The following is a 143,601-nucleotide window of genomic DNA, read 5'->3' as shown; positions in this document are numbered from 1 at the left end:
CCGCTGTGAGGATGCCAGCTGCAGTGGGGAAGGTGCAGCTGGGGCTGTGTGTTTCATGGAGCCAGAGGAGGGCGGGAATAGGTGGGAGTCCCGCCCCCTACTGAGTTGTCTGCTCAAGAGCACCTCACTCACCAGTGCAGCAGCAGCCACATCAACGCAGCTCCAAACCCGGGCATCCCTGTACTCTCAGGGGCATGGGAAGTGCCTGCTCCCACTCCCTGGCCTCTCCCAAATCTTGGCACCTGCTCCAATTTCAGAGCCTGAGCCTGGGTGCTGTCATGGCCCGGCTAGGTGTGTACACACTCAGGGCAGCACTGACATGCCAGACATCCCCCACTGCCTTAGCACCTTCTGAAACTTTGAGCACCAACGAGCTCAGGAAGGGAGGCCAGGAGGGCTGAGGGAGGCTTAACGCAGGCCTGCAGGTGCCCCTCGGTGTGAACAGCCTGGGTGCCATGGAGGGCATGTTGATGGTGGCAGGAGGCAGAAAAGGTTCCTAGGAGGGAAGGGGCGGGTCCCCAGTGAAGCCCCACTTTCAAACCAGGGACAGCCTGAAGCCTGGGGGCCAGGCTGCCAATCCCAGGTGGTGTCCATGACCCAGAGTGAAAATTTATGGTGTTTTTTCCAGGCACACCCATGGCCACCCATGGACCAATCATCACGCAGTTCCTCCTTTCTGAGCCCATAAAATCCCTGATTCAGCCACACTTGCATACTGGTCAGGATGACCTGCCTGTGGAAAGGAGCTACCCACTATAGTTCTCCTCTCCACTGAGAGCTGGACACTCATCAGCATGGCCTGCCTGTGGAAACGAACTACTCACTTTGGGTCTCCTCAGAGTTATTCTGTCATTCAGTGAAGCTCCTTTCCATCTTGCTCACTCTCCAGTTATCCATGTGCCTCATTCTTCCTGGACATGGGACAAGAACACAGGACCCACTGAATGGTGGCACTGAAAGAGCTGTAACACAAACAGGACTGAAACTTGCCCCCCACTTACCACATTGTGGGTGACAAGAAGGAGAGAAGAGCTGCAGCCCTTCTGGGAGCCCAGACCTCAGGGCTCCCCGAGTCATGGCTGTGACATGCTGTAACTCCCTCTTTGGGGCTTTGTGGTTCCTGGTGTCTCTGAGCTTTCTGGTGTTATTGCTTTCCCCTTGTCCACATGCTGGTGCCCACAGCGGAAGCTGCTTGCAGTACGTCTGGTCCAGCTGCAGCCTTGCACAGAGCTGGCGCCTGTGCCGGTGCCTGGAGCTGCCTGCCCCACCACAGCCGGCACACCTGGCTATGTGCAGTGGCTGGACCCTGTACTTGCTCATTCACACACCCTGGCAGGTGTGGGATCTGGGCTGGAAGCAGGAGCCAAGCGCAGCCTGATGGGCCAAGTGAGCAGAAGGAGCCCAGAGGGCGTGAGCGAAACCAAAGCAGAGGCACTGCTAGCCACAGAGGTTTCCAGCTGGCAAAGCAACACCCTAAGAATCCCATGACAGTATGTACATGTAAAAGTAAATACACGAATAAACAACCAGTCAAAAGTCAAGAAATTCGAGTCTGCTGTTATTTCCCTACAGGGAATTAGCAAACCATTCCACAGTTCATAAGGACATTGACACAGTTTTCCCGTAGGTTCTTCTGATAACATGGCTGAGCAGTGGTCTTAGAGTTTGGGAAAAATTCTCAATTAATTCCTTCCCTGTGCGCTGTGTTCTGACTCAAAGCCCAGCATTTCTTTCCCCAAGCTATCTTGTCTTCACACCAGAGCTAAGTTCCAGAGGACAGGGACAATCCTCTGTTACAGGTGGAGAGACTCATACCTAGGGGACAAAGGCAAAGATCTGAGGATATTTCACAGGCTTGGGGAGTAGAACAAAAGGCAGGAATGAAGAAAGGGCCTGCACTCGACCTGTGGACTCAAGCTTTTCAGGCCAGAGTCTTCCTTACAACCACCTCACCAACCAGCTCCCAGGAAAACTCAGCTGAGTTTCACCTTTCCTTTCCTCCTAGTGTGGGCTCTTGTCTAATAATGCTAAATTCCATTTATGGGCATTTGATTTCACAGCCTGCTCATCATGCAGCAATGGGCTACATATAGTGTAATTAAATAAGACATATAAAGTAGTCACAGCACAACCTGGCACATTCAATAAATGTGAATATCATCATCATCAACTCTGAGTCAATGAGATTATTCACATTTTATTTTAAAAAATGTTCTGACCTTCATATGTGCACGAATGATCTTTACATTGAAGAAAGATGGTAAACATGTTTTTAAATTTTAAAAATATTCTGATGAAAAACTGCATTAAGCTGCATTAAGAAAGTTGGAAGAGCACAAAGGTATTGTTTCCTCTGGTTAGCATCTATATTATTTTATTTGAAACCAGATCAATAAATCTGGACCAACAAGTAGGGGGAAAAAAGAATTCTACATTTGTTACAGGGTTTGAGGATTTGGGTTCCTCTAAAAATCACTAGCAAGGTAGAGATGGCAATCAGACCTTAGGACACCACACTTTTTCTCTGCTGCTCTGAAAGGCCAAACTATTGCAGAACCATATTTTTAACGATCAGAATGTTAGTGTCAGAAGGGACCTTGGGAGTCATCAATTAACAGCCACAGGGATTGTGAAAGCCCCGAGTAGGCCCCAATAGATATCTGCTAAATCTCTTGGAAGATATATTTTACAGGAAAGCCCAATATATGAAACAAATAAAAGTGGAGGGCCAGGAGCAGTGGCTTATTTCTGTAATTCCAGCACTTTTGGAGATTCAGGCAGGAGGATTGCTTGAGCCCAGGAGTTTGAGACCAGCCTGGACAACATAGCAAGACCCCATTCTCTACAAAAAAATAAAAATAAAAATTAGCCGGACATGGTGGCACATGCCTGTAGTCCCAGCTATTTGGGAGGCTAAGGTCAGAGGATTGGTTGATCCCAGGATTTTGAGGGTGGATCATGGCACTGCTGCACACCAGCCTGTGTGACAGAGGCAGACCCCTGACTCAAAAAAAAAAAAAAAAGGTACAAGTGATTGGTCATGGACTTACCTAGAACTCCTTAGAGCAGAGTCTGAAAATCATTAACATGTTTCAACTTCCTCATTTTGAAGTTGTTGTGGTAGACAGCCAGATAACAGCAGAAGGTGCTAGATCTTTGGAGTTAGCCACACCTGAGGTTTCATTTCTAGTTCAACCACTTTCAAAATGTTGGTCTATGCCACAGACATTGGCTTTTCAATGTGACCTTAATGTTTGGTCATCCCCTCCTCCATTTGCTGATGCCACCGGGTAGGTGTGTATGGTGATGTCCATATGCAATTCTGTGAATGACTTCTTCCTGAGAAATATCTGCATGGGGAAGAAGAGTTAGCAAACTCACGTACTGCACTTCAATTTATACCTATAAACTCTTTGCTATTAATCTTTTTGATAAAGTAAGAGATCATTGCCTTTATTATACACATCGTGTTTTCTTAAGTACTATAAAACAATTTAATTTGGAAAATGTTTACGATGTGTTAAATGAACAATAATAATACAATGGTATGTAAATTATGATTAGCAACTATGTACTACATATACAAGTAGAAGAAAAGAGTGGAAGTTAATAAGCAAAACTAAAAATGATAATGCTTGTAAAATTCAAATATTTTAATGAAACGTAAACATCTTTGCTAAAATCAACATTTCTTACTTTAAAATGTCTCTGAGAATAGAAAAACATTTCTTGTTTTCTTGTAATAGAGACTTTAATCAGTAGTTAACAGGAAGCCACTTTACAAGTCTAATTCTCTGGCCCCACTACCTCTCTGGCAAGGTAGCATGCTGGCAGGTGGGCTGGCTGAGGACCAGAGACTAGGAGACTGGGCTGAGGTCAGAGATGGCTGGGCATGGGACTCCTTCTGGGATCTAGAAGTCAGAGCTAAGGGTATCTGAAAGTCCCCATCCAGAAACAAAATTAAAACCAGTGACCATCCAGCAAAGCCATCAATCGAAAGTGATTTGTCAGGGACAAAGAAGGTTTGGAAGGACAACCTGAAAGACTTCTTTGGGCTGTAGGGCAAAACTGAAGTTGCTTGCCATAGACTCTTGTAGCCTTCCTCCTGTCGAGGCCAGAATCTGATGAGACTTTCAGAATCTGAAAAGCTCAATGTGGTTGAACTTCCAAGCCCAAGTAAAGTTTAAAATGTAGAGATCTCATTTTTAAAATGCAGTAGGAATAACACAGACTTAGGAATCAGATAGACCAGGGTTCAAATTCCAGATCCACTACACGCTAGTTATATGACTTGAGAAAATTATCTAAACTTTTTCAGCCGCATCTGGAAACATGGGTATGACAGAGGAGACTACTTGACCCCCTAAACTGGGACTCTTGTTCCATGGTATAGAAATGTTGCTGGTAAACAGCTTTCTTCTTGACTACATTTCCCAGCCCTTTTTGCATCTAAGTAGGGCCATGTGATAAGTCCTGGCAATCAGAATGTAAGCACAAATGATGGGTGTCAACTCTGGGCAAAGACAGTCGAGGATCTGGCCTACCTTCCCCATACTCACTTCCCTTTCCACCCTGTAAGTCATGTATTGAAGATGTTCATGTTGCAAGATGGAAGGGCTTAAATCCCTGAGTCACCATGTGGAGTAGGGCTGTTTAAGAGAATGTCCCGGCCAGGCGCGGTGGCTCACACCTGTAATCCCAGCACTTTGGGAGGCCGAGGCAGGCAGATCACAAGGTCAGGAGATCGAGACAATCCTGGCTAACACGGTGCAACCTCGCTTCTACTAAAAATACAAAAAATTAGCCGGGCGTGGTGGTGGGTGCCTGTAGTCCCAGCTAATTGGGAGGCTGAGGCAGGAGAATGGCGTGAACCCAGGAGGTGGAGTTTGCAGTGAGCCAAAATCGCACCACTGCACTCTAGCCTGGGTGACAGAGCAAGACTCCATCTCAAAAAAAAAAAAAAAAAAAAGAGAATGTCCCAACGTCTACACTGGCATTGTATAAACAATAACTCTTACTGTGCTAAGTCACTGAAATTTGGGGATTGTTAGTTACAAAAGTTAGCGTACCCTTTAAAAAAAAAACCCTAATTTATATGTAAGAATTGAACCTATTTCAATAAAACACTTTCTCTTATTATCACACAAAAAAACTAGACAAATGTTTTTCAAGCTTGTGGTACATTTAGGATACTTTGATTCTAAATATACACTACCTTGTGTACATGAAATTTGCTTTGGAGGATCTTTAGAGGCACCTTAAAGGGTTAAGCAGTCAACCTCCAGAGGTACAATGTAGCTATGTGATGACTGATCCAGACCATAAACCATGCACACTAAGATTCAAGAAAAACAGGCAGATGTTTCTACTATGATCACCAAATCAAAAGCTACTTAGGGCAGACACCAGGATATCACATGTTGGTTTCTGATAGAATTGTGTATCCCACGAGCAGCTCTGGATGGATTGCTCTAAGGTATATAACAGTAGCCAGACTGGTTCTTTTAAAGATCCTCCAAAGCAAAGCAAGCCAGGCCAGCTTCTGAAAAGATAAATGTAAAGTGAGTGCCTAATGAAGTGCCTGGAACACAAACATGACCTCCTTCCCCACCAGCTCACCACAATAGATGTGTGCTTATCTCTCTGTTACCTGTTCATCTCACACCTAGACCAGGGAACTGTGTTGCAAAAAGCACTCCTTCGGATATGGAGGACCAGGTATGTCCTAGGTAGGCCTTGACTAGTGGGAAATTTTTTTGGCTTTTAAGGTACAGGAGAGCCCCTTTGGTGAGGCTGATAGAATTTGAGAGGTAAAACATTTCTTAGATTGTTTAAATGACTTTCAGTCTTGGCTCAAAATTGATGTCACACTAGAACCATCTTTTGCTGATCAATTAGTTCAGGGCCACATCAAACAAAATGGCATGGAGTTTATTTAACATGCTAAAGGGGAAAGACTAGTACCTTGTAAACTAATGTTTAGTATAGTTACACTTTAGATGCATTGGTTTGAGCTATGATATGGCCTGATTTTTTTTTTTCAAGTGACCTTTTGAAGGTGGAGCCTAATTTTTCTCTCCTTGAATGTAGACTCTACACAGTGACCAGCTTCTACAGAATAGAATATGGAGGAAGTGAAGGTGACCTTTGAGATTAGGACTTGCTCTGGGGGAAGCCAGCTGCTCTGTTGTAAGAACACTCAAGCAGCCCTACAGAGGAGTCCATATGACATGTAACTGAGGCCTCCTGCAAACAGCCAGCAAGGAATGAAGGCCTTCATGTGAGTGAGCTATCGCAGCCATGTAGATGAGCTATCTTGAAGAGAATCATCCAACCCCAGTCAAGCCTTCAGATGACTGCAATCCTGGCTGACATCTTGACTGCAAACTCATGAGAGATCCTTTTGAGTTGCCCCCAAATTCCTGACCCACACAAACTGTGAGATGTTTGTTATCTCAAGCTGCTAATTTTTGGAGTAGTTATACAAAAACAGACAACTAATAGAGGGACCCTTTTCCAAGACCAAGAGCATTATAGCTAGGACCCTCTTAGGCACCAAGCAAAGCATGCAATACCACATTTTAGTTAGAGGTGTGTGTGTGTGTGTGTGTGTGTGTGTGTGTGTGTACCTGCAAGTGCAACATACATAGAGTGTGCAACTTCATTGTACAACTCAAGGAATTTTTGCCTATACAGTATATACCCATATAACTACCACCTAGGTCAAGATGTGGAACATTTCCAATACCCTAAAAAAATTCCTTCATGTCCACAACCAGTTGATAGCTCTTCCCAGAGATCACCACTTTTCTAATTATTTAATATAACTATGGATTACTTGCCTGTTCCCAAACTCCATAATAATGGAACGTTTCACCCTGTACTCTTTAATGCCTAGCTTCTTTCACTCATCATAATGATTTTAAAATTTATCCTGTTGTTACATGTTTCATTAGTTTGTTCATTTCATTGCTAGGTAGTATTCCATGTACAATTATATCAAATTTATCTATTTCCCTGTTGATAAACATTTGGGTTGTTTCCAATTTGAGGCGATTATGAGCAGAACTATATATTTTATACTAGTCTCTGCAGACCTTTATGTTCAATATTCTTCGGTAAATTCTTAGGAGTGGAATTGACGGGTCACCGGGTATATTTTTAAATATCAGTTTTCCAAAATAGTTGTACTTTTATATGCCCACTCAAAATAACTTTTTTCGTTTGAAGCAAATCCAACTTAAAATAAAGCAAAACAAAAGTTGGTCTTAATGAAAAATGAATGGCAATGAATAAAGAGCTTCCTAAATTATTTGGAATAGTCAAGGAAACTCATGTGTAAGGTACGGAGCTATCTGACAGCAAATCCTCCAGGCAAACACTTTGATTTTGATCATTGGTTTGGAAATAATTTTAGTCACTTAGATCAAAGTTTTTCACAAAGATGAGTCAAGCAGGGGCCCAAATCCCAAGAGAAGAAGAATTTACATAAAGCGTCCTTCAGATGAGCTTTTCACTCTGTTAAATGGATGACCCGAAGGGAAAAGAAAGCCTTCCCACGTGGCACCCTTGTTTACTGGGCCAGCCCAGCACTGTGACAAATGAAGCAACATCTTGATGCCTAACGCAGCTCGCCTGCAGGCACTGATTCAGCTTTGTATTTCCCCTGAGTTCTGCTTCAAATAAACAGTTCAGGGAAGTTTATTAACGATGCACTCTGGGGCATCGGGCTGTGATAGGCAGCAGGCGCTGCACACAGCCCCAGTGGCCAGTCTCCAGTTAGCACAAGAGGCAGCTCTAAGTCCTGCCTGTTTTGGAGACATCCTGACACCCACGGTGTTGTTTTCATTGATTGTATGAAGTGGGAAAAAATGAAGACTGGAAAGTCAGAATAGCAACTCCAATCTCAGCAACTTCAGGGGGATGCTCAGAGATGCTCAATGCAATGTTTTTCTATTTGGAAAATTTCAAAATTGGCAACAACCTAGATGCCCAAAAATAGGAAATGGTTAAATAAAAGCCCCTCTTCCTCCGGCAGACAGTGGGAATCATTGTGTTTGAGAGCAGAGAAATTAAACAATGAGGCCTTAGAAAAATCCTGAGGCAGCAGTAGATTGAGCACAGGGTGGGGGTGGGGGGCAAAAAGAACACCAGATTCAGAGGGCTGTAAGCGCATCATAGGCAATTATTTCCAGACCATTCAGGAATAAACCAATGCAAACCAATGAAATTCTTATGACTTTCATTATTATAAGCACCCTAGCTTCCAGGGGGAAATGAATAAGAAACTTCTTTTTTTTTTTTTTTTTTTTTTAGAAGACAGGGTCTCACTTCCAAAGTCCGGGCCGGCTTGCAGTGGCACTATTACAGCTCACTGCAGCCTCAACTTCCTGGGCTCAGGTGATTCTCCACCTCAGCCTCCCGAGTAGCTGGGATTACAGGTGCGTGCCAACATCCCCAGCTAAATTTTTGTATTTTTAGTAGAGACAGTCTCACCATGTTGCTCAGGCTAGTCTCAAACTCCTGAGCTCAAATGATCAGCTTGCCTCAACCTTCCAAAGTGCTGAGATTTATAGGCATTGAGTCACCACACCTGGTTGAAACTGCATGTTTTTGAGTACCTACCTTGGGTCAAGCACTGGGTCAAGCACTTAGCAAGTATTAATTGACAAGCTCCACAATGGCTCTGTGAAGTATGTACCGTGGTCCTCATTTCAAAGATGAGCTCTGCCTCAGGGAAGTTTAAAAACTTTCAGAAGTTTCCTCAACTAACAGGAGAAAGAGTCAGGATTCAAACTCCAGTCTTTCTAGGCCAAGCCGTTGTTCTAGATTTCACTGACAGCAAATAAAGTTTAAAAGGAGGTTTTAAATGGGCAGCTGCTACCCTTAGCCACAGGCAGGAGCCCCATGCTCAGTTTGAGCAGAGAAATGGGCTTCCCCTTGAGTTCTCCTCTTAATAACGAAATGGCTCTCCACTGCCCAGTTTTAGCTTGTTTTCCTATGAAGAAGGTTGAATAAAAAGTCTCTTCTCATGAAAGCATTGCCCTCCTGAGCGTAGTGACCAGCCTTGAGCTTTACGTGGCAGTGACTTTTCCTGCTGTCCCCATCCAAACTGGGGGGATAGCTTTCCTGCTACCTAACTCAATTTTCTAAAGCAAAGGAAAGCAACCTGCCTCTTCTTCATTCACTATCTTATTTAGAGACATTCTCTATCACTAGAGTCCCGGGGTTTTTATAAGCCACACAAACAATAATGCATTACTTCAATTATTATCTATTGTGTGTTTTGGGGGCTTCTTGATAACAGCAGATTGGAGCACACTTGGCTGGTTTGCCCTTATTAAACCGTGAAGGTCACTTCTCTTCCAGGGCCTGTAATCAACGAGCCCTCTCTTCTCTTCCACAAATGCATCTCTTCCAGAGCCTTTGCAATTATGGCTCATTTCTCTAGGTTTCATATGGCAGGCGTCTGAACAGAATTAAAAGCATGAGCACGTGCAAAAATAATCCGCTTCCCAAGATAGTAAATGCTGAGAAGTTCTATATTAGAACACACTGTGAGTGCTGACTGGCTAGGGCATGATTAACCTAATAGGCTTAAGCTGCACTTGCTATCCACATCTGTCAGGACGCGAGCAAAACACAGGCCCGTAATCCACCATGCTGGGGGCCTTCAGAATTGTCCTACTGCTCACTAACAGCAGAGGCTTCCAAACTTAGAACAACAACAGGACGACAGGTACCACTCCGTCTTCACATTGGGACCAAGAAAATAAAGAAAGCTGGTTCCAAGTTTAGGATATTGTACCATGGACTTCAAAGGATTCTGGCCTGAAAATTGCCTGGATGGACTAGTAAGATTGCCTTTTGTTCCTATTTCAAATATGATTCTTGGAAAATTGTGAAGGTTGTGGGTGGAAGATGACTACAAGCTGAAATCATGGGGTGTACACCTTCACACAGTGACATTGTAAACAGCGTTGCAAAGAGTGGCATTCAGTTCTTGAAAAAGCCCAAAGCAATTCGGCCAGGATGTCAGGGTGGAAGTGAAAGGGGTTCCATCCCTTTGCTGGTTAAAAACTCCACCTGCTATGACGCTGGGGAGGGCCTGGCAGAGGAGCAGCCAAGTTCCAGGAGGAACCAAACCACAGCTAAAGGTTTTTGTCAGCTCATGGGAGATCCTGCTTCAGGCAAAAGGAAAGATATGGAAGGACTGATCCCCGGAACCAAAACCTCTTCATCCCAGCTGAACAAATCACAAAGCCACATGGCTAAGGATATTCCGTTCAAGACACAGGGTTCCCATGGATCACAAGGGGCAGACTTTTCTGGAGATGAGAGTGAGGAAAGTAGTACCCAAGATACTTCCAAATGGAAAAGGACACCAAAATGTCACACGTCAAGCACACAGAGCCACTGCTACCAAACCATCCACCCTGCTCATGAGTCTGAAGGCAAAGTGGACTTCCCGGAGCCTCTGGTAAAGGCCCACCAGCACGCTTATGCCTATCTACACTCCAGCCTCTCCAAATATGAAGCAATTCTGTGCATCATCCATCAGGCCACCCAGACCCGGGAGCTGCTGCAGCCCATGGTCAGCTTCCTGCTGCTGTGCTTTGAGGAGATCAGCCAGCTGCTGGGGGAGATCTCCAAGGATGGAGAAGTGCTCCTGCATGAAGTCAGGGAGGATCTGGCTCGGCCTTTGAAGAAAAGAGAGCCCCAGGAGCAGCCAGATCTCCTGCAACAGCTGCTGCAGTACACAGTCAGCAAGCTGCAGGTGCTCAATGGCACGGTGGCCTCGCTCACCGGCAGCTTCCTGGAGGGCTCCAGCAGCTACCTCCACTCCACTGCAACCCACTTGGAAAATAAGCTGAGTGCAAAAAGGAATGTGGATGAACGCCTCCTGAGGGCTCTGGGGCAGCTAGAGAGCCTGGCGAGTGGCTGTGGTGACCCTGGGGTGCAGGGTCTCCCCTTATGCTCTGAGGACAGTGGCATTGGTGCTGACAATGAGTCCGTGCAGTCAGTGGACAAGCTGGGCAAGCAAACCAGCTGGGACCTTGCACCAGAGCCCGAAGAATGGAAGTCGGTGACTTCACCCCACACAGAGGCCAGGCAGTCAGGACACGCCTGGCAGCAAAGTCCATTCTGTATGGAGTCAGACAGACCCCAGGACTGCCTGCTCTCAGGGGCTCCTATGGCAAAGGTTCAGCCACGAGCACAGGATGAAGCAAGGAGCCCATGCCTCTCCAGTACAAGCCCAAAAAATATCACCTCCCCACCTTTGAAGCTGGGGACAAGCACCGCATGTGATTCCTTTGGGATTGGGGTCTCTGTGGAACCACACCTTTCCAAAACCTCCAGGCTGATGGACGCTTCATCTCTCAGCGACAGCGAGGACAGCAGCCCAGAGGAGGAGGAAGACAAAATGAGCAGCACGAGTCTGTGTGCCTGGCAAGAAAAAGCTCCACATTCAAGGCCACGATCTTCACCTGCTGACTGGGAAAGCCCATTTCAGGCCCGCACCAGGAGGCTTAGGAGCCTCCAGGCCCAGGAAATGATTCTGAAGATGAAGGAGGCAATCAGCGAAAGGATCAAGTTTGTCCCTGTGCCCTGTGGGCACCAAGACTGGTCTGAGGAGGAGGAGGGGAGGACAGTGGTCCCCCCGAGACCTAGCACGGTGAGTGGCAGCAGGAGGGCCCCTGAGAGGCAGAGAAGATCCCAGTCAGAGTCGTGTCTCCAGAGTCACGTGGAGGACGCCACCTTTCAGGAGCTGCGAAGGGTCCAGAGGGACCTCAGTCAGAAGCTGGAGGCATTTTATGCCCTGGGTGCCAAAGGGCAGGGGCAGAGCCAGGAGCAGATTCTGCAGCCCAGAGCAGCAGCCGTGTGGCCCAATGGCACCTGCAGGGTCAGTCCAAGCAACACCACCAGCAGGCTCAAGGCATCCCTCACCAAGAACTTCAGTATTTTGCCTAGTCAGGACAAGAGCATCTTGCAGAAATGCAATCCCCATCCTGAGGACGAACAAGGCAAAGCTGAGAAGCTTCCAAATGCCATCCCAGCAGGAGAGGTCAGTGAGGCTGCCAAGGCCACGGACTGGAATGTCAGGGGCTGTCCCACCAGAACATCCGTCAAGAAGCTTATTGAAACTTTCAGTCCCACGGAGAGTCTGAGGACGCTGGGGGACTCTAAGGACTCAGGGGCAAGTCCCTGCCTCAGGAATTGCATCATGCCCCCCAGATTTCCCATGTACAGGGGGCTAGCCCCTTTGTATCCGAGGCCCCAGATTTCTCCAGCATCAGGCAGAGAATCTCTCAAAATGGGCATAGGCTGGAAGCCCTTAGCACCTATCTTTCCCCCTCTGACTAAAGCAGAAGCAGCCAAGAGTGAGGAGCTCAGCTGTGAAATGGAGGGGAACCTCGAGCACCTCCCTCCACCGCCCCTGGAAGTTCTGATGGACAAATCATTCGCTTCTCTGGAGTCCCCAGAAAGCAGCAAGTCCACAGAGAGCCCCGCCAAGGAAACCCAGGATCCAGGGCTGGGAGAGGCTGGCCCCACCAGGAGAACATGGGCTTCCCCAAAGCTGAGGGCCTCTGTGAGCCCCCTGGACTTGCTGCCCAGCAAGAGCACCGCCAGCCCAACCAAGCCTCACAGCACAGGGCCAGGGAGTGGCAGGAGCAGCTGCCAGCCCAGGAAGCCAGCCCTCGACCTGAGCCGCCCACCAGCCACCAGCCAAAGCCCCGAGGTGAAGGGTGGGGCTTGGAGTCAGGGAGAGAAGGCCACCAGCCTCTACAGGCAGCCCCGGAAGGCCATCGCCTGGCACCACTCCGGCCCTCCATCTGGGCAAAACAGGACCTCAGAGTCCAGCCTGGCCAGACCGAGGCAGAGCCGAGAGAGAAGCCCCCCTGTGGGCAGAAAGGCCTCTCCCACGAGGATACACTGGGTGCCTCAAGCAGACAAGAGGCGCCGGAGCCTGCCCTCCTCTTACAGACCTGCCCAGCCAAGCCCCTCTGCTGTGCAGACGCCCCCCAGCCCACCACTCAGCCCTGGAGCTCCCAGCCCACCTGTGAGCCCCAGGGTGCTAAGCCCACCCACCACAAAGCGGCGAACTTCCCCACCGCACCAGCCTAAGTTGCCCAGCCCTCCCCCCGAGAGTGCACCCACTCAGTGCAAGGTCCCCAGCCCTCCAACCCAGCACCCAGAAGCAAGCCCCCCTTCCTCGATTCCCTCCCCATCACCCCCAATGTCCCCTTCTCAGGGGCACAAGGAAACAGGAGACTCTGAAGACAGCCAAGCAGTCATAGCCAAAGTGTCTGGGAACACACATTCCATATTCTGCCCAGCTACCTCCTCTCTGTTTGAAGCTAAACCGCCACTCTCAACAGCCCACTCACTGACTCCACCATCGCTGCCGCCAGAGGCTGGGAGCCCTCTCGGGAACGCAGCAGGATACTGGAGGAACAGCTCAGGGCCTTGGCTGAGAGCAGACTCACAGCGGAGAGCAGCTCTGTGTGCCCTCAACCCTCTGCCTTTCCCCAGGAGGACAGCTTCTGACCGCCAGCCAGGTGGCCGACCGCAGCCTCCCGCCTTGGACCCCACCGGCACCTCTTGTGAATCCCAGCTCGGCCAAAGCAGGTAAGGAGTGTCCTGGGGTCATTGCCCTTCAGCGGCTTGGACTAGAGAGGAACAGAGCGAATGGGCCTCAGGATCTTCTGGGTCTCAGTAGTTTTCAAACTGTGCTCCAAGAGAAGAGGCAGTTGGGAAAAAGGTGTAGGGGGCAGTTCCAGCTCCCCAACTCTCCAACCTCGAGTTACTGTGCTCTTATCTGTTACACATTCCAGCTGCCTAAGAAAGATTTTAATTGAAAAGAGGCCCTGCTGTATTAAAAAAATCAAGTTCAAATAAGAACACATGGACACAGGAAGGGCACACACCGGGGCCTGTCAGGAGGGTAGGGAGCAAGGGGAGGGAGAGCCTTAGGACAAATATCTAATACCTGTGGGGCTTAAAACCTAGATGATGGGTTGATAGGTGCAGCAAACCACCGTGAAACATGTATATCTACGTAACAAACCTGCACGTTCTGCACGTGTATCCCAGAACTTAAAAAAAACATAAATATCAAAAAATAAAATAAAATAATAAAGTTCAAAACACTCAAGTTAGTTCAACCCCACACACCCCGTATTTTACATCTGGGGAAACTGAGATGAAAAGGCTTGCCCTGTGGCTGGCTCACTAGCACTGTGTCTCAAACCAGCAGCCTGGCTCCCCTGTTTCTGGTTCCCTGCAGGAGACTAGCATCTAGTTGGGAGGTTCTCAAACTATTTGGTCCCAGGACACCTTTTAACCCTTTAAAGTTTTTAAGAGCCCAAAAGAGCCTTTGTGTGTGGAGGCTATATCTACCAATGTTTACTGTATTGGAAGTTAAAACTGAGAAATATGTAAAATATTTATTATTTTTTTAAAAAATTGTATGATAACACAAATAATATACTCTTAGAAAAAGTGTGTATTTTCTTGTGTCTATTTTTTTAAAGCTTTTATTTTAGGTTCATGGGTACATGTGCAGGTTTGTGATGTAGGTTAACTTGTGTCACAAGGGGTTTATTGTACAGATAATTTCATCACCCAGGTACTAATACCCAATAGTTATTTTTTCTGCTCCTCTCCCTCCTCCCACCTTCCACCCTCAAGTAGGCTCCAGTGTCTATTGTTCCCCTCTTTGTGCCCATGAGTTCTCATCATTCAGCTTCCACTTATAAGTAAGAACATGCAGTATTTGGTTAGTTTGCTAAGGATAATTAATGGCCTCTCGCTCCATCTTGTTCTTTGTTATGGCTACATAGTACTCCATGGTATATATATGTATTACATTTTCTTTATCCAATCTGTCATTGATGGGCATTTGGGTTGATTCCATGTCTTTGCTATTGTGAACATGTGCATGCATGTGTCTTTATGAAAAGAGTATCTTCTACAACAACAAAAAAATTAGGGAAAAGAGTAGCACTGTCTTACATTTTTTCAAATCTTTTTAGCATCTGGCTTAATATAAGATGACTGGATTCTCAGCTCTGCTTCCATTGTCAACCTGTTGGGATCTCACACCTCCTGTAGACGCTGGGATCTCCACCCTGCATTCACAAAAGAATGAGTGAAAAGGAGAAGTGACATCTTAGTATTATGATGAAAATAGTTTTGATGTCGTGGGCCCCTATAAAGTGTCTCGGGAATAACCAGGGGCCCCCAGACTACACTTTGAGAATGGCCAGTCCTGGAGGCATAGAATATAAATGTGTGGCTTCCCATATCCCGAAAGACCTGGATCCACTTCTCCTCTAACTTCAAAAGTTTGTAGAGTGAGAACAAGAGTCTCTTCATGAGTGCTGAGCGCCAGAATCCAGGGGTGGGGCTGCTACCTCTCCCCCGGGCAGGCTGAGTTACAAGTGTGCCTTTCTCATCAGGGCAACAGACGTGCATGTCATTGGCCCAGCCGTGCAGACAGGCCCAGGCATGCAGCCGCAATGGGGCATGAGTCAAAGTGTAGCCATTGCTGGACACTGAAAGAAGAACTCATATGCTCAAGTGGTTGTTTTACAGAATACACGGGGAAATGTGCCTTTTCCCAACCTAGCATAGAAACAAAAAAAAAAATGTCTGAGGTCTATTAGAGAAGAACTCTTATTAATGTTTCTATCAAGATCAGACAAAGCTCAACTAACATCGGTCCTTGCTATCTTTGCATAGCCCACGATTGTGTAAATCAGCAGTTAATTTCTGCCAGAGTGATACGTTTTGCAGACTTCACAGTCTGTCCAGGCACAAATGGTAATTTTTTACAAAGTACTCGGCCGTCAATTTAAAATAAAGATATTATCTTGGGAAAGTTGTGCATTATTACAGTTAGATAAACTTCCCCAGCCACTTGAAAGAAGTGAAATATTGATTATTTTTGCGAGAATCTTAATGTAACATTGCTCTTTTCTTAAATCTAAAATGAGCTTCCTACAGTACAGTGGTTTTCATCTAAGAACCTCTATAAATGTTAATGCATTATTCCTCACTCCAGCCACTTATTCAGTTATTAGATTTCTAAAACTGTGCCCTTCAGCAGAAGAGCTTGAGAGAACAGGGACAATAAAATGGCATTAATTAAAAACACTAATATTTTAAAACAGCAGGAGCAATAATAAAGTAACATAAAATTGTTCAAGAAGAAAATAATGCCCTTCTCTCAGCCTTCTCCTCAGAATAGGGCAGCCTAAAAGGTTGTTTTATGTCCTGAATCTCAATACTTGGGGCAGGGGCGGCAGGGAGGTAACAGTGGCTTAAAAGAGAGAGGACGATCGGGTGCAGTGGCTCATGCCTGTAATCTCAGCACTTTGGGAGGCTGAGGTGGGTGGATCACCTGAGGTCAGGAGTTTGAGACCAGCCTGGCCACCATGGTAAAACCCCGTCTCTACTAAAAATACAAAAATTAGCAGGGCATGGTGGCACGCACCTGTAGTCCCAGCTACTTGGGAGGCTGAGGCACAAGAATTGCTTGAACCTGGGAAGTGGCAGTTACAGTGAGCCAAGATCGTGCCATTGCACTCCAGCTTGAGTGACAGAGTGAGACCTCATCTAGAGAAAAATTTTAAAAAAGAGAGAGGAGGGTTCATAAACAGGACGCTTCCCAAGGTCACGTGGAAGGTTGTATAATGACTCGCAACCATTCCCCCACCTCTTATGACACCACACAGCTCTAAGCCTTCCCACACTGTGAGCATGTGATGGGAAAGTGCTCATTCCCCAGCACCCCTGCCCCCAGGTATAAAGTTGGCATCTGGGAGCAGAAGTGCACCTGCTGTAAGCACATCAAGCCTTTGCCACCCTGTGAATGGCAAGCATTTTTTTTCTGCCATCCTGCATATGGGGAAACACCACCAGGGACTAGGCATGATTTCCCCAAGATCATGCAACAAGCCAGTGCCAGGGAGCCAGAGGCTGCTCAGAACGGGCTGTTTCCCCAAGCAGGGACACGACCACACCCATGATGTCTTGCAGCTGAGGCAGGCCTGCAAGCTGAACCAGCCTGCCCTTCCAGTCACTCCGTGCGAGGCATGAGCCCCCTTTTTTGAAAAATGGATGATGTTTATTTACCCTGGGGATTGGGAACAGCCGTTGGAGGCTTACCCAGGAAGCTCAATTACTGAGCTTCGACTGTTATTTCTGTGCCAAATCCCCTAGCGGGGGTAACAGCCTCTAGGTCTCAGGATGCTGGGGCACTGTGTGCATTCAAGAAGGCTCCAGACTTTCTCCCCTCAATGTGGTGTTTTCAGTCTTTGCCTGTCCTGGACTGCCCAAGCATGCACGCTCTGCCGCCTTTACTCAGTCTCCTGGATCAGATACCCAGTGGGCCCTGAGCTCTGAACTCCTGTAGGGACCTGTGATGGGGCCGGAGGCCAACACAGATGAGATTGGCTCCATGGCACAGTGAGTTGGGTTTCTTCCTGTCTAACAACCATAGCTGTGTGCTGATCTTAGTGCCCACCCCACTTACCCACGACTCCTACCACCCACCTTGATCTTGTTCAGATCCAAATGCAAACATATTCTCCACTGGTTTGACATCTCATGTAAGCCTAACCTCGCAGAGCTGAGCACATTGTGCAATAAAGCTCACAGATCAGGCAAGAATGTGCTGTCGCAGGCAGAGAGAAGGGCCTTCTTGCCTGTGCATGTGGGGAACTAGGGTCCTGTCCTGGCCCTGAGGCAACTGATTGAGAGCTCTGACCAAGGCCTCGTAGTCCCTGTGGTGGGATAGTGTGGTCCCTAGAGTCCTTTCCTAGTGTAACTTCCTATTCATTCAACAAAGCAGCTCCATAGTGTCACTACCCACCTATGGGGCACTTATGCTATTAATACAATAGTACGCCAAGGGTCTTCCATGCTTCACCCAGTATTGATACCTATGAGTGCCTGATGAGCTGGGTACTATTATTGCTTCCTTTTTTTTTTTTTATTTTAAGATGGAATTTTATTCTTGTTGTCCAGACCAGAGTGCTATGGCACAATCTTGGCTCACTGCAACCTCCGCCTCCTGGGTTCAAGCGATTCTCCTGTCTCAGCCTCCTGAGTAGCTAGGATTACAGGTGTCCACCACTATGCTCGGCTAATTTTTGGTATTTTTAGTAGAGATGGGGTTTCACCATGTTAGCCAGGCTGGTCTCGAACTCCTGACCCTGGGTGATCCGCCCTCCTTGGCCTCCCAAAGTGCTGGGATTACAGGTGTGAGCCAACACGCCCGGCCTATTACTTCCATTTTATAAGGAAGGAAACAAAGATTCAGAGGGGTGAACTAATAAGCGGAAGAGTCAGAACTTGAAACCAGGCAGCCAGCCTCTAATTCCCACCCTGGGGAGCCTCAGGCTGTCCTGCCAGCAGACGGCCAGTGTGGTTTCCTGGGCGGGTCCCCTGCTAGCCGAAGCTTGCTCCATGCTCAGGGCCACCCTCCATTCTGCACTCCCAAGGCATGCCAAATCCCACTCAGGCTCCTGTGGGGGTCCCCTCGCCATGCAAAGCCCCTCTTAGCTGTGTCACTTGGCAGCTGGGAATCTCTGTTCCGGCCAAATGCGGGGCCTGGGCTAGGCCAAGCTGTTTGCATTTTTCTCTATTTAGGAAAAGGGTGGCAGCTGCACGAAGCCGGTTTTTTCCTTGTTGTTGTTGTCTTTAATTCAACTGGCTAAGCCTAACCCTTATTAAACAAGAAGTGCTTTAAAAACAAAAACAAAATAAAGGCCCAGCTCCCAGAGCTTCTGAGGGAGTTGCTTTGTTCACAGCAGCAGGATCCAGGGCTTCAAGGGAAAGAAAAGGACTCAGCCTGTCACCCCAGCTCCCGCAGCGCCCACCCCTGCAGGCACACGGCAAGGGCGGCACCAGCCTGGCAAGCCTGGTACAGAGGGTGGAGGCCTGGCACCCAGGGTGAACGGGCTTGTGGGAGAGGGCTGGGGAGGGACAGAAAGGGAGAATGGAGGACAGGGGTGGGGCAGGAAGGAGCAGCAGAGGAGGAGTGTCTGACCTGCACTTGTCCTTTCTCTCGGCAGCAGCAGCGAGGAGAGCCCTAAGAAGGACACAGAGCCGGGGAGCAGCCCCTGCTCCCCTGAACTGCAGGGCGGCACCAGGCGTGCATCTCCCCCAGACTTCTGTGTGCTGGGCCACGGGCTGCAACCGGAGCCTCGCACTGGCCACATCCAGGACAAATCCCAGCCAGAGGCGCAGCCCCAGCAAGAGGAGGTGTCCTGACAGGCTGACGAGGGGACCACACTCACGCAGTCACCCCAGAAGGTCAAGTGTGACAGCCAAGTGTCCAGCCTGACCCAGAGATGGTGGGCAAACCAAACTCCTACTGAGGTGTCCCGGAAAGGCCTGGAAGGTGCACTGCCCAGCAGGTCTGCTGAATTTTAAACAATCGCCGTTTTCAGTCCCAGATCCTGCTCTGCCTTGGGGTTCAAAGGTTAACCAGAACTTTAGACCCCACAATGACAGTATTTAATGCTTCAAGTGATGGCCTTATTTGGGGTGGGGTAGAGGGTGGAGAATGTATTTGTTGCATGCTTGATAGGGTTTTAACTGGGTTCGTTCCTTGAGATCACTTAAGCCTCACAACAGTGAATGAAGCAGATAGCATGCTCCAGTTTTGCGCATATGAAAACTGAAGGTGTGGGGAGAGGCCCCCTCAAGTGTCTGGCTGAAGGTCATACAGCTAAGAAGAGAATAGAGCAAAATTTTGCACAGATGAGTCTGGTGCTAGAATCTCTCTGCTCTTTTTATTACATTCCATTGTCCATAAGTATTGCGTCACTCCACCTGCCTAAAGCAGACATGGGTGCGCAAATGGTCGCAAAGCTTCTTTGTTGTAAGGTTAAGTAGTGGCACAGCATTGAAGTCCCTACTGAGAGCTTTGTTTAGAAGCACATGGCTCCCAAAATGAGAAGGCTGAGTGAGCTGGGATTAAAACACACAGCCCCACCCATCCTCTGTCCTCTCCTCCTTCCCAAGCTCAGTTTCAATGCTGTAAACTTAAAGCTGACAGCTCACAATACCAGCCACGCTGCCTCTCGGCCTAAGCGTGTAGCAAATGCTCTCACTACCCTACGCATTACATGCTTCTCAACTGAGTAGGGTAAACCAAGCCTCCCAAACAAGGCAGCCCATTCTCCACATGCCATGGGCGCTGGAGCTCAGAAGATAGCGTGGGTAAGGCATACGTACTCACACGCCGATCTCCCCTCGGAGGCTTCTTGGCCAACTTTATTCCCAGGTCATCTTGCAGAACTTCTGCTGGAGTCGAAATCAAAGTGAAAAACAGTCGTTCATGCCAAAAACCTGCTGCTGCCAATGAGCTAGATATTTGCTGCAGATCTTGGAATGTTTCCATTGGAGGCTGTGGTGTGCGTTCTATTTAGAAAAGATTTTGCAGTAATTGAGTGATTCAACGCCGGCTCAATGGGTTGGCAAAAGACAAGAATTCTTTCCCACCGGGGTACAGCTAAGGGACAATCCTCCAGATCTGCTGCAAAGCTGATTTTTAAAGTTTGGGGTAATTATAGACCTCAAACCCATTCTTGCTGAGATTGTGGGCTCAAAAACTTGTTAAACTGGGTCCCTAGGGACTACAGCTACCTCCCCCAGAGAGAGGCTATGACTCTGAGTAAATGAATCCTACCTCGACTTGTCCAGTTATTATTCAAAGGCACCCAAAGAACAGCTGATTAAACTACCAAGAGCGGCCACAACCCAGCCCTCCGCTGGAAAGGGACACACCCAGCTGTCTGCTCACGTTTGCTCCTGTTGCCGCCCTCATCTCAGAGAAGTGCTCAGGCAGTGCCCAGGCCAGCTGATTCTAGAGCCAAGCCACACCCACTGCTGGGTGGACACTTAGGAGCTGCCCGGGCTGCAGGCAACGCGGGGAAGTCCAGCCGCCCAGGCAGGGCAGGGGCCGAGGTAAGCACGTGAGAATGGACCAGGTTCAGCAAACTTGCCCAACAGAGATCTGGGCATTCTCCCTAAATGGTTGGGCAGACCAACCATCGGGTCACCATGGGGTGAGCCTTAGGGAAGCTGGGCACTGAGTGAGCAGGACACACACAGGGTGGGCGGCCTTTGAGGTCTAGCTCACAAGTAAGTGGCTTCAGGTGGGACAGCTCGGAAAGTGGGCCCTGCTGGGCTAGGATTTAGGGGCAGGATTCCTGGAGGTCCAAGGAAACAAAGCTGTTCCCCAGCTGCAGGGAGACTGGAGTGGGACACAGCAGGTGAAACTGGGGTACCATGAGGGGGTGTAACCACAGGAATTATAAACATTTTAGTTACTGGAACCAGGATATGAAGTGGAGCCACACCAGCAGTGAGGGGAAGCAAAGCTGAGTCTCTAGCCCAGGCCTCCTTCCATAAAGGGCATCATCTTAAAAGTCCAGGGCTGGGTAGAAAGTGGAAAGAGTGGCTGAGTGCCCCCTGCTGTGGCCATGCAAGCTAGCGGCAGCAGCAGGGAGCCAGGCAGAGTATTCCACCACAGAAGGGGTCAGTGTCATGGAGAACACGCAGGAAGGGTCCAGAATGAACAACTGTGCTTTCCGTGAGCGTGCATGGCAGGAGGCTGTCTAAGACTAGAGGTTGCCCCTCGCCAGGCTAGGCTGGTAAGCAGCAGGAAGTGCCCACCCACCATGTTGCAGGCAGACGAAGGGTACGGGGTGCCTGGTTTCCTGCCACCAGCTGAGGAGATGCCCATGATGCCTCCTTGTCCCTCTGGAGGACCTCCACATTTGCCCGGTGCCAATATGTGCCAGGACAGGGCAAGGCTCCTGCCATAGGTCCCCACATGCGATGTCATAAGAGCCCCCAGCTGCCACCAGACCCAGGCAGCAGGGACAGTGAGCTGGTGACGCCATTGTGTTGCCCAGTAACCCAAGGCTACTGGAATTCCAAGTCAGCTTCCCCCACTCCAGGGAAGATGGGGAGGCGTTGCCAAGGGGCTGGGGGTCAATTAGGTCAAAGGTGAAGCAGTGCTGAGCCGACATAAGAGCAGGCGGGTCAAAGATGTGTTTTTGGCTACTATACCAACTACCAGACTTAGCTCAAATTACATGTGCATTAGACTTTGTACAAAAGGAATTAAATCCACAATGGAACAGTTTTGTGGCATCGGCTCAGTTTTGCCCCACTAGAGACCAGGTCTTCCACAAACTGGAGTCTGCCTTGGAGCATGCATTGCTGGTGGCAGGAGGGGCAAACCCAGCTGTACAGCTTCTCAGACAAGGGCTGCTCACGCCCACCATCTCCCTTCCACCCAAGAATGGTATCCTTGCTGCACCAAATCCACTTCCTTTGCCCAAGGGAGAAGGGAGGACAGTTTTTCTTTGTTCTGCTTTTTGTTTTAATAAAAATTATTAAGCCAATGAACCCAACTCATTGAAGACCCATGAATTTATACTTCTTCATAGAGTTAGAAACCAAGGACTGTCCGGGATGCAGAGAAGGAGGAACCCACCACAGATCAATTTAAGGGGTACCTGTCATACCCATCTTCTTACTCGGGCCAGCTCCACTCTGGAGGAGCACAGCTTTCATCTTCCCGAACATGGAGGCCCCAGAACTGTGGAGAGGGAGGTACTGAGCCCAGCCCTTTACCCAACACTTGAGTGACACTATAAACAGTTCCACCCCAGGGAAAAAACACAATTTTCGGCTCCCATCAAAAGGATTCATGGAGAAAAAAAAAGAAAGCATCATATTCTGGCAGAACAGTGATAGCTATTTGCAAGTATAAATACAGTCTTCAAGATGAAATATAACCTCTCTCCACGGCTGGAGTCTGAGCTGTTGTTTACTCTAAGCAATATCTATTTTCCTTCCTCACATCGTATGCCCAGTTCAGAGCCTAAAATAATCCATGTTGACAGGAAACACAGGGCAGACAGACCAAAGAGATTTTCTTTCATTGTGAAGGGCCTAGGATTGACAAGACTTGCCTCATAAACCTTACAATATGAATGAAAGGGATTTTGAGAAATATATTCTTTTTCTGAAATAAACCAGTGTTTTGCATGTATCAGGGGAGCCGCTGCGGTGAATTATAAGTGCTGATGTGTTTGTCAATTGATCATCTGGTTGATGGCTTACAGGCTGTTAAAGCACCCACTCTATCTTTCAAAGGAAATCTTTTCAAAGGTAATATATTTTTAAGTAGCCCCACATCAAAGATTCAGTTGAACTGCCATAAAGTACATGTGTTCTGAGCCTGTATTAACAGAACATGTTATACTGCACCATCGTCTACTCCCCGTGCCTACCTGAAGTTTAAATAAGGCTCCATCAATCCATCCAGACGTTTTTATGAAATTGTAATTAAAAATGCATCACACAAGAAGAGGAGCAAACAGTTAATTCACTCAGCACTCTAATTCAATTTTATGGAGGACCCTGGACACTGCAGGCTTGATTGCACTCTTGGACTTCAGAAAGTAACTTTGTGAATGGTCGGTGGGCCCTGCATCAGGTGGCTCTAGGATTCCACTGATCTAGTCACCCGCTTCTGAACGCTGTCATTCCATACACCCTTGAAGTCTAGCACACGAGGCAGCAATCGGTTTTGGCTGGAGTGATAGCACTGGCAGGGCTCAGTTAATGCCCATAGATAAAGCTGACTGGCCTAAATTGGAGGAAAAAGAAAAAGAGGAGGAAGAGAGCAGGAGGGGAAAGAAACAAGGGGTATGGTAAATGGGCCATGCATTCCCAGGAGCCGCAGGGTATCACGCTCTTGAGGGTTGGAATTAGAACACCAGAGCCTGAGTCATGACACCTCCATTCCCTGGCTCTGTGACCTGGCATCTCTGGGCCCATGTCTTCATCTGCAAAGCAGTGATAATAATGTCAGCCTACTTATCCCGCCATCGGCATGACAGGGGCAAACCTGTCTTTTCTAAGGCATCTTTTTGAGCCATCTTGGGGAACGGAACTCATAATCCTGGCCATTTTGGTCCTTAATGTTCATCTCTGCTGCCTCCACACTATAAGAGCCCGATTGAGAAAAGAAGCCAATATCATTTCCCCTCATTCCTGGGCTGCGCTTTGATCTTTGGAGAAACTTACAAACAGCTGTCAAACTCAGCAAGCATTGACTTCCTTCTTTGAAGGTTTTCATGTCTTTCAAAGTGAAGAAAAAAGACTTTACGACATTTCCTTGCAATTGCAAGTACATATGTCAAATATACCACATGGAAAAAAAACAAATTAAGCCTCTGAATCTCTCATCTTTCCCATGTTGAGTCATGAGGCTGTCAGTCAGATAGATGACTGGCAATTACTCTGAACACTGCTAAACAGCAGGCTTTGCACACAGTGTGGGATGAGGCTCCAGTTAATAATTCTACCTTTCTTTGTATGTAACACTCTACTTTTTCAAGATGCAATTATGTACATTGTTTCATTAAATCTTTAGAGGAAAAAAGACTCTATGAGATGGACAAAGCAAGTGTATTTTCAATACCTTTTACACACGAAAAAAACATCTCACTCCAAAGATACATTGCCAGTGAGTGCAGAGCAGGCCTCTTACCCTGGCCAGCCTTCCTCCTGATACCTGCTGAAAGCAGGATCTAGATTATTCCACAGAGGCAGTACTGGAAAGAGACAGCATAGCTTTCTATGGAAGAAATTCTCCATTTTCTCCAACATTTACAAATAAGAAATTATTTTTCTTTTTAAAGATACAGGGTCTCACTCAATGTCGCCCAGGCTGGAGTGAAGTGACACAATCATAGCTCACTGTAGCTCACTGCAGCCTCGAACTCCTAAGCTCAAGTGATCCTCCCACCTCAGTCTCCTGATTAACTGGGACTACAGGTATGCACCACCATTCCCAGCTACGATTTTTTATTTTTTGTAGAGATGGGGTCTTGCTCTGTTGCCCAGGCTGGTCTCAAACTCCTAGACTCAAGCAATCCTCCCACCTCAGCCTCCCAAAGTGCTGGGATTACAGGTGTGAGCTGCCACACCTAGCCCAGGACATTACTTTTCATATCTAATGAAAGTTCAGCTGAAATTCTAGCCATTCCTCAAACTAGCTTGGATGAAAACTCAAAACAAAGTTTCCAAGAGTTTTTGTTTTTGTTTTTGTTTTTTTTGAGACGGAGTCTCGCTCTGTCGCCCAGGCTGGAGTGCAGTGGCGCGATCTCAGCTCACTGGAAGCTCCGCCTCCTGGGTTCCTGCCATTCCCAAGAGTTTTTAAAATAATTCCCTCTACAAATCTCAACCACTCCCATCATTTTCCAACCACACACACACACACACAACTGCTGCTAGTATTAAGAAAAAAAGAAAAGTATTTTCCAAAAATCTTTGCTTCTCATCTCCATGAACCCTGAAGTGGGCTTCCAGATGAAAATTGGCAGGAGCTGACATGGCCTCCTTCTGGAGATAGCTCTTTATTGCCAGTGCCCCACAGCGGTAAAAACCAGTGGATGAGACAGAAAAGAATATAGACCCTGGGAAACAAATTGCCTTCATGAAAATTATTTATCTAGCTATTTTTTTTCCTCCTTTGGAAGGGGACAGGATTGGCTATGTTTACAAAACCTGGTGACATTTTAAAGTGATTATTTAGTTAACGGCTTCTGACATCAGCTGCAGAAGTGCCGGATCACTTTAAGGATGTAAAAATTCTCAAGGAGAACCCAAGGTGATGCTAATAACAGCTGTCAACCCACAGAGAGGTAATTACAAAGATGTGATTAAAACAAAGCAAAGCCTTCAAATGTTACAGCCAGCTTCACTGAAACACCAGGGGACGGGATATGGTGAAACCAGCACGCCCCCTGAATAAACCCCAGTAATGATAAGGACTAAACTTGAGCCCCAAGAGGTCCCTGACTCAGAAACACCCACCAGGGAGCACCCGTGCACACAGTGATGCTGCCGTGCTGTCTGGAACCCGGCTGGGAGCAGGCAGTTAGGACGCTGCTTCCCAGGCTTCCTGATCCTCAGAATCAGCTGCTTGGTAATTTGCAGATTCCCAGGCCTTCCCCCTAGTAACAGATCTACAGCTGAGACTAAGAGTCTGAGTTTTTAAAAAGCACTTGTTCCTGTCTCTCTCCCCGTTCTCGTCCCCCAAGCAATTCTTTTCATCAACCACATTTGGTAAAGACTGATTTAGGGATGCTGACTCCCAGGTGTGGGCTAGCCCGGGAACCTAATAACCACTGAAAGCTTTGAGATTGTGACAGAGGTTCTCAACCTTGAGAGTGAGTGATCGAGGCTCTGATTCAGTAGGTCTGAAGTACAACCCAGGGATCTGTACTTTAACAAGCACTGTGGGTGATACTGTAACAAGGAAGCCACAGTCCACACTTGGTGCCTGCAGCATCCCCAGGCCAACAGCTTCCAATCAGGGCATACCGGAAGTCTCCCCTTTTTCCACTAGGAAGCTGCGGCATTACCTCTGCTTGCATATGAGTCTCTGCCAAAACTCAGGTTGTCATGGCAGACTCCCTTGCTATAGCAAGCTCTGAATAGGCTACACTTTTCTCATGTAGGCTTCATTTGTGTCCACGAATCCTATCCCCACCAGAGGCCAAGTGTTCACAGCATGTCCAAGTAGACCTGATCAGAGCTGACCAAGTAGACCCTCTCTGCTCTGAAGCTTTTGGGAGCAAAACTCTGGGACCAGACTAACTCCAGAAATCCATGGGGTTTCAGTGGCTTATTTCAAAGGGCTCAAACTGACCCAAGGGGAGGTAAATGTCTTGGAGCCATAAAACATCCTGGAACAGAAAGTCAGGGGCTTTGGAGTCAAACAGGCCCGGACACATACCCAAGTTTCAGCCACTTTCTTGCTGTCTTAGGGCCTGACCCCGCAAAATGTGGTCCCTGCCAGACTCACAGGATTGACATCACCTGGGAATTGAACAATAAAGACTCTCAGGCCCCACCCAGACCTGCTGAAGCAGAATCTGAACTTTACCAAGATTCCCAGGTGATTCCTGTGCACTGGCTGAGGTTATTCATTAAGCATCGCTGAGGCCCAGTTTCCTCATCAGGAAATGGAAGAAATAATATCTTCCTTATAAGATGTCAAGAATGGCAGACCTGGAACACTGCAGAATTTAATGAGGAGGTTGGCTCTTCTCAGCTTCCCTTTCTGGGCCCCCGTCTTCCTCCCTCCATCACAAGGAGAACAGAAGACTTATGGTCATTTCCGCCTTTCGTTTCCTAATGGCAGAACTAAGTCATAATAAAAGGAAAATGCTTTAGGCAAGAAAGCGCTCTGTTCCCCTGCAAATCATACCCTCTCCAGTCTCAAGAGTCAGAAGAGTGGAGGGGAGGGAACAGCCACAAGGAGAGAAGAGCTTCTGGGTTTCTTCTCTGGGGGGAGGGATGGTTGTGAGGGCGTCTGGAGAAAGGGTAAGACAGCTGGAGAAATGGCAGGCCCCAAACAGAGAACAGCTCCCTGTTTTCGTGGCCTTATGCTAAGTACCTTATGAGAATGTTCTCAGTCATCTTCACCACAGCCAGGTGTAGGTGGGCATTGATGTCATCCACACACTAGATTGATATGGAAAGATCAGAGAGGTTGACAGATGGGTCCCAAGCCACATGCCAGCAGGCCACAGGCCTGACCAGGGCCTGGACTCAGTTTCTGCCATCAACGCCAGAATACTCTAGGGCTGTGAGGTAAGGGGAGCTGGCAGACCAGGAGCCCACAGGGCCTAAGCCATGGCCAGTTTCCTTTTTTATCGGATTTTTTACTGTGGTTTTTGAATTCGCCCAGCCATTAGAATCACCTGGAGTTAAAAGAAAAAAATACAGCTGCCTAGGCTTCACCTCAGACGAAGTGAATCAAAATCCCTGTGGGGTGGGGGTAGACCTCAGTATTTTTTAAGTCTTGCCAGATGATTCTGAAGCACAGTGAGAGGGTAGAAACATTTATCTCAGAAGGTAGGAGATAATAAAGGGAGGAGAAAACAAGATGAGAGATTTTGTTCCTGGACCAAACTGAGGGTCAGGCTGCTATTTCTCGTGGCCCAATAACAAGATGCAGATGAACTGGGGAGGAAGAGAGTTTTTAATTTCCATAACCGGTTACAGGGAGAAGGCCTGGAAAATATAGCCAGACCAACTCAAATTACAAAGTTTTCCAGAGCTTACATACCTTCTAAGCTACATGTCTATGTGTAAGTGTGCATTCATCTAAAGACATAAGTGATTCATTTCTTTTAATCTGTAGCTAACATCTAAGTCCTGAAGACCTTCCTCTGGAGCCTCAATAGATTTACTTAATCTAAGTGGGTCCAGGTGCTGGGGTGATTACCCTTATCTTGTCTCCTGCTAAATCCTGAAGGTTTGGGGAGTTCCTTCAGCCCCCCAATAAACTTGTTTGTGGAGGCCTGAGGAGTTTCTTCAGACACCCAGTAAAGCTTGTTTAATCTTAAACAGGTCCCACTAAGAATTCCTTCATTATCTTGTCATCCTTCAAGGCCCAGGAAAGGCCTAGGCAAACTCTTGGTGGGCTTCTGTTACATTCCAGCCTTTGTACAAGGCCACCAGCTCTCTCAGCTTTTAATGTTTAACTTAACCACTCAGTCAGTATTGAAACAGTTGTTATGGATGCCTGCATTAGTGAGACCTGGCCTGCCACAATGGGACCTATAGGAAAAGTTTCCTAAAATCTCAAATTCTCCTTGATGTAAAAGGGAGTCCTGGCAGTTACAGCTCTCAGACAAGTCTTCTGTCTATGAGTCTCACTCTGAACCGAGTACACCCATTTTTCTAAGAAAACGAGTTTTTAAAATTATTTCTCTTCTCTTTTCCCCATTTCCCCTTGTTCCCCACTTCCTACTTAGCTCTTTAGAAATGCAACTATACAGCACTACTCACAATAGCAAAGACTTGGAACCAACCCAAATGTCCAACAATGATAGACTGGATTAAGAAAATGTGGCACATATACACCATGGAATACTATGCAGCCATAAAAAATGGATGAGTTCATGTCCTTTGTAGGGACATGGATGAAGCTGGAAACCATCACTCTCAGCAAACTATCGCAAGGACAAAAAACCAAACATCTCATGTTCGCACTCATAGGTGGGAATTGAACAATGAGAACACTTGGACACAGGAAGGGGAACATCACACACCGGGGCCTGTTGTGGGGTGGGGGGAGGGGGAGGGACAGCATTAGGAGATATACCTAATGTAAATGACGAGTTAATGGGTGCAGCACACCAACATGGCACATGTATACATATGTAACAAACCTGCACGTTGTGCACATGTACCCTAGAACTTAAAATACAATAAATATATATATAAAAAAAAAGAAATGCAACTATAACCTTTTACCTCCCCTTCACCAGACACTCCCTACAGGGCAGGCTCATCTAACTGTGTGCTTAGAAGCTCCAGAGCAGAACTTGCACCCACCAGGAAACTGCCTGGAGACACAACAGTCAATTAATAACCCAAAATATGCCCACTATGAAACTCCCTCCCACCCGGAGAGCTTCAGCCACTTTACAACCTAATTCTGCCCATAAGGATGCCAACTTGACCACACGTTACATAAGTCATCAAAGCGAGTATTTGGACTCCCCCACCTGCCCGCTTCCTCTCCTGCATGCCATTTGTGCCAGCACCCCCCACCGCCCCTTTAAAAGTACCTGCTTTCTGCTCCAAAAATGACGCAGTACCCTTCAAGGCAACTTCTTCCCCTAAACTAGCTTTGGAAAAAAAAGTCAGTTTCTTTATACCAGGCCTCCCTTTCGTTCACTGGAGTCTGCAAGCAGTGAGTGACTGAACCTGCATTTTTGTTACATGGAGAGAGAGATTGAGAGAGAGAGAGAGAGAATCTTCCATCATTAGAGGCTGTATTCCCACCCCCAAGAGCATCTCATGTAAGTGGAGTTCCTGGCCACACACAGAGCCAAGCAAAGGACGTGTGGGCTCAGCTCCAGCCTCAGCTCTTAGGACAATCTTCATTTCCCATGACAGGTCGTCCCATTAGATTCCCACAGGTATTCCCAACAGGCCCAGGGCCAGGTTACCAACACGCTGTCTTCCCTTCATTTTAAAAGTAATGAGGTAAGGAAATCTTTGGAGACAGAAATTTCTCAAGGTACACCAGAGCCACCCAGTGCCTCCCAGCAGCGTCACACCACAGGTGTGGTTAATAAAACCTGAAATAATGAGGGAAAACAGAATAGTGCAAAGATGTATTCTGCACTTTTCCACTGTTTTCAGCTGTTTTCAATGCCTCCACCCCTGAGAGTGGGTGGAGGCCCATGGGATGGGAAGCTTCCTGTGTGAGAACAGACGTGGAAGGCAGGAAGACAGGACAGTGCTGCTGAGCTTCATTTCTGCCATCAAAATCCTTGCCAAACTCTACATCCTTGGCCTCCTAGGGATCTAAAAAACCCTGAAATGTTCTGACACATTCTAGGATAAAAGCAGAAAATGCAAGTCTCCTCACCAAACCAAAAACATTTGCTCAGATGACAGGCAAATGCAATTCATTAAATTGTTCAACACTTAAAACATTTACTGTCAGCCTCTTGGGCATTTGTGGATGGCTGCCTGTCTAGCAGGCCTTTAACCTGGTTCAGTCAGAATCAACAAAGAGCTAGATGGTCACAGGGAAGCCCCTGCTGGGGTCACAATCAGGTGAGAAGCAGCTCACTGGGCTAGAATTACCCAAAGTCACTCTTAAGCCGCCTATGACAAGCCCAAGGCCCGGGATGACTTGCAGGCCCAACCTCACCCCAGGGCATAAGGAGGGGCCGGCCTAACTACACCTGCCACACAGGCAAGATGGGAAAGTGGCTTCCTCTTTCCAGCCTGGCAGGGTCTGGAAATACGTAAGTGATGAGTAGATTCGGGGCTTTTCAGAGCCAGACTCCCCAGGAGAGGCTCAGAACAGAGATGTGGAATGGATGTTAGGCCTGGGGGGCAGATGACAGTGGAAAGAGGTTCCACTGAGGAAGGGCAGGGGAGAGGGGTGTCTGCCAGAAAACTTGCTGGCATGAGGCTGGGCCCTCAGGGCCTCAGTCGTCTGGATCCGCCCCAGCACGTGGCTGCAGGCTGGGCTCCCCTGCGAGAGCTGGGATGCTGCCCCTTCAGCCTTTGCCTTACCAGGCCTGCCTTGCCTGTGCATTTGAGGTCATGGCCTTAGCTCTAACTCTTTCCAGTCACACAGTTGTTAACCTGCCACTGTCCCCAGCCAAGGCAGAGCCACTCCTACCTAAAGTGTCCAGAGCCTGAGCCCTAGACTTCCCTCTCCACTGCCGGGACCTCATTTCACTGGCTGCTCCCCCAGGGGCCAACACCTTCCCTGCTTCCACAAGTCCTGGCCTGTGCTGTGCCCACACGCCCCTCCAGCCTTGTGATGTGGCCCACAATCGCAGCCTGTGCAGTTTCAGAGACTCGGCAGCATCTGCACACTGGCAGCACTTTAGGGTCCGCATGCATCTCCATTTAGGGTGTTTCAATGGCAAAGCATTATCTAGTCCTCTCCAGAACGAGCCAGAACTCCAACTTCTGGAGAAGGCTTTTAGTGATGCAAATCTCAGATTCCCCTTGTCTTTTGATAAGCTGGGCAGATCCCATCAGAAGGTTCCCACAGGACCAACAGACGCGCGCTGTAGCTTTTGCAGGGCGGAAGCACGATGTCCCCGAACACGTTTGTTACACTCACCTCCAATCAGGCCCATAACAAATGGACTGGATTCGATGACCAACTCGGGCTGTGGGTTTCGGGAGGGCTTGCCCAGCAGCTCACAGACGGGCGACTATCGTCTCGAGCAGGCTGCAGCTTGCAGGGCTGTGCTACCCTTTTTCTTCCTAACTCTTTGTCTCAACATTGTCTGCAACTGGTTTTGCTACTGTCACATTTCATTTCATTCATCACAAACCTAGTTACTGGAAAATTCTCTGTGATTAAAAAAGTACAAGATAATAAAACCTTAGAAAAATAAGTAATTCTTTTATTTCTACTTCAATATATACCATGTACATCTGGAACTCTAAGGGGGAAAGTAACCAGGAGAATATTCCATCATAAAAATAAGATAAATAATAATTGCCCATTTCAGATCCATCTTTAATCCAGCTGAAAAGGGTATGAGCTGCCAGTTGTCTTGCTGTCAGGGGCCACCCCTCTGTCAGTGGCCTTGCGGCTGCCTCCCAAGGACTCTAAGAGTTCCTGGAGCGTCTTGAGGACGTGCTTTGACTGGCTGGCGGCAAAGTCCAGCAGGCGGGAGCCCATGTGCTCCTGGAGGCTCCTGGACAGCCGGCACACCACCCCGCGGATGCTCCCGCTGGGTCCAGGCAGGGTGCCATTCCCGGTGGTGGTGTTCAGGAAGTGCCAGAGGATGGGAAGGACATGCCGCTCTACAGCTTGAGGCTTCCGGGGGTAAACTGAGGCCACCAGCACTGTCAGGCAGAAAAGGAGAGTCACTTGAGCCAGGCACTCTCTCCCTCTCCCACTTCCCTCTCTTAGGGCACCAACTTTGTCCCCCAAAGGGCTGGCAGCCCAGCAGGTGCAGTATCTAAGGGTCATGACACATTTAGGAGCCTATGAAAATGTGTTAGCGTCTTTTAACATTAGTAGAAAATATATGAATATCTCCAACCTGGTTTATATCTGTGCTTATACCAACCAGTCAGAAACTATAATTTTTAAATTTGTTTTACGGAGAAAGGGGCACGCAAAGGCAGAAATATGCAGAATCTCTGACAATCATAATGGTTCCTCCAGCCCAGGGAACAGGAAAGAGGCAGGCACACCTGGTTACAATCCTGCCCCCATCAACTGTGTCAGCCTGAGGAAGCCACCCCACCTTTCTGAACCTTTTCCAAACCCATAAAGTAAGGATAAAAATGCTGAACCAACCTCTCAAGATTGTTAGAAATTCGATAATAAATAATACATAAAGTGACAAATAGTAACTATAGTAATACTGCATTTATCCACATCACCACCTATGGAAGTCCACACAAACACAGAGAAAGACTACTGGGGAGGGAAATCAAGACCCTCTCACATGAAGCATGCTGGCAGACAAGACAGCTGGCAGGGGAGGAGCCTAGCACAGCCTCCCCGGTGCCCAGATGCCAAACCTCAGGACGAGACCAGCAGCAGAGGCATGAACATGCTTGTGAACCAGCAAGCTCTGCACAGGCCATTCCAGTGATGAGCCCCCAGATCCGGTTTCCCAAGGCCCCCAACCCTCTCTAAACCCCGGAAAACCCAGAAGCCAGCTGAATCTGCCAACCAGCTCTTCATCACCTGAGTAAATGCCAGGGCTGTGGCCACATCAAAACCACGTCAAGGGCTCTCCTGGGTCCCCAGAGGGGCTGCTCAGGCCTTCAGCTGTGGCCGCATTATCCTAAGCGCATTAGCACTAACGAAGAAGGCTTTGCGATTCACATGCTCTGCCTGTCATCCTGCCAAAGGATAAGTGCTGGGGCAGGCAAACAACACTAACAGCAGTGCTTTATTGATTCTGTGGGCCGGGAATTCTGTGGAAAACAGTTTCCATATCCTGGAAACTGCCTGAGCCCAGGGCTCAGAGCGTCACATCACAGCTCCATTTCATGCTCACAGCACCCCCGAGAGGCAGGATGCGTGTCCGTTTTCCAGAGGAGGAAAGCAAGACTCAAATCAAGGCAAAGGGCAAAGCAGAGGACAAAGGCCAAATCTGCCTGGACTCCAAAGTCCACACTCTTTCTACCGCACGCTGTCCCCAAATCTCTAGGGATTCCGTATTTCAGAGGCTGATCTGGAGCTTTATTTTTTGTTTCATTTATTTATTGAGACAGTGTCTCGCTCTGTCACCCAGGCTGGAGTAGAGTGTCACGATCACGGTTCACTGCAGCCTCGACCTCCTGGGCTCAAGTGATTCTCCTGCCTCAGCCTCCCCAGTAGCTGGGACCACAGGCATGCGCCTCCACGCTCAGTTAATTTTTTAAAATATTTTTTTGAAGAGATGGGGTCTCATTATGTTACCCAGGCTGGTCTTGAACTCCTGGTCTCAATCTGCCCATCTTGACCTCCCAAAGTGCTGGGATTATAGGTGTTAGCCACCATGTTTTATTTTTCGTGAAACTGCAATTTGTCCTTCCCTCATCGGGACCACATCATCTAATCCCCTAGGATATCCTCCCCTGAGAGCCCCACGGGTCCCTCTGATTTTAAAGCCAGCCTGGAATAAGGAGGAACCAGGGAAGATGCCCTGGGCCACCCTCTGGTCAGCCTGACACTCTCTTGGTGACATTTCTCAAGGAATGTTGGCTTTGAGGCTGCACCCTTGGGGCTCTTGCAGGACCCTCAGAAGTGAAGGTGGTCCTGATAACTGGAAGGGCAGGACTGCACCCTGTGGGTCACCCCAGCATTCCCCAGGAAAGGATCCTGGAGGAAAGAGCTTGGAGGAGCTTTATCAAGTGGAGCGAAGAGGTAGACTGGTTGGAAAGAGTTGAGAGTTCTGTTCCCTGTGCTTGAAACAGGCTGAGTAGGAAGAGAACAGGTGACAGGAAAGCAGTTCCTGTCAGCCCCAGGGTGGGAGATGAAGGGAAACTAGAAGGGGGACAGTGAGAGGGAATCAAAAGAAAACGAATGAACCTGAGTAGCCACCTACACTGAATAACGATAACTCAAAAGTGTCCCGAATCCCTGTGGAATGCAAAAATAGGTGAGAACACAGAGATTTGTTGCCCGTGTTTATACCAACCTTTTTCACAATCGCCAAAAGACAGAAGCAGCCCAGTGCCATTGAGGAATGGATAAACAAAATGTGGTATGTACATTTAATGGAATGTTATTCAGCCTTCAAAAGGAAGGGAATTCTGGCCAGGTGCTGTGGCTCATGATTATAATCCCAGCACTTTGGGGGGCCTAGGTGGGTGGATCACTTGAGGCCAAGAGTTCAAGACCAGCCTGGCCAACATGGCAAAATCCTGTCTCTAAGAAAAATACAAAAATTGGGCCGGGTGTGGTGGCTCACGCCTGTAATCCCAACACTTTGGGAAGCCAAGGCGGGTGGATCATGAGGTCAGGAGTTCAAGACCAGCCTGGCCAACATGGAGAAACCCCGTCTCTACTAAAAAAAAAAAAAAAAAAAAAATACAAAAATTAGCTGGGCATGGTGGTGTGTGCCTGTAACCCCAGCTACTTGGGAGGCTGAGGAAGGAGAACTGCTTGAACCGGGACCCAGGAGGCAGGGGTAGCAGTGAGCCAAGATCATGCCACTGCACTCCAGCCTGGGCAACAGAGCAAGACTCTGTCTAAAAAAAAAAAAAATTAGCTAGGTGTTGTGGTGGGCACCTGTAATCCCAGCTACTCGGGAGCCCGAAGCATGAGAATGGCTTGAACCTGGAAGACAGAGGTTGCAGTGAGCTGAGATCTCGTCACTGCACTCCAGCCTGGGTGACAGAACGAGAATCTCTCTCAAAAAAAAAAAAAGGAAGGAAATTCTGACACCCGCTACAACACGGATAAATCTTGAGGACATTCTGCTGTGTGAATTAAGCCAGGCACAAAAAGACAAACTGTATAATTCCATTTATATGACATACCTAGAATAGCCAAAATCATAGAGACAGAAAGTAGATGGTGGTTGCCAGGGACTGGGGAAGGGAGGAATGGGGAGTTAGTGCCTAACGGGGACGTAGTTTCTGTTTTGCAAGGTGAGAGTTCTGAAGATGACTGCAAAAATCATGGACACTACCACTGAACTGTACACCTAAAAATGGTTAAGGTGGTACATTTTATGTTGTGTATTTTAACACAATTCTTTTAATGAGAGGTGATGTAGTTTGGCTGTGTCCCCACCCAAATCTCATCTTGACTTGTAGCTCCCACAATGCCTACGTGTCATGGGAGGGAGCTGGTAGGAAGTAATTGAATCATGGGGGCAGGTCTTTCCAGTGCAGTTCTCGTGATAGTAAGTCTCATGAGATCTGATGGTTTTATAAGGTCATAAGGGGGAATTTTCCTGCACAAATTCTGTCTTCCTTGCTACCATGTAAGATGAGTGGCATGATGGTGAGGCCTCCCCAGCAACATGGAACTGTTCGTCCATTAAACCTCTTTTTCTTTGTAAATTACCCAGTCTCGGGTATGTCTTTATCAGCAGCATGAGAACAGGCTAATACAGCAGGGAAAAGTGAGAACTATCTCAAGAACCAAACCCAGGCACGCACCCTCCACCCCCACCCCCACCAAAGGCTGGGGGGCTCCACATGCCCCCAACAGAGCCCCCTTCCCCATCCTGCTACATTTTATCCACTCTTGCTCCTTGAATTCTCTTCCATAGAGTGAGGCATGTTTACACTTCAGCCCCCAGGAAGCTCGTTCCACAGGAAGAGTAGCAGTCCCCACCCAAACTCAGTTCCACAGCCCACACCACCCTCTCCGCTCATGTCTTGGCTAATGGAACTCAGGCTGCTTCAGAGCCACATTCCCCAGGTGCAAGGATGTGGCAGTCACCTGGCTGCCAGGTGTTGACTCTTAAGCTGGCAAAGATGGCAAGGCCCTTCTGGGGGCCAGCATGAGGGGGCAAACCCCATTAAACTCAAGCTTAGAAGCAGCTGAAGTAATTAGCAGAAGATTTACTCCTATTAAGCTGTGCTATTATTAGTCCTCGCCTGTGTCAATAAAAATATTCTTCTCTGTTCCTGGTGGACACGGAGTTAACAGAAGACCTATGGAGAAGCTCTTGCTTTTGAGGTCTCTTGGAAATAGACAAGAAAAAATTACAGTAAGTGGATAAGGTGAAGATACTTGCCCACCTCTGGGCCCCATAAATTACCCAGACAAGGACAGGTAAACCTTTCATGCAGAAAATGCTGATTTTGAGCAATGGCAAAGGGCTCCTTGTCTGGTGTCTAGGACCATCTTACTTACATACCCTGTTCTCCCCCAGCTCACCTGCAGCCAGCCCTGCCTCATTCGCACCTGCCTTCCCATAAGGTAAGAGGCCACTCCAGGAATGCTGGAAGGACAGACCCTGCACAGGGGCAAGGCCAGGAGCAAGAGATGGAGCAGGGGAGAAGCTGAAAGGGCAGCTGGTGTCGAGGTCCTCAGCCATGCAGCATGTGCCGGGCCCCTCTCTGAATGCTCACAGCTGGGCTAGGAGGGGAGGGCAGTAGACAGACCAGTGATACCATGTGGGATGCAGTCTTGAGAAGTACACAGGAAGAAGGTAATGCCAGAGCCAAGCAGGCATCCCCCAGGTAGAGGAAGAAGAATGGAGAAGGCTTTCCGGGCAGGGCAGCCACATGTGGGCAGAGCAAGAGGTTGAGAGACCAGCCACTGCATGGAGGGTACATGCAGGCACCCAGGAGGCAGAGTGTCAGGGGGAAGCAGCGCAGCACAGGGTTGGGGCTTGGCTCTGCAGCCAGGCTCCCAGGACACATCCTGGGTTCCTCACCAAGGGACCTTGTGCATTTCAGTTTTCTGAGCTCCATTCTCCTTTTCTCCACCAAGTGGAATCTACATCCTCCTGTGGGGTGGTCATGAGGATTCAATGATCCAGTGCATAGAGCTGGGGGTGGGAGGAAGGGGGCACATCCTAGAGCAGCAATGACAGCTGTGGGCCACTCCAGGGGGCCTGGACACTATCCTGGAGACAGCTCAGGAGTCTCACAAAGATTAAAGCAGGGCTGGTGCGTGATCTGTCTGCGTTTCAGAGGGACTATCAGGAGTTTAGGGAACAGAGTCCCTCTGCCCCCCTCCTTAGATGGGACCTTCCCAAAGCAAGGGAGGAGGCTTTGTGCAAGCAAAAATGATCATGAAACCAAGATAAGTAACCTGCCCAAGGTCAGGGCTGGTGGTGGCAGATGGGTGTGTGGACACCAAAGCCTGTGTCCTTTCTGTGTTGCCACCTCAAGGACCACAAGAACAGATTTCAGCCCTGGAATGAAGTCACTTGGACTTCTCCTGCAGACTGAAAGCAGAAACAGGATTGGAGCAAGCCTTCGCCAGCTGAAGCTTGAGCAAGGCTGAGTAGATTCAGGCCAAGGCCCCATCTCCACATAATACAGTCCCAGCACCGGCCAAGGGGTCCTGAGGGGTTGAAACCCAGCTGGTGCCTGCTTGCCAGGCTGCACATGCTAAAGCTGTACATGGCAACTTTTTCTAATTCTCTTGACGGTGCTGTCAACTGACCAAGCCATATGCACCCACTAGGCAGTGTCTATCTGAAAAGGGAGGCTTTTTCTGACTCACACAAAGGTACTCTATAGGCTAGAAGCAGCCTTGTTTGCAAGGAGGAAGAAACGCACACAGGTTGAGTGTCCCTTATCTAAAATGTTTGGTACCAGAAGTATTTCAGCTTTTTTTCTGATTTTGGAATATTTTCATGATACTTACCAGTTCTGCATCTCTAATCCAAAAATCTGAAATCGGAAATGCCCCAATGTACATTTTCTTTTAATGTCATGTCAGCACTCAAAAAATTTCAGATTTTGGAGCATTTCTAATTTTCTGATTAGGGAGATTCAACCTGTAACAGTTTTTCAAAAACACTTTTGCTTTTGTACAAACCTACTTCATTTTGATCAAAAACAAAGATTGTCTTCTGGCAATATAGAGATTGTCACATACAAAAAAAGCAGATTATCAAAATTTTAAATGATGGGGGGGGATTATTTCAGGTCTAAGATAACTGGGTGAATGGTTCAACCACAGACCAGGAGAGAACAGAAATCCACCGGGAGGCAGGGTGGGGTGGGGTGGGGCTGGGGGTGCTCACCTGCCAGGCGATCCGTGACATCCAGCACCGCACGGCCACTCAGGAAACACACTCGCCCAGCAAAAGCTGGTAGAAGGCAAAGGTTGTCTGAAAGAGAAGGGGGATGTCAGTGGCCACACTTCTGGGGGCTGGGTGATAGCACTAGGGGTTTGCAGGGCCACATACCCACAGTGCCTGCAAGGGGATGAGGCCTCTGGGGGAGCTGAGTTAATTTTTCCAGGTCACAAAGGGGCCACTTAAAGTGAACATATGTAGCGTGTTTGGGAAAGAATCGGTGGCCTGAAATAGTTAAACTGGCTCCCAAACAGGCCTCATTTATTCCCACAGACCTAGTTCATATTGCCTGTGCGTCTCAAAATTGACATGAGTTTTGGGGCAAAACAAAGTAGATAGGTAGGTAGGTAGACAGATGGTAGAAGATGGATGGATGGATGGATGATGGAGAGAAGATGTTGGAGGATGGATAGATAGAAGATAGACAATAGAGATGGATGGATGGATATACAGATATGTTTTAGGGGAAACAGAATCACTGAGCCATGATTACACAAAGGTCAGTAAAGGGTTAGGATTGAAATTCAGAAAGTATAGCTCTTCTCAAAGCCTGAATTTGTGCTCTACCCACCAAGATGTACCCACATCTTGTACCCACAAAAGATGTTCATTTCTACACTGAACACATACTGATATCATCTATGTAATAGGCATGGAGCTAGGAGCCAGGTAAAACCCAGTACTCCCATCCCCCTCAAGACGCTCCTCTGACGAGCAGACAGATGCTTAGACATGAACCCTGACACCAGGTGGGAAGCACTGTGCTCTTGTAACCAAGAGCCTGGGGGTCTGAAGCCAGGGTGACCGACTGGTCCTGGTGGGCCCAGGCTCTCCCCATTTCAGCACTGTCAGTCCCGAGTCCTGGAAACCCAGGATACTTGGTCATCCTATCCAGAGCAGAAGCACCTGGTTGGCTCTAGCAGGGTCAGAGGAGGGAGTTTGTGGGTTGAGAAGCACATATTATCATCAATGGTTTATATCTGACCTCACTGCCCAGGCCTGATTTTCTCCTTACTTGTAAACTCCAGGTGGTCTGAGTCTCAGACCCAGCATGAATATACTTGCAAAGATGGCTAAGTTTATCGTCTATATGCCCCAATATGCCTTTCAGGAGGTTTGAAAAAGAGGTATTTTAAACCTTTTTGAAAAAATTGTCCCAGTGCCCCTGCCCCCAATCCCAGCTCCACCAACCATCCAGCCACACCCAGCTGCGAGGTGCAGCTCCCTGGCTGCCCAGCCATGCCCATGGGTAAAGCTCTGGGGACTGAGCACCACCTCATCTGTATCTTGAAAGAACTGAAATAGTATGAGTGTTTATTATAGAGATGAGCCACTAATGGTGAAAACACAAGCAAATGGGTGGGGACATTCCTGGAATAAAGAGGCTCTCTGGCTCCTTCATATTCCTGAAGTTGACTGCAGCAGGACCCCATATCTACGGAATTTAGAAGCTGCTTGTTCCTCTCCATTCTAGCTGACACCTCCTGGTTTCTCAAACTATTAAACTTGAAGAGCTGCACTTCTCACAAAGACACACAGTGTGAGAAAAATGCGCCTGTCCTAGTAAGGTGTGCTAAGCTGAGAAATACACACCATCCTCAGAACCTTCTCCTTGTGGACTGCAGAGAAACCAGCATGCCAAGCTCCCAGCAGTTTGCAACCACACTAGTCACAGCTTAATTCAGTAGGACGTGGGGCAAGTAACAAAATGCACTTGTCAGAGATGTGGCTTTGTGGCTTGCCTGCAGCTGTCAGGCAGGTGAAGGCGGGTGGCCTACGTGGTGTTACCATAGCAGCCCCAGCATGTGTATCCTGGGACCCAGGAGCTGACCATCTCCAGACCAGACTTCTCTTTACAGAGGACAGAGATTTTAGAGCTCTGCACGAGGAAGTCTTTCCAGTCTCACCTTTTCCAAGTTCCTTCAATACCTCAGCACAGAGACCCTGCATTCCTGGAGACGGGCACTCAGTGCTTTGTTTTTCTCATCAGGCACAAGTTTATCTAAGAGCTCATCCCTGCTTCCCTTGCTGTCCTCCTGAGGGATACAGAGGAGAAAATGTACCCAGGTACATCTCTTTGCAAAAGCTCCATCCACAAATCAAGAGGCTTTAAAATAATTTGTCCTGGGAGATAAATGAGATGCCAGCTTCTAGAATATTGTAATTAGCAAGATAAGGTCTCGGGCTGCATTGGTAAAGCTGTCAATTGCGTAAGAATTTCATATGAATGGCACCTGTTTGTTTCCAGGTGTTTCTATTTGTGCCACCCCATCATTTACCTGGGCTCAGATTTGAAGACAAGGATTTCTTCCTCCGTGGTCACTTCCCACAATGCTCAGCCTAGAACATTCTGTAATGTAAGGAACATGGCTGTGCTTTGGTCAAGCACAGGCCAAGGTAAACATCCAGAGTGACTCAGCAAGTTTAGAGCACAGACGTATAACTCCACTTGTTATCACAGTCGTAACATGGGAAGGCCATGCCTTGGCCCTGTGCCACTATGGTCTGTAAAAGGCATAATTGCCTTGCTGACACTGTGCAGGCTTGTGTGTGCCCAGAGAGAGAGTGAAGCTACTGCCCCCTGTAAGAGAGAATGCCCGTCTGGCAGACGGACATGAGGCCAGGAAACGGCTTGTGCCCAGAGGGAAAGAGTTAAGCTGCTGACCCTGAAGGCAAGAGAGAGCCAGCACAGCTGTGTGTGGGAGCCAACAGACTAAGCAGCTGAGACAGGGCAGATGGTGTGAGAGTAAGCTGCTGCTGAGAGGTGCTGCTGAATAAAATCATCTTTCACCTGCCTGTAGCCCCCGCCCCCCGCCGAGTGTTCTTTCTGCTCATCCAACCACTCCCTTCAGACCTCACCGTGAGCTGGAACCTGACCCTAGACACATCTAGACCTGACATCTAGACACAGCAGGGGCTCCCACTTCTGGCCCCAAACATCCCCTCTCCCCAGAGCCAGAAATAAGTGAACTTAGGGAACACTTAAAAATGCATATCCAGCAGAGACCTGTGCCAGACCATGCTCCCACGGGGCACAGCACACTGCAGGTGCTGAATAAATGCTTGTAGCGTGCAGGGCAATGTCGAAACAGGACACAGTGTGCCTAGGCTGGTTTATGAACCCCAGAGCACTATGCCCAGGCAATCGGCCTGTCTTTCCACTGGCCACTTTTAAAGTGAAGGCTCACCTTTCAGGTTACCTCCAGGTTCAATAAGACACACTAAAGCACAGCAGTTATAAGAGCTCTGAATACAGATTGCCTGGGTTTGAGTCCTGGTTCTTCCATATTTTACTGTGGAACACTGAACAAGCCACTTATCTGCTCGATGACTCAGTTTACCCATCTATAAAATGGGGATGTTACTAATAGCTTTCTCATAAAGTTGCTGTAAGGGTTCAATGAACAAACAGTGCTTAGGATAGTGCCTACAGCATATACTTACTATGCAACTATCAGCTATTATTGTTACTATTATTACCTTAAAACTCTGAGAGCCCAGCAACCACCATGGTAGAGAGACCAATGAAGAGGCTAGAATCTAATTTTTAAAAGCTGAAAATCTACACTCCATTAGCCTAACCTGGGGCTATCCTAGGCTCCTCTTCTGCATCACAAGGAAGCAAAGACTGGCCTTGCAATGGAGAGAAAACAGCCACTAGCCGCAGCCCAGAGACTGTCCTTCCAGGGCTCAGACTCCCCTGTCTACAATGGGGTGGAGGTCTAAGGGGCCATACACCTGTCCCATTCAGCCAAGCCCTGAGGCTACCAGGCCACATCATCCTCCAGCTACTGGGAAGCCAGATAAGAGCTTTTAAGAAAGCATGTTAGAAAACATGGTAGCAAGGACAGTGGCAGCAAGGAAACTGGAGTTAGACTGGAGTCCCCCAAATAAGCACAAGACTTGGTAAGTTATGATGTGCTGGTTTTACCGGATTCACCATGGCTGCCAACACTAAGTGTGTTTATCTAAAGAAAAAACTGGGACTGATTGACTTGCACAGAAACATGCAAGCTGTGGTGCAGCCACGTGATGGAGCTGTTAAAAGTGACTCAAGGCCGGGCGCAATGGCTCACGCCTGTAATCCCAGCACTTTGGGAGGCCAAGGTGGGCAGATCACCTGAGGTCAGGAGTTGAGACTAGCCTGGCCAACATAGTGAAACCCCATCTCTACTAAAAGACAAAAATTAGCCAGGGATGGTGACGTGCACCTGTAATCCCAGCTACTCGGGAGGCTGAGGCAGAAGCATCGCTTGAGCCCAGGAGGCGGAGGTTGCAGTGCGCCCAGATTGCGCCACTGCACTCCAGCCTGGGTGACAGAGCCAGACTCCATCTCAAAAAAAAAAAAGTGACTCAAGAGTATAATCATCTGCAAATGCTTATGCTGATTTTTTTAAAAGCAGGATGCAAATCCAGATGTATGACACCACAACTGCTGTGCTGAACCCCTATTAACCCCTATCAATAGGAAGGGCATCCAGTTCAAGAGGCCAAAGAAGAGACCCAGAGCCAACAAACAAGACATGGGGTTTTATTAGGGGCTTAAGTACAGGGGAGAGAGTCTAGTGGCGGCAGGCCGAATGGGAGAGCCTCATGGCCCAGTGGCTGGGCAGGAAAATCGCAACCGCCTGCAAACAGCATGCAATTTACATAGCACTTTCACTTAACCCCCTCCACCTGGCAACCTTCATTTACCCCAAAACTCAGGGCCTCAATCCCCTGTATGGCTCATGTTCCAAGGGACAGGTCGGGGGCTCAGATGTGCCTCATAAACAAGGAACGAATCTCCAAGTTGGCCACTCCCAGATTCCCTAGCTCAGAACACACACTCATTGTGTCTGCCATTCAGGGTCATTCTAAGGGGATGCTAAAGTCATTGCTATCAGGTGGATTTACCCTACAACAACCATGTACACAAATGTGCACAGGAAAAAACTCAAAAAAGTGCCAAATGTTAATAATCGTTTCTCTTAAGAGTTGGGACTATGAGTGAGGGATTTTTTTCCCCTTTCAAATGCTTTGTATCTTCATTTTCTCAAAATAAATATGACTTCTTTACAGTGGTTGAAGTGAACTTTTCGGTTTTTTAATTAACTAGAAAGACTGCCCAGTAGCATGGGAAACTGGGTAGTGTTAAATGAAAGAAGCAAAACCGAAACTATATTTACATTGTGATTTTTAACAAATAGACAAAAATAGAAGAGATATTTTTAAGCAGTTGGTATATTGGAGGAACACCATGGATGCATTTTTAAATTCCATTAACATTATAATGTTCATATGATTTATATAAGGTAATAAATTTAAAGTCAGAGAGCAAAATAGCAAAGTAGACCTGAAGCCACCCGCATTCCAAGCTTATCTGCTCTTTCCAGTACTGACCAGGGGCTGGAGTAAATTAAGAAAGTTCCTTTTGGCACAGAGAAGTCTGAATGCTGAAGTCTGATCGGGAGAAGATGAGCTGTCAGCAGCCTGATGTTTTCATTAGCAAAGTTTCTTCGGTAACTAACCCAGTAAGAGCCCAAAAACAGAGCCAACCAGTTCTACTCAGGAACTTCCTTGATCCCAGAATAATTCCGCTGAAATCAGAAGGTCTTGGTGCTGAGTAGGAAGAATGCCACTTGAGCCCCGATCCCAGAGAGGCCCCAAGGCTGGCAGTGAGAGATGGCAGAGGTCAGGGAGCAAGCTGCCAACATGTCTCATTCCTTACTACCTCCCACGAAAAGGACATGGGCAGAAATCCCCACCTGCTCTGCCAACCAATACTCCATTCAACCCCACCCAGCCTGAGAAACCAAGGAATTAGAACAGATGATGTTGGCTTCTTTATCACTGACTTCTAGAATTAGTGAGTTCTAGAAGATCCCCATACTCCATTCAACCCCACCCAGCCTGGAAAACCAAGGGATCAGAAGCGATGACGCTGGCTTCTTTATCACTGAATTCTAGAATTAGTGAGTTCTGGAAGGTCCCCCAAGAAGGCCATCCTCCCAGCTTGGCTGTGCCATCTGGACTTTATGCCAGAAGGCATCCTAGCTTGGCATTATTCTTGATCCCCTTGACCTCCAGTTTAGCAGGAAATAAACAGTAACCTGCTGAGCTATTGCTTTGTGACTTTCCATATTTAAATATTTCACAGCATTCAACAGTCATGTCCAGCCTGGAGCCCAGAATCTGTTATGCAGCATGAAGAAGGAGGTTTGGGGAAAAGCTCCTTCCCATCAAAGAAACTGGATCATATCTAATCCAAGCCACTTCCAAGAGGGGCCTCAGGTGTTAAAGGTCCCCCAAGAAACCACTAGAACCACCAGGCTCAGCTTGGGTGATTTGGGAGGACTTTATACCCCTTCTCTTCCATCCGATTTGATGCACTCTCTGCCGCTATCACCCAATCCCCTGGGACAGAGGGAAATTTAGTTACTTCCATCTGCAGGCCAGGCTCAGACCATGACAGGCAGATAAGAACCATTCCCAGAGATAGATTCCACCCTAGGTACTCCCTGGCAATGAGTTCCCCTTGTTGGTAACCTACTCCCTCCAGTTCTGACCTACATGGATGTGGAAATCAGCTGGTCACTTCAAAGTTAGGAACACTTTCAAAACCCGTTTTGCTGGCTGGGCTGAGAGGGTATGGCTTACAGCAAAGCCATCAGGCCCAGATAGCCCATGCCTCATCTGCTCAAAAATTACCTGGATCCAAAACAGCATATTTGGCCTGACACGGTGGCTCACACCTGTAATCCCAGCACTTTGGGAGGCCAAGGCGGGTGGATCGCCTGAGGTCAGGAGTTCAAGACCAGCCTGGCCAACATACTGAAACCCCATCTCTACTAAAAATACAAAAAATTAGCCAGGCGTGGTGGCACACACCTGTAATCCCAGCTACTCAGGAGGCAGAGGTTGCAACGAGCTGAGATCATGCCATTGCATTTCACCCTGGGTAACAACAGCAAAAATTCCATCTCAAAAAGCAAAAACAAACAGTATATTTTACCCTTTGGGCTCCACCAGAGCCTTTTGCCAGGGATTTACTGGACTCCATTCATCCCTTTGAGGGCCACACCATTCCATTCCAGCCTAAGCACTGACCTATGGATTAGAGAGGAAGAGAGCCAACCCTTCCCATTGCACCAAAGCCTCTGGATGATGAACCAGAGGGTACATCATCAGCCGTACCCAAGGAGGCCCTGTCCCAGAAGGGAGAACATAGGCATCTTCCTAGTAGCTACAATCCTGCTACCAGGTGAGTTCAGATCACAAAAGCAGGCCACCCCTAGGCTCTCCTTTCCAGGATGCCCAGTCTAGTAGGGGTACAACAGGGCCCCAAATAAAAGGGACCTGAATCTTGTGACAGTATGAGACACTAGATTTTTTGCCCAAAGCGCCACAATTCCAGAGCTCAAGGAGGCTGGCCTGATGGCAAAAAGTGGAAACTAAAACACCTGGAGGGGGAAGAGTTAAAAATTCCTCTCCCTAGACAAGGATGCTTATCCTCTTCAAATAGCTAAAGCTTATTTTGCTTGGTTCAGGTTTTCCCAATAAATCCAAGGCCCATGGCGATTTACCAAGAGCCTTGGTTATTGGCAAGAGCAATCTCACTTACCCAGAGCAACGCTGAGAACAAGCCGTAATTTAGAGCTGGATTTATATTGTTTGTTCTACAGCAACAAACTCAGCAAATCATAAATTCCCTCTGAGATGAAGAGCGGAAATTGACAATATTTATGAACTCAAGAGGCAGAGAGGGACCTGACCAGGCCTCTGATTTGTAACTGAAACTTTTCCTGGAGCCTCCAGCCAAGGACACCGTGCCTGTCCCAGCCCCAGTCAGCTGGGCTCAGGCCAGGTCGCGGGGTGGGGTCGGGGGGAGGGGGACAGCAAGTGTGTCAGGAGGTGTGTCCAGCCTCTCTAAAGGATGGTCTTTGGATGCTAAAGGCAAGACGTTGCTCTATGCTCATCAGGACACACAGCAACAAGGCAAACAGAGGCAGTTTTCAGACCATGGCTTCCTCGCTCTGAAGCAAGGCTTGTTTGGGAAAGCTCGTCCTTGTACTGGGCTGGCCATAAGGCTACTCATGTGCTACTTTCTCCACACACCTAAAGTTTGGAATTTACACTTTGATCCATGTACTGGGTACACCAAACATCACTTTCTATCATCCATGAAAGGAATAAGAAAACACAAGCAGATGCACCAACATTTCCCCTAATGTTCCAGAAGCAAGGTGTCATACCAAGAAGCTCTTACCTTTCCTGATATCTCTTCCATAGCTCCCACCTTTTTTTCTTCTATCCTTTTTCCCCTCCCTCCACTTTCCCTCCCTGCCCATCACCACAAACCCCACCCCAAGCCCCGGCCCAGCTTAAGCCTTCCCAGCACTCCTGACTCACCCACTGTGGTGCCTTGTGACCCTGGGGGTTCATTTCCCTCATGTGTCTATGAGGAGGCTGGACTGGATCATCTCCACATCACCTCCACTTCCAGCCATCCAGAGGTGTGGGTGGCTGTGACATGGAAAAGCCCACCGGCCAAGAGCCTTGGAGGCCCTGGGCTCCACCTCTGCCCTACACAGCCTCTGGTGAAACATCTGGCCTGGGAACCAACCAAGGCCTTATCCACCTTGCAGATTTCCAAGCAGGAAGGTGGACATGCTGACCAGAGCCACACAGGCCCAGGTGGGACACTCACCCAGGCTCTCAACCATCACATCCAGCACAGCCATGGCAGCAGTGTAAATCCCCACGTTCCTGGAGTTGAGGTTGTCTGCAACAGCAATGATGATGGAGAGCAGCATGGGGTGTAAGCTCTCTTTGAGGAGGGGGATCATCTTGGCGAGGGACTCCAGCGCCCACTGGTTCACTTTCTTGTTGGAATCGTGAAGCCTTGGGGTGAAAGCATCAAAGACCTATTGAAGAAACAGAAACCAAGAGTCCATGGGAACCCAGGCTGGGTGGGACTCCCACAGTGCAGGCAGCTTGGAGCTCACCCGGCCCAACTGAGCGACCTCAGCAGAGACTCCTCATGCATCCCTGACCTAAGCCACAGCACTCTCAAAAACGAAGAGCTCACCTCCTCAAAAGGGTGAGCGAGAGGGGAGGAACCAACAGGTATTGAGCACTCATTGCATGCCAAGCATCCAGGGCGTCTTGTTAGTTGCTCTGCAATCTCCTTTTTACTGAATGATCTTAACAACCCATGGAGCACATTTTCACCCCCACTTTCCCATAAACAACAACAACTGGGGCTCCAAGAGGTTCAATGATTTGCCTGAGATCACACAGCTAGTAAGAAACTTGGATGGAAACCCAGGTCTGCTGACTCTGAGCTGTGTCTTTGCTCAGCTGTGTAACTGACTGTCAGCAGCCTCACTCCACCAAGAAGCAGGCACCCACCCGAGTGTTCAGCCTGTGAAGGGCTTGTACCTACTCCTAACACACCTGTCCAGCCATCACAGCCAAGTCACCTGTCCAGCCACATGCTCTGCCCCCAAACATGATGCACCTAACTCCCCAGAAGCAACCCAAGGCCTCACCACAGTATCCTCCACCTCTACCTCCTACCCTCCTCGCTGTAAATCTGCCAGAAGGACAAGAGACATCTATGAGTATTTCCAAGCTGCCAGCAGGAGGCGGTGCCCTTGCCCACTCAGCCATTTCCAGGTAGTCTCCATGTTACAAAGGCCAACTGCATAGCAAGGGGTCTGACACAATGTCCAACGCCATTCAGAGTTTTCAAACTTCAAGTTGCACCCCCCAGAGGAGAGACAGGTGGGAGAATAAAAGCAAGCGGTGCTCACCTGGACCAGGTGGGCAGAGACGAGCTCCGGCTTGGCCTTGCAGGTCTCCAGGAGCCGCCCCACACCTTCCATCCGGGACCGGAAGTCCTTGGCCTCCAGCAGCCGCGTCACCTCCTGTAGCTGCTCCACCATCTCCCGGTGGCCCTGCAGTGTGGAGCGCAGCCCCACCAGCCTTGGGCCATTGCAGCTGAGCCTAGATAAGGAGCATGGCGTCTGACCCCCAGGGAAGAGCCCCGGGGAATGAACCCACTTCTGGTCCCATGCCACCTCCTACACGCAGGTGGGGCAGAGACAAGAGTGTCACCTGCAGCTTAGTCCACCCCCAGCTTCCCCTCCACCTACAGTTTGTTGCCCAGGGCCCCATCCCCTTGTCAGGGGTCAGGGATCTCTGTTCCTGCCTTTTTCTCTTTTCAGAAAATATGTAAGCAATGGGGGAAGTCAGAGTGAGGGAGTGGCTATCCACAAAAGAATGACTGGTACACATTTTTTTTTTTTTTTTTTTTTTTGAGACAGAGTCTCACTCTTGTTGCCCAGGCTAGAGTTTAATGGCACAACCTCAGCTCACTGCAACCTCCACCTCCTGGGTTCAAACGATTCTCCTGCCTCAGCCTCCCAAGTAGCTCGGATTACAGGCATGTGTCACCATGCCCGGCTAATTTTTGTATGTTTAGTAGAGACAAGGTTTCAGTATGTTGGCCAGGCTGGTCTCAAACTCCTGACCTCATGATCCACCCACCTCGGCCTCCCAAAGTGCTGGAATTACAAGTGTGAGCCACTGCACCTGGCCAACTGGTGCACATTTAATGTAAGAGTGGGGAAAGACCTTGGAGGTCATCACGGCCAACCTTCTGCCTGACTCCTATATCCTGAGCCCTGGCTGGCTAGGCTCTGCTCACACTCCCCCAGCGACTGGGGACATTATAAAAAGCCCCATTTTCTTACGCTGGGATCACATGTCCATCACAGCCCCCTAGCCCCTTCCAGCCAGCATGAGAACAGCTCTGTGCAGAACTACTGTCTCCCACCTTCAGCTCCAAGCCTGGGTCATTGGCTCATGCCCTACACCCAGGTCCCATCCAGCGGAGCCCACTGTCCCTCATTCTGTGATTCACTCCTGCATTCCACACTCACTGTCTACTGAGAGCCAAGAGCTGTGCTGGGCACTGAGAACCGTGAGATGAGAGCACAGCCGTTGCCGTTAGGAGCTCACAGACCAATGGAAGATAGATACATCAACGGGGCTGACAGAGGTATGACAAACAGGCCAGCCTGTCACCCTGAGGACATGAGGACACAGAGTGGTAGAGCTTCCTGGAGAAAGTGACAGGTGAGCTGAATCTTGCAGAACCAATAGACATGTTCTAGGTGTAGATGGCGCCTAGGATAAGCAAAGTCACAGCAGGGAGAGAGGATGTGGAGGGGCATGAATACCAGCTGCTCTCATGTTTTGCTTATCCCAGGTGCTGCTCTGGTCAGGCTGAGAGAGGAAGAGTGGGAGAGGAGGCAGGAAGTTACCTTTGAAGAAGTGGGCATGGGGCTTCCCTGGTGCCCTGCTAAGGAGTTCAGATGGGATCAGCCCAGGTCATTGCAGAAGGGCTTCAGTTTTAAGTACAGGCATGACCATCGGACTCCTGCTTGGTTTCTAACTGCTCCCAGCACCCCCACACCCCCTCTTCCTAGTCTCTCAGTCCATGTCTTCTCATCTGCCTTAGTTCAGGCTGGGCCTCTGAACTAGTCCCAGGCTGGCCACTCTGGTGGTTAAAGGATCTGCTGGTCTAAGCGAGCGAGGAAACACTGAGCTCACACAGAGAGCCCAACCACTGATGCTAGTGGAACCCCACCCATTCAGCTGGGACTGCAGGAGCCAACTTCTACTGGCAGATGCTCCCAAGCCCAGGATTTGTCTCCCTGGGATTTGGGTTGGGGAGAACACATCCTGCAAATTCATCTATTAGTATTGCAGCCCCAGCTAGGTCTCAGCGGTACCCTAGATCCATATGTCCACCCCAGAGCCACCCCGGCCATGCACAAGCAGGATGCCTCTGTCAGAAGTCTTAGATGTGGAGCCCAGAGATACAGGAGCAGCCATACCCCTCCTTGATGGGCAGCCCGTTCTCACACACCACCAGACTCTTCAACACCTTGCGGCCTTTGGCAGAGGGAAGTTCATCATTATCTTCTATTCCCTTGAAAAATACACACAGAGCATGAGCCAAAAGGAATGGCCCTCCAGGGAACTGCCAGACATTCCAGTGGAGACATAACAATGGCAATAATCTCTTCCACCTAGGAGAGCTTCAGATGCCACCGTTGAGCCTTCCAGAGCCCTGAAAGTAGCTGGGGCAGAGATCAAGATCCCCAGTTAACAGATGAAGGCGTGGAGGCCCAGGGAGGCTCAAGGAACATAGGTAGTGTGGGGGCAGAACCAGGTGTGAGTACAGAGGACAGAAATCATATCTATCTCACCTATCAGGAGTAGTGGATGAAATCAACACCTCTGGAATCCACTCCCCACTCCCCTGACCCACTTGAAGGCTACCAGGCTCAGCACTGTCACCCCCACCCCCAAAAGGCCATGACCCACTCATGCCCCACAACTCACCTGCTGTTTAATGGCCGCCATGACCTTCTGCAAGTCGTAAGATGGGAGAGATTGCTTCAGAAATGCATCAAACTGAGTGTTCGCCATCAAGATATTCACCATCTTCCGGCCATAAAATCTGCCACAGGAGAGAGAGCAAGATAAAGAAACAGCCTCTGAAATGCAAAATAAATTTGCTTTACAGCTTTACATAATCTTCCTAATTAAAGTGAGTTTTTAATACTTTTTCTAATTACAAAAGCAATCCCTACCCAGTTAAAAAATAGATTAATAAAATAAACATAATCCATAATCCCATTACCAAGAGAAAATCCCTATTAAATTTTTACATATTTTCCTATAGTCTTTTTTCTGTGGCATTTACTTTCTAGTTGATATCAGAATGTATATACAAGTTGTATTCAGCTTTTTCACTTTATCATTCATTAATCATCTTCCCAAGTCCCTTAAAACTCTCCATAAACATCCTTTTTAATGGCTACAAAATATTCCGTTGAATGGCTATACCAAAGTGTACCCAATTTTGTTCTAATATGGAATATTTAGAAGTCCAAGAAAGGGTAAAGCGGGACAGTATAGGAGGGTATAGTCAATCTACCTGATGAACAGTGGTGGCAGGTGAGGGAATCAAGGAGGGCTTCAAGGAAGAGGTGACCTTTGTGTTGGGGCTCAACAGATAAGTAGGAGTTCACAAGTGGGGTGGGATTTGGGATACGTCGGAGGAAAAGGGTTATTTGGGTCTATAACACAGTGTGACATGTCAGCAGGGGGATATGTTGGAGAATAGTGAGCAGGGGTTGGACACAGGAAGCAGACAGGCCAAAGGAGAACACAGGACCCTGTTTAGGGAGACATGAAGGAGTTAGACTTCAGTTTGCAGGCAATAGGAAGCTGAAGAATAATTCAATTTGTACATTAGTCAAAATGTCTCTAACAGCAGTGCAGAGGATGGATCGGTGGAGACAAGGCTAGGGGCCAGGAGACTTATTAGGAGGCCACCATAATAGTCCAGGAAAAAGATGGTGCAGGCCTGAAATCAGGCAGTACAGTGAGGATAAGGAAGCACAGTCAGATCCAAGAGCTGCTGAAAAGATGGAAACCACAGGATTTGGTAGCTGGTTGGAAGTGAAGCAGGAAGCATCTAAAATCTTAAATCATATTTCATTCAAACCTAAGACTCCATTAATTGTAAAAGGTGCCCTTACTTTATTTTCCACTAAGGAAAATCAGAAAAATAAAAACTGGTGATTTCCATAGCCTCCAATGACACTGCCCCATGTGTGAAGGCAATCTTTCTATGTGCTGTCTCAGAAAAAGAAGATAGCATTGCTTGTCGGTATTTTTCTTCCTTAGGTCAGATAAAGTTCTTAGCGATTGCTTTGCAAAAAATGTGGGACTTGGTCATTCCTTCCACAGTGAGAGTTTGCTTCATTGACATCTAATGGATATCCACTGATGTTGCCATGCCTTTTCTCATACACAATAATGATTCATTTCAATTGCAAATAATAGTGTAATATTTCTAAGAAACTTTAAACAGATTAAACTCAATGATTCTCCAGAGAGCATCCAAAAATCTCTTCTGAAAATAAATCTAGAAGTTTACAAAGAAAGGCTCATAATGTAGTTACTACAATGGAAAATTTAATTCAGAAAATAATACTCTGAGCGACAATGACTAAGTTTGTGAAGGTGCAGATAGTATAACTACATCATAAACTGGGCACAGTGGTGCACAATGGTTGTCTCAGCTACTTGGGAGGCTGAGTCAGGAGGATTACATGAGCCCAGGAGTTCAAGGCTGTAGTGTGCAATGATCACACCTGTGAATAGCCACCGCACTCCATAGTGTGGTGTGGCAACAAAGCAAGACCCCATCTCTTAAAACAACAAAAATACCTATGTCATAATCACTGCCTAGCCCAACTGAAACCCAACAGCAACTGTGAAATGCCTGTCATTGTAAGATACATGTCAATTTTAAAGATATTAAAACCAGGGAAGGATGTGTGTCTTGAAATCAATGAAGTATGGGAGTCCCCATTGTGCCTCTTGGGTGGCTCAGTAAATAACAGTCACTTTTAATGATAGAACACAGAGAGACAGACTTGGAAAGGAGGCAATGAGTTCATTTAGGGACTCTCAGCACTGCAGATGGCAGTAGGACATCAGATGATGGGTCCCATGGAGGCTTTAGAAGTAGGGGACTGATGCTCGAAGAAGGGTCTGGACTGGAGGGCAAGAATTGAGAAGCCTCCAACTTTGCTGGTGGCTGGAGCCACCAGAAGTAAAAGCCAGGAGAGGGAGATGAGGACTAAAGACACATTGGCAGCACCTACACTCAGGTGGCAGTCAGGGGCAGAATGGTCAGAGAGGGACAAGGAGAATCCCTGGAGTACAGTGCCATGGAAACTGGGAAGGAGAGTTCTAGGAAGGAAAAGGAAATATAGTCACCATCATCTAGCGTAAGGGACGGGTCAGAATAGAGAGGAGTAGCAGATCTGGAGAGACTTTAGACCTTGATTTCCATCCCTCTAACAACCATTTAAAACCAACAAACAAACCAAAACCTTCTACATCCTTTTTTTGTTGTTGTTGCATGGCAGAGCTACACAACACTTTATTATATACTAGATGCTCTAGTAGATGCCACACAAAGAATAGCTGTTTATAGACATTTCATCCCATTCCTCCAGTCCCCCTAAACTCACTCTTCAAAGTATTTGCCCCAAGTTTAACGGCAATGTGATTTGTGATTTTTTTTTTTCAGACAGGGTCTCACTCTGTTGCCCAGGCGGGAACGTAATGGCCCTATTTCAGCTCACCGCAACCAGTGCCTCCTGGCCTCAAGTGATCCTCTTATCTCAGCCTCTCAAGTAGCTGGGACCACAGGCACAGGCTACCATGCCCGGCTAATATTTTGGTATTTTTTGTAGAGACAGGATTTCACTGTGTTGCCCAGGCTGATCTCAAACTCTTGGGCTTAAGAGAGGTCCACCTGCCTTGGGTTCCCAAAGTGCTGGAATTACAGATGTGAGCCACTGCGCCCAGCCAGGCAATGTTTTGTTTGCTTGTTTTTGTTTTAATTTTTTATTTCCATAGGTTATTGGGGAACAGGTGGTGGTTGGTTCCATGAGTAAGTTCTTTAGTGGTGATTTGTGAGATTTTGGTGCACCCATCACCCGAGCAGTATACACTGAACCCTATTTGCAGTCTTTCATCCCTCACCCCCTTCCCACTAGTTCCTCCTGAGTCCCTAAAGTCCATTATGTCATTTTTTTTTTTTTTTTAGAGTCTTGCTCTGTCGCCCAGGCTGGAGTGCAGTGGCATGATCTCGGTTCGCTGGGTTCACGCCATTCTCCTGTCTCAGCCTCCTGAGTAGCTGGGACTACAGGCACCCGCCACCACGCCCGGCTAATTTTTTGTATTTTTAGTAGAGACAGAGTTTCACCGTGTTAGCCAGGATGGTCTTGATCTCCTGACCTCATGATCCACCCGCCTCGGCCTCCCGAAGTGCTGGGATTACAGGTGTGAGCCACCACGCCCGGCCCATTATGTCATTCTTATGCCTTTGCATCCTCATAGCTCAGCTCCCACTTATAAGTGACAACATACGATGTTTGGTTTTCCATTCCCCCGTTATTTCACTTAGAGTAATAGTCTCCAATCTCATCCAGGTTACTGCAAATGTCATTAATTCATTCCTATTTATGGCTGAGTAGTATTCCATTGTGTGTGTGTGTGTGTGTGTGTGTGTACACACATACATACATACATATCACAGTTTCTTTATCCACTCATTGATTGATGATGCGGCATTTGGGCTGTTTTTGCATTTTTGCAACTGAGAATTGTGCTGCTATAAACATGCGTGTACAAGTATCTTTTTCATATGATGATACCCAATAGATACCCAGTAGTGGGATTGCAGGATCGAATGGTAGTTCTACCTTCACTTCTTTAAGGAATCTCCACACTGTTTTCCATAGTGGCTGTGCTAGTTTGCATTCCCACCAGCAGTGTAGAAGTGTTCCCTTTCACCACATCCATGCCAACATCTATTATTTTTTGGTTTTTTGATTATGGCCATTCTTGCAGGAGTAAGCAAAACCTTCCACTTCTCCACTGATATTCCTCATTTCAGCAAATGGCACTATTATTCGCCATTGTTCAGGGTAAAAACTTAAGAGCATCTTCAGTTCATCTTTGAAACCCTTACCACCTGCATCCTGTTGGCTCTGACTTCAAAACACACCCGAAGCCACCCACCACTCTCCAGTCTGAGCCTCCAGCCCCTCTTGCCTGGACTGTGGGGCAGCCATTATCTGCTGTTCCTCCTGCCTTTCTCTCTCACTACCAGTCCTGCGGCAGCCAGAGAGGCTTTGTTTTTAATTATAAAGGCTAACACGCGTGTAAAGAAACACTCAAACTCATTATTAATAAGCAGGGGGTCAAAGCACTGTAAAACAATGATGAGCTATCATTTTTACCCATTAGATGGATAAAAATTAGAAATCCAGAAATTGCCACATGTTGAGAGGCTGGGCAGGAGGGAGGCAGATGTGGATGCCAGGCAGGGTGGGGCTGCTGGAGCGCACACATGCATCTGACTCACGGCCCTGCTCCTGGGCACCTCCAAGGAGGTGCCATGCAGCACAGTTTGCAGCAGGGGAGAACGGGAGGAACCGCAGGCACTACATCCCTCAGGGAGCACCCTCAGACGTGGGTACCCTACAAGAATGTCTGGCCTGGAGATCACCCATCCAGGGTGGGCATGGCCTCTGGAGCCCTGACAGGTGCCACACGGTCTCCAGTTGGGGCGAGGATGGAGTGAGGGGTGGAGACCCACACACTCATCCAAACGGATGTGGTAGTAATAAGCCCTGAACTGAGGGGTGTGAGGAACTGGGCCTCAGGCCTAGCTTTTGAAGACAGTCAACCAGATCCTCTCACTCTCCTGCTTAAAATCCTCTGACACCTCCTCATACTCCTACTAAGAAAACCCTCCAATGACTTCCAATCACACACCACCCAAAATCCCAGCTCCTGACCTTGACCTAAGAGAATGTCCCTGGCCTGGGCCTGCTGCCCACCCTCACCCCCACCCCTCACTCACTGTACTCCACCAGGCTGGCGTTCCCACCCTTGGACACCAAGCTTGTTCCCATCCAGTGGCCTCTGTGACATTTCCTTTGGTAATGTCAAAGAGCTGGCTCCGTGTAGCCGTTCAGCTCTCAACTCAGATGTCACTCTTACAAAAGGCTCTCTGAACCCTCAATCTAAAGCAGCCCCCACCTAACTCCATTGCATTGCAGCCTCTACCTCCTGGGCTCAAGAGATCCTCCCATCTCAGCCCCTCAGTAGCCGGGACTACAAGTGTGCAACACCACCCCTAGCATTTTTTTTTTTTTAAGTAGAGACAGGATCTCACTATGTTGCCCAGACCGGTCCCAAACTCCTGGCCTCAAGCAATCCTCCTGCCTTGGCCTCCCAAAGTGCTGGGATTACAGGTATGAACAACCACATCTGGCCTATTTTTTCTTTATATCCCTGATATGTATCTAAAATTACCATAATTATTTATTATCTGTCTCCCTCGACTAGGAAGTAAGTTCCAAGACAACAGGGGCTTCATTTTTCTTATTCACCGCTGTGTTCATAATAACAAAAGAGTGATCATTAAATATCTCCAGAAAAAAAGGCCTGAATGGTCTTACAGAGAACGGTGCTGGGGTGAGGTAGAAACAAGAGCAACACTCGATGGGTAAAGGGGAAATGGAAGACCAGAAAGTGGAGAAAGGGAGTAAGGACCCCCTCCCTGAATGGGCTTGGCTTGACGGAAGGGATGGGACAAGAGCTGAAAGGAAAGGACATAGCTTCCGCCCACCTGTCTGTCCGTCTGCAGGATCCCAGGGAAGCTGAGCTGTGTGCTCCAGGCCCCTCAGGGCTGGCTGGTTGGTTGCCTTCTCTGCCCCCAGGCCCCTGGCCCTGCCCTACCTGGTGTCCTTGTTGGAGTCCTGGGCCAGCCTCACCAGGTTGTGCACCAACATGTCTGTGCTGTCTCTGGTGCCCGAGAGAAGCTTCTCAGCGCCGATCTGCTCCAGCACAGCTGAGAGGTGCTCAGCCGCGTATCTCCGGACCAAGGGGTTCCGGTGGCTGAAAGGAAATCATGGCCCAGGGGTCAGTCTCAGGATAGTGGTGCGGGAGGCCCCAGGCTGGCAAACATGGATCTACCATTGCAGATCCGTGCTTCATGCCAGCCAGGGGCTCCAAAAATACCTGTCCCCATGTGAGCCGAGGGGAGTCTTTGAGGAAAGAGCACTCATTTTCTACTAATAGGGTGACAGCAACAATGGGAGAGGGAAGGAAAGTGACATGAAGCTACACGACGTTCCCCAATACACCCTATGCATACCGTTCTTGGAAGCTTCCTGCACACATATCCTTCCTTTTGTCTAAATACTCTTCTCCATCTTCCCTCCACCTAGAAAAGTCCCACCTAACCAATGTCTCCTCTTCCTTCCTTCCCCAGCCCCACAGGCAGAATTAGACGTCCCACCCACCGCCCAAGGTAGCGCTGTCTTTGTCCCCGGGGAAGTACAGTTGCACCCTTAGGGCCCCCATCAGGCTGCCAGCTCCCTGTGGGTGGGGACCAGGTTATCTGTCTCCCTTGACTAGGAAGTAACTCCAAAACAACAGGGGCTTCATTTTTCTTTTTCACTGCTGTATCCATAATGACGAAAAGAGTGATCATTAAGTATCTCCAGAAAAAAAAGGCCTGAATGGTCTTACAGAGAACAGTACTGGCGTGAGGCAGAAACAAGAGCAACACTCGATGGGCAGAGGGGAAATGGAAGGCAAGAAAGTGGAGGCAAGGAGTAAGGACTCCTTGCTGAATCGGCTTAGCTTGATGGATGGGATGAGACAAGAGCTGAAGGACATAGCTTCCATCCACCTGCCTGTCTCTTTGCAGGATGCCACGGAAGCTGAGCTGCGTGCTCCAGGCCCCTCAGGGCTGGCTGGTTGCCTTCTCTGCCCCCAGGCCCCTGGCGCTTCCCCACCTAGTGTCCTGGCTGGAGTCCTGACTCCCCCTCTGTGGCAACCCCACTGCCCTACTGGTGCCTGACATATCCCTGGTGCTTAGCAGGAGCTTAACGCATGTTTGCTGAACTGAACTGAGACAGGAGGGAGAAGAGGGATTCATGGGTGAGTTGGTGACCATAACAAGTGGAACCTGAGCTCTATAAGAGAAACCTGTCAGAATGGCACCTCTTTCAAAGGGCCTCTGTGTCCACACTCCATCAGAAAACACTGACCCTTTTGTCTCCTAGAGTCCCACCCCAGTGGAACACAGTGGGGGACATCAGAACTCTCCCTACTCAGCATGGTCCATGGACCAGCAGCACTGGCATCTGAACCAGAATCTGCATTTCAGCAAGATCCCAGCAGACTCAGATGCACAAGCCATGACCCTGGTTCTTGTTGACAGTGATCAATTGCCTGTCCCTCCATGCCAGCACCTTTTATCCATTGCCTCACATCTACCTCATTAGCTACTATTATCATCATCATTCTGCAGGTGAGGAAGCTGAGCCAAAGGGAGGCATCCAGAAAAAAAAAAATACAATTCATTTCTCCTAAGTTAATTACAGACACAGTAAACACTCAGTGAATGTCAGGAATGGGCAGGCACCGTTCTAAGTGCGCTTTCATGAGTCAATTCAATTATCTCTTATAACAACCTCATGAGGTAGACACCATTATTATCCCCATTTTACAGATGAGTCAACTGAGACACAGAGAAGTGAAGTGACAATCAGGATGTGAACCCAGGCGATGTGGCTGGGCAGGATCTCACCCTTTGCAGTATGCTATGGTGCAATTACTAAACGTCTCCCAGCTGGTCCAATAGGCCCCTGGGGCTACTGAGAAACCTCACGCATCAGTGTAATGATCCACTTATGGGGTGGAGAGGCCTTTTGCTCTGTGGGAGAAGTGGCTTGGGAAATGCTTTTGGTTTTGCTTTTAGTGTGGGTTTTTAATGACAGGGAAAACAAATCTGCAGAAAGGCTCCAACAGGAGCCGAATACCTTCCCCTCCCCAGGAGCAGGTCCAGTGGGGCAAGCTGGAGAATGAAATTTTGCGACTTTCTCTTCTCACTGGCCCACATTTCATCAGAAAGCAACACTGCTCCTGGGGGTGGCAGGAGCTGCAGGGCCCACGCTCAGGTTGCCTCTGCAGCCCTGTCTCCCGGGGCGCTCCCACAGCCACAGTGTGCTCCCCAGCCTTGGAGTGCAACAGCCCCCTCCTCTTTCAGCCAGAGCTCCCTGCATTACCCCGGCCTGGCCAATGAAAGGTGGGAGAGAAGCCCGGTGTCTGGCACAGGGAAGAAGGGATCTTCCTCCCCCGGCTAAGTGGGAGGCACCTGCTGTGAAGTCTGAGGTGGGCCCCTTCTTCACTCTGAACCTCTGACCCATCACACTGGCCTCTAGTATCCCGAGGGACCCCCTGCAGCCTCACTTGCCTGCTTCCCTCCCTCCCTGCACCCTTCCCTCCTTCTTTCACATCCCAGAGCCTCTCCCCTTGCCTTACCCTCCCTGATCTCCCCCGCCCCTCAGACAACAGGCAGCCACATACTAGACACCCGCCGAGGTGAGGACCACCAGGGAGCGGGCAAGGGTCACATTCTCCACCATAGCCCTCAGAGACTGGCCGGCTGCTCTCTGGATGAAGTCGTTGGTGTCCCCCATCTTCTGCAGCAAGCAGCGGGCAATCTCCTCAGCCTCCTGGTCCATATTCTTCTTCAAGGCCTGGAAGAGGTCTCCCAAGGTGCTGATGGCCAGGCGAGACACCTTGGACCGCAGGTTGGTGACCTTGGAGAGAGGAGAGGGGCCCTCCAGGGTGCTGGACCCTGCCAAGGGCTCTGGGACGCATGGAGAATGGGCCCTGCACCACCCTCTTCCTCCACCCCCACCCTTCCCCTGACCTAGGCCTTGCCACGCTGGAAACGAAAACCCTGCAGCCACTATGAGCAAAACTGTCGCATTTCGTTATCATCTCAATTATTAATCCCATCATTATCATGACCATAGGAAATGTGTACACTCTGTCTTCAAAGCACCTTTACAAAGAATGTCTGATTTGATCTTTGCAACTACCAAGTGGGAAGTAGGTACCATGAGAAGCACAGTAGTGCTGACTGAGGCTCTAATTAACCTGGGAGAATGTAACTGTATTTTTTCTGGATGCCTCACTTTGCAGAGGAAACAGAGACCCCAGGCCACATGCAGGAAGGCAGATGTTTCCAACACAACCCAGGCCCCTGTGTGTTAACAAAACAGCGTCCTCTGTATTCATCCCCACCCCACCCACACTGGAGCCGCCCACTCCCAAGGGCAGGGCACAGCCTCCGCATAAGACCAAATGCAGCCTCCTGCCTCTCTGGACCCAGCTAGACCAAGCCCCAGAGCCATGAAAGAAACGCTTTGGGAAATATTACCACTGCCCTGGAGGTGGGGATCTGGCCCTGGACGCTCCATCCCTCCTTAGGCATTTTGAGTACAGAGGACCATGCAGGCCAACACATGGGCACGTGGGATTCTAATTGTTTCCATTTCCAAAGATTACAAATAAGGAAACCCTAGGCCTCAGTTTTCCAATCTGAGAAATGGGTGGCTACCTCCTACCTCAGTGGCTGAAGGCTGAGAAATAAGCAGGGGTCCCCATGTTCCTGCAGCCACGGCCCCTCCACAGCTGCTAGCGGATGCATCGAGCAGCCGAAGTGGGGCCAAATGCACAGCACACAGGCTGGGGGGCCTCACCTCCCCAGTCACTGCCAAGCACACGTCGTGCAGCCTCCCAGTAAGGACCTCCGAGTGACAGGCTGCCAAGCGCTGGATGCTCACCAGACCCTTCTCCTTCATCTGCCTGAGAAGCAAGGCCAGGCCCTGTTGCAGGCGGGTGGAGAGGGAGGAGCCCCACCCCTCTGCAGACTAGGGGCCCCACATCACACACCATCACGGTCCACCCTCACCCACAGCAGGGTGCCATTCCATGGCCTCAGAGCAGGGTTTCCTGGGGTGACAGCCTGGCCTGGAATCCTAACCACTCAGTAAATCCAGTTTTATGTGGCCTCTGGCTGGCCCTCAGCTCTGACAGTGCTGTATGGAAGCCCACCCCCCACCCCCACCCCAGGACCTGTCTGGGTCCTTGACACAAAGTCAACACCTTCAATAAAAGGCACTTGAACAGGGAGGACTGAAGACAGGGAGGGCTTCTCACAAATGTTCTAGAGCCCGAGGCATTGCTTTGCTCGTGACCACGGTCCTGCACGGTCCTGCGTCCCCACAGTGGGAGGAGCACTCGGAGCAGATTCAATTTCATTCAGAGAAATAAAGGGCTGCGGCCTTTCCTGGGCCCCATGGTGTGGAATCAAATGCATCCTTGCCATGCCTGGCTTTGGTACACCACAGAGCCATGCATAGGCTGCTTGGAGGGTCCCAGGGCACACACATAAAGCCAGGAACACTACACACTCATGCACACACGCACGTAAACACACACACCTATCTATATGCACGCACACAGTCCTCCCTCCAAACTGGCTTTTACGCTCCATGGTGCCGGAACCCCAGAGTGGGAGAGGAGGGAAGTTGAGGGGCAGAAGCTATTCTGCAACAGCCCCTGCTTCTGGCCAGAACACGGCACATGGGGGAGGCATCTCCTCACCAGTCACTGCTGTTGAGGCACTGGAGTGCATCCCTCAGCCCCAGCTCCGGGTTCGAGAAAGGCCTCAACTCCTTACAGGCTCTAAGATCCATCTCCTCCTCTTCTTCCCATTCAGGAGACCCCACCGTGAGCACCGCAGGTAATGAGTTAGCTGCATTCACAAGAAAGAAACAGCAGGCTTCACGCAGCAGGACAGACAAGAGCCCAAGTGGCCGCTCCTGCCACCGCTCACCTTGGGAGGCCGTGCCACCACCCTGAGCCCACCTAACAGGGAGGGTGTACAAGGGGAAGTGCCTGGTGAGGCTAAGAACCCAGCGCCTGGGCCTCCCTCCCCAGGAGCCATGAAGACCTCCTAACTCTACCTTTGGTTGACTTTTCCCCTTCCTGCCCTTGCCAATGCGATTCTTATAAACAGACTTGTGATAAGCCACATGATGTCATGGGACAAAACCCCCCAGTCAGGGGGACACCTCCAAACCTGCCCCATCTGTGGTGGGGTGGGGCCCCCTGAGTCATCAACCTACTCACTTTGGTGGCGGTCTAACCTCATTCCCAACCAGAGGCCCGTGTGGTCAGTGCCTCCTCCTTCCCTCCTGCCATCCAGCCTTTTGTGAGGTTGCCCACGAGCAGGGAAGGCTCCAAGAGCAGATGGCTGGAGGAAGGCAATGTAGCCAGCTGGCACCCACACGGTCTAGACACAGCCACACACGCAGGGACCCACAACAAACAGGTTGTCGTGTTTTTCTAGGCTCTCTTTCCCAGGGGACAGATGCTGAAATCATAAACTCCTAGGACAGGAAGGAATCTTACAGGGCCTCTGTCTAGCCAAATGCCCTGATCACACGGTTGAGGTCTCAGAGGCCCAGAGAGGGTGGGGGACCCTCCACAGCCCCTCAGCTCCTCTGTCAGCACAGCCAGGACAAGAAGGTCCCCCTCCCAGTCCAGAGCTCTCACTACCATATCTTCCTTCCTGGCGAGTTTTCTCCCAAGCTTCACCCCCACCAGGATGATTTTCATCACAGTACATCTGGAGGTCCTAGGCAAGTCTGAGTGGAGAGGAAGCCCTTTACTGAAAGTGGAGGCACAGTCGGGCATAGTGGCTCACACCTGTAATCCCAGCACTTTGGGATGCCAAGGCGGGCGGATCACCTGAGGTCAGGAGTTCAAGTTCACTTGCCCAACATGGTGAAACCCTGTCTCTACTAAAAATAAAAAAATTAGCTGGACATAGTGGTACATGCCTGTAATCCCAGATACTCGGGAGGCTGAGGCAGGAGAATCGCTTGAACTCGGGAAGTGTAGGTTGCAGTGAGCCGAGATCATGTCACTGCACTCCAGCCTGGGCGACAGAGTGAGACTCAGTCTCGGGGATTTAAAAAAAAAAAAAGCGGAGACACAAAGCCCCCACTCTTGGACTCTCTTTTCAGCACTGCCCTTGGCATGTGGAACAGTCTCTTAATCAGTTATTTCAGTCACTCTCTGAAAGGCAGGAGGTAACATCCAACCTCCCCGTCCTTCCCTGGGCAGCACGGACGTGAATGACATGCCGTCTGCAACGCTCTCAAAAAGAGGCTCAGTCTTCTGGAGTGAGCAATACAGCCTCCTGCCCTGCTGCCCCCCTTCCTCGCCTTCACCGCACCCTGCAGGGGCATTTAGCATCCACTGGATTTAAAAACAAACCCACAAAAGGCACTGGCAGGGGGATTCCAGCCTCCAGTGTCTTGAGGGCTTGTGTGGCCTCCCCCTTTGCCCTACCTCTGACAGCTTTCCAGTCATGTTCATATTTGTGCCTTCTGGTTCAGTCATTTCTATTTTTCACACACACCACAGAAGAAGTTGAACAGATCCTGAGCTGAGCTCACCTAAACCAACCCAGTCTCCCAAGAAAGGCCAGCTCCTTGTTGGAAACAGTGAGTTCCTCTTCAAAGGTCCCGCTTGTCCTCTATTTTCAAAGCTTAACTTCCTTGCCTCCTTGCCCCTAGTTACAGTAAACAACTTCCCAGCCGCTCCCAATCTGTAACCCACATCAGTTCCCAATCTGTAACAACCCACATCTGTTCCTTGTTTGACGCCCTTAGTTCCAAAACTGCTCTTCCCACTGCTGGAGCCCCCACCCCTGCTCCATTTGAAGTAGCCAGTCGGATCAGCTTAGATTGTGCTGTCCAACCCCAGGCAATGGGGACCGGACACAGTAGTAGGGCCTGACTGCGTTAGGGATAAAAACCCCTTCCCTCCTTTGTTGGGTATGCTCTCACAGTGACCAGAAGAATGAGCAGCAGCCTTCTGCAGAAGTAAATTTTCCTCGCTGAGAACTCCTTTATTTGAGTGCTCACTCTCTTTGTGACTCCTAGCTCTTATTTCCAACACCCTCACAGGACATATTAGGAGAATCAGGAGGACAATCAGGTTTATAGTCCTGAAATACTATCATTTCCAGCCAGACTAAAAACCCAAACTATAAAGCAAATTAAGGGATTCTTTGTTCACGGTGAGGAGAGAGGAAGAAGAGGAGGATTCAAATGCAGCTTCCAGGATGGTTGTAAGAGTAGAATGTTGGCTTTTTTTCCTAACTCCAACAACCTAACCTACTTGATTTTATTTCTACCTACCCGCTCACCCGCCAAACATAAACAGTTCAAATAAAGAGGGACAACAGACTATCCTGGGTCAAGCATCACTAGCCAGTCTCAGTCTAGTGATCTTTAGATGGTGGTACTATGGGGCACCATGACCTTGAGTGACCTTGGGTGGCCTTTACATCACTAGGTCTCAGTTCTGCTGCTATAAAATGAGTGGGTTGGCCAGGCATGGTGGCTCACACCTGTAATCCCAGCACTTTGGGAGGCTGAGGTGGGCGAATCACTTGAGGTCGAGAGTTCGAGACCAGCCTGGCCAATATGGTGAAACCCCATCTCTACTAAAATACAAAAATTAATCGGGCCATGGTGGCATGCACCCAGCTACTCAGGAGGCTGAGGCAAAATCACTTGAACCCAGGAGGCAGAGGTTGCAGTGAGCAGAAATCGCACTACTGCACTCCAGCCTGGGCAACAGAGTGAGACTCTGTCTTTAAAAAAAAAAAAAAAAAAAAAGTGGGTTGGGTTATATACATCAACAGTTCTCAGTATCAATCACATCATTCAATTACCACTTTCATGATTTTTGCCATACCTCTCAATAGCCTGTCCTTTCATTTTCATTGTACTTTTCTTCAAATCACAAAAGAATTTCAAATCCTAAAGAATTTAACTTTAAAGGGAACTTTCTGTCACTACCATAAACTAACATTGTTTGTCATAGAATATGATAAATATTTACAACGAAAGTAAAACAATGTTAAAAACTCTAGCTAAAAAATTTGTAGGCAGCTTCGGTCTTTGAGCCTGAAAGAGGATCTCCTTGTTTAAAAAGAGAGGTGCCACCATGATTGTAAGTTTCCTGAGGCCTCCCCAGCAGCAGAAGCAACTATGGTTCCTGTACAGCCTGTGGAACTATGAACCAATTAAACCTCTTTTCTTTATAAAAAATAATAAAATAAAAATAAAAAGAGAGGTGCTAAAGACTAGCACCAAATTCAGACTTTCTACTCAAGACAATTGAAAGGATAGAAAGAGAATTGCAAAGGGAGATGAGTTGGCATTATTTATAGCATGGAAATTATGCTCTAGTCTATGATCATTTACCATCACATCCCACACATAAAGAAACTCCGAACCAAGCTGACTGTTTTTAAGTTTTTTTCAGTAGCAAAATCTTTCCAAATGAAATCTCACATGAATGCCCAGTATACAAAAAAAAGAGGCAAAATAGAAGCTCCTCTGGTAGAATGGGGACAGAGCGTCCCTATGTCCCAGGCACGATTCCTGAGGTGCCCTGGTAGAAGCTCTGGACCCTCTGATTCCCGTTTGTAGCCAGTGCTGTCCAGCCCTGACATTTTATGAAGCAACAGGAAAGAAACCGAGGTCTTCCCCAATTCTCTCATCCTCTTTCTGCTGTTCGCAGCTGCTTGCTTGGGTGCTGTTGTCTAGTGTCTTTGGCCCTGGTGCACTGGTCACTCCTCTAGGACATGTCACACAGGCTGAGCACATCACAACTCCAGTTGTGACATCCTAGGTCCCAAGCCCAGCCCGTAGACAATGATGAGTCCCTGACACTGTTTCTCTCTCTGGCAAGGCAACCACCACCCCAGGCTGCCTCCTGGTCTAACATGGACAAGGGGCGGAAGCAAAGCCACCAAGGTCATCTTTGCCATGCCTCAGGGCATCCCGAGGCAGCATGGGCAGAGGGACACGTGTGCCTGCCAGTCGGGCCTGCCTACCCGAGGCGTGGCGGGCAAAGTGGGTCTCCTGCTGGCTGACGGGGATGCTGGGCAGAGAGGCCCGGCTGGCCCACTTCCTCAGGATGACGCCGACATCATTTCTGCGTGGGCCGCTCAGCCTAGTGGGCACAGACAGGATCCCGCTGCCCCGGAGGGGAAGGAGGCCTGTGGACACAGAGAAAGTCCTAGGACTAGGCAGGTCTGTTTTCCCCTGGCCTCAACGTCCTCCTTTGAAAATGGGCCCATGGCTGGCCACAGTAGCCCATGCCAGTACCCCTAACATGTTGGGAGGCTGAGGTAGGAGGATGGCTTGAGGACAGGAGTTCAAGACCAGCCTGGGCAACATAGAGAGATGCCCATCTCTACAGAAAATTTAAAAGAAATTAGCCAGGCATGGTAGCACACGTCTGTATTTCCCACCACTTGGGAGGCTGAGGCAGGAGGATCCCTTGAGCCCAAGAGTTTGAGGCTGGGGTGAGCTGTGATTGTGTCACTGACCTTTAGCCTGGGCCACAGAGCAAGGCCCCATCTCTAAATAAATACATAAATAATAATAAAAACTTTAAAAAAGAAAATGGGCTCATCAGCAGGCTATGAGAGAGTGGACTCCGCTCCCCAAGGCTGAGCAAATCCCACACCAGGCACCTAGTACCTTCCTTCATGAAGGCTCTCCGGGAGCCCAGGCCCTGGGGAGTGAGCTCCTGCCCCGTCCTGGGCTCCTCCGGCCTCCGGAGCAGCTCCATCTCCTTCATCTGCTTCAGCCGCATCTTCTCCCGGGCAGACTTGGAGATGGTGACTTGGATCTGGCACAAGGTCAAGGCAAACTCTATTAACCTCCATTCATTCAATCATCAACATTCAATCATCAGAAATGTTTCTCCTGTGTGCCAATTGCTGTCCTGGAAGTGAACAAAAAAGACAAACTCCTTGCACCTTAAGAGCTTCGAGGTGTGGGGGAGAGACAATAAACAGACCGAATGCTGATATCAGGCAGTATGTGCTGAAAAAAAAGTAAGGAGAGAGAGGTGATAGTGGCTTTTAGCCTAGAAGGTCCCCGAGGAGGTGAAGCTTAAGTGGAGACAGAAATAAAGGAAGGAGACCAGCCCCACAGATTTCTAGGAGAGAAGTGTTTGAAACAGAGGGAGGGAGTGCAAAAGCTCTGAGGCCGGGTGTGCTTGGCTGGTTGGGGACAGTCAGGGGGTGGACACTGGCTGAGCTCTCTGAGTCAGAGAAGTGACAGGACACAAGATAGGGCAGGGGGCAAGATCCACATCACGTGGGCCAAGGAAAGGACTGGGCTTCTCCTCTGAAGGACACAGGAAGCCGTTTAAGGTTTTGAGCAGAGGAGTGACATGATCTGACTTCCACTGGTGGGGGCTGTCTCTAAGTGTTGTTTTTTATAACTTTTTATTTTGAAATAGTTTAAGACGCAAGAACAACTCGTAAGTTGTCAAAATAGAACCAAGACTTCCTGTGTTCCCTTCACCCTTCCCCAATGATAATATCCTCCACATCCACAGAACGTTCTAACTTCCATTTCTCTAAGGCTCATGCCAGCTGCTGCACGGGAAGGGTCTGGAGCTAGCCTCACACTGGAAGCAGGAAGTGTTTTGGAGGCAGCTGAACATCCAATCAAGAGGTGGTAGGGTTTGGACGGCGATGGGGATGGTGGGGTGGGCAGATTCTGGACATGCCTCTAAGTTGGAGCTCACTCTCTTCGCTGATATGTGAGGTGCAGGGCGAGAGACGAAGAGAGGAGCCAAGGATGCCCGATGTGGTTGACCTGAGCCACTGGAAGGCTGGAGCTGAGTGGGTCCCTGGGGAGAGAGGAGGTTTTGTGAGGTGAGTGTTCAAGGGTTGAGTTTTGGACACAGTCAGTTGGAAGTATAATTAGGCACTTAAGCAGAGATATTGAGTAGCAGCTAAATATGTTAGTCTGGAGGTCAAGGGAAGGTCTAGGCTGGCGAGGGAAGTGTGGGAGTCCTCAGCATAGAGATGGTACTTAATGTCTGGACTGGATGAGGACCTAGCGGGTCAGTATAAATAGACGAGAGGCCAGAGGGCTGAGCGCTGGGGGAGTTCCAGCATCCAGAGGCAGGGGAGATGAGGAGGAGGCAGCCAAGAAGGGCTGGGAAGGAGCTGCCTTTCACGTAGGCAGGACCAAAAAAGAGCCACCCCTCGCCCTTATCCCTGGCTGGAGAATTCAAGGATGAGACACAAGTCGTGTCAAAAGCTATGATGGATGGGGTCAAGGTAGACGAGGACTAACCGTGGCTGCATTTGGGAAGATGAAGGTCATTGGCGACTCCAATGTGGGCAGTTTCAGTGGGGAGTGTGGACTAACGCCTGTCAGGAGTGGACTCAGGAGAGAAGAGAGACGCAGCAATCATTTTGTCTTGGTTTTGTTCTGCTTTCTTAAAATGAAAGCGGTAACAGAGAGCTAACATGCTGATAGCAATGATCCCGTTTCAAGGAGAATATTGTTGATGCCAGAGAGGGAACAAGTGTTGGAATGAAGGATTAGCTGGATTGAGCAGAACAGCAGGAGAGGGTGGTGAGCCAATGGGATGCTTGAAATTGAGACCATGGTGGGGGGACACACTTTAGAATGCCAAGGCCTACGATGTGGCCACGGGAGGGAGCACAGAAGTGGGATGGAGGATGAGCTCGTTTCGCTGCATTGAATCATTGTTTGTGTTTCACGTTCTGTGGCCCTCTCTACAATGGGAGGGCTGTGGTGCTGATTTAACACAGTCACCCAGTCTCTAACAGAGAATATGCACCCGGGAGGCCTTCAAGATATGCTTCTTGACCTGGAATGTTCTGTTTCAAAGAATGAGCACAGGCTCCTCACTACAGTGACTCCCCAAGCTTCACTAAATTCCTTCCAACCAGGGAAGAGACCACCTTCCAAGATCACCTGAGAAGCGTGAGGTATTCGCCAGTCTGTGGAGCACAGCCCGTGGCTGATCAGCCCTAAGTCAGCTGCCTCTCATTTGCTATCTTGGGTGTTAGTTCAAACCACGCAGCCCAGTTCACCTAAGGCTTCCTGCTCTCTCCCCCACATCCAGCTTCCTCCTGAGCCCTGTGCAACCTCCCCGTCCTCCTTCCTTCCTCTCTCCTACCCCTCAGCAACCCTCTGTAGTCTTCCCTGCACCTAGTTCCCCACCCCACTTCCGACCCCCATCCTTTCTCTTCCTTTCTTCAGCCCTCACCCCAACCCCGTCTGCAGGTTCTGGCCTTTAGTACTTGGGTGGCTGCCTCGGGCTCTCCTTGCTCTGCTCTGTGGCTGGTCCCACTCTTGAATACTTCAGACGCTTGCTGGCCTTCATGCAGCCTGTGGTCCACTCCAGCCCCACTTCCTCCTCCTCCCGCTCCCCAGGTACCTTGGTGCCGATCTCCTTCTGGTCCTCTTCTTTCAGCAGAGGGCAGGCTTCTTTGGCATGGTCGAAGGAGAAGGCTGTCAGCGTGGGAGCAGACTGAGAAAAAGGCAGGGCAGGCTTCTTGGCAGTGGCAGGCCTGTCTCTGATGGGTGAGGCCAAAGGTTTTGGCTCTGAGGGGTTGAGAACAGGGGTGGAGCTGAAGACACCCAGGTCACTCCTGAGCTCACTGACCCTGCGGCTGGCTCAACTCTACTGCTAAGCCCCACACCCTCAATTCTTCCTCAGTGGAGCAAGACCTGAGTTAGGTTTACTGTACAGGGCAGCACTGGCAGGCATGAGGCAGACTACCTGTGGACCAGCATCACCCTTCATTCGTTCACTCACTGCACACTTTATTCCAAGATAGGTGCGGGAGTGGGGAGGCTGGGCGGGAAACAAGGCCAGATGTGTTATCCAGGAGATGTAAGACATTTCCTGAGAATATAAGTAAGTGTATCTGTCCTGGGAGGTATGTACGGCAGGAAAAGAAAAAGCAGAATAGGCCCACCCATGCTTTCATATGACCATGGGCTTGCCTGAAAGCATGACGCAGCAGGAAAGGGCAGAGTTGCCAGGACCAGAGATCTAACACTAGTCCAGTCTCATTTCACAGATGGAAAAGCTGAGAGCCAGTGTGATGGTTAATATTAGGTGCCATCTGGATTGGATGCCTACATAGCTGGTCAAGTATTGTTTCTGGGTGTGTCTGTGAAGGTGTTGCCAGAGGAGATTGACCTTTGAGTCAGTGGACCAGGAGAGGAAGACCCACCCTCAGTGTGGGTGGGCACCAGCAAATCAGCTGCTAGCTGCCATCACAGCTAGAACAAAGCAGGTGGAAGAAGGTGGGGTCACTATGCTTGCCGGGTCTTCTGGCTGCCTGCTTTCTCCCCTGCTAGATGCTTCCTGCTACTCCTCCTGCCCTTGAACATCAGACTCCAGGTTCTTTGGCCTTTGGACTCTGGGACTTGCACCAGTGGCTCGCCAGGGGCTCTCAGACTTTTGGTCACAGACTGAAGGCTGCACCGTTGGCATCCCTGGTTTGAGGCTTTCGAACTTGGACTGAGCCACTACCAGCCTCTCTCCCCGCCAGCTTGCAGATTGCCTCTCGTGGGACTTCACCTTGTAATCGTGTGAGCCAATTCTCCCTAATAAACTCCTTTATATACAGACATATATCCTACTAGTTCTGTCCCTCTGGAGAACCCTGACTAATACAGCCAGTAACCTTCGAATGCTCTTGGGATGGATAAAATACCCATTCACTTCCACTTGATGGCATCAAATCCACAGTATTGCTTTGTCATTCATATCTTCTCCATCAGCAGATTTTAAAGGTATATTTCTCATTATGAAGGCAGGGCTCAAACAGGTTCATTCATTTTCTGCCACCCACAGGGTTTGGAGCTCACCGTCCTTGGGTGAACCTGCAAGTCGGGTCTGCTGAGATGGGGCCACCAGCTGAGGCTGCCTGAGGCTGGAAAAGGCATCTTACGTCTGGGGCCCATGCAGAGCTCCCAGGTCACCCAGGTCCTCTGCCCAGCCCATGTCTTCTGCAAAGGATTCCTCTGCTTGGTGCAGGGAGAAGGATCAAGGGCCAAGGGGGAAGAGGGGCTTTGAAGCCTCATCTGCCCAGAGGTAAGAGGCAGGGCAGAGGGCACATGTGGTAGGCACCACCTGGCCAGGGCAAGGACTGCAGGAATGCCACAGATGTGGGGAAGCCCCCAGCTTCAGACAAGACCCTGTGAGCCCCTACCATGTGCTAGGCATGTTGCACACAGAGGGCACTGTCAGCCCAGCTGCCAGCTGCAGGGCAGAGAGCCCTTTGAGGACTTAACTATTTTGTATGTCACTTCTTCACCTGCACCCCAAAGGGATGCCCTGGAAAGCCTTGTCTGAGCAGCCTGCCCCTGCCACAGGCCCCTGGTGACCTGGTTCTCAAGCAGCAAGCTGGAGAGCCAGGGGAGGAAGTGGTTACTGACTGGGGTCTCCTGGCCCAACCCCCACACCAGCATCCTCCAGGTTAGCTCTTAAGGTCACTCAGGGTGCCAGTGCATTTCGCCACAGACTGCCTGAGCTCACCCTGCTGTAGCCTGGCCCAGGAGCAGGGGAGAAGCAGCTGCCACAGAGGTTTCTGTGCCAGGCCCAGCTTTGTGTCTTGATCCCAGGGCCTCTTGGGCAACAGCCACCCCCCTTCGCCAACTGCCCCACCAGCTGAGCTGATTAGCAGAGTGACCTGCCAGGAAGCTGGTCTTGGGGAGGCCATCCCTCCTGCCGGGCAGCAGAGCGGCTGCCTCCAACTCCTCCCCACCATGGCCCGGGCTCGGGGTGTTCTGCTCCCCAGCCCTGCAGCAGAGGCTCAGCTTCCATCCACCTGTCCCACCTCCCCATAGAGTTCAATCCAGGAGTGATCCCTCCTCCCTCTTTAAAGGCCTCCTACCCTGCCCTGTTCCCTCTCCTCACCTCAATCCTCTGCTGGCCCTATTCCCTGATAGCTAAAGCTCCTGGGGCCGGTTGGCTGAGGTTTGTGGGCTCTGGTTTACCCTCTCATTCTCTAGATGAGGAATACTCTCTCTACTTGCTTAACACATTGCAAGGGGCAGCTGCTTGACGCGTCAAGACCCCAGCTTTGGAGCCATGGAAATTTGAGTGCAAGCCTGACTGGGCTCAGCGACCAGGGAGAACATCCTGCTCACAGAGCCTTCATGTGCCAGCTCGTCCGTCACACGGGGCCAGCCTCGTCTCTCTTATCCAGGCCGTGGCAAGCCGCACAAGCTGGTGTACGTCAACACACCTGACGTACCAGAGCAGGTGCCAATAAATGTCACTTCTCTTCCACACCTTTCCCGGGCCCGCTGCCACCCTCCAGTTAGACCTCCGGTGACTTCAGCTTCCTGCTGTGAAATGAAGGGCCCAGACACAAGAGCTCTCAGATCTCCTCTGGCCCTAATTCTGTTTCCATGACCCAGCCCAGGAATGCAGAGAGTCAAATAACAAAGGGAGGTGTGCATGGAAGATACGTACCCAGAGATGCAGGGGTCTTCTCCTGAGGCCCACTCTCCCGAGCCAATCTTAAAAGAACGGGGGAGAGAAAAGCATCACGAGGGACGGCCAGCCAGACACTGCTGGGGGAACCCAGGGTGGCTCCAGGATGGGGCAATGGCCGAGATGGGGGACAGAGAGGAGGGCACTGTTATCCCTGCAGAGGCTCTTGGCCCAGGATTCAAGCTGCAGGAGACACAGCTCCCTCTGCAAACACAAGGGCAGGCTGACCACCAGGCCAGGTTCAGCCCCATTTCCTGGCAGTGCAGCTCACCCATTCCCCAGGAGGCCGACACCCACACAGAAACTGCTGGCTTAAAGGAAGCCCCCACCCTCCCGCTGTACTGCTTGGGCCTGTGGAGCTGAGAGCAGCTGCAGCAGACAAGGGTAAACTGCCTCCCAGCTCAAACAGCACCAAGCTCAAGTTCTCCAAGCTGCCCCAACCCCGTGAGAGCTCAGTGACCCCTAAATAATCCCACTCCTCATGATTGTAATCCCCATCCCCCCAGGGCCTGGGGGACGGGGTTGATCCCCTTTGCTGTGACAGGAAGTCACCACTGTTTTATACTAGAAGCTCAATCCAATTACCCACAGGAAGGGAAGACAGTGGCATCCCTGGCACTGGTTTTAATTGTAATTTCTCAAGTTGGAAGCACCATTTACTTATTCAACAGATATTTACTGAAGACTCTACTATGTGTCAAGCACTATTCTAGACACTGGGAATGGGGCATCAATAAGACATGACACTCCCTGCCTTCTGGGAGCTCAGGTTCCCATGGAGACCAGCCCTGCAGTGTCCCACATGGCTTTCCCTTCTCAGTGGACATCAGGACCCACTGGGGGGCTGACAGAGTAACAAGCCACAGCAACAGGACAGGAACACAATATCCCAGGCTCTGGCCTCAGAGGATCACAGTCCAGGCCGGGCTGGAGGAGGGGCGGTAGGACAGCCCACCTCAGTGCCTGCCTGGATCCAGGGGAACCCTGATCCTTGGGGACTGTGTAGGTCAGGGGACCCGGGGTCCACGGGAGGAGCGGATCTTCAACCTGGGCCTAGATCAGCCGGGATTCGCCATTGCTCCCAGGGCCAGGCCCAGCCTCCTGGGTCTGGACCCACAGGGAGGGATTGTGTGGGCTGGAGATAGTAAGCGAATGCCCCAGGACACCCCTGACCTGGGGAGCTCGCCCCCTAGGCCTTTGCCATTGTAACCTACCACTGCCCAACCTCTGCCCAATGGCACTAACAGGATTGGAGGCGGGCAGGGAAGGGAAGTGGAGTATCAAAGTCCACACAGTTGCCCTTGGCTTCTACGAGCTCATGGAGGTCCCAGGCTGCCTGAGGTGAGCACAGGATGCCAAAAACCCCGATGCTGCCCCCTTCTCCAAGGCCCGGCCTCATCCTGCTCATGCCTCGGCTTTGCTCCTGGGGCCCTGAGCTGCAGCCTCCCCCCATCCGCCCCCCCAACACACACACACACACACACACACACACACACACACACACACACATACACACACCTGCTCTGAGTAAGGGATTTGGCCTCAGAGGACTTGGCTCAGCTTCTCTTAAGCTGTGGGCCTTGGGAAGCCTCTTGCCCTCCCCTTCTCTAGAGACCCCACAGCAGAAAGGACTGAGGCCAAGACAGGCCACGTCGATCAGGGCCCCTGCCTTCCTGCACGTGGCAGCCCCGCCCCACCCTCTGCGAACCTCACAGAAAACCCACCACCGCTCAGGCTCCTCCCCAGGCCCCAAGGCGGTGGGTGGAGCAGGAGCAGCAAAGCCCTATTTCCAGCAAGAGCCCCTCCCTGCTCCAACCCAAACGTCTAAGCGTGTCCAAGAGTGGCCTCAGCACTGTCCCCAGCACCTGCCTCTTCTCCTATGCCCTGTCTCCAGGAAGGGTGCCAGTATCTGTCCAGTGGCTGAAGCCAGGAACCCAGGCATGGTCTCAGCTCCCCCATCTTCAGCCCACATCCAGCCCGTGGCTTAGCCCTGCCATTCATCCCGCCCCACCCCCACCTCTGCATCCTCAGCCCGCAGACTCCCTGCCTCTGCCCTGTTCAGGCACCCTTTGCCTTCTCCCCGGATTCCTGCAGCAGCCCCACCTCCATCTACACGGTCCATGCCTCTCTGAGGTTGCCAGCGTGGCCTTTCTAAGTCACAGCAGATGCCACTTTCACACCCGAAAGCCTTTGGTGGCACCTCCTCACAGGAGGATGAAGCTCCCACTTCTCAGTTGGCACACGGGCCCTTCACCCCCACCCCACAGGCTGTCACGCAAGGATGCAGGGGCTCACTCCTCCCTCTGTCTCTCCCTCTTCCACCTCCATCTCCATCTCGCAAGTGTGCCCTCACCCTTCCCTGAGAAGTCTGCCTGGCGTGATTCAGATCTCTTTCTCCTGGGTCACCAACATGACAGGCAGCCTTCGCCTACACGCCCACCTCTCTGAACTTCACCTTGATGACTTCCTGGGAGGTATCTCTCGTGAGCTCCTGGAGCACACAGATTGTGACCTATGCACCTGGCACATAGCAGGTGCTTAACAGCTTTTAGGTGAGTAAACGGACAGATGGATGAGTGAAATGGTAACAGAGCCTCCATCCCCTCCATTGGCTAGAGAGCCCCACATTGTCAACAAGGAGAAATCCATGTCACAACCAGACAGGAAAGGACAGACATTTATTATGGAACTAATCCATGCCAGGTACCAATCCTGGCCCCACGGAAGCCACAGAGGTTTTTGACATATGGCCCCTGCCCTGTGGTGCTCCAAGTTAAAGAACAGAATGAGGTTTAAATAAAATAGTCTGGGCCAGGTGCAGTGGCTTATACCTGTAATCCCAGCACTTTGGGAGGCCGAGGTGGGCAGATCACCTGAGTTCAGGATGAGCCTAGCCAACATGGTGAAACCCTATCTCTACTAAAAATACAAAAACTAGCTGGGCCTGGTGGTGCATGCCTGTAATCCCAGCTACTAGGGAGGCTGAGGCAGAAGAATCACTAGAACCAGGGAGGTGGAGGTTACAATGAGCAGAGATCACGCCACTGCACTCCAGCCTGGGTAACAGAGCAAGACTCCATCTCAAAAAAAATTTCTTTTTTTTAATTAGCTGGGTGCAGTGGCTCACAACTGTAATCCCAGCACTTTGGGAAGCCAAGGTGGGCAGATCACCTAAGGTCAGGAGTTCAAGACCAGCCTGGCCAATATGATGAAACCACATCTCTACTAAAATAACAAAATTTAGCTGGGCATGGTGGCATGCTGCTGTAGTCTCAGCTACTCGGGAGGCTGAGACAGAAGAATTGCCTGAACCCAGGAGGCGGAGGTTGCAGTGAGCCAAGATCGTGCCACTGCACTCCAGCCTGGGCGACAGAGTAAGACTCCATCTCAAAACATAATAATAATAAAAAATAAAAAACAAATAAATAAAACAAAATAAATAAACAAAATAAATTTAAATAATCAAGATTTGCTTATTTTGTTTAATGGAAGGGAGGGGCTGAGGCAGTCCCTGGGCTGGATGCCTGTGGACAATGCAGAGAAGGCCACTTCCTCTCCTTGCCACCCTTTAAAGGGAGAGTACGTAGACGTGGAACAGTGGAGATGGAATGAATGGGTGGGGAAAGGGGTGAGAGGCTGTTGGGGTTGCAGAGATGGACGAGGGGAAGCACCATGTCCCCTCATAAATGGACGGATGGATAAGTGAAATGGTAATAGGTTCTCAGCGTCTGGAGGGGTAAGAAGGCCCTGCAGAGCAGCACTGGGGGACAGTGGGGAGGAACTGTGGGGTCATGGGCTGGATGGACCCTGAATGTCAGGCCAAGGAGGCTCAGCATTATGCGCCTGGGTCCTTGACACAAAGGACCCTCCATTCATTCAATCAGGAAAGTCAATACAGGCAAAGTGCATGCAAGAGGTGTGCAAGGTGGTGGGGGAAGCAGGAAAATGAAAGATGGGGATTGAGCACACAGGGTTGCAAGGAGACTGGCTAGGCAATATTAGGGGAGGTCAAGAAGGAAGCGGAAGTGCAAGCCAAGAGGGAAAGTCAGGGGCTAGAAAGGGGTGGAGCTTTCATGGCTGTTAAGAAAGACTTGGGGGGCTATGGAAAAGTGTTGAAGCAGGAGGCACTAGGAGCAAGGGTCAAAGATGACACTGCGACTTGAAGGCCAAGGAGAAGGTCTGCACCTTGACAGCAATGAGGAGGTCTTGGGAGGCAGTGGTTTGGGAAAACACGAGGTGGTCCTTGTTGCCATGATGGCAGCACAGCCTCCCTGTCTCTCCCTCTGGTGCTGGATCACATCAGCCAGGAGAAACTGGAGATGCCCAACAGAAAGATGGAAACACGGAGCCTGGCCTGTGGATGGTTCCAGGGCTAGAGCAGGAGATGTGAACTCACCCACATTCCACCATCTGGAAGACTTGGGCACACATAAAGGCCCCAGGAGAAAACAGGAGATGGGGCAAAGAGCCCTGGAACAATTTTGGGAATGGCAGAACTTAGAAATGGAAGAGGGCACACAGGAAGCTGCCTGGAAGGTCAAGAAGCAGGTATAAAGTCAGGATGCAGAAAAAGAAGAAAAATTCAAGTGCTGTCCATGGTTCAAATGATGCAAAAAGTTCAAGAGTAAGGAGATAAGAGGAAAGGCCACAGGTCTGGGGCCAGCGAGACATGAGAGGCACAGATAAGGCTGCTCCGAGGGGAGGAAGAGGCCAGCGTCTGAGTGGGAAAGGGGAGGACGTGTCCAAGGGTGAGGAGGCGGAGGTCAGGGGAGCAAGCCGCTGTCTGAGGAGCCCGACGGTGAAAACTGAATAGAGAACTCGAATCCAGGAGCAGGTACATGGACGGGTCTCCATACCCCACAGGGTCAGAGAAAGACATGAACATGTGTGTGCACAGAAGGAAAGCACAAGGGAGATGGAGGGAATGAGGAAGTGTGAGAAAAATGGAAGAATCCAAGTCATCAGGCCCCACGAAACAGGAGGGAAGCAGTCACAGCAGGAACTGGATTGTGACTGTACTGAAGGAGCCAGGCCCATAGGCCCTGAGCACACGCACACACACTCCACACACATGCACTCACACATACACATGCACTCGCACACAGATACACATGCACACACATGCACTCACACACAGATACACATGCACACACATGCACTCACACACATGCATTCACACACGCATGCACTCACACATGCATTCACAAACACATACACTCACACACATGCACATGCATGCAGTCACACACATACATGCTCTCACACACACGCACTCATGCGCATGCATGCTCACACACATACACACATGCGTGCACACACACGCACAGTCTCATACACACACATGCACACACCCCACACACACTCACACAGTCTCACACACACATGCACACATACACACCCCCCACACACACATGCACACACATACATATGCACACACACCACACACATGCACTCACACACATGGTCTCACACATATACACACATGCACACATACCCCACACACATGCACACACACTCCACACACATGCCCTTACACATGCACTCACACACACATGCACACACAACATGCACTCACACACATACACATGCACACACACCCATACACATGCACACACATGCACTCACATGCACTCACACACTCACACATACACATGCACACACATGCACTCACATGCACTCGCACACACATGCACTCACATACACATGCACTCACACACACACTCCACACACATGCACACACACACTCCACACAGATGCACTCACACACATGCACATACATGCACACACATACTCCACACATGCACTCAGACACAGACACATACTCTTGCACTCATGCACACACAAACACCCTCAGACACGTACACTCACACACATGCATGCACTCACACACATATACACATACTCAGACACACACATACTCTTGCACTCACATACATGCATGCACTCACACATACATGCACACATACTCATAAACATACACTCACACATACATACATGCAAGCACTCATACATGTGTGCACACACGAAGACACACTCAGACACACACTCTCACTCTCACACACACGTGCTCTGACATCACTCTGGACTGACCACAGGGATGTTGCTGGCCATCTAGAGCACTGTCTTCCTTATAAGCCATAACCCAATTTATGCCAACACAAAGACCCTCTTCCCCACTTGTTTGTGGGATATGAAGACCCCTTTTCAAGTCCAAAAGTTTGTGGACTGTCCCCCATACACATGATACTGGTTGTATTTTTAGTATCCATCAATTAAGAAAATATTTAATTACAAAGAGCTGCCATGAACTAAATCATGCTTTAAAATAGTATTTTATTCATAGCCGGGCGCGGTGGCTCACACCTGTAATCCCAGCACTTTGGGAGGCCAAGGAGGGCAGATCACCTGAGGTCAGGTGTTTCGAGACCAGCCTGGCCAACATGCTGAAATCTGTCTCTACTAAAAATACAAAAATTAGCAGGGCATGGTGGTGGGTGCCTGTAATCCCAGTTACTCGGGAGAATCGCTTGAACCCGGGAGGCGGAGGTTGCAGTGAGCTGAGATCACGCCACTGCACTCCAGCCTGGGCGACAGAGTGAGACTCCATCTCAAAATTATATATATGAGCTAAAATAATTAGTGTTTTATTCATTACTCCAGCAACCTGGTCCACTAAGGCACTGGGAGAAGACAGAGGCTGGAGACATTGTTCGTGACGCCATTGACCCAGCCTGCCAGAGCCAAGAGGCAGAGAAGCCCTGGCAACCATGCTGGGACCTCCCTAGGTCTGTGGCTCGTGGGTGGAGCCCCTGGCCCTTTCCCTGCCTGGTGTCCCAAGAACTCTGCCCCAGCATGGAGGGTTGGCCACGAGGAGCCCCATTGGCTCTCAGGGGGACAGAGGGAGAGAAGTCAGCCAGGAAGGTTTGACTTAGAGCTCTTACCGCGTGCGTGGAGCTCTCAGGCCTGTGAGGACTCCCTGGTCTGGAGGTAATGGGCTGGGAAGGGAGCCAGGCACACGGGAGGGGGTCGCTGCAACCGTCCTGGCCTTTGGGATGGGTGGGATCATGATGGCGCCCAGGGACTTCCGCATCTTCTCATCATTGCAGTGCACGTATTGCCGGGAGATCTGCGCCTGGGAGCAGAGGCGGGACAGGGGTCTGGCCTACGGAAACATCCCACGGTGAACGCTCATCTCCCAGGCACCTCACACAGTGTGGGGCCTGCTGTCTCTTTTCAGCCACACCACCTGGGACCCCCAGAAGGCTGACTGCTTCCTTACCACTCCTGGTGAGGAGACTGGAAAGCCCTTTTATGACTATTATTATTTGTTTTTCTGTTCTCATTTCAGAAAAATCCTAGAACATCAGAGCTGGAAGGACCTTCAAACACATCTGGTCCAAACCTCTATTTTCATAGATGTGCAAACTGGGGCCCAAAGAGGGGTGTGACTTGCCCAAGGTCACACAGCCAGTGAGGGGCAGGCAGAAACCAAGGCCCAAATCTGAGTCCTAGCTCAGCATTCTTTGCCACACTCTTGCTTAAAATGGAGAGGGCCAGAAAGCAGGAGGAATTCTAGAACATTTAGACCAGAGAAGGCCTAGGGGACCACCAGTTCTAGGACAAAGGTCATGCAGCCTCTGGCACAGCCACCCAGAGCACCCAGGCCAGCTATGGAGGTTTGGGACGCTGGGGGAGGTGGTGAAATGAGCGCCTTCAGCCTCTCCCAGTGGTGTCCCTATCCTCACTGCAGACCTCGAGACACCTCCAGGGATGCTCAGGGCATGGAGTCAGGGGTGGGTGGAGGCTAGAAAGAAAGGCAGGAGGAAGGGAGGGTAAGAAGCTGAGGACCAGACTCACAACAGTTGAACCTCCTTACCTCCTGAGCACGGGGTCTCAACTCGTGAGGACCCGGAATGCTCCCCGGTGGGTCCAGGCCCTTCTCTTTGACTCCACTGGCCTCGGGGGTGGTAGGGATGCTCTGGATGGGAGGCATCGGCCTGGGCACCCTCAGCAGCCTCTGAGAGGTGGCTCGGGGGATGGTGCTGCGCAGGGGAACTCCTCGGGGGCCTCCCCCTGGATCCAGAGAGGCTGTACAGGGATGGGGATGGGAAATCAGTTAGTCCCAGAAGAACAGGGAGTGGAAGGGGGATTCAGACCCCAGCAACGGGGCCTTCTGCCCTGGGAAGGACTGGGATGGCGACGAGAGAGATCAGATCTGCCCCCAACCCCACCACTGGTAGACTGAGCAAGCAGCCGCTTCTGAGTGTCTGTGCCATTCCAGAAAGTGCCAATCCAAGCTACCTGTTTAGAATTCAGAGGCAGCATGGGAAGGAAGGGAAATAAAAGCAGTGCCAGATCAGGAGGAAGCACGGCAGGTCCTGGCTGTGGGTAGAAGCTATGTGACCTCGGGCAAGCCACTGTCTCACTGAACCCCATTACGCTTCTGTGAAATGGGGTGATTCAATGACATCACTTGTATAAGATGCCAGGCAAGTACCTGGCACATGACAGGGGCTGATAAATTACTTCTGTTCCCCCTTCCTTTTCGGCTAGTGATGTGGGGGCATAGCTGTTTTGACACAGCTAACGTAGTCTAAGACAGACCGCCACACTTCCAGCTCCCTTCTGAATGCTTCAGGTGCACAAAAGACATCTTCAGCTCCCTGTGCCCCACCCCACCTCACCCAGCAGCCATGCCTCAGGCAAAGGCACAGGGCAAGAAGCACTGGGATGGGCCAAGAGCTCAGGGTTATCTTTGCAAATATTGGTGATGAGGAATAAAAAAAAAAAGACTAGCATTTTAACTTTCTTTCTGGCCTCATCAAAACCACTGCATCAAAACAGCCAAGTCAGGCCAGGCGCAGTGGCTCATGCCTGTAATCCCACACACTTCGGGATGCCGAAGATGGGAGGATCACTTGAGGTCAGAAGTTCAAGACCAACCTGGCCAACATGGTGAAACCCCATCTCTACTAAAAATACAAAAATTAGCCGGGCATGGTGGCACATGCCTGTAGTCCCAGCTACTTGGAAGGCTGAGGCAGGAGAATCGCTTGAACCTGGGAAGTGGAGGTTGCAATGAGCCAAGATCGCACCACCGCACTCCAGACTGGGCAACAGAGTGAGACTCGGTCTCAAAAAAAAAAAAAGATTAGCTGGGCCTAGTGGTGGTTGTCTGTAATCCCAGCAACTCAGGAGACTGAGGCAGGAGAATCGCTTGAACCCAGAGGTTGCAGTGAGCCAAAATCGCACCACTGCACTCCAGCCTGGGCGACAGAGCAAGACTCTGTCCCAGAAAAAAAAAAATAAAAAAAAATAAACCAGCCAAGTCAAAATATCATCTCTGTTCCTGCACACCCACTCCCCTCCTGGCTTCCGGTGCTGGTTCTGTTCTGTCTTGGAGCACTGTTGCGTTGTGGTTAGCCAGTGGGGTGCTGAAAGGATGGAGAAGAAGGGGTGTGGTCAAGTGGAGACTGTGCCACTTGCCGGGCCACCTTGGGCCCCAGCTAGGTCAGGGCACAGAGGAGTCAACTCAGCCTCAATGCAGGGGCCAGAGCAGCCCCAGCCCTGCCCAGGGGCTAGAGATCCCGGCCCTCCATGCTTGCTGAGGGGCCTGATAAGTCTACAGGTCACTGCCCATCAGAACATTAGGTAGAACAACTCCATTCTTTTTTTCTCTATGCTGGAACTTTGTAAAAAAGAAGTGAAATGTCTAGAAAAAGGCTTCAAACCCCTAAGGGAGAGAGTTGTTGGTCTGGTAGCTCTAGAAGTTGTACCTCCTGGAAGTTCTAAAGAAGCTTCTCTGGCATTCCAACCCCACCTTCTGCCTCCATAATGTGCAGCCAGGACGATTCCTCCCAGGGGTTCCCTGGCATCCTCCTGGGCTCCCTGGGAGCTGGAGACACCCCACGGCTCCAGGCAGAGGCTCAGCAGGGGGAGCAGTCTGCACAGGGGAGGGGAAGAACAGCCAACCACAACCCCAGGCTTGACGGCAGCAACCACGTGCCTCTTGAAAGCACTTCCGCCTTCTTCCTAAGACCTCAAGACTTCTTATTGCTCTTGTTACCCAAGAGTTCATTCCGCTAAAAAGAGCCCATATGATTTGCCCAGAAGAGGAGAGAAAGAAGGAAAATAGTAACAATTTATTAAGTTCTTCCCATCTGCCAGGTGTTGAGAATTCTTTGTACAAGTTTTCATTAAACCCCCACAGTAACACAGAAGTATTATTAATAGTGTCTCCATTCCACAGAGGAGGAAATTGAGGCCTGAAAGGTTACCAACTTGCCCAAGGCCCCAGAGCCAGTGAGTATCGGGGCTCAGATTTGAGCTTGGCTTGTCCACCACACAGATGAGAGACAGTATAAAGTGCCTGCTGTTGAATCCCTTGTTCATCTGCTCAACAAACGTTTCTTGAGAGCCTCCTAGGTGCCAAGCGACTGTGCCTCACACCGAGATCTCAGTGACTGCCCTCTTGGAGCTGACAATTACATGCAAGATTCAGGTTTTAAATAGTCACAAAAGTAAAGATATAAATGCAAACCATGAAAAGAACTGAAGGAAAAAAATGATAGAGCATTATTGGAGAGCATACTAAGGGGCAAATTCATGTTGGGGAGTCAAGGAGGCTCTCTGAGGAGGGCTTTGAAGCCAAGAAGGGAGGCTGGGTGGGGATTTTCGAAGTGGGAAACGGAGGAGGGGTGGGGGAGGAGCAGCGGCTCTAAACCTCAGGCAGGAAAGAGCCAACAAGCCCCCGGCCCCGGACAGCAGAGACCAAAGACAGAGAGTGACACAGTTGGGGTGAGGCCAGGGCCAGAAGGTCTTGTGCATAAGGGAACGTTTGGGGTCTTAGTCTAAGCACATCCAAAACCCACTGGCTGGTTTTGAGCATAGTTGGTGGAAATGGGAAGAACATTTGTTTAAAAGGATCCTTCTGGAGCAAGATTAGAAGGCGCAAGGGTGGGAATGAAGAGGCCAGTCGGGAAGCACTGCAAAGCCCGGGAGGGAGGCTCAGCTCCAAGGAGGTTGCTGAAGCCATAGAGAAGGTACCTGGCGTGTGTCCACCGATCACCCCCAGGGGATCCCAGCATGCCACCTGGAAGCCTGCTGACCCTCACAGCCCTGGTGGCCTGGGGCCCTTGACCTGGAAGTGGGTGGGTGAGGGGTGAGCAGGGGCCGGTGCTCACCTCGGGAAGACGCTGCCAAGCCCTCTGAGAGCCTCCTTTTCTTGAGTTTGTCCTTAATCTGGGTGGTGTCCCTGGCCACGCTGTTGGCCCCTGACTCCGGAGAAGGGAGGAGCACCAGAGGCTGGGCCCCCAAAGACGAGGCTCTGAGGTTCCTGGGGTGACCATTCCTTGCCTGCCAGCCCTTGGAAGGGGTGTCCAGCTTGAGGCCACCCAGCTGTCCAGGTCCACTCAGGAGCTGTGACGTTTCCTCATTGCTCAGCAGGGCTCTTGGCTCAGGCTGGAGGGAACCTGAGGGGGACAGAGGTGTGAATGGCTTGGCATGCAGTACCCAAGGTGGCACCAGGCACCAGCAAGCTCCTTGACATTGCTTCCTTCAAACCGGCAGCCACTTGCCTGGTGAGACCCAGTCATTTAATATTTCAGTCACTCTTGGGGGCGAGTCATTCATTCGACAGTGTCTCTGAAGCACCTAATTTTCACAAGACCCGTGCCACGAGGTGCTCAGGACAAAAGGGGGAAACCACATACAGTCCTATCGCAGCACAGACAAGAGGCCATGAATCATAGGGAAGGTCGTCTGCCCAGGGACCACCATCCACCAATCTCCAGGGTCCACCATCCACCAATCTCCAGGGACCACCATCCACCAATCTCCAGGGTCTAACAAGGTCATCAGATCCCCGAGCACTGACCTATGCCAAGCACAGACTGCAAGGAGGAGCTCAGGCGTCTCAGAGCAAATCACCCCCACCCCCAGCAGACACACCAGATGGGAGAGAAACAAAACACTCTGCACATTTAGAGGAGGAAAGAGGCTCTAGAAGACCTTCGGGAAGTGGTGCTCTTCACCTGGGTCCTGGGAGAGCCCTGGTGTAGAAAGGGGCAAGGAAAGCATTGAGACAGGCAGGCTCTGGGAAGCTCGGCCACACCCCAGCTCCTCCAGAGACCCAGGCCACAGATGCTGGACAAGTGGCAGAGACGCTGAGTGGACATCTTGAGAGGGGCCCCCTCCCCATTGCCACCCTGGGTGCTGAGTGCACTCCCAGGTCCAGGCGCATGCAGAGAGCCCTGCTCCCTATTCCTGTGGGTCCCCCTCTGCACACCTCCAACCTCTGAGGCACAGGGTTAAAAGAACCTGCCTTTGAAAGAATCAAAGGGTATTTTCAGCAGGAGCCACAGGGAAAATGACACCTGCTGGTAGCTTGAGAACACAGCCAGCATCTACCACACTCACTCCCCGCTCCAGGATGAGGCCAGGGGTCCTGACCAGGTGGGGTCTTCCCATCTCACCTTCTCCATGAGGCAGACTGGAGTTGATGCTTCCAGGCGGGAGCACCCGGGGCCCAGCACTGGTCCGAGGGATGCTCCCGCAGTACACGGCCACGGGGACCAGGACCTTGGCTGGAGACAGAAGCACAGGAGAGCAGCACCTGAGGGTCCTCCAAGGCCAAGACTGGGAGCAAACCAAGAACACCCGGCCGTAACCCTGAGCACTCCACCCCTCAGCGTTCCTGCCCAAAAAACCAAGGCATGTCGTGGCCCCACCCCCAACACCAGAGCCTGGCAAGGTCAGGCAGCGCGCCTGTGATCTCCACCAAATGCCTCCAAGCCCGCTTGCCCCAGCCTCTCAGGCTGGCTGCCTCCTCCCTCCTCGCATCCTGGCTTTGCTCCAAACTCCCCTCCATGCCTTTTCATCTCCTTCATGGGCACCCCTCTTCCATCACCCAACATCACTGACCCATGGAGTGCCCATCCCCAACTTCTGTCCACCAGCTGCTCTCCCCAGGACACTTCCTCACTGCCACACCCTGCAGATAATCCCCTACCCTACATCTTCCGCCCTGACCAATCCCACCCGTTGCAGAGCATCCAATGACCTTGCCAATCCCTTTTTGGAAGTCCCCAGGCACCTCATCAGCATGTCCTACACTGATCTTCCCTCTTCCCTCCTAACCTCCCTCAGCTCAGCAAAAGGCACCCTCTATCCCCAACGCAGGGATTTGTGAACGCTCTCTGTGCAGTGAGACAGTAGTGGGCAAGGCTGACTCAGTCGTCAGTGAGACTTGAAGTCTGGCAGAGAAGACAATGATTAACAAGCAATGACAGTGTGGGGCCTGGGAGCCCGGCCAGAGATGGGGACAGAAAAAGCTTCCCAGAGGGAGGGACCACTGAGCTGAGAGCATACAGGGAGCAGGAGTCAGGAAAGAGGAGGGGAAGCTCAGCTAAGGCATGCGCTCCTTTAAGAAGCCTTCCATCTTTTGCCAGTTTTTAAAGCAGATTCTCTGTTTTTGTTACTGAGTTGTTTGAGTTCCTTATATATTCTGGTTATTAATCCTTTGTTGGATGGATAGTTTGCAAATATTTCCTCCTATTCTTCACTCTATTGACTGTTTCCTTGGATGTACAGAAGCTTTTTAGCTTGATGGAATCCCGTTTGTCTATTTTTGCTTTTGTTGCCTGTGCTTTTGAGGTCACTTCTGGGTAAATATCCAACAGAAAGTAAATCAGTACATTGAAGAGCTATCTGCACTCTCATGTTTATTGCAGCATTATTCACAATAGCCAAGATATGGAATCAGCCTAAGTGTCCATCAACAGATGAATGGATAAAGAAAATGTGTCACATATACACAATGGGATACTAATAGGCCATAAAAAAGAATAAAATCCTGTCACTTGCAGCAACATGGATGGAACTGGAGGTCATTATCTTTTTTTTTTTTTTTGAGATGGAGTCTCAGTGGTGCCATCTCGGCTCACCACAACCTCCGCCTCCTGGGTTCAAGTGATTCTCCTACCTCAGCTCCCCCAAGTAACTGGGATTACAGGTGCCTGCCACCACGCCTGGCTAATTTTTTTGTATTTTTGTAGGGACAGGGTTTCACCATGTTGCCCAGGCTGGTCTCGAACTCCTGAGCTCCTGCAGTCTGCCCACTTCTGCCTCCCAAAGTGCTAGATTACAGATGTGAGCCACCACACCCAGCCTGGCGGTCATTATCTTAAGTGAAGTAAGCCAGGCACAGAGAGACAAATTCTACTTGTTTTCACTCATACATGGGAGCTAAAAAAGTCAATCTCACAGAGGCAGAGAAGAGAATGGTGGTTACCACAGACTGGGAAGAGAAGGGGGTGGAATGAAGAGAGGTTGGTTAATGGGTACAAAAATACAGTTAGATAGAAGGAATGAGAGCTATTGTTTGATAGTACAGTAGGGTGACTATAGCTCATAATAATGTATTGTATAATTCAAAGTAGCTAGAATTGGAATGTTCCCAACCTCAAGAAATCGCCAGTGGTTGAGATGATGCAAATCCCAATTACCCTAATTTGATCATTACACATTGAATGCCTGTATCCAAATATCACATGTACACCCAGAAAATATGTACAACTATTATGTGTCAATATTTTTAAAAGAGAGAGAGAAGCCCTCCCTCTCCTGTGTTCCCACAGCGCCAGGCACAGCCCCGTGTTACTCTCTCTTCCCCATGCCTCTCTCTGCTCCTGCCCTGCAGCGTCCCTAGGAACAGGCACTGTGTCTTACTCATCTCTCTAGTACTGTACCTGCCGCTAAGTAGGCACTTCACAAACGTGGGTCCCACACCCTCCTGGCTCAGCCCTTCCTGAGCCCACCTCAGGACCATCCATGGGGTCCTAACCCACCACCTGGAGAAGCCACCAGGCAGGTGGAAACCCAGCTCGTCCACCCCCAGGCTGAAAGACTCCTAGTCGGGGACTCAGGAGCCTGGGCTCCCACGTTTTCCACCTGTGTGACCTTGAGGAAATAAGCTAACTTCTCTGAGTCTCAGCTCCCACATCAGTAAAGCAAAGGAGTTGACAGCACTAATGGTTCATACAACATATTTATCCTATTTCTAGATTTGTAGATTGTTCTTTCTAAGACCTCAGCACCTCCCACTTCCCCACTGGAATCTACCTTCAAGTGAGATCTGCTTTAGCACTAAAGTAAGCAGGTGTTTTCCGATTCATATGTCGAAGCCCCTGGGAGTTCTGCCGGGTGCATCATGCGCTGTCTCCTGAACTGCTGCTCTGGCCATCCTGCTTCTCTGCCTTCCTTCCAAATGCCATCTGGCCCCTGCTCCAGCCCCTGCAGGATGAAGCAGCTCTGCACCTTGCTAGCACCCATTTCATCTGGGGCAGGACCAATCCTCTCACTTTGCAGGGGAACCTGAGGCTCACCCAGCTGGCTCCCAAAAGCAGAGCCAGGCCTCAAGGCCCATCTCCTGATGCTAACTGGCCACACACTGCTCCTACTACCCCACGCGGTTGGCTAAGGAAATAGAGTTGTTCACCCACCCCAGCCCACATCCCCTGCCCATCCACATACCCTTGACCACAGAACAGAATTAGCCCCTTAAGGAACCAGCCACCCTGCTGCAGAGAGTGGAGGCAAAGGCCCTAGAACACCAAGCACCTCCTTAGGCCAGGGAGCCAGCCAGACAGCCACCTGAGCAGCAGCATGTGGGGAGCTAGGCAGGGCTGGAAAGGCACGGCCACCTGGCTGCATCTCCCAGCAGCCCTTTATCCCCACATCTCCCTTTTTCTGGCCCCTGGGAGTGTCTGAGGCAGGTTCCCTAGCCTGGAAAACACCAGCAGCAGGCCTCCCATGGTGCCCCTTACCTTCGGGGACATCGTCACGGGTGCCCATGTCCTGGGTGGAGAAGGTGCCTGCAAGGTTGCCCAGAGGCAGCAGCTATTTCTGGGCAGTGAGTACAGTCCTTGGGGGTCTGGAGGGCTCCGACCTGTAACATCTGGGACCTAAGGGTGAGAGGAGAAAGGAGAAGTCAGTAAAAGCAAATTAACAGTTTTAAACTACTTCACAGAAAGCCCGTCAAGGGCTAAGGCATTATTGTCATGAAGAAATCGACCACTAAACCGAAGGATGCCATTTTTCTGACATTGGACTCACAGATGTTTCAGTTCCCAAGTGCAAGGCCGCGTGGTTCTGGGAAGAGTTCCTTATGAAGAGTGTCAACGACACCCATCAACCTGCCATCCCTTGTCACTGAGACATGGACACCTTTAGGGTCGCAGGGAAAGATGATTTTTTTCAAGGTAGTGTCTGACGCTTTGTTTCTCCACCAGTTTCTGTTTGCTTCAGATGCCCCTCAGTCCGCCAGCTGCCCTGAAAGCCCACGCAGTGTTGGCCTCTGCGACCACTCATCACACAGGTGTTGGCGGGGCCTCTCGGACAGCCGCTCTCCAGTCTCTCTCAGGATGCGCGGTCACGACCTCCATGACGTCCTTGGTGCTCCTTCTCACCTGACCGAACAAGCCACATCTGTGACCCCCTCAACCAGCCACTGCATTGCGCACGCTTTGATCCCTCCAGCCCTCCCCTCAGCCTCTGGGTCAGCCCTCAGCTCTTGCCCTTGACCTAACTTCATTTTCTTTCCATGTGACAGGGTCTCACTGCACACTCTGCAGCTTCACGCAATTCTATGAATCCTTTGCTGAGATCATGGTGACCCATTTTCCCCTGACAGGTAATGGAGGTGCCTCCAGAGCTGATCTGTGGTAAGACCAGGGGTGAAGCCCACAGCACCCAATTTCTACCCCAGAGAGGAGCTCTCGTCCACAAAGCATCTGGGGACAGGGCAGGAACCTGTGCCAACTCTTTCCTGAGCAACAAATCCCAACTCAGGAACTGAGAAACTTGCCTTCCATCTGGAAGCCAGCCAGCCACTGCCCCACCCAGGCCCCAGAAGGCAGAGTAGCACCTAGCAACCCTCAACCCAAACACAGGTGTCCAGCCCAGTGCCCGGCCCAGCGCAGCACCCAGCCCAGCTTGGCCCCAGCCTGGTCTCACTGCTTGGAACCTCAAGACATGAGTTCCCTGTCTGAGGAGAATTTTCCTCACAACCAGGGAGAGGGGAACTCTCTGTTTAATATCTACTGGGATAAGGATGTGGCCACATGGTGGTGAAAAGCAGTCCTGAACCCCTGTGAGACACGGCGCCTCTCCTAGACAAGGCGAGGGAAGATTCTATTCCACAGGCACCAACACCCCAAACTTCACCCCCTGAGGTAGGGAAGAGGCTCAAGAGATTGGCCAGGCAGCTGGTTTCCAGACAAAGCCCAGCAGGAATGTGGCAGACTGGCACAGATCTTCCATGGCTGAATTAATAGCAAACAAGCTGGGGTCCTGGGATTTGGGGGCTGTGACAGTTGCAAGCCCCACCTGTTCCCCTTATCTCTAACCAGAGGATATACTTTCTATGAAAATTATACGCAGAAAAGCAATATTTAACTACAGTCTTTGTTCTCCTTAACTGCAGATTAGAATAGCCTGGAAACCAATTAAAATTACAGATTTCCAGGCCCCACCTCCAGCCCCTGCTGAATTAGGTCTAGGAAATAGACCACAGGGATTTTTTTTCTTTAACTTCTGATTTTTTTTTTTTTTGAGAGAGAATCTCGATCTGCCACCCAGGCTGGAGTGCAGTGGCATGATCTTGGCTCACTGCAACCTCCACCTCCCAGGTTCAAGCCATTCTCCTGCCTCAGCCTCCCAAGAAGCTGGGATTATAGGCATGTATCACCATGGCCAGCTAATTTTTGTATTTTTAGCAGAGATGGGGTTTCACCATGTTGGCCAGGCTGGTCTCAAACTTCTGACCTCAAGTAATCTGCCTGCCTCGGCCTCCCAAAGTGCTGGGATTATAGGCATGAGCCACCACACCCGGCCTTAACTTCTGATTTTGATGTTCAAACAGGATCGAAAAATCACTGGCCTGTAGTTCAGATTCACTTTATAATAAGATCTCGGCCCTATTTCTTACCCTAGACTGTCAGAGTGGTCATTGCTGCTTCAGTTTCCCCAAAGTGATCGCTCTCTAGGAGGCTAAAAAGAAGACTCAAGCTGCCTGAGGGTACGGGATGCTTAAGTTTCAACAGCCACCCCTACTGCAATGGGCCTTCTGAACAAGACAGCTTTCCCACCGTAGCCTCCTCAGTGGTCAGAGGTCAACAGGCCAAGGCAGCCCAGGTTCCCCCTGGCCCCAGGACACCAGCAGTACGGAAAGGAAACCGGGAGCCATTCCATGGCTCGCCAAAGCATCCCCTCTAGCAGAGCCCCTTTGAGACCCTCTCAGGGTCTACACCTTCGACCCTTCAGGCCCCAGGGTCTAGTGCAGGATCTCCTAGGTGCCCGCCCAAGAGGAGGTGGCCAAAGCTACTATGGACGAACAGGCCTGACTAACGTGAGCGCAGTGAGAGGCACCACCCCAGGAAATCACTTTGGCCCAGGGGCCTGTGGGAACTAAATGATCCATTTCCAAACTATAAAAGTCAGAATCAGGAAGTCCAGCACAAGTGTGGACAGGGCACAGACACCACTGAGCACCTGACCCCCAAAGTGCCATTCACCGAGGCCCCATCGCCCCCGGCACTGCTCTAGACGCTAAGGTGCTACTCTCCCCTGTTAGAACAGCCAGCCCCTGACCCAAAGGGCTAAATGAGCCGGTGGATTGTGGTGACCAGGATCTTGTCCTCACTTTCTGATGCTCTGAATTGCTCTGCCTGGCTGGCTCCTCCCCTCTCAGCCTCCGTTTCTCAGCCCAGGGAATGGGGCGACCCAAGGTAAGTGACCGTTGTCCCCTCCTCCCATTAACGCTATGGCTACAGAGGTTCCATAGTGACCGGCGCCACAGGAATGAAGAAAGGTGACAGAGGGGACTCAAGTGTCAAGTGGAAAGGGAACAAAAGCTAGCTAGGGCTGGCCCAGTAAAGAAGTTCAGTCCCAAGCACAAAACCCCAACCACCCAGGCCTCGCACAGCCCACAGGGAGCGCGCAGCTCCACACCCATCCTGCTCCCAAGGAGCTGGGCAGACAATTCCCACCCACCACAGCCCTGGGGCTGCCACTCCCACAGTTTCTCTTGCTGTCACGACACCACCCGCTCCGACTTTCAGAGACCTCTGAGACATCTCCAGCCAGAGTTCTCATCTCCTCAGACAAAGCTCTTGGGAACAGTAGAGCCCACGCCAAGGTGACAGGGAAAGGAAGGAGGGGTGAGCCAGGCGGAGGGGAAAGGTGGCGGTGTTTACAAATCCTCATTCTGGAACCAAAAACATGGCCCCCACTGACACACTCTCGGAAGAGAGGCCTCAGATCCAGGCTCCCCTCCCGTCTCACACCCCACGAGCCAGTATGCACCCGAGTGCCCAACTCAGAACTCCCAGAACGCCAGCTGTGGGCTCAGACACAGTGGGGCTGGAATCCTGCCCCGGGCCCTCTTGTATAAACTTGGGAAGCTGATTTAATTCCTCTGAGCTTCAGTTTCTTCATCTGAAAAAAAAGTCCTAACAAGGGGCTTGGTTAGGAATAAATGAAGTAATATTAGAAATAACAGGCCTATTGCCGGCATATAGTAATTGCTCAATAATGTCAGGTGTGAATCTTCCTTCTCCTTCCCTGGGGAAAAGCAACACACACACACACACACACACACACACACACACACACACCCCAACCTTCATACACACACATACACACACACACACACACACACACACACACACACTCGCATGTCCATATACCCACACTGTCTTTAAAGTTATGACAGGCCAGCCCTCCATTCCTATAAGACAGACCCAGGTGACAGAGACCCTCTCATGCGGAGGAGACAGATGTGTCTATAGAATAAGAGGCTCAAACTAGATGTTGCCTTTGACCCCCTCCAGCTCTCACCCACGAGCCCACACTTCTAAGCGAATGCTCTCTGTAATGCCAAGCAGAGAAGGTGGACGTTCACTGTCATGCCCGACAGGACGAAGTAACCCTGCTGCAGACATGAGCACTCAGGGATACCCTCCATACTGTCTGACTAGGGCACCGGAGAGGCTCCATGGAAAAGCAGCATCCATGCTGGGCCTGGAAGTGGGATCAAAACGGGTAGGAAATGGGGTCTAAATGGGTAGGAGGGAGGAATGGCGGTCCAGGCTGAGGAGGCAGCCTGAGGAAAGCGTGGAGGAGATGCGCCTGTGAGTCTGGGGTCTGGCAAGAGGACCCAGGCCTGGGGAGCGGGATGAGGGCCATCGGGGGAGACCCAGAATGCTCTGTGAGAGGGTCGGGGCTTGCTCTGCAGCCCAGGGGAACTCTGAAGACTGTTCAAGGAGAGGAAGGGCATTATCTGACCTGCAGTTTCATGCAGACCCCTCGAGGGGGGCCTTGGAAGGACTTCCTAAGGAAGGGGAGCCTCTGACAGAATTACAGGACTGAAATGTAGAGATGTTAGCCCAGCCTCTGGACTAGGCACAGAAAATAAACAACTTAACCAGGATTTGACACTGATTATACGCAGGGTTTAGACCGGACAGAACATGCCTTCCTGTATCTCATGCTGTCTCCCTGAGGATAAGAAACAGCTACCCACGCCTCCAATCACCATACACATACATGTCACCCCTCCACCCACCTCTGCTCCCCTCATGGAAGGCAGCCCAGGCCGTAGACCTGCAGGGAGGACCCTGGATGTTGTCAGGTGACCAATTTATGGGACTCTGACCTCCAGAGTTCGGCCTGCCACTGAAAATGTGAGATGCACTCACTCATTCAAACATGCCATAGGTACTAAGATATGAAAGGGAATAAGACTAAAATCCAGCACCTGCAAGCTGTGTGACTGAAGGCACGTTGCTAAACTTCTCTGAGCCGCAGCTCTTTTAACTGCAAAGTGGAAATAATGCTGTAATCCTGGCACTTTGGGAGGCCAAGGCTAGCGGATCGCTTGAGTTCAAGACCAGCCTGGCCAACATAGTAAAACCTCGTCTCTAAAAAATACAAAAATTGGCTGGGCACGGTGGCTCACACCTGTAATCCCGGCATTTTGGGAGGCCAAGGCTGGCAGATCGCTTGAGTTCGAGACCAGCCTGGGCAACACAGCAAAACCTCGTCTCTACAAAAATACAAAAATTAGCCGAGCATGGTGGCTTGTGCCTGTAGTCTCAGTTACTTGGGGGTGCTGAGGCAGGAGGATCACTTGAGCGCAGGAGGTTGAGGCTGCAGTGAGCCAAGATTGTGCCACTGTACTCCAGTCTGGGCGACAGAGACCCTGTCTCAAAAAAGAAAAAAAAAAAAAAGGAGATAACGCTTATCTCACTTCAATATTGCATTCAATAAAATATGAAAATTGGGCCCGGTATGGCGGCTCATGCCTGTAATCCCAGCACTTTGGGAGGCTGAGGTGGGCAGATCACTTGAGGTCAGGAGTTAGAGACCAGCCTGACCAACATGGCAAAACCCCGTCTGTACCAAAAAATACAAAAATTAGCTGGGTGTGGTAGCACGGGTCTATAATCCTACCCACTCAAGAGGCTGAGGCAGGAGAATCACTTGAACCTGGGAGGCAGAGGTTGCAGTGAGCTGAGATCACACCACTGCACTCCAGCCTGGACAACAGAGCAAGACTCTAACTCAAAAAAAAAAAAAAAAAAAAAACCTGGCCACAAGAGAGTGCCCAGAGCTAAGGAACATCCCAGGGAGCAGCAGCACCGAGCAGAGATGGGTAGAGAAGGGGAGGCCCTAAGGGAGTGTGAGCAAGGACAGCCAGGGAGGCCAGGGGAGTTGGCACCAGGAGAGCCAGATGAGCAGAGAGTGGTTAGAGGTGTCAGCTCAGCCAATTGGATGTGACCATTATGGAATGACTGGGAGCTTAGTGAGAGCAATGTCTGTGCCTGTGGAGGCATGGGGGTTGCAGAAAATCGCTGAGGTCTCAGGCGTGAGTGGAAGGTTAAATAGAGACCGTGAGACCAAACAATTGCTGGAGAATTTGGATGAGAAAGGCAGGAGAGAGATTGGAGAGTAGCTGGAGGGGAATGAAGGGTGAATGAAGCTGTGTTGTTTGCATGTTTGTTCTCTGTATTTTTCAGGGTAGGAGATTCTAGAGCGTGTTCACAGGAGGAGGAGAAAGAGTCAGAAGGAAAAGGCTGAAGACAAGGGGAAGGAAGGGAGCTGATGGAGCAGGAACCCAGTGTTAACAGCTGAGGGAGAAGGGCACAGGCTGGGCCAGATGGGAGCGCCAGTCCTTGGACCCTGGAGGAAGAGCCAAGGGTCCTACAGAGGGAGAGGTCAGGAAGAGAGAAAGGGCATGTAGAACGGCCTTGATATTGGCGGTGAAGAGGGACGTGAGTCTGCTGCACGTGAGAACTGAACTCGAGAGTGTGGAGTTCTGAACAGTCGCAGGGACATATTCTGGCTTTAGAAGAACCAAACCATTTCTTTCCTTTCCTCTCCCAGATGCCTCCATCTTTATTAGGAGGGCTTCTTACAGGCAGCACCTACCCTTGTGATTTCAATTGCCATCTGATTATCGGGACTTCCAAGCCTACAGTGGAGCCCAGACCTCCCTCTCTGGAGCTGCGACAGGCTGCGAGGAGGCCTGGATGGCTCCACCTGCATGTCCATCTTTATTAGTTTGGGGCAGGGCTGGTTTCCACACTGACCCTCAACTCGGCCACTCCTAGAGCTGGCAGTCCCAAGAGCCACTTCACCCCCAACTGGGAGACTGATGTCCACAACCACCAGACCCCCCGTGGGGGCATCCAAGGCCGCCTGCCACTCAGGCCCCTGACTCCAGCTGTGACTGGCATGTGGGGGCCAGCAGGAAGGCCGTTCACAGATGAGAAGCCCCCCACCACAACTGGGCCCCTTTACCAGCTCTGGGGCTACCACCACTGCTGCAGATGGCGTCTCCCCTCCCATCGTGAGATCAGGTAGGGTTAATACTCCTGCAACCACTCTGTTCTCAGACAATATGAGGTGCAGCCAGCCAGCAATTCCACAGAATGCAGACAAAGGGACAAACAGTGCCAGGCTCATGGCAATAATGCAGTAACTGTAGTGTGACTGAATGAATGAATTCAAAACTAAAGCACATTGGCCGGGTGTGGTGGCTCACGCCTGTCATCCCAGCACTTTGGGAGGCCGAGGCGGGCTGATCTCGAGACTGTCCTGGCTAACATGGTGAAACCCCGTGTCTACTAAAAATACAAAAAATTAGCTGGGCGTGGTGGCGGACGACTGCGGTCTCAGCTACTTGGGAGGCTGAGGCAGGAGAATGGCGTGAATCTGGGAGGCAGAGTTTGCAGTGAGCCGAGATCACGCCACTGCACTCCAGCCTGGGTGACAGAGCGAGACTCCATCTCAAAAAAAAAACACTAAAGCACACCTTCCAGACAGTCTTACTGAGAAGAAGCTAAGTGAAGGAATTAACATTTCTTAGTTCCATTTTGCTTTGTGCCCGGGGCAATGTACACAATGTGCTTCCAAATACTATGCCACTGAGCTTTGGAAATAGAGAAAGAAAGTATATATTTTCATCCTCATTTTATAGACAAGACGACTGAGGCTCAGAGAGGTTAAGTAACTAGGTTGAGGCCACAGAGCTACTAAGTAGAAGAGTCAGGGCTGATGGTTTCTGCTCATGGAGGTGGCAGTATTTCAGGGCATTCATTCAGGAGTCAACAGGGTTAAATTTCATCACCTACTGGCTGGGTGACTTCAGGCACATGATTAAAGTTCTCTGAGTCTCCATTTAACTGTGAGATGGAAATAATAATATCTATCTCCAAGGTTATTGAGAATATTCCAAAAAATATGAGAAACATTTAATAGGCCGATTGGGCCCAAGAGCTCAATCTACAGTGGCTATTAATAGTGTTGGTTGTTTAGTAACTGTTTTGCTGTGTTCAGATGTTCAGGAAGAGGGGAAATGTCCCTTTTGAAAGTCTTTGGGCCAAGAAGCCACAGAGGCCTGGCTGAGGCTGGACAGTAACACCGAGGTGCCACCTTGTGCAGCAGGAGGTCCTTCCACTTCCTGAGCTGTCGAGGGTGAGCAGGAAGCAGTGGGCAGGCTGGGGCGGGACACTTCCAACAGGGGTCAAGTACCACGTTGCTGGGAAGAACCTTTCTTAACAGAACAGTCTGTTCAGGAGGCAGTTCACACGTGAATCTAATGACCTCCCAGGACAGGGCAGAGGAAGTGGTCAGAAACCCAAAGCAGCACTTCCCAATTGTTTTATGCCCAATGCAGCTGAGGAATGTGGCCATCCATTTATAACAGCAGCTCAGTGTGGGTGTCTCGGGTTGGGGGTAGATGGGCCACAGCATTTAAAACAGCCCCCCACCAACCCCAGGAAATTCTGATGTGAGAATTAATGGTCTAAAAGATATAGGAAAGCCTAGGGTGAGAGAAAGTTTTATTTAGGCTGTTTTTGAAAAACAATGAGATAGGTGACAAGCAGGGCCGCCATGTTTGATTGTCTAGGTTGGGCACTGCACAAGGGCATCCTAATTAAGGAGACATCTCTCACACTACATCTTTTTTTTTTTGGAGACACAGTTTCACTCTGTCGGCCAGGCTGGAGGGCAGTGCCATGATCTCAGCTCACTGCAACCTCCACCTCCCAGGTTCAAGCAGTTCTCCTGCCTCAGCCTCGCAAGTAGCTGGGATTACAGGCATGTGCCACCACTCCCAACTAGTTATTTTTTTGTATGTATTATTAGTAGTGACAGGGTTTTGCCATGTTGGCCAGGCTGGTCTCGAACTCCTGACCTCAAGTGATCCACCCACCTCAGCCTCCCAAAATGCTGGGATTACAGGCATAAGCCTCACACTACATCTTCTCCAAAGTCCTGGCAATGTTGTTTTAGACAATGACTGTACATATTTGTACATTCATTTCAGTCTTTTTCTGATGAATAGAAGAAAAGTGTCTTGAGAAAGAGACATCTTTTTCTAATTCACAAAGGAACCATATGAGTGGGCTGTGGTCCTAGTAACAAAGCATATGTAACTTATACACAAATTTACAAAATTCAAAATCTTCTGAACTGCCCCCACCTTTGTGTATCGTGTTGGTGCAGATATAAATTAGAGATTAATCAGAACTTGGTCTAGTAATTTAACAGAATTTCCCATGCCTTTCTCTGGTCACTAAATTTCAAGCTGTAAGGGGACTTGGAGGTCAGCTAGTTTCTTCCCTTGTAAATGAGGAGTTAATGAGCCAAGATCACACCATTGCACTCCAGCCTGGGCAACAAGAGCAAAACTCCAACTCAAAACAAAAAAAATGAAAAACAAAACAAAAAAAAAAACCCAGCAATTTAGTTCTGGAGGCTGGGAAGTCCAAGATCAAGGTGCCAGCTGATTCCGCTCCTGGTGAGGACTCACTTCCTGGATTGCAGGTAGCTGTCTTCCCTTTGTCCTCATATGGCAGAGAGAGAGAGAGAGAGAGCAAGCTCTCTGGTCTCTTCTTCTAAGGACACTAACCCATCATGAGAGAAACACCCTCACAATCTCATCTGAATCTAATTACCTCCCAAAGGCTCCACGTCCTAATACCAACACATGGGGGGTTAGGCTTTAACATCTGCATTTGTGGGATACATGCATTCAGTCTACAACACCTACATAAGGCCATCAGGAGCCAATACCTATTCCAGGGCCCATACCCCTATAGGCATCACACTGGCTGCCAGCTGGCAAGGCCTTCAGCAGGACTGGAAGGAAAGCTTCCTTTTCCAGCTTCCCATCAAGGCCTCCCCAAAATGGTCACCTTGCCACTGCAGTGCCTGGTCAGAGCCCGTGTAGTGTGCTCCCAAGGATTAAGGTTTTTGGGGGGGTTGGATACCACTGCATCAATCCTGCCTGAAATCACACAGCCATTGGCTGGGGCTTGGAAGTCTTCTGCTGGCCATGAGATTTCCACCGTCAAGGTAAGAGTTATCCTAGCACTTGATCATAGTTCTGAAGTCTCGAATGAAAAATGGCTTGGTCCACTGCCCCAGGAATGCCTTCTGCAGGGTTTGGCTGATCAGGTGAGGATTCCTGCCCAGTAGTGGGAGCTTGAATCTTCAAACTATAGACTGTGAACAAACACATGTACTCGGAGGACCAGAAGGGACTAGGAAGCAAGAAAGCATCTTGTCCAAAGTCTCAGCAAAGATGTATTGGCATGACTCTAGCATCTGAATGTCTGTCACACCCCAGGAAAGGGCTCTTGGCAAAGGCCTCCCTGCAGGAAGCTCAGAAGACTTCAGATCCCCGGCCCTGTCCCTTCCCAATGGCCCAAGAGAAAGTCAACTTTTTTGAATAGGAGCCAGAGTTTTGCATGTGCCTCTCCAGGACATACACCAGGTTTTGCCTGGGAAATGTAAATGGCTTCTGTGGAGGGACATTTTTTTTTCTGTCTTTGTTTTATTGAAGAGAAATCCAAGACCCAGGAAGGGATGTGAGTTGGGCCAAGAACCAGAGGTTTTAAAACACAAAATGGGAAACTCAGACTTCCAGACAGTGGCTCTGGAGCCTGGGTCTGTAACTCAAACACTAAGAAGTACGTGGAAGAGTGATTGGTCCTCCAAGAAGAAGGATGGAGGAATGGGGAGGGCAGAGAGAAAAATGGGGCTCAAAAGCCTGAGCACCATGAGGGGCTGAGATCACAGAGAGCGGAGGAAGGGAGGCACCCAACAGAGGAGGAAAGAGGGGAGGAAGAAGGGCTGGGGGCAGATGCCCAACCCCCTGGTGATCAAGAAAATACAAACGAGATGCTACCACCATCCCACAAAGATGGGCAAAAATTGAGATGGGCAGCAATGCCACGTGCTAGTGAGAGCACAGAGCAATGGGAGCACTCACAACAGCTGGCAGGTGAGATGCAAATGGGCACAACCCCTTGGGAAAGTGGTCTGGCTTTACCTGATAAAGCTAAAAATGCACACACCTAATGTTCAGCAATTCCACTCCTAGGAACCCACCCTTGAGAAAATCTTGCACAGGTGATCCAGGAAAGGAGCTCAAGAGTGTCCAGAGCAGTGCCATGGATAATGGCCAAAATCTGGAAAAAATCTAAATGTCCAACAGGAAAATGAACGAATAAATCATGGTGCACTCACAACATAGAATATTACAGGGCAATGAAACAAACGACTGCCCCACTCAACACTGTGGATGATGCCACAGTGTAATGTTTAGTGAAAGACGCCAGACCCAAAAGACTACACAGGGTATGACCCTACTTCTGTAAAGTTCAAAGGAAGACAAAATTACATCGAGTGTTTAGAAATGCATGTGTAGGCCCGGCGTGGTGGCTCACACCTGTGATCCCAGCACTTTGGGAGGCCAAGGCAGGCATATCACCTGAGCCAGGAATTCGAGACCAGGCTGAGCAACATGGAAAAAACCCATCTCTACAAAAAAACAAACAAACAAACAAACAAAATATATATATATATACACACACACACACACACAAAGATTAGCCGGGCATGGTGGTGTGCACCTGTACACCCAGCTACTTGGGAAGCTGAGGTGGGAGGAACACTTGAGCCTAGGAGGCAGAGGTTGCAGTGAACTGAAATCGCGCCACTGCACTCCCACCTGGGGGACAGAGTGAAACCTTGTCTCAAAAAATGAAGCAAAATTAAATTAAAATAAAAATGCAGACATAGATGGAAAACTTGATAGAAAATCAAGGAAAAATTAGTAGCATGATTAACCCTAAGGGGAAGGGGGGCAGCTGTGATAAGGACAGGGCCCATGGGGGTGGGTTCTGGGAGGCGGCCAGTTTTTCTATTTCTTGGCCTGGGAGGTGGCTACATGGACATTCACTTTATAATTATTCCTCACACTCTGCATGCATTTTATGCATTCTTCTGTCTGCAATAATAAACTTCCAGCCTCTGTGCTGGTGAGCAGAGTCTGGTGCCTCTGAGGTGGCCGTGGGGTCAATGGGAGGACGCACTGCCCTCAGAGGCAGGTCTCTCCAGAGCTCAGGTTGACATCTCTCCATCCCTTGCCCCCAACTACCTCCCCCTTTCTTCAAATCTGTTAGTCTCAGGCTCCATGGGCTGAAACTGAGCCAGTCCTGGGAGCCAGCCTGTGGCTAGAAGGCTGCAGGGCCGTCTCTTGCAGGGCATTGGTGAGAAGGGCGAGGGACTGCCCAGTTCAGGATAGAAGCGATTATGGGCTCCTCATACCACTTCCTGGGGCCAGGCACCAGTGCCCTGCGGCCTGCCTCAGTGATGCTCCAACAGAGTACGGGCCCCAGTCCCTCCCCTCCCAGCACTCCTGAGGAAATGGCAGCCCTCTGAGGTCCCCTGCCAGCACCAGCCCTTGTCCTGGAGAAGTGACTGGCATAATCTTAGTTTCAGGAGACTGAAATGCGCTCCAGAAAGGAACATGCCAATCTCCACCGTGACAACAGCATCAACAACAGTAACTTCCGTTCTGCACATGGGCTAACGTGCCAGCTGCCCTCCTGACTGTCTCCATGCTCACAGACAGCACCAAGAGAGGCTTTTTTGAAACCCTTCTTCACAGATGAGAGACCTGAGGCTCAGAGAAGCAAAGAGCTCAAGTCCACACAGCCAGAAAGAGGTGGGGTTAGAATTCAAACCCAGAACACAGCCCCCCCAAGGCCTGTGCTCTCATGGGGTGCCCCAGCACCCCTAAGCACAGGTGCCATCCCCACAGCATGCCCCCACCCCTCCTGGCACCATTGCCCGCAGCACCCCAGGGAGCCATTGCCCTGTGAAGGGTTCACCCTGAGGCAGAGAGCACTGCCCACAGAGGCCATGACTCGGGGAAGGGGCCAGCCCAGGCCAGCCCCTCCTTCCGTGGCTCGCAGTGCTCAGAGAGCAGTGAGTCCAACCTCCTCCCCTAGAGCTGCCACATGAAGGCCCAGAGGGGGTCAGGGACATCCCCACGGTCACACAGCCTCCATGTCACGGCAGGATGCTTTTTCTTTCACTGTGCATTTGTGCTTGCTCCAGTTCGGGTCCTTATACCTCCCTCCAAGGACTTCAGGGGTCCTGACCCACCCTCCCATTCACCTCCCTACAACAGAGAGCTTGGTGGACCTATCACCTCTCACCTCTCTGTCCAGAGGCCAAACCCCTGTCACTGGAGGAATCCAGGGTCCTTGGTCTCTATAGAGACGTTGATGCTCATGGGCCCAGGGAGGCAAGGACGGGGCAGCCCCAGGCCTGGCCCACCCTGGCCCCCACCAGCCACTCAGTCCTGGGCCTCAGCCTCCTGTCTGAGCGGGTGCTGGGTGGCCACGAGCCCCACTGCTGGCATGCTCCAGCTCTCAGCAAAGCTCTCCTTGAATAAACAAGGCTGCATAGCAACCACTCGCTGAAGGAGCCCATAGCTCCCTGCGCGGGGGAGAGACCGAGCCGAGAGACTTTTCCCCTTGGTCTCATTGCCTTTGTGGCTCACCGGAGCACAGGCACTCCCAAGTGGCCAACCTGTCCTCTGGGGTCATGGACACCACAGAAAGAGAGAGCACGGGGCCCCCCTGCCTGGTGACTGCAGCCAGGAAGTGCATAGCTGGCTTGGTGCAGGGATGTTGTTGGTAGAACTCCTGGTTTTGCTCACATGGCCTCTGGGCTCAAGCTGCTTCTGCTTACTAACTCTTCTAGAGGCAGAAAGACAGAGTGAGCATCCAGGCCTTGGCAGCAAGCAGCTGGGTTTGAATCCTGATCCTGCTACTTCCAGCTGTGTGCCCTCTGGTCAGAACTTAACCGTTCTTGACCTCAGTTTCCGCATCTATAAAATGGGTACAACAATAGTACTGACTTGATAGGGTTGCTGTAAGGATTTCAAAGGTGCTTGTAACAGCTTGTAATTTTGTCTAGCACTTGGTAGGCTCTCCATCACTTCCCCAGAAATCCTTGCAGAGCAGGAAGCCTGTGGCCTTCGTCCCAACCAGATTTCTCCACCTTAACTTTTGGAAAATGTGAATCCTAGCAGCCCATGTGTGCTTCCTCACTGAACCCAGGCTCTTGGGCAGAAATCCCAGGCTAGCATCCTCTCCCTGGAATGACAGCCAATCCCATTCCTCATGCTACCCCCTTCTAGCCCTCACCATCCAGGGGACACACGGTGGAAGCCAAGGACTCAATTTGTATGCAGGCTTGCAAACAGCCACTCGCCCAAAGATACTATGAAGTTTCCCAGGCAGCTCCTCCCCATATTCTGTACAAAGGAATCAGCAGGTGTGTGGAACACACAGGGAGGGCTGGTGGGAGGCCAACTACACCCCACAAGGCCTGGGCCGCTGAAATCCTTGCACACGGGTAGCTCCTTCCTAGGACTCTCTCCTCTTCCCTGAGATGGCCAGGGAGGGCAGACCTTGAGAGTAGCTGCTGTCATTTACCAAGATCCAGGAGGGAGCAAGGAGGGTCAGCCAATTATGACTGAGAGCAAGGTCCCCCTGGGGCAGGTGCTGGCCTCAAGCCAGAGGTCACAGCTGACAAGGCGAACGGAACTCCTGAACTCCCTCTGGCAGAGGCCCAGAAAGGAGGCACTTCCTCCAAACTCGGAACGGTGGCTGTGCGGATTCCCCTTGGGAGACAGGTATGAAGATGCCCAGGTGGGGAAAGAGAGGCCTGGCAAGTTAAGCCCTTGCCCCAAGCCACACAGCTTGTGAGAGCGAGTCAACCATGGGAACCCAGGGCAGGGATGTGACAAGGCAGGTTTTGGTGTCCCTCAGCTCTGGCAGGGAGACCGTGTATGTGCAGCTCCCCCAAAGCCCGCTGCTTGAGTCGGAGCTTCTAGAACACAGATCCGATGGCCGTGCCCTGCTGGACACCCCTCGTGGCCCCTGCTGTCCTTGGGGTAAGGGCCAGACTTAGCACCATGGCTGGCAAGCCCCTCTAATCAGGCCCCACTGCATCCTCCTTCGGCTCCCGGGCTCACCACACTCTGCCTCCACTGGATGGCCGAGCATTATGTGTTCCCAAGGTGGGCTGGCCACGCTCTGTGCCAAGTGCTAGAGACACAAGAGGCAGCACAGCCTGCCCTCAGGAGCTGAGTGATGGAGAGAGGCCCCAGCAGGTAACCCCCTGCTCGTTCCTGTGTTACCTGCAATAAGGGAGGATCGGTAGCACAGCACAGCCCTTAAGAACCAGGGCTCTGAAGCCCCTGGATTCCAGACTGGATTCTGATCCCAGCAATGACATCTTAGGCAAGAAACAAACTCTCTGAGTCTTGGTTCTTTCACATGCCTAGCAGGGAGACTGCAGATCCTCCCTCCCTGGGGTGGCTCCAGTGACCCTCAGTGTGCCCGCCAGGCACGGAGCACGCACTCACCCTCACTGTGACCGTGGACAGAGAGTGAATCCCAGGGGCAGTGAGGTGTGACATCCACATGAAATCCCCAAGGTAAGGAGCAGGTCAGGCTAGGAGCGTGGGTGGAAACCGCTGAGGCAAACACAACCTGAGCCCGGGGCCTCTGGGGGAGCCAGGAGCTGCCCGGAAGGATTGGGGCACTCCAGGTGGGGAGGGCAGCCAGGCTGCCACCTGGAAGTTCTCTGGAACTCCCCTGAAGAGATCTCAGAAAGAAAGGGACACGAATCCAGCCCTCAGTCATTTGTTGTGACTTCTTTTCTCATTCTAAAAAAAATTTTCATACTTAATTTTGTTTTCTTTCTTAAAGAAGCCCCCAAATTGTTTGAGCCTCGAGGCTCGCAAAACCTGTATCGACCCCTGGTGGAAGGGCGGCCAGACCCTTGGAAGAGGTTCAACAGCTACGAAGGAAGCCAGATGTCACCTGTCTCCTCCAGTGCCCAGTGTTCCCAGTCATCGCCCCGACTCTCCTGGGTGTGCTCACACTGGCCTGCTCCCACCCCCAGAACCGATGAACAAATACTTGATGTGAATGAATTAAACTGACTCACGATTCAGAATCACAAACTGGGAAGAGGGCTCTTGAAAGCACCAAATAAGTAGCCCCTCCACATCCACAGGGGATAGCCCCCATCTACCCCAGAAAGCCACTCAAGAGTTCAGAAACCAACATTCTATAACTTTCCATGCTGATGGATTTGGTCAGTGGAAGACTACTAAATTCTGATCCTGTTCCCTCAGTAAAAATGTCACCAAGAGTCCTCTTGGCCCTTGTTGATTTGTAAAGTGAACAAAGCTGTTTCTATGTCTAGCAACAAGAAGGACTAGATACCCTGAACACACTTCCCGTTGCAAATGACCTGAACATCCTAAATCCAAATAGTCTCCTGAACACATAGCTGGGCTATTAGCAGGGGCTTCACTGAGGGGTCTTCTCCTCCCCCTGCTCTGGGATGTAGCTGTCATGCTCCTCTCCTCTCCTGGCCTTTGCTCATGCTGTTCCCTCCACCCCAAAAGCCTTTCCCATATCCCTTCCTGCCCCTTACTTATACCTATCTCCAGCCGGGCACAGTGGCTCATGCCCGTCATCCCAGCACTTTGGGAGGCCAAGGCAGGCAGATCACCTGAGGACAGGGGTTCGAGACCAGCCTGGCCAACATGGTAAAACCCCATCTCTACCAAAAATACAAAAATTAGCTGGGCGTGGTGGCGCATGCCTGTAATCTCAGCTACTCAGGAGGCTGAGACAGGAGAATTGCTTGAGCCCAGGAGGCAGAAGTTGCAATGAGTCGAGATTGTGCCACTGCACTCCAGCCTGGATGACAGAATGAGACTCCATTTCAAAACAAAAACAACCAAAAAAATAAAACCTTACACCTATCTCCCTTGGCCAGTTCCCATCCGCTTGCTCGCAAGGGGAGCACTTACTGACTCTCTAGAAAAGAGGCGCCTCTCATCTGCCTTTCTAGGGCCAGCACTTCCCCACCACAGCACCACTCATCCGCTGACTGTAACTGCCCGCCCCTATCCTGGCCCACCAGCCACACAGACCTAAACTGTGAGCTCCTTGGGGGCAGGATTCATGCCTTATATCTCTAGAACCAGTGCCAGCCACGGCCCGCAATAGACATTCCACATGCAGCGACACCAACCTGACTGCACGTGGGAAGAGGAGGTGGCTGGCGGCATGAGAACCCCCTGCCCCTGCAACATTCGCCGCTTCTTCCAGGACCAGACCTGAGATCCAAGCTGCAGACCAGAGTCTCAGCCCCATACATTGTATGGCAGGGAACAGGTAGGGGGAGTTCTGACTCCCTGGGCTGTCGTTGCCCCCTTATAAACCAGGACCATCCCAGGCCCAGCTGGAGGTCAGATCCCAGGGAGCATGGGGAGCGAGGGCTCCTGGTAGGGACCCTAGGAGGTAGAATGCTCAGGTGCCTCCCCCATCTCTGTCTCAGGTTCCCATCCCTCAGGATAAGGTGCCCCCAGGCTAAAGATGGTTAGCATATGGCATGGCCAAGGGTTCCAGGCAAGTGGACAGAGGGTTGGTTCCAGTCCTGACTTTGTCACCATTACTGCGTGCCCTCCAACAAGTCCCTGCCCTCCTTGGGCTTCCAAACTGTCATTTGTGATCAGACACTGGGTGACCTCCTGGTCCCTTAGAGCCCTGATGCCCTGTGTCCTGGGCCCTGGCCCAGGCTGAGAAGAAGGGCTGGAAGCCCCCCTCCCTTCACAGGCCACATGCCCCCAGGTAGAAAAGCGGACAATAGAGGCAAGCTGGCACTGCCTCCAGACTGACACTGCGCTGGCTTATCTCCCAAAATACCACTGCCCTAGCCCCTCCAAGGCCAGCCCCAGCCCGGAGAGCCTGGAAGGCCCTGTCAGTACCACAGGCTGGGTGGGGGTGCTCAGACACTGCCAAGGACACAGAACAGGCGCCTCCCCACCAGCACCTGCCACTGGGCTGACGTGTTCCCTGGGAAGTTCCTGGGAAACTCTAGAAAAATGTATGCAACCTAAGCACAGGACCAGAGAGAGGACTAGGCCAAGCCCCTCCTATCACAGATGATGGAGTCACACGGGAATTCAGTGGTAATGACAGGATGGGAACAAAGGCCTTCTGGTTATGCTGCTTCTGGCCCCAGCTGCCCTTCAGGGCTTCTCCCAACAGAAGCCAACCCCTTACCTCACATGCGGTGTGCCTCTCCCTCCTTTCTCCCCATTCCACAAAAGGACGTGTCAGAGAAGCGCAGCTCCCTGCCCCACAGTCACAGGAAAGCTCGAGAGATGGAGGGCAGGGGGAGGGGAGGAGTTAACAGGTGAGTGAATAACTCCAGAAGCTAATGGCAAAAAAGAATTTGGTGTTCTTTTTGTTTTTTTTTTTTTTTTTGAGGCGGAGTCTCGCTCTGTTGCCCAGGCTGGAGTGCAGTGGTATGATCTCCACTCACTGCAAGCTCCGCCTCCCGGGTTCACGCCATTCTCCTGCCTCAGCCTCCTGAGTAGCTGGGACTACAGGTGCCCGCCAACACATCCAGCTAATTATTTTGTATTTTTAATAGAGACGGGGTTTCACCGTGTTAGCCAGGATGGTCTCAATCTCTTGACCTCGTGATCCGTCCACCTCGGCCTCCCAAAGTGTTGGGATTACAGGCGTGAGCCACCGCGTCCAGCCCAGAATTTTATATGTTTTTATAAGAACATGCAAAGAAATAGGAAAACGTGTAAAATGCTCCTAAACTTCCAGTTTGTAAAAATTAAGCATATGTTTCACATACTTACAATATGTACATATTCCGGTATGTATATTATAATTTTTTTAAAAAGCCTCCACCAGCAGGGCCCAGTGGGGACCTGAAATTCCATCCCATCATCAGCAATGAGGAAAGGCATAGGGGTGTGAGGCTGTATCCTGCTTTTGCTGAGATGGTGTCAGCAAGGCCCAATGGTGATCTGAACATCCAGTCCCACCTAGATCTGTGTGCTAGACCTAAACAGGATAAATGCCCTGCAAAAAAAGAAGACAGAAGAGGACCTAGAATCTCCAACACAATACCCAAAATGTCTAGGAGACAACTGAAAACCACTCATCATACCAAGAACAGGTAAAATAACTTGAATGAGAAGAGGCAATCAATGATGCAACGCCCAGATGACACAGATTTGAGGATTCTCTAACAAGGATTTTTAAACAGTCATCATAAAAATGCTTCAATTTGCAATTATGAACGTGCTTAAAACACATTAAAAAATAAAGCGTCTGGGCCTGGTGCAGTGGCTCACGCCTGTAATCCCAGCACTTTGGGAGGCCGAGGTGGGCAGATCACGAGGTCAGGAGATCGAGACCGTCCTGGCTAACACAGTGAAACCCCGTCTCTACTAAAAATACAAAAACATAGCTGGGCATGGTGACAGGCATCTGTAGTCCCAGCTACTTGGGAGGCTGAGGCAGGAGAATGGCGTGAACCCAGGAGGCAGAGCTTGCAGTGAGCCGAGATTGCACCACTGCACTCCAGCCTGGGTGACAGAGTGAGACTCTGTCTCAAAAAAATAATAATAATAAAAATTAAAAAAATAAAATAAAACATCTCAGCAAAGAAACACAAGACAAAAAGAAAAACAACTGGAAGTTTTAGAACTAAAAAATACATAATCTGTCACAGGAGTGTAGGGAGAAAAGAAAAAAATTTAAGAAAGAAAAATACAATATAAATAACTCAGCATGAACATGACAATGATAGAGGAAAAAAATCAGTGAACTTGAACATAAAACCATAGAAATTACTCAATAGGAACAACAGAAAAAATATAGACTGAAAAGAAATGAACAAGGCTGGGCGCAGTGGCTCATGGCTGTAATCCCAACAATTTGGGAGGCCGAGGTAGGCAGATCACTTGAGGTCAGAAACTCAAGACAAGACTGGCCAATATAGTGAAACCTTGTCTCTAGTAAAAATAATAATAATAATACAAAAGTTAGCCAAGCATAGTGGTGCATGCCTACTCAAGAGGCTGAGGCAGGAGAATCACTTGAACCTACTCAAGAGGCTGAGGCAGGAGAATCACTTGAACCAGGGAGGCAGAGGCTTTAGTGAGCCAAGATCACACCACTGCACCCCAGCCTAGGTGACACAATAAGACCCTGTCTCAAAAACTAAAAATAAAAAAGAAATTAACAGAGCCCCAGGGACCGTGGGACTACTACAAAATATCTAACATTTGTATTATTGGAGTTCAAGGAGAGAAGAAAGGTGTAGGTCTGAAAAAGAATTCAAAGAAATAATGGCTGGAAACTCTTCAAATATGGTAAAAGATACTAATCTACAGATCCAAGAGGCCGAGCAACCCCCACATAGGATGAATCCAAAGAAATCCACATCAAGACACATCATTAAGAGGCTGAGGCATGTGGATCACTTGAGGTCAGGGGTTCGAGACCAGCCTGGCCAACATGGTGAAACCCTGTTTCTACTGAAAATAAAAAAATTAGCTGGGCGTGGTGGTGCACGCCTATAATCCCAGCTACTCAGGAGACTGAGGCAGGAGAATCGCTTGAACTCAGGAGGTAGAGGTTGCAGTGAGCTGAGATTGTGCCACTGCACTCCAGCCTGGGTGACAGGGAGAGACTTTGTCTCAGAAAAAAAAAAAAGGTATATTATAATCAAAGTTCAGAAAACTAAAGACAAAGTCTTGAAAGCAGCTAGAGATAAACGTCCCATTGTCTGTAGAGAAACACAATACAAATGAGAGCGGATTTCTCATCAGAAAGCATGGACAACCAAGAGAATGGCAGATTTTTCAAATATTGAAAGAAAAAATCTATTAACCTAGGATTCTACATTTTTCAAAAATAAAGATGAAATCAAGACATTGTTAAAGAAAACTAAGACAATTTGTCACAATCAGACCTACCCGAAAAGAATGGCTGAGGGCAGGTCATTCAAAGTGGTTCATTCCTGTAATCCTAGCACTTAGGGAGGCTGAGGCAGGATGATATCTTGAGGCCAGGAGTTTGAGACCAGCCTGGGCAACACAGCAAGACCCTGAGCTCTACAAAAAACATTTTTTTTTTAATTAGCTGGATGTGGTGATGCATGCCTTTGGTCCCAGCTACTTGGGAGGCTGAGGTAGGAGGATTGCTTGAGCCCAGGAGTTTGAGGCTGCAATGAGCCATGATCACACCACTGCACTCCAGCCTGGGTAACAAAGTGAGACCGTGACAAAGGAAAGAAGGCAGGAAGGCAGGAAGGAGGGAGGGAAGGAGGAGAAGAGAGAGGGAGAGGAAAGAAGGAGGGAGGGAGGGAGGGAGGGAGGAAGGAAGGAAGGAAGGAAGGAAGGAAGGAAGGAAGGAAGGAAGGGGAAGGGAAGGAAGGGAAGGAAGGGAAGGAAGGGAAGGAAGGGAGGAAGGGAGGAAAGGAGGAAGGAAGGGGGCTGGGCGCGGTGGCTCACGCTTGTAATCCCAGCACTTTGGGAGGCCGAGGCGGGTGGATCACGAGGTCAGGAGATCGAGACCACGGCGAAACCCCGTCTCTACTAAAAAATACAAAAAATTAGCCAGGCGTGGTGGCGGGCGCCTGTAGTCCCAGCTACTCGGAGAGGCTGAGGCAGGAGAATGGCGTGAACCCGGGAGGCGGAGCTTGCAGTGAGCCGAGATTGCGCCACTGCACTCCAGCCTGGGCGACAGAGCGAGACTCTGTCTCAAAAAAAAAAAAAAAAAAAAAAAAAAGAAAAGAAGGAAGGAAGGGAAGGAAGGGAAGGATGGGAGGGGCTAAGGGAAGTTCTTCAAACAGAAAGGGGGCAATCATAAAGGAAGGGAACCATAGAGTTGCTGTCCAAGGAAGAAGGCAAGCAGGTGAGGACAGGCTTAAGCCATCTGGATCAGAGCTCGGGGGAGGTGCTGCTCCAGGCCTGGCAGGGAAATGCCAAGTCTGTGTTGAAATCTGCTTCTCCTCATCACCCTGTGGGAAGGATGTCAGCCAATCACAGCCAACGCAGAGGAAAGAGTATGTGAAGGTGCAGGACTCTAGACCACATCACATGAGCAACAGCGAAGACATAAAGAGGACTCGAAGGCAAACAAGAGGGCTCCATTCTGCCAGTGGCGGGATAACCAGCCACGAGGGATTGGGCTTGGCCATGTGGCTCGGACACTAATTAATAGGAGTGTAGGAGGACAGACTTCTTAACAAATGGCTCTAACAAAAGGCTTTCCATTCTTAGAGGTGTTCAAAAAGCCAGACAGCAACCTTCCAGGATGTTTCATAGGAAGCAGGCTCTTTCCACCCCAATCTCCCAGCCCCCAGCCCTACCAAGAAGCTTTCTAGCTCAGGGACCCTGGAATATGAAGGACACGTAAGACACAGTCCCCTGCATGCCAGGCGGAGCCTATGTTCTATTCCAGCTATGGTCTGGAATCGTGCCTTTGGCCAGACCTGCCCCAGGGCCAGTGGGAATCTCCAGCCCAGCCATTCTCCAAGTGTGTTTTGTGGAACAAATGAAGATTGTGGAAAGAAATACAGGACAAAGAAGAAAAAAATGTTCTATGGTAAGGGAAGTTTGGGAAACATGAACTTAAATAATGCTGAGGCTGCCTCTGAAGGTGATGAGTTATCTCCGTTATAACAGAGTCAGTTACACATAAAACTCGTTCTCCTCTTTCCCCTCTTCTCACTACTCCACTTGACTAGTCTAAGTAAATAATACCGACCAGGGGCAGTGGCTCACACCTGTAATCCCAGCACTTTGGGAGGCCGAGGTGGGCAGATTGCCTGAGCTCAGGAGTTCAGTGACAAAAGAGCAAAACCACCCTAGGCAACATGGTGAAACCCCATCTGTACTAAAATACAAAAAAATTAGCCGGGCATGCTGGCATGTGCCTGTAATCCAAGTTACTCGGGAGGCTGAGGCAGGAGAATCGCTTGAGCCCAGGAGGCAGAGGTTGCAGTGAGCTGAGATTGCACCACTGCACTCCAGCTTGGGCGACAGAGCAAGACCCTGTCTCAAAAAAGAAAATGTGAATAAATAAATAATACTGAACTCATTTCTTACCTATCCCACATCTCAGGGCCTTTAATATACACTGTGTATTATGATGTTCCAATAAGGGATAGAGTATGAAGCAATTTCCAAATCTATATGACCATATAGACCTGTTTGTTCATAAAATATCTCTTAAGATCAGAGTTTTCAAGAACAGACATTGCAAAACTCTGCTCTAATCTGTTTCAAAGTTTCCAAAGCAACTAGCCCAGAACTTGAGCACAATCAAATAACAAATTTATCATTCAATTCAAACAACATTTTACTTCTTAGAACCATCAAGAAAAATCAGACCTCAAGAAAGGTGTCCAAGCCAGGTAAGGTGTAGATCTCTCTCCCCAGCTGGCACAGGCACATCCTCATCACTGCCCTTCAGAAAAGCCATCAGAACAAAAAAGGAAGAAAAACCAGTCAGGAAAAAATACCTCAGAGAAGACACAAAACCAGCCTCAGGGGTCAGAAGCAAGAGAACGTGTCTTCCCACCTCAAAAAACCTGACTGAGGATCCCCCCCACACCCCCACCAAACCTTTCTCTAGAGACTATACACTGCCGGCCGGGCGTGGTGACCCACGCCTATAATCCCAGCACTTCGGGAGGCCAAGGCAGGAGGATTGCTTGAGCTGGGGAGTTCGAGAACAGCCTGGGCAACATAGGGAGACCCCATCTCTACAAAAAATCTAAAAATTAGTCAGGCATGATGGCACACACCTGTAGACCCAGCTACTCGGAAAGCTGAGGTGGGAGGATGGCTTGAGCCTGGGAGGTTGAGGCTGCAGTGAGCTGTGATCATACCACTGCACTCCAGCCTGGGCAACAGAGCAAGACCCTGACTCACAAAGAAAAAGAAAAGAAACTAAACTCCCACCAAACACAAGCCTTTGTGAGCAATTTCAACCCCCCTCTGGAATGTGATTGACAAATACTTTCCAGAATTCCCATTCCGTACCTGAGAAGCCAGGCTTCAGGGGAGCTCTCAAAAGCACGAAGTCCCAGTCCGGGGTCTGCAGCCTCCAGGCCTGCCGGCTCGAGCTGTGAGCCAGGGCCCCCCAGGAGGGAGAGGCGAGCGGGAGAGGACCCACACTTCCTCCTCCAGGAGATGGGCCAGGGCCGGCCAGAGTGACAGCCAGGCCCAGAGGTCTCTGGGCACTGGCTCTATTTGATGTGAATGGAAGAAAAGATTCTTGTTTTTCACAGTTCCCCTGGGTGACAGTTACCATGGATATAAATCAATTTTTAGCATCTGTCAGTAGCCAAATGAATAGAAAGAGTGCACTCTCTCGGAGCCACGGTCAGACAGAGACATGCATGGGGACAGAGTTTGACAGCAAGCTCAGGTCAGCCAATAGAGTGGGCGCAGGTGGGTGCATGGCTCCTGGGAGTCCACCCTGGGCTTCTAACGGGGTACACACGCAGCCCCATGGCACCCACCACCAGGGAGAAGCAACTTGATATAGGTGGATAGTGATTTCCCCACATCAATAGGCAGGACACCCACAACTCTGAAAGACATTCCCTAGAATACCCAAAGAAAACGTTCAAAAACAAGCCCCAGAGAGCAGGCCAGGATCCTGATGGCTCATTTAACGATCAGAGCTACCACTTATTATTTGCCAGTCTAAGCGCTTTACATACTAGCTCATTTATCTTCAAAACAACCCTTTGGATAGGTACTCTTATTATCCCCACTTTATAGATGAGGAAACTGAGGCTCAGAGAGGTCACTCAACTAGCAGTCGTCACAAAAGGATTAAAACCCAGCTTATCTAATTCTGTAGCAGCTCTACTGCATTGTCAAGACTTCTGGGATCCAGACCCAGCTCTGTCCCTGGGGCCTCATGCAAATCATTAAACTTCTCTGAACCCCATTTTCTCATCTCAAAACTAGGGGAAAAATATTGTTCCTGCCTATGTCCTGGGACTTTTGTAAGAATTGCATAGAAGACAACCGAAATTTAGGGAAGGGAAGATAAAAAGAAAGAAAATTAACATTCATTAGGCATCTATTGTGTGTCAGAGCAGTTACATTGTTACTTATAAGAGTTATCTCTCATTCCAAGGTGGCTTTCTGAAACTTCTCTCTCATTCCAAGGTCAAAGACCTTGTCAGAGGCCTTGTAGTCAGGAAGCTGGAGTCTAGATTCCAACAGAGGTCTGTCTGGTGCCAAACTTTTGTTTGGACGTTTTTGTTTTTCTTCTTGTACTCCGAGATGTCATAGGTACAAAAGTTAATGACCCATTGGTGTGAATGACCCAAGCCCCGTTGGGCCTCCTGTCTTCTGGAATCCTCATTTGTTCTGCCAGTGTAGCTTCCAACTTCTCCATTTGGGAAAGGTACCCACCCAGGACCAAAGCCCCCTGCCTCTGACACCACTGTAGCACTCACGACTGCTGCCCCACATTCTGCCACGCAGCTACAGATGCTGTGTGGCCTTGGGCAAAGCCCTTGACCTCTCAGATCCTAATAATCTCACATTTCAATGGAGCTAAAACCAGAACTGAAAACCTCCATGGCAAATTTCAGTCCCCTAGAGATGGCTGGCAGTGCAAACCTTGCAAATCTCCTGACGCCCAGCTAGAATCCTCTCGAAACCTCCCTGCACGGCCTATCACAGTGCTCCATCCTAAAATACATGTGGACCTTTGTCCTTCTCTCTGTGAATAATGGATGGTATATTCTTCTGGTGAGACCAAAGAGAAATATCCTGTCTTCCTCTCATGCTGATCTTCCTGGCACTCAGACTGCCTGCACCAATGGCCGCATTCATCCTAGATGCAGAGAGAGCCAGCTTCCGAAATACTGACAGCGATCACAGCAGAGGCAATGGCTCTTTAAGGACCCTTTAAGGGTAATACAGGGGAGTACTTCACTCAGAAGCACGTTCAGCGTGCACTTTTTTCTTTTTCCTTTTTTTTTTTTTTTTTTTTTTTTGAGAGAGAGTCTCACTCTGTCACCCTGGCTGGAGTGCAGTGACACAATCTCCAATCACTGTAACCTCCACCCGCTGGGCTCAGTGATCCTCCTACCTCAGCCTCCTAAGTAGCTGGGACTACAGGCACACGCCACCATGCTCAGCTAATATTTTTTGTATTTTCAGTAGAGATGGAGTTTTGCCATGTTGCCCAGGCTGGTCTCGATCTCCTGGACTCATGCAATCCACCCACCTTGGCCTCCCAAAGTCATGCACACTTTTCCTAGGGTGCATATGGGTGTGAGGAAAAGGCCAAAGGTGTAAAGGACCAAGATGGCCTCATTGCAACCAACAGACACACTGAGGAAATGGATAACCTCCACTAGGGAGAGTGGGGAAGGGCAGGGAGACAGGGAGAGAGGAGGGAAGACGGGAGAGAGAGAATATGAGAGCAGAACATACCCATGAGTCTAGAAACCAAGGTAGCCAAATGTAGAATTTGCTGTGTTATAAAAACAGTAATAATTTAACCATTAAAAAGAGAAGACCTAGCTGGAAAAGAGATGAAGATAATGGGAATAAATGGACTTTATACCAATTGCTCTATAAAATGTGATTTTATACCTATTGCTCTATTGACTCTATTTAAGCTAGTTTTGTAACATTGCTGAGATTTTTTACTGAACACCTGAGGGTCCTTGTCCCCAGACACATTAAAGACCATCTTACTGGCCCAGCATGGTGGCTCATGCCTATAATCCCAACACTTTGGGAGGCCAAGGCGGGCGGATCACCTGACGTCAGGAGTTCAAGACCAGCCTGGCCAACATGACAAAACCCTGTCTCTACTAAAAACACAAAAAGTAGCCGGGTGTGGTGGCATATGCCTGTAATCCCAGCTACGCAGCAGGCTGAGACAGGAGAATCGCTTGAATTCAGGAGGGGGAGGTTGCAGTGTCAGTGAGCCGAGATTGAGCCACTGCACTCCAGCCTGGGCAACAGAGCGACAGAGCAAGACTCCATCTTAAAAAAAAAAAAAAAAAAAAAAAAGCCATCTTATTTGATCTTCACGTTCACCCTTTGAATTGCTCTTATCTTCGCTTTGTAGATGAGGAAATTGACACTCGCAGAAGGTAAGCAATTTGCCAAAGGTCACGGAGTAAGCGCTGGAGACTGGATCCTCACCCCTCTAATCAGTGCTTTTTCAATACTTAATTTCTTTATAGGAAAAGGCACTCTAGGTCAGCCCATGGCCACCTCAGCTAGGGCCAGTGGAGGACATTTCATGATAAGAGTTCCAGAGCTTTGATTTCTACATTTTGTAAGCAGAGTGGCCTGTTTGATTTTGTTTTGTTCTTGTTGTTGTTTTGTTATTTTGAGACAGGATCTCACTCTGTCGCCTAGGCAGGAGTGCAGTGGTGCCATCACAGCTCACTATAGCCTCAAGTGCCTGGGCTCAAGGGATCCTCCCACCTCATCTTCCTGAGTAGCTGGGACCACAGGTGCACTCCACCATGCCTGGCTATTTTTTTTATTATTCGTAGAGACAAGGTCTCACTATGTTGCCCAGGTTGGTCTCAAACTCCTGGGCTCAAGAAATCCTCCTGTTTTGGCCTCCCAAAGTGCAGGGTTTTTTTAATTTTTACAAGATCCAAATTAATAAAGTCTAGACTTTGGCAAATTTCTTGAAATCTGATCATCTATTTTGGAAATGTTATCTGTTTATGCCCATTCACTTGAACAATGCATTTGATGTTGGGCACCTTGGGAGCCTAAAAATGTAATGTAAAAGCTGCCACTTTCCTTTTTTTTAATGAAATAAAATTCTTCCTCTTGAAACTTTTTACATTTGCAGACTTGCAGACTTTAAAAAATAAAACATATATGGCTTTCATTTACACATGAAATTTCTCAAGTCCAGAGTCTTACAAACCTCTCTGAAATGCAGTAGGCTTTCCTGTGAAACTCATGAGCTGTCATAATACACATGAAAAATGGGTGCCATTTCTCCTGTGCTCTTGGGGAGTAGGCAGCCATTATAAACCATCATGTGGTGTGGATGATACGGTCTTATTTTTATATTTACAGATACATATACACACAAAAAGGTCTGGAAGGATATATGCTAAAACATTAATTTTGCCTACATCAGGATGCAGGGGATTGTGGGTAATTCTTGCTGCAATTGTTACTTCAAGATTTTCTACTGTAAACATGGATTATTTATATACATTCTTAAATTATTACAATAATTTGGCCAGGCACGGTGGCTCGCACCTGTAATCCCAGCACTTTGGGAGGCTGAGGTGGGTGGATCATGAGGTCAGGAGATCGAGACCATCCTGGCCAACATGGTGAAACCCCATCTCTACTAAAAATACAAAAATTAGCTGGCCGTGGTGGTGCATGCCTGCAGTCCCAGCTACTCAGGAGGCTGAGGCAGGAGAATCACTTAAACCCCAGAGGTGGAGATTGCAGTGAGCTGAGATTACGCCACTGCACTCCAGCCTGGTGACAGAGCAAGACTCCATCTCAAAAAAATAAATAAATAAAAAGAAAAAAATTAAGTAAGCTCATGCCTGTAATCCCAGCACTTTGGGATGCCGAGGCAGGTGGATCACCTGAGGTCAGGAGTTTGAGACCAGCCTGGCCAACATGGTGAAACCCCGTCTCTAATAAAAATACAAAAACTAGCCAGGTGTGGTGGCGCACGCCTGTAATCCCAGCTACTCGGGAGGCTGAGGCAGGAGAATCGCTTGAACCTGCGAGGCAGAGGTTGCATCGAGCCAAAAATCGTGCCACTGCACTCCAGCGTGGGAGGCAGAGGGAGACTCAGTCTCAAAAAAAAATGGCTAAGTGAGCTGTCTGTTTCTGACATGATGGAATAACATGGACCAAATACCCTCTCAGAAGAAACAATGAGAAAACAGGATAAAGTGTGAAACAATTATTTTTAGACACTGGACTACAGGCAGCCCTGCGATTCCTGAGAGAAGGATAACAGAGGAAGCGAGGCCTCCAGGAATCAGGCATTCTAGACCATGAAGCAGGGAAGGGGCATCCCAATCTAGTGGTACTGAGGAGACAGAAATTGGAATCCAGAACAGTTGAGGCAGCTGGAAGTCATATGGCAGAGCTCTTAGAGAAGAGGGAGGTAGGCAGAAAGCCTTTTCCAAAAAAACACCGAAAGTCTGCGCGGGAGTCCACTTGAGTCTTTACTCCACACTAAGATGTACACAAGAGGGTACAATTCCAGGAAGCCAGGCAAAGAGCTGCTGAGAAACAATGAGCTGAAGGGTTCCCAGGGCTTACATGGCATCTGAGTTCCAACTATTCAGAAAGAGGGATCCCTGTTGATAACTTGGGGCCTTCACTAGGGAACGGGAGAGGCCATGCATATTGCAACACACATGATAAACCCCAGAGCCATCACTAAAACAGCAACACAAACGAGCAGGGCTAACACGCCAACAGTGGAGATGCAGTGAAATTTTAAAATTATTCAATCCAAATGTCATGAGAAGAAGGGGGAAAAGGGCAATAAAAACAGATGAGACTAATAGAAAAGAAATAGCAAAGTGGCACAGTTAATCCCAATCAAACCGGTAACTAAACTAAATGAAAATAGTCTAAACCTTCCAATTAAAAGGAAGAGTTCAATTGGATTAAAAAAAAAAAAAAAAACCCACCAGTCAGAACAGCAATTATTAAAAAGTCAAGAAACAACAGACGCTGGTGAGGTTGTGGAGAAATAGGAATGCTTTTACACTGTTGGTGGGAATGTAAATTAGTTCAACCATAGAGGGTGTGGGGATTCCTCAAAGATCTAGAACCAGAAATACCATTTGACCCAGCAATCCCATTACTGGGTATATAACCAAAGGAATATAAATCATTCTATTATAAAGATACATACACACGTATGTTCATTGCAGCACTATTCACAATAGCAAAGACGTGGAATCAACCCAAACGCCCATCCGTGACAGACTGGATAAAGAAAAGGTGGTACACATACACCATGGAATACTATGCAGCCATTAAAAGGAATGAGATAATGTTCTTTGCAGGGAAATGGATGAAGCCAGAAGCCATTATCCTCAGCAAACCAATGCAGGAACAGAAAACCAACCACCACATGTTCTCACTTATAAGCGGGAGCTGAACAATGAGAACACATGGACACAGGGAAGGGAACAACACATGGAAGGGGCCTGCTGTGGGGTTGGGTGGGGGGAGGGAGAGCATTAGGAAAAATAGCTAATGCATTCTGGGCTTAATACCTAGGTGATGGGTTGATCTGTGCAGCAAACCACCGTGGCACACGTTTACCTATGTAACAAACCTGCACATCCTCCAGATGTAACCCAGAACTAAAAATTAAAATTAAAATTAAAAAAACCAAGACCCAATTAGGTGCTGTTTACAAGAAAAACACTTTGAAATTAAAAACACAGATAAAGAGGGAAAAAAAGAGATACATCATACAAATAAGAAGCCACTTGAAAAACCAGAGTGGCTACATTAGACAAAGTAGACATTAGAACAAGAAGTGTTCCCTGGTATAAAGATGGACATTTCATAATGTCAAAAGGGTCAATTCATCAAGAAGATGTAACAGTCTTAAATGTGAATATACCCAATAACAAAGCGTAATATACATGCAGCAAGAACTGGCAGATTGAAGGAAAAACAGACAAATGTACATTGATATTTGAATACTTTAATAGACCTATTTCAATAATTAATGGGAGAAGTAGACACAAAAAGTAGAAAACCTGCACGACACTATCAATCAATTTGATTCCATTAATATTTACAGACCATTCCACCCAACAATAGCAGATACACATTCTTCTCTTTTTAGACGGAGTTTTTGCTCTGTCACCCAGGCTGGAGTGCAGTGGCAGGATCTTGGCTTACTGCAACCTCCACCTCCTGGGTTCAAGCGATTCTCCTTTCTCAACCTCCAAGCAGCTGGGACTACAGGTGCACACTACCATGCCCAGCTAATTTTTGTATTTTTAGTAGAGACAAGTTTTCACCATTTTGGCCAGGCTGGTCTTGAACTCTTGACCTCAGGTGATCCGCCCATCTTGGCCTCCCAAAGGGCTGGGATTACAGGCATGAGCCACTGCATTCGGCCAGATACACATTCTTTTCAAGGACATAAGAAACCTTCACCAGCTGGGTGCACTGCATGCCTTGGCTGTCATCCCAGCACGTTGGGAAGCCAAGGCAGGAGGACAGGAGGATCACTTGAGGCCGGTAGTTCAAGACCAGCCTGGGCAAATAAGCAAGACCTCATCTCTACAAAAAAAACATTAAAAGTTAGCCAGGTGTGGTGTCATATGCCTGTAGTCCTAGCTACTTGGGAAGCTGAGGCAGGAGGATCACTTGAGGCTAGAAGTTGGAGGCTGCAGTGAACTTTGATGGCACCACTGCGCTCTAGCCTGGGTGACAGAGCAAGACCTCATCTCTAAAACAAAAGAAAAAAAAAAAAAGAAACATTTGCCAAGATAGATCATACACTGAGTCATAAAACAAATCTCAATAAAGGATTAAATCCTATAAAATATGTCCTCTTATAACAAAATTAATCAGAAATGTCAAAAAGATCTTTGGAAAATCCTCATATATTTGGAAATTTAAAATCACACTTTGAAATAATCCAGGAGTCAAAGGAGAAAAACAAGAGAAGGAAAAATTAGACAATACTAAGAACTGAATTCTTAAAATGAAAACACCACAGGCTGGGCACAGGGGCTCATGCCCGTAACTCAGCATTTTCGGAGGCTGAGGTGGGAAGATCACTTGAGCCCAGGAGTTCAAGACTAGCCTGGGCAACATAGGGAGACCCCAACTTTACGAAAAACAAAATTTAAAAATTAGCCAGGCGTGATGGCTTACACCTGTAGTCCCAGCTACTCAGGAGGCTGAGGTGGGAGGATCACTTGAGCCCAGGAGGTCAGGGCTGCAGAAAGCTGCCTGGGCAATGGAGTGAGACCCTGGAGAGAGAGAAAAGGAAAGGAGGGAGGATGGGAGGGAGGAAAGGAGGGAAGGAGGGAAAGAGAGGGAAAGAGACAGAAGGAGAGGGAAGGGGAGGGAGGGAAGGAAAGGGAAGGGGAGGAAAGGGGAGGGAAGGAAAGGGAAAGGGAAAGGGAGACGGAGACGGAGAGGGACAGGGAGAAGGAATCAAAATTTATGGGGTGCAACTAAAGTGGTGCATTGAGGGAAAGTCTACCTTTCAGTGCTAAACTGGAAACAATGCAGATCTCCACCAGCAGAAGGGATAAACTTGTGGCATATCCATACCAAGACATACCACTTGGCAATAAGAACAAACTACAGATACATGCAACATCAGTCAATCTCAAAAACATGGAGGATCCGTCATTGGAAAACCAGAATTAAGAGTACACACGTAGGCTGGGCACAGTGGTTCACGCCTGTAATCCCAGAACTTTGGGAGGCTGAAGTGGGTGCATCATGAGGGCAGGAGTTCGAGACCAGCCTGGCCAACATGCCGAAACCCCATCTCTACTAAACATACAAAAATTAGCTGGGCATGGCACATGCCTGTAATCCGAGCTACTTGGGAGGCTGAGGCAGGAGAATTGCTTGAACCCGGGAGATGGAGGTTACAGTGAGCCGAGATCATGGCAGTGCACTCTAGCCTGGGTGACAGAGCGAGACTCTGTCTCAAAAAAAAAAAAAACTATGTATGTATATGTAGTATATATAGCAATATCCACAAATTCTCCAACTGTGAGACTTACAGGTCCCAAAAAGATGATAGAAATCTTTCTCTTCCTTAATGATGATTTTTTTTAATTTCTGGAAGAATAATAGGCCCAACTTCCCTTCTGACTATAGTCATATTAAACAAGCAGATCCCATCAATGATAAAGGTCACTACTGTAAAAACTACTTAAGTTGTAAGGAAATACTGTTTCAGAGACTTAAAATAATTGTAGTTGGAGGAAAAACAAAGAGTATCTTTGTACAATGTTATTTACACGAAGCTCGAGCAAAGACACTTATTCCATCGTGATAGAAAGTATACCATTGGTTTCCTCAGACTTGTGCAAAAGAGGGACATTTGGGATTAACTGGGAAAGTGCACAAGGGAACTCTTTGGGATAATAGGAATTTTCTGTATGTGGATTGTGTTGTGACTATACAGGTGTAGACATTTGTTGAAACTCATTGACCTTTACACTTAAAATATTTTTATTGATTATAAATTATACCTCATGCCGGGTGCAGTGGCTCATGCCTGTAATCCCAGCACTTTGGGAGGCCGAGGTGGGCAGATCACTTGAGATCAGGAGTTCGAGACCAGCCTGGCCAACATGGTGAAACCCCATCTCTACTAAAATACAAAAATTAGCCAGGCGTGGTGGCGGGCGCCTATAATCCCATCTACTTGGGAGGCTGAGGTGGGAGAATAACTTGAACCTAGGAGGCGAAGGTTGCTGTGAGCTGAGATCGCACTACTACACTCCAGCCTGGGTGACAGAGTGAGAAAGATTCTGCCTCAAAAAAAATTAAAAATTAAATAATAAATTATACCTCAAAGCTTTAAAAAAAAAAAAAAAAAGCCTTTGTCTACTGCTCTGATGGCTGGGGCCAGTCTCTTGTCACTCTGGAAACTGAGGACACTTGGATTCTACCCGAGCCTCCAAGTAGTGGCATATCAGTCTCGGAGCTCCTAGCTGGTGATGTGCAGAGGGCCTCAGAGGACTCGGGACAGCAGGGTCAATTTTTTTGACCCTAGGCTGCTAACTCACTGACTAGAACTGAATCTGGTACTCTTTAGTTTTTCACCAACTCTGCCAAGCCACTCTATTTATACTAAACATCATACTCAAACCAAAAAAAAAAAAAAAAAAGAAAGACTTTGTCATTATCTTGCCTCTTGCTGTGTTCCGGTATGAAGTATACAGCATCACCTTTGATGTCTTGTCAAATCTAATCAAGCTTAAGACCTGTGCTGTTTCAGACCATAGCCACTAGCTACATGTGGCTATTTAAATGTAAATTAGTGAAAAGGACATAAAATTAAAAATTCTGTCACTCAGCCACACTAGATACATTTTAGGTGCTCACTGGCCACCTGTGGTGAATGACTTCCATTTTGGACAGCACAGAGAACATTTCTGTCATCACAGAAAGTTGTACTGGGTAGTTCCACGGTACAACTTCCAGATTATAGAAAATACAGAGGGTACAGGAATGAGTTAAACTCACTTAGGGAAATGATCTAATCCAGCATGTGGCTCATTCTGCAAGACAACTGGCCTGGTCTCCGCAGTGTGTCATTGTTGCAGATAAAACTAAGGGGGCAAGAGGGTAAGAGACTGTTTTAGAGCAAAAGTAACTAAAGGAGACTTGACAAACAAATCCAGTGAGTGAGTGTGGACTGGATCCTGATTTGAAAAGAAACTGAATATAAACACGCTACCACACTCCAGCCTGGGTGACAGAGTGAGCAAGATTCTGCCTCAAAAAAAATTAAAAATTAAATAATATTAAATAATTAGACAGGAGGATGGTATTAGGGAATCACGGTGTGGAGCTTCGGAGATATAAGAATGGTATTGTAGTTATGCTGCAGGAGTCATAATTTTTAGGCACATCACCCTGAAGTAGTTAAAAGTGTTATGATGCCTTCAGTTTACTTTCTAGTAGATCAGCAAAAATAAATATATGCACACAAATATAGATGAAGAAAAATACAGCAAAACATGGTCATGGACTGCATAATGACATTTTGGTCAATGTTGGACCACATATACGACAGTGGTCCCATAAGATTATAATACAATAGCGTATTACTTGGCTTTTTCTGTGTTTAGATACACACATCTCTCTGTGTTCCAACTGCCTACAGCACTCAGCACAGGAACATGCCGTCCAGGTTTGTAGCCTAGAAACAATGTAGGCTACACAATATAGCCCACACGTGTGGCAGGCTGTGCCGTCCAGGTTTATGTCAGTACACTCTATGATGTTCTCACCATGGCACAATTTCACCTAACAGTATCTTTCAGAACATATCCCCGTTGTTAAGGGTCTAAGGGTCATATGACTATATCAACAGTGTTTTACTTTAAGTGGTGTGTATACAGATCATTATACATTTTTTTTTTTTTTTTTTTTTTTGAGACAGAGTCTCGCTCTCTCGTCCAGGCTGGAGTGCGGTGAAGCTATCTCAGCTCACTGCAAGCTCCGCCCCCCGGGTTAAAGGGATTCTCCTGCCTCAGCCTCCTGAGTAGCTGGGACTACAGGTGCCTGCCACCACGCCTGGCTAATTTTTTGTATTTTTAGTAGAGATGGGGTTTCACCATGTTAGCCAGGATGGTCATGATTTCCTGATCTTGTGATCCGCCCCCCTTGGCCTTCCAAAGTGCTGGGATTACAGGCGTGAGCCACCGCGCCCGGCCTATAATATTCTTTTAACTTTTCTGTTTATTTGAAATTTTCCTAAGTTGGGAAAAGAAGTGAAAAACCATATTTTTCTCCCTCTCCTCTACTATCATTGACATATGTAAACTCCTGGATTTCATGGACAAAGTCTATGGGGAAATTGATGCAGTTGGTGTACAATGTGGTTAATTTCTTTCTTATTTTGGCTTACTATTACTTCACTTTTTAAGGACATAAGGAGGGGGAACATCAATTCAAGCTTCCTATGCTCAGCAACTGTGTCAGACTAAATAGCTGCTGCAGCTTCTCTTGACAGCTGGGCACTCTTTCGGGTTAACATCTCTAGCCCGGTGGGGAGTTTGGTCAGGTCCAGGGAGGGTACAGCCAGGCCAGGGAAACTGGAGGTGCAGCCACCACCTGAAGACTCGATCTCCTCCCATCAGGATTCCCTCTAGGTCCCTCTCATCATGCCTGCTGCTGGGCTACAGTCATTCAGGTTCCGCTTCAGGACTTGGACACCGGAAAAGAGCTGGAAGCACTTTGGAGATTCTCTCAGCCAATCCCAGAGGGCTGGCGCGCAGAAAGCTCACATCCCCACCCTCCATGGGAGTTTAGACAGGAGGAGGCCGGAACCAACTGCTCTCCCAGAAGGCTGGGATAAAAAGAAATTTGCACGAAGCAAGACTGGCACCTAGTGGATGCTTTTTATATTGACGTTTGTATTATACTTCTAACCAGAGAAAGTAACCTGGACAATCCCAACAGGCCTGGAGAAGATGAGAAAAAATACAATTGTAGCGACCTGGTCCTGCTTCCCCTAAATTCACCAAATCCAAGGAACAGCAAAAAGCCAATACACACGTGTGCACTCCAAAATCCAAAAATGGAATGTCAGCCTGGTGTAGTGGCTCACGCCTGTAATCCCAGCATTTGGGGAGGCCAAGGAGGGAGGATCACTTAAGCCCAGGAGTTCAAAATCTGGGCAACTTAGCAAGACCTCATCTCTACAAAAAATTTAAAAACTAGCCAGGCATGGTGGTGCATGCCCATAGTCCCAGCTACTCGGGAGGCTGAAGCAGGAAGATCACTTGAGCCTGGGAGTCCGAGGCTGCAGTGAGCCATGATCATGCCACTGCACTCCAGCCTGGAAAACAGGGCGAGACCCTGTCTCAAAAGAAAAGGAAAAAAAAAACAAACAAGGTCTAGTGAGGGAGAAAGGAACATTTGGAGACACCTGAAAAGAATTTGCCATAGGCGCTCATTAAAACCCATTTTGGTTGCTTACCACTAGATAATCTCTTACACCTGATTTCCAGCCAAATCAAGGACCTCAGTTCTAAAATGCTCGAGTTGCAAATTTCTAGAACGGACCTATTTGTCTTTCACTTTCATCACTCTTGCTTCCTAGAAGGCCCTCCCTCAAATCCTAAAATCATTTAGATCCCTGGCTCTTAATAGATCAATTTCTTTTTTGTCATGACTGTAACGGCTTCACTGGTGAAAGTTAATGACTCATTTTACCTCACATCCTAATTAGTTGCTCAACTGTGTCTCCCTACTCTTCCCTATGCCATAATCCCCCTCCTAGGGACATTCAACACTGTGTCAAATGCAGGGCCCTGAGCACCCAGCTGTGAGAGTGGCAAAAAAAAAAAAAAACAAAACAAAAACAAACAAACAAACAAAAAAAACACCTCTCCTATTGAAGATACCCTCCCCACTCACTTCTTCCCTGTCCTATGAAACTCAAGTTCGAAATAAACACACAAAATCATTCATTCATGAGGTAAGAGTGTGGTAAGTATCACGTGAACAAACCTTATCAACGTTGCCCAAACTGGAATGTTCAGATATACACACTCCTAAAGGAGCAATGAGATCATTTCTTCCAGTGTCATGACTCCAGCCAGAAGCAGAGGAGCCACAATTTCCCAATTTTAAAAAATCATCATCATCGTATTACTATCATATGAGAAAAGTAAATTTTAATGTTATAATATTCCGTGATGAAATCAATTCTTGGCCGGGCGCGGTGGCTCATGCCTGTAATCCCAGCAATTTGGGAGGTCTAGGCAGGCGGATCACGTGAGGTCAAGAGTTCGAGACCAGCCTGGCCAACATGGCGAAACCCCATCTCTACTAAAAATACAAAAATGAGCCAGGCGTGGTGGCGGGCGCCTGTAATCCCAGCTACAGGAGAATTGCTTGAATCCGGGAGAAGAAGGTTGCAGTGAGCCGAGATCATGACACTACACTCCAGACTGGGTGACAAGAGCAAAACTCCATCTCAAACAAACAAAAAGAAATCAATTGTAAATTAACCTATTGGCTTATCACAAGCCCAATCAAAATGCCCATAGGGTTTTTGTTTTTTTGGTTTCTTTTTTTTTTGAGACAAAGTCTCCCTCTTGTGGCCCAGGCTGGAGTGTAGTAGCGCAATCTCGGCTCACTGCAACCTTCTTCTCCCGGATTCAAGCAATTCTCCTGCCTCAGCCTCCCGAGTAGCTGGGATTACAGATGCCCACCACCATTCCCGGCCAATTTTTGTACTTTTAGTAGAGACAGGGGTTCACCATGTTGGCTAGGCTGGTCTCGAACTCCTGACCTCAGGTGATCCACCCGCCTCGGCCTCCCAAAGTGTTGGATTACAGGCATGAGCCACCGCACCCGGCCAGGATTTATTTTTAACTTGGGTAAAATATTGTGTGAAAGCTCGTCTATAAATTGTTACAGCCATACTGAGAGGCAATTTGACGGAATCTATTGAAATTTAAGGTACATGTAGCCTGTGACCAGAATTCCACCTCTCCTTACCCACCTGAGAAAGATGCTGGCACAGGTGCACAGAAGGCAGGCACGAGGTCGCCGCAACTTCACTTTACTGAGAAACTGGAAGCACCCCAAGCATTTATCAATCAGGGAATGGTTCAACAGCCTAAGCTGTGGCAGTGGTTCTCCGAAGTGCAGCCATAACACAGCAGCAGCAGCATCACGTGGGACACATTCTTTGGCCCCCATCCGGCTGAATGAGAAACTCCAGGGTAGGGCAAAGCAGTCTGTTTTAACCAGCCCTCCCGCTGATCCTGCTGCAGTTAAAATGAACGTAGTCCTATGTTATTAATTTGGAAAGTCCTCCAAAATATATTGGGTCTAAAAAAAAAAAAAAGCAAGCTCAAGTCGCAGAATGCTACATACGGTATACCATTTATGTGGGGGAAAAGAAACCACTTATTTTCTAAGAGCACATCTGTATGTATACAGATTCACAGAAACGATTTGGAGTCCAAAACTCTGTAGCCTCTGCACGTAATCACTAGGCCAGAAGGAGCCTGGGTGATGGGCAAATTTAGTCTATCCTTAGGTGTCACATTTACATCTTCTTTACAAGAACGTATTTCTATATTACTTGTCTAATTAATATGCATTTTTAAATAAGCTTCCTAGAATAATAAGTCGTAGAGCAAGAAAGAAGAATGGTGGTTACCAGGGGCTGGAGGGAGAGTTTGTTTAATGGATATGGAGTTTCAGTGTGGCAGGATGAGAAAGTTCTGGAAATGGATGGTGGTGATACACAGCGTGAATGTGCTCACTGCCACTGCCACTTTTTTTAAATGGTTAAAATGGTAGATTTTACATTCTACAACTTTAAAAAATAAAAATAAATGTGCTTTTTAAATGTTAACAGCTATCTGTCCAGCTCAGTTCCCAATGAACCAGACTTCTAGCATGAAAACTGCCCTCTTCACAAGGCTCCTGGCAGTGTGACTCCAGCCCGGGCAGGGGTGATTGGGCTAGGATGAACACCTGAACCAAAATGCAGCCAGTCAGATGTTCCTCCCAGAAAGTGGGAGTATGGACTGGCTCAGGTTCCCAGCAGGGCTAAGAGATTTTTTATAAAGGGACTACAGTATTTAAAACGGTGTGAGTGGAGTTAAGGGAGCCTACAAGTAAGAGTGAGGCATTCTGGGACAGGCAGAAAGCGACCAACAGGAGGAAATTGTCACTGGACTTCCAGCCAGACTGAAGGGCACAGCCAGAGGACCAGGGCGGTCCCCACCAAACCACAGCCCTGCAGAGCTCAGCAGGGGAATATAGACTCTGACCGCGTGGCCTCCCACCCTCCAATCTCCAGCAAGGGAGTTGAGATGATGCCATCGGTGGAACTCAGCCTCCAAGGGCATAGAGCAGATGGAGAAAGGTGTGGGGAGAGGGCTGGATCTAAGGGAGCAGAGAATGCCCAGCTCTCCTAAGAATCAGCAAGTGGCTGGATGATAACATCATAACCTCAGCAACAGTCAGGCAGCCAAACAACAGCACGAACTCTAAGGCAGCAGTTAAGAGACCACACAGCACTTAGGGAGGCAGATGCGGTGGATCACAAGGTCAAGAGTTCGAGACCAGCCTAGCCAACATAGTGAAACCCCGTCTCTACTAAAAATACAAAAAATCAGCCCAGTGTGGTGGTGGGCGCCTGTAGTCCCAGCTACTCGGGAGGCTGAGGCAGGAGAATCGCTTGAACCTGGGAGGTGGAGGTTGCAGTGAGCCGAGATCGTGCCATTGCACTCCAGCCTGGGCAACAGTGCAAGACTCAAGAAAAAAGGGACTACACAAAAGCCCTAATGATTCTGTCTCCTGTAATCCCTCCCTGCAGACAAGCTGTCTGTGTACCCTGACAATTCTTTGAAATTGTAATTACACTTGTTTTGCTTAAACTGCCCCAATTTTTGTTTCTTACAACCAAATAATCTTTACTTAGCAAAGTGGGAGAATGAAAAGGCAAAAGATATTTAGGAAAATATTTCAAAGAGGTATAAAGACAACAACAATAAAAATGAATTCTAAAAGCCCCCAAAGTTAAAAATAATGTACTGTCGAGAGACAGCAATGGCATAGAATGGACAGTGCTGAAACAGACTAGGGTCCTACCGTAATAAAGCAAGCACAAGTGTATAGGATGGAAAGAATAATCCACAGTGTGCGGAAAACGGGCTTGTGTGTGGGAATCCCAAGTTAGAGCCTCATCTCACAAGACACACCACAAAGAACTCCATATAGATCAGAGAGGCAGCTTTCAGCTGCTTTAGCACAAGAATGCATTTTATGTTGCATACCCCAACAAGTTACTCTTAAGTACATGCAATGCACTGGTATGTTCTATTTTAACTACATTTTCTTCTTTAAAAAGTGGTGGCTGCAACCCACTTTAATTATTTCATAATGCACTGAAAAGTCACAATTTACTAAAGTGTAAAAAATATAAACACGCGCACACACACAGAGACAACGAGAGAGACGAGAACAAAATGCAAGAAATACCTGCCTGGTTTCAGAAAAGGAACTTTTTTTTAAGCTTAAAAATAAAGTTTAAAGAAAAATAGTATCGGCCGGGTGCAGTGGCTCACACATGTAATCCCAGCACTTTGGGAGGCTGAGGCAGGCAGATCACTTGAGGTCAGGAGTTTGAGACCAGCCTAACCAATACGGTGAAAACCCATCTCTACTAAAAATACAAACATTAGCCAGGCATGGTGGCACGCAACTATAATCCCAACTACTCGGGAAACTGAGGCAGGAGAATTGCTTGCAATTCGGGAGGCAGAGGCTGCAGTGAGCCGGGATCACGCCACTACACTCCAGCCTGGGTGACATAGTGAGACTCTGTCTCAAAGAAAAAGAAAAGTAGTGTCAAAAAAATGAAAAGGCAAACCGTGGAAAATATTTGCGGCACATGTTTGGAAAGGAATGATTCTCTTTTATAAAAAGACTTTATAGATAAATAAGACAATGCCTTTTTAAGCATGGACAAGGATCTAAACCCACAATAAAGAAACACAAATGGCAATGAACATTAAAAAAACTAGTTAAACTGAGTCATGATGAAATGGAAATAAAAACACTGCTTATGATAGGAGCCTAAAATTGATGGAACGTTTCTGGAAAGGGATTTTGGTATATTTCTTAAGTCTTAAGGGAGTATGTATGTCGTTTTTCTCAGTAACACTACTCCTAGAAATATCTCATAAGGATACATTTTAAGAAAAATACAGAATGTGTCTGAGAATGTTCCCTCTAGCATTACCTACAGCAAATTAAAACATGAGAACAGTGAAAGTATAACATGGGTGGAATAGTGAGAACCACAGACATGATTTCAAAGGATAATTGACAATGATATTGTGTGAAAGATGATAAAATGTATATATTGATTCCAGTTTCCTAAGAAAAGCATGTGTATTTATGCAGAGAGAAATTAAAGAGATACACCAAAACATTATAGTTATCTCTGTTATATGATTTTATTTTCCTTCTTTGCCAAATTTGCTGAATGAACATGTCACTGGCTTTCAAAACAATAGATTGTTACAATCTTATTTTAAAAAACATTATATTAAGTTCCCTTTTTCACCTTTGGAAAGGGGAACTGTGTCCACCCATAAGGCTGTGTCTGGATTTCTTGATAACGCCAAAGACAAAAAAGAATTTCCGTTAGAACTTATTCCCCCATCATGTTAACAATTAAGTGCTCTGAAAATAATCCCTTAGCCAGATGCTGCACTCTGATGTTCAACGTGTACCCACAGACGCTGCTCAGTGAGGTTCTTACAGCATCCATGAGACAGGTGGCACTGCTGTTACTCTTCCATCACACTCCAGAAAAAAGAAGTCGAGTTATAACTGCCACGCTGTAGTGTGGACCCAGAACTAGCACTCGGCTTCTGGACCCCAATGTAGTCTCTTCTCACAACAGACTGACTTGCTTTCCTGTCTGCCCTCCTTTTATTTCTTGTACCTCATCAAACCACAAAGTCCCCAACTGAAAGACTGCTAGTTGCACAACAATGTGACTATACTTCATGACAGAACTGTACACTTAAAAATGATTAACATGGTAAATGTTATGTATATTTTGCCACAAAAAAAAAAGGGAGAGGCCTTTGTCGAGGTTGAGTCATGAATTAACAAGGTCGAAGTCTGGCTGAATCTATCCAGCTTGTTTTTTAGGTATAACCATATTCCTAGGGAACCCATGCTCACCAGCAAGCTATCCCTAAACTATGAGAAAGCACCCTGACCAGCAACTCTAAGTGGGTGCCTGAGGAGACTCAAAACATCCAAATTCCAGCCAGTCAACTGTTTGTTAACAATTCCTGTTAACAAAAGGAGAGTGGTCAGCAGGCAGTAAGAGGACCTAGCACAGCACACAACAGAGCCAAGAACTCCAACCCCATCAGTACAGACAGGCCAGGCTTTGTCCACACCACCAGCTACGAAGGCCATCCAGTTCATTTCTCTTACCCCAGTTCCACACTCTGGTCCAAACACAATCTTTCAATTATGAAACGGGTTTATTATGCAACTCCCCTGAGTACAAAGAAGGGTCACCACCCAACGAGAACATCCTGCTCCACTGAGAGGAATGTTACTTGTCGCAAATAAATACAACATGCAAACACAATTTCTCTTGGAAGCCTGGTTAGCGATTCGACTCTGTGAAATTGCATCAAATCTAGAGAGAAGAACAAAATTTGAAGTTTCTGAACCTGCAAAGCTTTGGCCCAGCTTTGGAACATCATGACCACACAGGACTAACTAAGGGAGCTGCTGAGTCCTCGCTCGACTTCAGTGCTGCTTCCATTCTCTCTGTTGAACTTTCTGGACAGCTCTAGGTCAGGGAGGAATCTCTAATAAATTAAACTACAACAGGGCCATGGGCAAGCCTGGGGCAAAATGTCTTCATTACCTCGCTTTTATTTCCCTTTAAAAGCCCTTTCTAACTTTAGCACCCGAAAGATGTATTTCCTCTCCCTTTGAGCCATTATTACCTAGGATATGCCAGGCCATTTTAAAGTGGTAATTTTCAATCTTTGGATTTTTCATATGACATCCAAGCAAACTTCATTTTGCACTGCTTTCTACACAATGACTTGTAATTGTTCTGGGACAACAGGCGTGTGCCACCATGCCCAGCTATTTATTTTTCTCAGAAATATTTTCATATTAAAAATTACCCACACACATATGAACACAAGTTATAGTATGGATGGGTACAGCCAACCCAGTGTCCTCACACAGAGTCAGCCGGCACCATGCAAAGACGAAGCACTACCCACCCCATACTTTGTCCACACCAGGCGTCCTCAGTCTGAATGACGCCTGCTAATCCTGTTACACTGCTACAGCTTCTCATTCTGCCACTGCTTTGTGATCCACCGCGCAATTTTGTCAGCATAAGGACAGTGCTGAGGTGCCACAAAAGTCAAAGGCTAACTACATTTGATTAAAAGAAAATCTAATTTTATGCCTGAGTTGTCTTCAAAGACATGATCACAAATGGTCACAGGAGGAGCACTGGAAAAGCCACTGCCGCTTGGGTAGGTTCACCAGTTATCTTACCAATTACAACTGAAAGAAACTACAGCTAAGGGATGGCAAGAATGCAAATCTGGTCAGGCGTGGTGGCTTGCACCTAAGCACCACGCCCAGCCAGCACTTTGGGAGGCCAAGGCAGGAGGATCATTTGAGCCTAGGAGTTTAGGACCACCAACATGGCGAAACCCAATCTCTACAAAATAAGTATCACAATTATCCAGGCATGGTGGTGTGCACCTCTAGTTCCAGCTACTCAAGAGGATGAGAGGCGGAAGGATCACTTGAGCCTGGGAAGCATGATCATGCCACTGCACTCCAGCCTGGGTGAGAACGAGACCCTGTCTCCACAAAAAAAAAAAAAAAGAGATAATTCAAATTTGAAGAGAATAGAACAAAGAGCAGTTCCTCCTACCTCACTGTCACTCTTTCTTGGGATCCCTGGGGTCCCTGCTCCTGCCCAGGGCCAGGCCTGGGGGCTCTTTCTCTATTCAGACCATGCCCTTGGGAAGCTCACCCGGTCTTGGATGGCTTTAATGTCACATCCATGCCAACACCAAATTACTACCTCCATCCCAACCTCTCCCCCAAATTACGTGGGTATGTACCTGCATGCGTAATAAGTATCTATAACTCAACATGTCCAGAACTCAGTTCCTGATCTCCCCTCACAAACCCACTCTACCCACAGCAGCATCCAGGTGCTAGCAAAAAGCACCTGTGAATCATACCTGCCTTCTGGCTTCCTTGCACATCTCATAAGAAATCCCATCAGCTCTAACTTCCAAATATCAGAAGCCAACCAATTCTTTCCAACTCCAGTAATACCACCCTGACCCAAGTTACCATATCTCTTCCCTGGATTGCTCTAAAAGCACCCTACCGGTTTCTGCCTTACAAGAAACTGCCCTTCAGTGCTTTCTCAACACAACAGCCAGGATGATACTGAATTCTTAACACAGAAGGCAGACTGTGTCACTCTTCCGCTCAAACTCTCGTCAGTCAGCATGTCCCTAGAATGGCCTCAAGGCCCTACGCAACCTGACTGCTCACTACCTTCTGCTTAATCTCCTTTTCTCACTATGCACCACATGGACCGCCTCTTTCATACATCAGGCTCAAGCGGACCTTAGACTAGACTCAAGCTCTTTTCTCTTCCCCAGATACCCACTTCGCTGACTCTCACCCCTTCCCAGTCTATATTCAAATCTTTCCCTCTCAATAAGCCCTATCCTGATGACATATTTAATTCTGCAACCAGCACTCCCCCACCCTAACTCCCAGCCTCCTTAATCTATTCCACCTGTAGGTTGCCACCTTCTAACATAGGTCCGTGGCCTGTTAGGAGCTGGGTTGCACAACAGGTGAGTGGAGGGTCAGCCAGCAAATCTTCATCTGTATTTACAGCCACTCCCCATCACTCACATCACTGCCAGAGCTCCACCTCCTGTCAGATCAGCAGCAGCATTTGATTCTCATAGGAGGACCCTACTGTGAGGGATCTAGGTTGCACGCTCCTTCTGAAAATCTAATGCCTGATGATGTGTCACTGTCTTCTATCACCCCCAGATGGAAATGTGCAGTTGCAGGAAAACAAGCTCAGGGCTCCCACTGATTCTACATTATGGTGAGCTGTATAATTACTTCATTATATATTACAATATAATAATAGAAATAAAGTACACAATAAATGTAATGTGCTTGAATCATCCTGAAACCATCCCCTCCCCTACCCGGTCCGTGGAAAAACTACCTTCCACCAAACCAGTCCCTGATGCCAAAAAGGTTGGCATTTACTCACTCATACATTGTTTATGGCCATCGTCTCCCTGGTAGAATGTCAGCTTCTCAAAGGCAGATATCCTCCATTGCTGCTGTTCAATGGTTATGTATCAAGCTACTAAATAATCCCTGACACAGAGTAGGCAATCAAGAAGCACTTGCTGAATCAATGAATGTAGCATGTTGGGCATTAACCTCCAATGGAATTATAACAACCCCAGATATATCAATGCACCTGTTTCCATTATGAAGTTCCAATTTCTGAGCCTCACTTGAAGCATTAACCATCGCACTACGGCTTCAAAAGCCCCAAACCTGAGGCCCTGACATCTACTCACATTAAAACATACTCATATTCATTTATACCCAAATAATTCACTTTTAAAAATTCATCTCAAATACCACCACCTTTTTAGGATTGCTGCCATAAAGTATTTAAACCAGAATCTAATCATAAGGAAACAACTGGACAAATCCACAATGTAGGACATTCTACAACATGACTTAATTTATGTGAACTCATTTAAATATTAAAATCCACACACACACACACAGCATGAGGGTGACTATTCTGAATTATTAGAGCAATATGACAAGTAATTACAATATATGATTACTAACTTGATAGTGATTGGAGGGCTGAAATTTTTCAGCATAAAAAGTTGGGAAGAAAAATTATTCTCAAAAAAGAAAACACACACACAAACTTTGTTGCCTGGTTTAGGAGTGGAAAAAGACAATGAAATACTCTAAAAATAGAAGATTCTTTTTGTAACAACACTAATTTAACTCTGGATTTTTCTAAACCAAAAAAATAATTAGAAATTACCATATGGTTGTCATCATTTACTTCTTTAGGCAGAGTCAGGTATAAGGGAAATCGGACTCATAAGCCAAGTGTTGGTTACCAATAAAGGAATGAATTTATCAGCACAGGCCTCTTTCTTTATTGTCACTACAGCTCTGGGTTGTGAAGTCACAACCCAGCCAAGTGGGAATGCATGAAGAATCAACCAGCTATAGCTGACACTAGACTAACACAAATGTCTTGGTTCTTTCACTTCGTTGCAAATTCTAGGTTATCCACAAGCTTTGAAAGCATTTAACTATTTAATGCCAGGGGAGCAAAATTGCTTTTTAAAAACCTTCACACCACAAGCCCAAACATGTGGCTGTATTCCTCTACATATACCACAAGACAAGCACTGGGTAAAGATGAATATTTATTCACTTTACAAAGAGAATGGTATTAAATTGCCATAAACAGCTCCATTTATAGACAAATATAACTGTACATTACACCAGCAGCTGGTTCAAACTTGCTTTCCCAAGATGCTTATATGACTCTGGCTCTTAAGTTGAGCACACAAATCTCTGTTCTGTCATTGGTATTAAAAAGTCCCTCAAAGATAATGGTTTTGTTTTAAATATTCACAGGTGGGAAAAAATAAATCCATCTGCCCAGCCCTTTCTTAGAGGTGAGCTTCCATCTGCATGTCCCCTAGTGAGCACTAAGCCAATATCGGCTCATTCTTTAAAAAAAAAAAAAACACAACAAAAAACTGCTGATAATTTGCAAAGGCTTTTGTAGCACACCAAAATATTTATACATACATAAAAAATCTTGAGTGAGAGTTATCATTTTAAAGGTAAACAGATACCCTAACACTGCCAAGAGTAGGTAATGAAAAGGAAGAAAAACATTAAATTATTTAATTATAAAAATATTTTCTTTGGAAAAAAATTCCAACAAGGTTATCATTAATATCTAAAACCAAAGAGAAAAAATAAACAATTGTTCTTTCATCCATTAGTAATTTAAATAAAAATGGAAACCTCTTCAAAAGCAGCTATAACTGAATTTTTTTTTAAGTTTCAGGTAATGAGCACTTCTAACCTATATACTGATGATTCTTTACAAGTAATTTGCAGTCAAGAAAAATCCTTAACATGGCTAATCCTTAACATGATTTTTAATGATCATAATTTTTGTTTTGTTTTAAAAAAATACTTCACATGACAGCTTAAAAAATAAGTGGTTATTCTGGGGAAGCACTCCAAATATTCAATCTGACTCAAGTCAGATTATCACAGCTAATAGACAAGCTAGGGATACTGATGATTTTTTTTAATTACCATCATTTTTACTCCAGTTTGTAGTTATCCCTTCATATTTTATGAAAATGTACCAAATTAAATGTACTAAATTAAAAAAATTTTCACTAGTGCTGCTTTGCATCTGGATTTGATGAAAGATACCAACCTGAGATAAGAGCTGACTTCACAACAGTCCAGTTCTTGAACTCCTATGGGAAAGGTCTTTATCTGCACTTGTCAATTCTTGATATAACCAATCATACTAGGATATTATATTATAAAAATATACCATATATTGGACACTGATGTCAGTACATTGCAGAAAATGTGTCTATATACTGTGTAAAGTTTATTAACATTTGAATGAAACACTCTTATTTACACAGTCAAGTCTGGTGTGCTCAGGACAGCAAAGTGGCATGGGATCCACTGCTGTGAATTTGGAAATGTGCAGCGGTCCTTGGCATCCTGGCACAGAGGCAGCCCTCACCACTGGGCAAGGTGAGCCAGTTTATATAGTTTGACCGGCTTGCTTAGCTGTCTTCATTCTTCTTCACTTTCATTTTCAGGATCTAAGTCAGAATCTCCATTTAATTCTTTTTCACTTGCTGTATCTCTGTCCTCACCATTTTCTTCATCTTTTCCTTCGGCATCCTCATCTTCCTCTTCATCAACATCCTCATCTTTTTCACTTTCACTCTCCTCCTCATCTTCATCCCAATTATCCTAGTCGAAATACCAACAAGGAAAGCATTCATGAAGGCCTCATTCTTACAGAGTATGAGGATATAAAGGCCGATGTAGATACAGGGAAGAAATCACTCACTTCAGAATCCTTATCTGCTATTTCATCGTCAGACTCCTCTTCAGAAGATTCTGTAAGGGGAGAAAGAACCCAGCCTTAATTTTAGAACAAAACAGAGGGTATAGCCTGGAAATTAAACAGAACCAGATTCCTGAATTTACTTTTAGAAATATTATTTATATTTAGCAATCATCCAACTAAGAAATAACATTAATTTTTTTTTTTTTTTTTGCAGCTGGAGTGCAGTGGAGCAATCTTGGCTCACTGCAGCCTCTGCCTCCCGGGTTCAAGCCTCAGGCTCCTGCCTCAGCCTCCTGAGTAGCCACCACACCCAGCTAATTTTTGGTAGAGACAGGGTTTCGCCATGTTGCCCAGGCTGATCTCAAACTCCTGGACTCAAAGGATCCACTGATGTCTGCCTCCCAAAGTGCTGGGATTACAGACATGAGCCACCACACCTGGCTAATTTATTCTTACATGTATAAAAGTATATTCATTATATTGTTCCTTCAAGATCTCACCAGTCCAAACCAACTAGCCAAAGCCTTACAAAAATCTCATCTTTAAATACTAAGCCATATCAGGGCCACCAAATAGCCCCAGTGGATGAGGAAAAATTTAACACAGAAAAGCTGGCTTATAAATGAAATGGAAGAATTAGCATTATTTTTTAACCCATAAAGTATTAATGATGAAATATTAGCAACTGACATATTAGATGTATGATTGTTGGGGGGAAAACACGCAAACGTTAAAACAAAAATTAACACAGCTAGATTATTTTCTAAGCACTAAGGAAGACATCTCACAATGGAGAGGAAAAAATTGTGAACATGCACAATGTGGTTCTTGGTGTGATGCAGTATGAATGATCAGCATTGATGCAACCCCTCCAAAAATAAAATCTAATCAAACCTTTAGACCTCACATCCAGTTTAAAGGAACTGTAGCTTAGAGGAGCAAATTAAAAGAAACCAAAGGAAGCAAATCCACAACCATAAGGTGGGGCATTCTGTGAAATACACTTCCCAGTCTCTTCACCAAGGCCATGTCATGAAAAAGGGAGTTCTTAAAGACTAAAAAGAGACTTCAGAAACACAGTAGCCAGATTCAACCCCATGATGCAAAACTCGAGTCTAGTTTGGGAAAAACAGCTTTAAAGGATATTTTATGGATAACTGGAGAAAGATGAAGATAAACTGGGCATTGGATAAAACTAAGGAATTGATTTCGTTAGGTGTGCTAATGTTATCCAATAATACAGAATGGGATTCCTATTTTTTTAAGATACTCTAACATTCTTCTTCTATCTACTTTTTCTTAAGAAAATAAGTCATTATCTCCAGATGAAGTTCCCTTACATGCCCATCTCCCTAAGCCCATTCCCCAAAAGAAACCACCATTGTGAGCTTCTCATCCCCCAGTATGTTGTTATAACATGTACATCATACTACCCATGAATTACACATGTACATATTCACGAAAGACATATGCAGCAGCTCCCCCAATATGCGTTCCTTTTCCCCAGTTTCAGTTTCCCCTGGCAACTGCAGTCCAAAAATATTAAATGGAAAACGTAACAAATCAAGGATCCCTAAGTTTTAAATTGCGCCCTGTTATGTGCAGCGTGATGAAGTGCCATGCTATCTGGCTCCGCCTGGCCGGAGAGGTAAACCATCCCTTTGTCCAGCTTCGCTGTCTACACTAACCACCCATTAGTCGTTTAGTAGCCACCTCAGTTACCAAATCGAATGTTGCAGTATCGCGGAGATTATGTTCAGGCCACCCTTATTTTGCTTACTAATACAATTACACGATGCTACACAGAAGGTATCATTTTTTGACTTGGTTTTGTAATCAAACTTATGCATGTTAACTCGACCTCAACTCCAGGCACTCTCACTAATGGTATGCTAAAGGAATAAATCATTTTAAACATGCTCCCACTAATGAAGAATTATGTTGTTTACAAGTCTTTTTCTTAATTATAAAGGCTGCAATGAACACACTTACATAATCTCTTTACATATATGTTTTAAAACTATGTTGTCAAGCCTTTTAGCCTTAAAATGCTTACACATTCTTAAAAAACTGAGGGCTCCAAAAAGTTTTTGTTTATGTGGGAAAAGTCTACCTATATTTATCACATTCAAATTCAATTTTTAAATTTAAGAATATTTAATCTGTTTACAAATGCCCATCCATTACATGTTAACACAAATCACGTTTTAATGAAAAATGGTATTTCTGTGCTCTCTTCGGCAGCACATACACTAAAATTGAAAAATGGAATTTCCAAAACAATAACAAATTCTAAGTAGAGCGGCACTGTTATAAACTTCTCATATTTGCTTCTCCATTCTATTTTTTGGATATGTTGTTTTATTTGAACTATATGAAGGAAATCTAGCCTCCCACAGATGACTGACTGAAAAGTTGAGGACATCATGAGCCACTCAAAGAGTTCTGGGCATCCCCACAGGTCCTCTGTTCATACTTGGAGAAGTACTGGTCATTGGGATACACACAAGCACTTTGGCATCACTTGGGGACTGCCCTTGATGAATGGAAGGATATGCAAATTGTCAACTTTGAGATTATAAAGTTGCTCTCTAAAAAGAATGCACACATACTCCCACCACAGCATGAGTTTCCATTTCCCAAATCATGACCAACACCTGACCATTTTCACTCTTTCAAATTTATCCATTTCTCACAATATGGAATGTGATGTGTGATGTGATAATGGTAAAATTTTTTGTTCCATATAAATTATCAGTGTTTCTAACAACTTACTGAGCAGGCTATCTTCTCCACAATGATACAATACATACCATCAATAAACACACCAAGAGTCCACAGAGCTACGGGGTTTTCACCGGTAGCTATGCCAATCTATTGGTCTAGCTGTCTATTATTGCACATTAACTCTGTAACCCTACACTTCTATAATCAATTTGCTACTCAGGATATTTGAGGATGATCTAAAATGTTCCCTTTTTGACATTTCCAGGTTTTGTTATCAAGATTATACTTGGCTCATAAAATAACTAAATTGCTAGTACATGACAAAAAGGACAGCCCAGTGTTGTGGGTCATGCTTCTATGCCCAGCACTTTGGGAAGCTGACGCGAGAAGACCGTTTTTGAGGCCACAGATCAGCTTGGGCAACAAAGAGACCTCATCTCTACCTTCAAAAAAAAAATTAGCCAGGCATGGTGGCTCAACAGTCCCAGCTACTCTAGAGGCCGAAGTAGGAGGCTTGCTTGAGTGTAAGAGTTTGAGGCTGCAGTGAGCTATGATCGACCTCGAGCCACTGCACTCCAGCCTGAGCAACAGAGAGACTCTGTGCAAAAAAAAAAAAAAAAAGAGAAAAGATTTGTTATTTGAAGCCTTGATCAAATAACCTTCAAAATATCTGGGCATATCTTGTGACAAGTTTTATAAAGTCAATTTTAGAGCTACTGGCTTTTTCAAACTTTTTATTTCTTTTAAAGTCAATTTTGGTCATGAATGTTTCCTTAAAAATTAACTATACCACCTAGATTGTTTAATGTATTTACACTAAGTTTGTTCATATAATGTTCTTCTATTTAAATCTTTTCCATAGCTGGCCAGGCATGGTGGCTCACACCTGTAATCCAAGCATGTTGGGATCACTTGAGCCCAGGAGTTTGAGACCGTCCTGGGCAACATAGTGAAACTCTGTCGTTACAAAAAAATACCAAAGTTGACCGGGCATGGTGGTGCACGCCTGTAGTCCCAGCTACTCAGGAGGCTGAGACAGGAAGATTGCATTGAGCCCAGGAGGTCGAGGCTGCAGCAAGCTGTGATCACGGCACTGCACTACAACCTAGGCGACAGACTGAGACCGTCTTAAAAAAAAAAGAAAAGAAAAAAATGTTTTCCATAACTAATGCCCTTTGTCACTGTATTATACTTGTGTCTTTTCTTTTCTTATCTGATGAATCACAGATTTTTGCCACAGACTTGCCTATTTTAATTAGAAGAGGCTTGCCAAAGGAAGATCTTACGTTGATGTTTTCAAAAAGATAACAGAACTCCGTCACTGAAAACTGAATGTTATAACTCTAGACTCCATCCCATGCCCCCAATCTTTACCTTCTTCATACACCAACTTTGCCTTCTGTCCAGGGGAAGTTGCTCCCATTGTTTTCTCTGATGCTGTTACCTGGAAGAAGATAAAGTACTGTTCTGAAGTAGAGTGTAAACATATCCCAAGTATCACGACCATCAGTATATCCAACCTTCCCCACTGCTTGCTGCTAACTCACCCTCCACCACCATAATGGAGGACCTTCATACAATACAGAGCAAAAAAATCCTTCAAATACAAGAGGGAAAGAATTACTCTGTAAAGCTGAAAAACTCTGAGGTGATTAGAATATCTTTCCGTGCCAAAATTTTAACTGTATAAATATCCTATAACTTACTAACTGTATAACAATTCAAACACAATGGTGAGAAAAAGATTTGGGTAAAAGTTGAAATAGGCACAACTAAACTTTCTTACTGTCAAATTGATAAGCTTTCCAAGTTAAAGACTAGATCCTGATTAATTTCTTACTGGAATAGTGAGCTCTCGGCCAGGCGTGGTGGGTCACGCCCGTAATTCCAGCATTTTGGGAGGTCAAGGTGGTAGGATCCTTTGAGCCTAGGAATTCAAAACCAGCCTGGGCAATGCCATCTCTACGAAAATTTTAAAAATTAGCCAGGCATGGTGGTGCATCCATGTAGTCCCAGCTACTTGGGAGGCACTTGAGCGAGGCTGCAGTGAGCTATGATCACACTACCACAGTGCAGCCTGAGTGACAGAGCAAGACCCTGTCTCAAAATGATCCTTATTCCTCTCTCCATTCCTACCATATCCAAAAGTTTTAGCCCAGAACAATATGATTTACTCACTTGTGTAATTAGAAGAATAAGCTTTCCATGAAGGTGTGAAAGTTTCTGAAAAGTTTTGACTCTGCTTTCCATTAACTGGTAGAGTGTCCCCAGCTGGGGTACCAGGTCAGGCAACTAGAGAAAAAAGTTATCATTTGGCACTATTAACATATTAGAGATGACAAACATGCAAATCATGCTCAGCTTATGCCTCAGTATTTAGCCACTGCACCACACACATCTGCTTACAAGTACTTCCAGTGGCACTGGCTACTTGCAACACAGGCTAACAACATCATGAATTTTCACAGAAGACCCTCAATGTCCTAAGAGGAAAAAATAATACTTATTAAAAAAAAAAGATGCAAGGGCAACAGAGTGAAACGGCAAGGTGGCACTTTTCTGTATTGATCAAATTATTTCAGATAAGGCCAATATCCAATATAAAGTAGACAGGAAATTAAAAATGCCTCTACCACATTATCTCCAGGCTAAAGAGGCTTTCCTCTGAATCTTATCCTCTGATGCTAACATATTATCTACCCTTACTGTAAGGCCCCAAAGAGGTAGAGAAGCCTTTTCCCAGCTCCCAGAGACCAGTAGAACAAAGTACAAAGTTGACCTTTTGCATTTTAAATATACTTGCTGTTAATGAGTCCTCTGAAGCATATTTTAAAAATGAAAGTAGGACATTCTCTTTTTTGCTCCCATGTTGCTCTCATTGGAGTCTTTTGTATTGAGAATATAGCTATTATATCTGGAACACAACACGACTGAAAAAGGTCTGGCTCCTACAGGTTCGTTGACGAATACAACAATGGTAATTTGCCTTTCTCATAAAATCTTAAAGTCTCCTTGCTCTCTCTGCTTTCACATAGATGATCATTTTTAACATTATGAAAGGAAACCATGATAGCCATAATTCTTCTATCCTAGATCACCTATAAAAAGCAACTGGAAAAATTTAAATGCCTCTTTTTAAAGGAAGCCATTTGGAAGTCCAGAACAAGGCTCTTCCTGTCCCACTGCCTTCAAATACCTGCCTCTGGTTAATTTTCCTTCCATCTCTGGGCTCTAAGAACAATGCTGGCAGCTGGGCATGGTGGCTCATGCCTGTAATCCCAGCACTTTGGAAGGCTGAGGCAGGCAGATCACCTGAGGTTGGGGGTTCGAGACCAGCCTGACCAACATGGAGAAACCCCATCTCTACTAAAAATACAAAAATTAGCCAGGCATGGTGGCACATGCCTGTAATCCCAGCTACTCGGGAGGCTGAGGCAGGAGAATCATTTGAACCCAGGAGGCGGAGGTTGCGGTGAGCCAAGATCATGCCATTGCACTCCAGCCTGGGCAACAAGAGCGAAACTCCATCTCAAGGAAAAAAAAAAAGAACAACACTGGCTTCCCCACCTCACCCCCAACCCCCGGGATATTCTATGTGTCCCTGTAGCACTACAGAAAAAAGGGACTCCACTTTTTTTTTTGAGTCGGAGTCTCGCTCCATCCCCCAGGCTAGAGTGCAGTGCCACGAACTCTGCTCACTGCAAGCTCTGTCACCCAGGTTCACGCCATTCTCCTACCTCAGCCTCCTGAGTAGCTGGGACTACAGGCACCTGCCACCACACCTGGCTAATTTTTTGTATTTTTAGTAGAGACGGGGTTTCACCATGTTAGCCAGGATGGTCTCG

The 143,601-nt window shown here is 48.5% G+C and overlaps 3 protein-coding genes across 5 annotated transcripts in view; 1 reads left to right on the top strand and 2 right to left on the bottom strand.

Annotated features, from left to right (window-relative positions):
• The first annotated feature begins 9,940 nt into the window (after positions 1–9,940).
• On the top strand, positions 9,941–19,284 carry PCARE (photoreceptor cilium actin regulator). Its single transcript, XM_032172239.2, has 2 exons — positions 9,941–13,632; positions 19,086–19,284. The coding sequence occupies exons 1-2, from the start codon at positions 9,941–9,943 to the stop codon at positions 19,282–19,284; spliced, it is 3,891 nt and encodes a 1,296-aa protein (XP_032028130.1).
• Positions 19,285–31,991: 12,707 nt separating this feature from the next.
• TOGARAM2 (TOG array regulator of axonemal microtubules 2) lies at positions 31,992–102,062 on the bottom strand. 3 transcript variants are annotated; one of them, XM_032753262.1, is made up of 20 exons: positions 101,822–102,062; positions 88,568–88,705; positions 85,217–85,327; positions 83,927–84,214; positions 80,620–80,831; positions 79,685–79,875; positions 72,723–72,769; positions 69,666–69,832; positions 66,932–67,082; positions 66,280–66,444; positions 61,962–62,112; positions 61,055–61,160; positions 59,871–60,106; positions 57,231–57,389; positions 51,234–51,351; positions 50,723–50,817; positions 48,632–48,824; positions 47,524–47,740; positions 38,781–38,867; positions 31,992–32,460 (listed from the first exon to the last, which is right to left on the bottom strand). In XM_032753262.1, exons 2-20 carry the CDS (start codon positions 88,593–88,595, stop codon positions 32,129–32,131), a joined length of 3,054 nt encoding a protein of 1,017 aa, XP_032609153.1. In that variant the 5' UTR covers positions 88,596–88,705; positions 101,822–102,062; the 3' UTR covers positions 31,992–32,128. The 3 variants fall into 3 exon arrangements, with proteins under 3 accessions (XP_032609153.1, XP_032027987.1, XP_032609154.1); XM_032172096.2 differs by lacking the exon at positions 66,280–66,444; XM_032753263.1 differs by lacking the exons at positions 61,055–61,160; positions 61,962–62,112; positions 66,280–66,444; positions 66,932–67,082.
• Positions 102,063–132,750: 30,688 nt separating this feature from the next.
• WDR43 (WD repeat domain 43) overlaps positions 132,751–143,601 on the bottom strand; it is a 62,543-nt gene continuing 51,692 nt past the window's right edge. Inside the window, exons 15-18 of the mRNA XM_032172597.2 lie at positions 141,935–142,048; positions 141,131–141,200; positions 137,030–137,079; positions 132,751–136,929 (exon numbers count right to left, since the gene is read on the bottom strand). Coding sequence (XP_032028488.1) covers positions 136,747–136,929; positions 137,030–137,079; positions 141,131–141,200; positions 141,935–142,048 — 417 coding nt within the window. The 3' untranslated portion in view covers positions 132,751–136,746. The remainder of the gene's footprint in view (positions 136,930–137,029; positions 137,080–141,130; positions 141,201–141,934; positions 142,049–143,601) is intronic.

Source organism: Hylobates moloch, unplaced genomic scaffold (genome assembly GCF_009828535.3).
Source record: "Hylobates moloch isolate HMO894 unplaced genomic scaffold, HMol_V3 SCAFFOLD_13, whole genome shotgun sequence".
In the NCBI taxonomy this organism is placed as follows: domain Eukaryota; kingdom Metazoa; phylum Chordata; class Mammalia; order Primates; family Hylobatidae; genus Hylobates; species Hylobates moloch.
This window is presented reverse-complemented; position numbering and strand designations above follow the sequence as displayed.

What these genes read in the sequence shown, in the direction of transcription:
- PCARE (XM_032172239.2), top strand. Translation starts at nt 9,941, where the DNA reads ATGGGGTGTACACCTTCACACAGTGACATTGTAAACAGCGTTGCAAAG. An exon ending in TCCCAGCTCGGCCAAAGCAG is followed by an intron (nt 13,633 to 19,085) that starts GTAAGGAGTGTC and finishes TTCTCTCGGCAG; the next exon opens with CAGCAGCGAGGAGAGCCCTA.
- TOGARAM2 (XM_032753262.1), bottom strand. Translation starts at nt 88,595, where the DNA reads ATGGGCACCCGTGACGATGTCCCCGAAG. An exon ending in TGAGACCCCGTGCTCAGGAG is followed by an intron (nt 79,876 to 80,619) that starts GTAAGGAGGTTC and finishes CTCTGCTCCCAG; the next exon opens with GCGCAGATCTCCCGGCAATA. An exon ending in GCTTGGCAGTGACTGGGGAG is followed by an intron (nt 60,107 to 61,054) that starts GTGAGGCCCCCC and finishes CCTCTCTCCAAG; the next exon opens with GTCACCAACCTGCGGTCCAA.